Here is a 114,852-nt window from a genome sequence, read left to right as displayed (position 1 = left end):
TCTCCATGCGTGTTATCGCAAATTCGGGGCGTCACAATTGTACAACAAGGCTCACTTTTCTCAATTTTTTGCACTTCCGTTGCATTATTACAAGTTCGATTTCGATGATTTTCGTTTCCAGCGAGACTTCCAACGTTGATATGATGAATATTTGTGCTCGAAATGTTCGTTGGAGCGAAAATGTGGTTCACATTATGGATTTTCAAATTCGAATTTGACGATTTTTTGTTGCATTTTGTCTTTTTGCAGCATTTTGGGGAGTTTTTCGTAACTTCACACGATCCATAATCGCCGTCGTAGATGGCTTCGCATCCTTTTCCGGGAATTTGACGCGAATTTGGGGGACAATTAACAGTCACGTTGTACATTTTCGACGGCAGGTACTTGACACAAGCGTCATTCTCGCGTAAAAATCCTTCGGGGCATTGAATTACTTGTTGATACGTCGCTTTGAGAGACATCAAACACATATTTCCGACAAGTTCAAAGTTTGGAGGACACAAATATTTAATTTCAGGCATTGGATAACCATAAGTCGCCTTGAAAATGCATTTTCCGTTTCTCTCAAAAGCTCCGGGAGGACAATCTCGAACAATGGAAACGTTTCCGGTGAGTTGAATGCGACAAGTGTTCATGAAATCAGGCAAACTTCCATCGGGGCAACGACTTTGAACAGTAACGGGACTGAATTCGCAAATATTTTTGCCCGTAAGGAATGATCCGGGAGGACAAATGACACGTAATTTGCCTTGAGGGATGGGAATTGTGCAATAATTGTTGATGGGAGTTGATCCGTCGGGACAAACGATCGATAAACCGCCGGATTGTTGGTAATAACAAACGTTGCCGATGCGTTGAAAGCCACTAAAATAAAAATTTGAATTATTTTTTTGAAAATTTGTTCAAGATCTAGTCGATTTCGATCAAAATTTATTCAATTTAGAAGGAAATTTAGTCGACCTCGAATAATTTGAGTCGAATTTGATCAATATCAGTTAAAAATTGAACTAACATGGGACACTGAACAACCATTTCAGTAACTGTTGGAGTTAAAATGCATTTTCTATTAAAGACATCCTTCACAGTATTCGGCGGGCACAAAAAATCAACATAAACTTTGTGCACTGAAGGTACACGGAAGACACATTCGCCATTTTCCATCGTCGTACCTTGAGGACAAACAACTTCCGTGGAGATTCTTTGACATGTATTTCCAATCAAAACATAACCTGCAAAAAAAAATTAAAAAAAATTATAAAAAAAAAATAATTTTAATTTTAATTTTAATTAGGTAATTTTATTTTTTTTTTAATTTTCTTAAATTATTTTCAATTTCAAACTTTTTTAATGAAAAATTAATAAAATAAAAAAAAAATAAAAAAATAAAAAATATTGACAAAAAAAAAAAATTAAAAAAAATTTTTAAATCGAAGAAAAAATTTATAAAAAATTTTTAATTATTTTTTTTTAATTTTAAAAATTGAATTAAATTTTAATTAAAATTTTTTTTTAATTTTAATTTTTTTTCTCACCTTCAGCACAAAATGGCGCCGAAATTGGCGGAGATTCTTCAAATTGACACTCAACATGATGACATTCCGTGCCCTGAAGTTGATAATTCTCCGGACAAATGTATCGGGTGCCTGCGATGTCATGAGTTAATGTTGCGGGAACAACATCAGCTGCTTTTACACACGCCGTGGATAATAAAAAACAGGAAAAAATTAAAAGACGCTGTAAAAAATGGAAAATTATGAATGTTAAACGAAATTTGAATCGGAAATTATGAATATTTATACCATTTTTTGGTTACTCGCGTCTTAAACGAACGAATTGAAACTGACAAAGCTGCAAAAAACGGCGCGTGTTGAAATTTTCGCTGATATGAGATTACACAAGAAATGTTTGAAGATAATTTTTGCATGACACGGATTGACGTTTGATGAAGGCAAGTTTAAATTCAGTTTTTAAAAAATTTACAATTTGAAAAAAAATTTAAGAAAAATTCGATTTCAAAAAAAAAAAAAAAATAAAAAAAAATAAATTGATCGTCAAAAAATAATTTTAACTCAAAAAATAAAATAAAGAAAAATTAAAAAAAAATATTAAAAAAAATTAATTTTTTAAAAAAGAAATTTAGATTTACATTTTTTTTAGATTTTAGAACAAAATTTTCAATTATTATAAATTTAAAATAATAATTTAATTTTTTTTAGTTAAAATAATTAGTTTAAATAATAAATAGTTAAAATTAAATAAAATCTTAAATAATGTAAAAACAAAAATTTTAATCTTTGAAGAGATAATTTTTTTACATTTAATTTATTTGGCGCCGAATTTAAAATATTTTTTTTATTTTTATTTATTTTTTATTTTATTTTAAATTATTTTATAATTTTATTTTTTTTTTTAATTTTAAGAAATTTAAAAAAAATAAATTTCGACTTCAAAACCAATTTTCATGCTGAATTTCAAAATTAAAATAATATTTGCAAAAACTTGACCTTTGATTCTAAATTTAGCAATCACTTGTTTTGTCTTAAAAAATACTCATTTCTCTTGATTATTCGGTAAAGTTTAGACGCTTTCTCATTAAAAATGGTAAATTTCTTATTTTATTCAATTTAAATATTTTTTTTTTCAATTTAAAAAAAATTAAAAAATATTTTTTTCTATAATTTCAGTTGTCTTCTTTACCTTCATTGTCGATAATTTTAATAATTTTTCAACTTTTAATTGTTCATGGAACTCCTTCGAACACCGTAAGCCATGTTTCTTTTAATTGCCCGCCTGGTTTTGAGCTTCGTGGCACACAATGTTTCAATGTTAATTGCAATACGCTAAAAAAATGTCCCGCAGGACATTACATGAGGTAACATAACAAAAATTTTTTTTTTTAAATTAAAATATTTTTTTTTATAGTAATGGAGTTTGTGTTAAAAACGTGACAGTTGATCCAATTGTGCATCAAAATTGTGTAATAGAAGCGACGCCAGTTCCTGAGCAAATTGTTAATTGTCCAATTGGTTCTTATTTGAGGTATTTTTTTTTTGTTAAATGAAAATATTTTTTTTAATAAAAAAAATTTTTTTTTTCAGCAACGGAAAATGCATTTCCGTTCACGTGCGAATAATTTGCCCGGATGGCAGTCCATTAATGGGTGATCACTGTGTAGTTCGCGTGCCTGCTCCAGATCCTGTTTTTGTTGAAATTCGTTGTCCTCCGAATACTCATCACGATATTGTTCGCAACGTTTGCATCTACAAGCCATCTCCGTTGAATTTGACCTTTGAATGTCCTCCAAATACCGAAAAACGAGAAAATGTTTGCGTTATGCGACCTGTTAGCGTTAATTTTAGATGCAGCGATGGAAGTCTTCCTGTTAATGGTTATTGCACAATTTCTGTCGATAGTTCTGTGGAAATTCGTTGTCCATTTGGATCACGGATGGAAAATGGAGTTTGTGTCGTTGAACCTTCCATGCCGAAAATTTTGTATATTTGTCCCGATGGAAGTTTTGCCGTAAATGGAATTTGTAAAGTTGGAAGTGCAGCTATTGATGTTGATGTTGAAGTTGAATGTCCTGAAGGTAAGAATTTTTTTTAAATTTAAAATGCGAAATTAAAAAATTTTGAAAAAAAATCGATTTTTTTTTCGTTCAATTTTTTTTTCATTTAAAAACTTTAAAATTAATGAAATTAAAAGAAAAAAATTTAAAAAAAAATTATTAGAATTAGTTAAATTCAAATTCAAATCAGAGGAAATTTTAATTTAAAATTTAATAGTTTAAAAATATATTTTATTTTTTTATTTATTTTATTTTAATTTAATTTTTTTATTTTAAAAATCTAAGTTTTAAAAAATTGAAAAAAAAAAATTAAATTATTTTTGATTCAAAAATATATATAAAAAAAAATCAATTTAATATTTTTAAAGATTTTATTTATTTTAATTGAAATTTTTTATTTTAAAAATTAAATTTATTAAAAAAATTTTTTAAAATTATTTTTGAAAAATTTTAAATATTCAGAAATTAAAAAAATAAATTAGAAAAAATGAAATTTATTTAAAAAAATAATATAAAATAAAAAAAAGAAATTTAAAAAAATTAAAAAAAAAAATTCCAAATAATTTTTTAAAATATATTCCATAAAACAAACTAAATTTAAAACTTTATTTTTAACTTACATTTTTTTTCTTTGCAGGATTCAAAAAAGTCAATGCTACTCGTTGCGAGAAAAAATTAACATCGATTATCGATCCTCCTACAATCGACTTTAATTGTCCTCCAGATTCGGAGCGTTATGGAAATATTTGTCGCATGCAATTCCGAGGCCAAATTCCTTCTTTCCGAGTCAATTGTCCCGATGGATCACGTCAAGTTAACGAGAATACTTGCGTTTATGACGTTCCTCATGCTGATTTTGAATTCCGTTGTCCTCATCCATTCGTAAAAGTCGGCAACAATAAATGCGTTCACACAATCTCGACAAATAATTGCAATGAAAAACACGAATTTTTCGGAGAAGAATGTTCTGAGACACCTTCTGAGAATGGAAATGAACATTTAATTCATAATAATAACACGGTTCATGCTCCAACAAACATTACCTCGACTAATATTCATCATATCAACATTTCGACGAACGATTGCGGAAATGGCGCGAAAGAACGCGTCATGGTTGTGAACGGAAAAACCGAAAGAATTCCATGTCCCACAGTTACGCAACCAAAAGTCGTTCCGCAACCAATTCCTGTCGTGCATCAACCAATGATGATTCCGCAGCCAATGATGGTTACGCAACCATGCACGCCTTGCGGATTCGCGCCAAATTCCGATTGTATCCAAACATGCGATTATTAATCCATTGTTCATAATCCGTGTTTCGTAATCGCCGCGACACAAAACAAGGATCACAAGAAATTAATAAAAAAAAATTTGCAAAAAGATTAAATTACATCCTTGACCTTTTTTTTATATTACCTAATAATGGATTCAATTTCAGACAAACACTTCTTATGCTCGACCCACGATTCGTAAAGTAAACAAAAATTAAAGATAAGAAATTCTCAATCTTATTTTTAGATGCCTACAAAGTAGTATTAATTACAAATATTCAATCTGAAAAAAAAAATTGTAGAATTCATAGAAAGTGAATTCGAATTGATTCGTGTAAAGTAGGTCAAGTGAAAATGTGTAACGACATCGTATCAAATAACTGATAAGAATTTATTTGAAATTTATTCGTATAATTGGCAATTGCATTAGAATGATGCAGATTTATAACAGGATTAAATGTTTTTCGGTTGAATTAACATAGATTATAATTTGTTTTGATGACGCTAGTTTTGGCGCCAAATTGAAGTTTATTCTTAAAATGAAGAAGTCTTATAGAAAATTACTTTTTTTTGCTCATTTTCTTTTGAAAAATGGAATATATTTTTTAAAAAATGTTTTAATCAATTGAAAATAATGAATTTTAACAATATTATGAGTTTTATGCCTTAAAAATTATATATTTTTGATTTTATATAATTTTTGAAAAATAATAAAAAAAAAATTATAATTTTTTTTCTTCTAAAGGAAAAATTTTAAATTTTTATCGTTTACCGTTTTTTATTTTTACCGTTTGTTAAGAATTTTTTAATTTAAAATGCAAAATTAAAAAATTTTGAAAAAATCGATTTTTTTTTCGTTCGCTGAAATAAAAAAAAGTTAAATAATTAAATAATAATTAAATTAAAAATTAATAAAATAATAAATAAATAAATTAAATAATAAATAATTAAAATCATGGAATCAGAGAAAATTTTGATTTTTAATTTTTTTTTTCGTTAAATTTATTTGTTTTACTTTTAAAAATTTATTTTAAAAATCTAATGTTTATAAAATTGAAAAAAATTTTTTTTTAAATTATTTTTGGATGAAAAAATTAAAATCTTTAAAAATAGAAAAAAAATCAAAAATAATTTAAAATTCTAATATCTAAGTTTTAATGAAAAAAAAATAACCTCAAAAAAATTTAAAAAAAATAAAAATTCTAATTTAATTTTTTTGTAAGAATTTATTAAAAATTAACTTTGAAGTTGAAAAACAAACTTTTCGTCGTTAAAAAAAATTGTTAAAAATTTCAATTTATCAAATGCAATTTTTAATTAAGTTTCATAGTCATAATCTTCTTGATTTTCACCCTCTGAATTCTCATCGTTGTTATCATCTTCTTTTTCTTCTTCTTTCGTTATTTGCTCTTCTGCCTCATTGTTATTTCCTTCCTTTTCCTCTTCATCAGGATCATCTTCGGGAAAAGTTTTTGCTTCAACGATCGTTTCTTTCTCTTCAGTTTGTTGAACATTAATCTCCCGAGGAACAACTTCATTAGATTTGTTCTTTAACGGCGCAATTTTGTGAGTAGTTGGTCGATGATGCAATCTCGGATAAGGTTGAGGCTGCGGATAAAACGAAGGATATGGATAAGGTTCGGGATAACTGAAGTCATTTGGAGCTGCAGCATATGGATGATCATTCTCAACTGTACAGTTCGCAATTGTAATTGATCCATCATCGGATATTACTTTACATTTTTGCATCGCGACTCCCCAATCGCCTTCTTCCTTCTTTTCAGTTGAATTTTCGCGGGACATTGAATCATCAACGATAATTGGTTCATAGTGATTTGGATACATTGGCGGCGGCGGAGCATAAAATTCAGGTGAGTAAAATTGATTAAATCCATAAGCAGGCGGGGGGTAATATCCTTGTTCGTAATACATTGGAGGTTCATGATAATAATGAGGACGTAAAACAGGTCCCCGACGATACATTTGTCCATATTGAAAGCCTTCGTCATAGCATCCATAACAATTTGGCGAAGGAGGATAATACGCTGAGCTTCCATAATGCTCGTAACATCCGGCGCACGAACTCATTCTACGATTTCCACAATTTACAAATGGCCATTGGTTCATGTAAACACAAGATGGCGTCGGTTGCGGAATATAACCTCCAAATCCATGCGAACGATGCGACCTCACATGCATAATCCGCGAAGTACATTGCATACTGCACATTTTGTGACGTTTATGATGACAACGAATACCCATTGGGCCCGTATGACACGTACGTGGCTTCACAACCATACAACAGGGTCCATCTTTTGTCACTCCGAAGCCAAAATCGCCGAAATTCTCACTTGAATTCGTGTAAATTGTGATATTGTTCACATTTGTTGAGTTGATATGCGTTGGCACATTCACAATATTCGTATTGTTGATATGATTCGTCAACTTTATTACCGTTGTGACGTTACTTGCCGGGTGATAACGACGATTATGCGTGAAATGAGTGTCTTCTCCTTGCACAATCCAGTTGTGATTCACTTCAGGTTCAACTGGTGTGGCAATAGGACGAGGTTTTGTATCGTTAACAACTCCGCCCGTCACAGTAAAGGGCACAGAAATCGTTGAATTAGCAGGTAAAGTATGAATTATAGGAGGAACAGTATCGTTAGAAGCTGAAAGTGTATCGATGTCAATGACTTTTCCCGTGATTGGGCAAATAGTTGCTCGTTTACGACGAATTTCTTTCCTTTCTTTCACACATTTGCGATACGCGTCAAAGTCACTGAACTCGCAAGTCATTTGCAGCTCCTTTTCTTTCAGCTCTTCACATTCTGCATTGGTCGCTTCACAAATACTCGCAAAAAATGCGATTGATAATACGATGAGCAAAAAATTCTTCATCTATAAAAAAAAATACAAACAAAAATAATCATAAAAAGTAATAAAAGCTGATGACCTTAAACGAAAATAATTTTGGCAACTTTTCGGATTAGATTACATTTTAAAAGAGGTAATTTCGAAAAAATTTAATCTTTATCATTTTTTAAAGACAAAACTTTACAAATTTTTTTAATTTTTTAAAAAACTTATTTTTTTTTAAATAATTTTAAAATGAAGAAAAATCCACGTTTTTATCAATTTTGATCTAATTTTCTATTTTTTTAGGTCTTACCGTGAAGTCAATCGATGTTTTAAGTTTTGGTAACAGCTAATGACTGATTGATATAAAAATATGGAAGCATAGTGCACACGCATATTTTTGCTATCTCTTCCTTAGATTGATAAAATGCGTTATCTATCAGATACAGCGTGATAAGGTAAATAATTAGACATAAATTAGAGTTAAGTACAATGTTTAGAGACAACAATTTTCATGTGTTGTCGTAAAATATTACGAAAGAGAAAGCTTTTTAATATTTCTAATGTTTTAGATATTCAATTCTCGGAAAATAAAGAATTTGGTAGAAAAACAAATTTTAAGGCTGGAACAATGAGGAGAAATGTTTCATGTTACAAATTGGGGGGAAATGAAATTCGAGGTAAGTTTTTATTTTTTTTTAAATTTTTATTAATTTTTTGATTTATTATTTTTAGATTACATAAGGAGTTTTTGAAAATTGATAGTTTAAAAAAAAGCTCAATATTACTTCAAAATTTAACAAAAAAAAAATGCATACTACCAAAATTCATAAGTTTTTTAAAGGAGCTTTTTAAAAAGACTATCAAACCATCATCAAGATAATCTAAGAGATTTCAAAGTTAATGGATCGGAATTTGGGAATCTTCATAGATAATATTATCGATAATTTCATATTACAAATCAATCTGTAACATAGTATTAACTGATTCAAAAGGAATGTACTACAAGGCGTTTTTCATAAGGCTTATCAGCTCTGCACCAATCCACAGAACAAGCTCGAAACTGGCTAATGGAACTCGATTTGAATTTATAAATTTGTTGTAATTACATACGATGCAAAAAAAAACTGATTCAAAAAGTAATTCGTACAATTCAGACAAAAACTACGAACAATGAGCCAAAATTGACGCAAATCTTCTCAACTCATGTTAATTTAAGTTTTTTAATTGTGTTTTTGTTTCCTTTAAGAAAAGTAAGTTTTTCTATGAATTACACGGTCTAACTAATTATTTCTGAAAATTCTTAACAATTCTGAAACCTATTGGAGTTGATAGAGGACTAAAAAATATTCGATACGTTAATTTTTCGTTTGGCTGTAGCAGGTCAAATTATTTTTTTTTTATAAATTTCGAAGAAGCTTTTTTTTGCTCTTCATGTCATCTCGATTTTTGTCAAATTTTTCAATTATTTTTTAGTTAAATTCTTCTTATTTTCTTTTCTAACAATTATTTGAGCTATTTAAGGCACATTTGAAACAAAAATTAGTGAGATATAAAATTTAAAAATTTTGTTAAGACCTGAAAATTCAATTAAAAACTCATGAAAAAAATAGAAAAAAAAACTTTCGATATCTTAATTGCTTCTGAGTAAAATTAAAGCGACTTTTTAATGTCATTTGATGAAACATAAAACATTTTTCATAATTGCTTCAGCTTAACCTTCTTTTGCATAAAGATAGCGCCTCATGTTAAAATACATTGACAACATCGATAATCAATCAATTATGTCGCAATCTTACAAATATTTTGTTTACGCTTCTTGGAACTCATAAATAAATTATTTTATAAACAAAATTCCAATTAGAAATTCAAATTTTCATATTTTGGCGCGAAAACCTCAACATAATAATTGTTATTATTACACGAGTTTCCGTTTCATCCGTTTTTAATACATAAACAAGAATTGAGACGCATAATTGATTTACAAATCTTATCACGACGAAAAAGTTCAAAGTTGTGTGATTATGAAAATAAAAATAAAAATTGCTGAATACTGAATTCAGAGGATGAGAGAATTCTCTCTTAACGCAAGATTAGAATTTTTCACATGATTGATGATTTTGTACGTTAGTCTTTCGGGAACGTTGAAACCGGTCACAACAAGTAAATGGAATTTTAAGCTCTTTTCTGTGAAAATGATTAGAAAGGTGTGTAAATTGTCGTGAAAAAGGGTTTCCCAAAAGCAACATTTATCACTATTAAAAAGGAATTTTGTGTCAAAAATTAAATCTTTTTTTTTCTCGAAAAAAGACAAAAATCGTTGTAACAACGAACGAGGTCATCTTAACGAGTGTCTTATCATCACATTTTATGTGATTTTTTTTTTACACACAACGTCTCAATATTTTTTCTATTTTATTTTTTCTGAAGGGAAATTTCCGGTTGACAATAGCTTTGTGCGTATTTCTTTCGGCGGTAGTTGCGCAAGATATTAAACCGCCATGTGTGACTTCAGAAACGTCTGAAACGCGTTGCGAGACAATTACCACAGATACAACGTGCCCCAAAGGCTTCGTCTTGCGACATTTGAACGAAGAGGAAACAGACTGCGTTTTGAACGAAAACGAGATCAAATGCTCCGAACTCTTCGCTTATAATGGGACTTCGTGCGTTTACAGCGAAACAATTTGCGCGGAAGGTTTTGAATTCGATTCTGACACGAACGAATGCGTTGTCACAAGCACAGTTTGTCCCGAGAATTTCTACTGGAATGGCGAAACGTGTGAAATTTTAAATTTGGGAAGATGTGCTCCGATGTACGAATTTGATGATGCCACTCAACGGTGCATGTTACGGCAAAAAATCTGCTTGCCGCCATACGATTGGGACGAGAAACTGTGGAAATGTGTCAAGCACGAGTACATTTGTCCGAATGGATTTAAGGCGAACTCGTATGGAAAATGTGAACAAGTAATTGCTGTGACAGGGAATTTTTTTTCGCCCCACACATTTTTTTTTGATGAACGCAATTTTTGTTTTTAGGTAGAAATTGTTTGTCCAATCGGTTTCGAGAAACGAGGATCATCTTGTTACAAAATTGAAGCTGTTTGTCCCGGAAATTTGACTTTTAATGGGACTTTTTGTGTTCCGTCGATTAATTGCCCGGATAATTATGTTCAAAGAGGTGAGTTTTTCGTAAATTTTTTTTTAAAGTGAAAAAAAAAATAATTTTTGTGAATTGTATAAAAAATAAGTGAAAAAGAAAAATAATTAAATTTAAAAAAAAAAAAAAAAAAAAAAAAGGAAAAAAAAAATTTAAAAAAAAAAATAAAAAAAAAAAAATAAAAAAAAATAAAATAAATTAAAAATAAAAAAAAAAAAAAATAAATTATTTAAAAAAAAATTAAAAAACAACAAAATGAAAATTAAAAAAAATAATTGAAAATTAAAAACAAATTAATTAGAAAAAAAAAAATAAAAATTAAAAGAAAATTAAAAAAATTAAATTTAAAAAGTAATATTAAAAAAAAAAAAAATTTTTAATAGAAAAAATATTTAAAAAAAAAAATTAAAAAAAACTTTTTAAATTGAAAAAAAAAATTAAAAAAAAATTCTTAAAAAAATTAAAAAAAATATTCTTAAATTTTTTTTTTAAATTAAAAAATTAAGAAAAAAATATTAAAAAAAAAATAAAATTAAAAAAATATAAAATTGAAGTTTTGTACAAAATAATTAAAAAAAAAAAAAAATAAAAATAAAAAAAATTTAAAAAAAAATAAAAACCTAAAAAAAAATAAATTAAATAAAAATAAAAAAAAATAATTGAAAATTAAGAAAAATTTTAAAATATAAATAAAATAAAAATTAAAAGACAAAAAAAATTTTAGAAAAAAACTAAAGTTATTAATTTAAAAACAAAATTAGAGAAAAATAAATGAAGAAATTCAAAAGTTAAATTAATTTTAAAAAAATAATTTTTTAAAATTGAGAAATTTCAAAAAAGTTTTCAGTATGATTTTGTCAAAAAGTTAATTTTTGATCTTACAGTGTAAAATTAATTTTTTTTTTTATCAAAATTGGATTTTAAGAAAATTTTTTTTTTTCAGGTTCAATCTGTGTTCGCGATCTCCATGAATGCCCCGTAAACTTCCAATGGGATGGCAAAACGTGCGTTCTCAAAGCGATTTGTCCCGTTGGCTATGAACTCGACGATTCCACAGACAAATGCGTGAAAACGGAAACAAAATGCGAGAAAATCATCATCAACAATGGAACATGCACCGATACTGAAGGAAACTGCAATACAACAATAACTCGCTGCCCCGATGGCTTCAAACTTATTGATGGGCGATGCGTTTGTCGCGTCGGCATGATTTCGCCGAACGGAACGTGCATTTGGGATGGCACGACTGATAATTGTCCGCCCGGATACGTGCACAAAGACGGAAAATGTCAACCTGATTACGAATGTCCTTATGGTAAAAACAAAGAGCAAACAAATCGATGCAAAGGATGTGATTTTAATCTAATTTCCCTCCTCCGTAGGTTTCGAAAAGGTGAATGGCGTGTGCAGAAAACGCGTTTGTCCTCCGGGTAAATTATCATCAATTGTTTGTTTTAATAATAATTTTGTGATAATTGCGAATTTTGTGTAATTTCGTAGGTCACGTGCTCGTTAACGGCATTTGCCAAAGACGTGGTTCGTGTTTCGATGGCAGCATTTATGTCGAAGGCGTTGGATGTGTTGATTGCCCGCCAGGCACTTTCCGTATCGGAGATTATTGTTACAAGAATGGAACGTTTTGCGGTGAAGGCGGATTTGGATGTGAGTCGGATAATATCACAACTTGTGGTTATGGTTTTAGATGGGATGGAACGAATTGTGTTCCGTTGTGTAGCTCTGGATTGGTTTACAAGTAAGTTTTTTTTTGAAATTTTGCTTGGTTTGGATTAATTATATGATTTGATATAAATTTTACTAAATTTACTTACCTTCGAATTTTTTTCATTGAAAAATTTTAAAATTAAAATTAAATTAAATTAAAAAAAAATAACAAAAAATTGAAAACATTGAAGAAAAACTAAAGAAAAATTTTTGAATTAAAAAAATTTATTTGAAAAACATTGAAAAATAATTTTAAGAAATTAAAAAAAAAATTAAAAAGTAAGATAAAATTTTTGAATTAATTTTTCTTACTTGTTATTTTTTTTAAATTTTCTTAAAATTCATTTTTCAATTAATTTTTTTTAATTCAAAAAATATTTTTTCGTTTTTCTTTAATATTTTCAGTTTCATATTTTTTAAGTTTAATATTTTATTTTATTTTTAAAATTCAATTTTTAATTTTTTTTTCACATAAAATTATTTTCTTTTAATTAAAATTATTATTAATTTATTTTCTTTTATTAATTATTTTAATTTAAAATTTTTTCTCAATTTTCCTAAAATTAATTTTTCAATTATTTATTTTTAAATAAAAACAAATTAATAAAAAAATGAATTTTGTGGAGTAATGTGAACAAAAATATACAAAATATTTAAATTAAATTAGATAATATTGAAAAAAATAAAAAAAAAATTTTAAATTTTTAATTTTTTTTCACACAAAATTATTTTCTTTTAATTAAAATTATTATTAATTTATTTTCTTTTATTAATTATTTTAATTTAAAATTTTTTCTCAATTTTCCTAAAATTAATTTTTCAATTATTTATTTTTAAATAAAAACAAATTAATAAAAAAATGAATTTTGTGGAGTAATGTGAACAAAAATATACAAAATATTTAAATTAAATTAGATAATATTGAAAAAAATAAAAAAAAAAAAAAAAAAAATTAATAAAAAAATAATTCATTAATAATTTAAATTAAAAAAAATAATTTTGTGATAAAATTTTCATTTTAATTTTAAAAATTTAAAATAATTTTTTTTTCTTACCAAAAAACAGAGATGGCTTATGCGTTCGTTACTGTCATCAAGGAATCCTCCTTCCAAACGGTACTTGCATCGAATGTCCTCCCGGATTCGTTTTCAACGGAGAAACTTGCGTTCGTCGTTATTGCGGTCCTGGCTTCACAATCTCTCCCGAAGGTGAATGCATTCCCGCATGCAAAATTGGCGAAATTCTTCAAAATGGCGTTTGCGTTCCCGTTACTCCAAAATGTCCTGATGGTTACATTTTCCGCGATAATCGTTGTCAACCTTTGTGTCCCGGACCAAATTACAAATACGAAAATGGGCGTTGTGTCCCAATCGGAGGAGAAATTTCATGCGGCGATGGTTTCGTTCAACATGGAAACACTTGCGTGCCAATTGTTTGCCCCGAAGGTTACGAATTAGTTGGAAATACTTGCTTGCCGAAGCAAAAATGCCCGAGCGGATATGAATGGAGCAATGGAAGATGTGTTCCGATTAGTTGCGGACCTGGAATGGTGTTTAGAAATGGAAGATGCGAATATGTTGACTTCAAATGCGGAACAGATTCGGATTATATCGATGGAAAATGTGTGCCGAAGACTTGTCCTCCAGGTATGGAAAAATTTCGAAAATTTTATTTCAAGTTTTAAATTTTTATTCTGAATTCAAAGAAATTTTCAAGAAAATATTTCAAAATTATTTTTAAATTTTTTGAATTAAATAATTTATTTCGAAAATAAAAAGAAAATTTTCGCAATTTTTTTTAAATATAAATTTTTTATAAGATTAAATTAAATTTTATTTTTTTAAATTTATTTTATTCGATTTTTTCTGAGTTCATGAAAATTAAATGAAAATTTTCGAAAATATCTTCGAAAATAAATATTCATAATGAAAAATTTTACGTTCAAGATTTTTTTATACATTTTTAAGCTTTCGAAATTCTAAGTTCGAAAAAAAATGTTGAAATTCAAAGTTATTTGAAATTTTTCGAAGTTTAAAATTTTTTAAGTTTTTTTAGAATTTAAATGATTTTGAATACAAAATAACTAATCAATATTAAACAGAACTCAAAAAATATTTCGAAATTATTTTTAAAATTTGAAATTAAAAAATTGAGATCAAGATTTTTTCAAAAGAAAAAAAAATGAAAAAAAAAAAAAAAATAAATTTCGAAAAAGATATTCGAATAAAAATTTTCGAAAAACGAAATTTTTTAATTTTTGTTCAGAATTTTAATTCTTTCACACTTTGAATAGAAGTTAAAGAATATTTTCGAAAATAATTTTTTAGAATTCAATTTCGAATAAAAAAATTTTTCAAATAGATTTCAAGTTAATTCGAATAAAAATTTTCGAAATTTTTTTTTTAATTTCGAAAATAGATTTTCGAACTAAAATTTTTTTATTTTTTAGGTTTCGCAAAAGATCACGAAGGAAAATGTCGTTGGGTTGGTCAACCAACATGCCCGCCAGGTTTTGAACGCGGAAATGATGGAACATGTCGTTGGATCCCAACATGCCCTGATGGTTTCATCTTCCAAAATGGTCAATGCATGAAAGTTACTCCTGACTGCCCGACAGGATATCGTCGCGACGACACCGGAAATTGCGTGCCAATTGTTTGCCCGCCGGGAACATATCTCGTGAACAACGTTTGCATGAAATTCCATTGTCCTCCGGGCTTTTTCTACGAGAACAACGAATGTCATCCAATCACATCGGAAGAAATTGTCTCGACTACAACCCAAAAACCCGGAAAAAGTAATTGTACATCGACTTCAACGGGACGAACTTGCTTAGATTCGCACGGAGGCACTTCGCACATCAATAATTACAACGTGATCGAACATCCGACGAACATTACCGTGCTGAATGTCAATCATGTCGGCGTTTATTTGGGTCGTTGCAAAAATGGACAAATAAAAACTGTCGTAATTAGTGGCAATGGCACCCAACAAGTCGACTGTGAGGAGGAAAAACACGAAAATGACGTGATTACGAACGAAATTTTGGGAGAAGATGGAAAATTCGACGGAAACGTTTCGAGTTACGACGAAAATGCCGAAGATCAACAACAAACAAAGTGCTGCAACGTGATCAGCCCGAGAGTTTGTGAGAAACGAGACGATGAATGGGTTTGTTTCAATCGCAAACGGTTCAGATGCGGAAGTTTTTGTACCGCGAAAACGGTTGTTTTGAGCCCAAGTCGAAGAGGCGAGTGAATTTTGAGATTTTTTTTGATAAAAATTAAATTTTTATTATTTTTTGAATTAGATTGCCATGGATGCATTGGCGGAGGCGGCTACAGATGCGTGCATGAGTGCTACAAACAAATGAATTTGTGCGAGACACGAGATTGCGCTCAATATGATTATGATTCATTTTGCTCGAGTCACGGGTCAGGGATTTGTTGGTAGTTAAAATAAATTGAGATAACGAAAATGTAACAAAAAAGCTCTTAATAAATTTTTTAGTAAGGCAGTTTTTAATAAAATAAAAACGAGATTGATAGAAAAATTTTGAGTTTTTAAAATTTTATTTGAAAAAAAAAAATCTTAAGAAATTTTTTATTTATTTTTAAAAATTTGTGTAAAAATTTTCGAAAATATTATTCGAAGTTCAATTTTTATATTAAGTTTTTCAAAAGGTTAAAATCTGAATTTACAAATTCATAAAATTATTAAAAAAAAATTCAAAAAATTATTTTACAAAATAAATTTTTTTAGAAATTCTCAAATTTTTTTCGAAATGAATTCGAATTTAAGAAAATTTTCGAATATATCTTTCGAAATCAAAAATTTTAATTTTTCAAGCTTCAATAATTAATTTAAATTATATGAATTCTAAAAATTTTTTGTTTATGTATTTTCATATAAAAAAGGTAAGAAATTAAAAATTCGAGTATCAATGTGAAAAAATTTTTCGAAATTTATTTTCGAAGTTTAATTTTTATTTTTTTCAAATGATTTTTTTTAAATAAAAATTTATTTTATTTTTTAATAAAAAAAATATATAAAACTCGAGTTCAAATTGTTTAAAATTGGATTAAAAATTAATAAAATTTTTCGAAAATGTTTTATGTTTAATGTTAAAAAGCATTTCAAAAAATTTCGAATCATTTTCGAAAACAGTTTTGAGCTCAGAATACAATTTTTTAACTTCGAAAAAAAATTTTCGAAAAATAAATTTTAAATATAAAAATATCGACAATTTTTTCGAAAATGATTTTCGAAATTAAAATTTGAGTTCGAACGCAAGAAAATTTTCGAAAATATATTCGAAATTTAATTTTTATTTATTTTTAAAAATTATTTCATTTAACAAATAATGATAATTTTGAAGTTCATGAAAAAAAATTAAAAATTTTCGAAAATGTTTTTCGAAGTTCAAAATTTATATTCTGAACTCAAAAAAATTTTCGAAAATGATTCTAAAAGTTCGAAAATTTTTCGAATTGCTTTTAAAAATTTGAAAATTAAGCTAATATTTAAAATTTTGACAGTTGTCAATTAAAAAAATGTTAGTTAAAAATTTTTTCATGATTTTTTTTTTATTTTTTAAGTTTTTTTTGTCTTCTGATTGAACATCTCTTCTTCAACTCTCATCTTTGGTAATTCCCTATCAAATTGTTTATTTTTAATTTTTTCTTAGAATTTGCGATAAGGCAACAAAATAAATTGCATCTCGTCAGTATCTCACGAGCTTTTGTCTCAACAAGATGTCAAAACCGCAAATTTTAATTATTTTCTCATTTTTTGTCGTTTCCATCGTCGCTCCTGACGTTCAACCTCCGATTTTGGATATTGACGAATACGATGATGGCTCGACAACTCTTGGGCCAATTTCAACACCTTCAACGTCGACAGTTTTTCCTGAAATGACAACTCTCGAGCCCGAAGACTTTATTTGTCCTTCGAGTTGTTCTTGTACCAAAATTCAACCTCTTAAGCCACGAACGTGTTGCTTCCCGAATTATTACACGAATTGTTGGAGTTCCTGTCGCTCATTTCCGCATGGAGGAGGATTTCTCGATCGAAAACTCAACGAAACGAAATATCTCGCATGTGACGAGGGATTTTCTTATTGCGGCGGAAAATGCTTGAAAAAAGATTGGAAACAAAAAATTTCGATTTCTTGTGAATTCCCGCAACGACAAATGCCTTGTTGTCACATCGAGTTTCCGAAAAAGTGTCAAGAAACGCCGCATTGGGGAGAAAGATGCTTCATTACGACTTATTTCTATTGCGGCGAAATGTGTGATCGCAAAGAAAATTTGCATGAAAAGGATTTTGAGGAAATTTTGAAAAAGCAACGAAATAGAAATTGGGGATGGAATTTGCCGCAATTCTCGTCTTATCAATCGAGATATTTCTTATTTTAGCGAGAATTTTTTGAGAAATGTCTTATCAAGAGAAATAAAAAGTCGAAAAATAATCTAAATAAATGTTTATTTTGTATTTTTTTTTGTGGATCGCACATTGAACCATCTTCATAACAATCATTAAATTATTCTAAAATTTTTCTAAGATAAACTTTCTAAGATTTCAACGATTTTTTTGTGATATTTTTTAATATGGCAGATTTTTTATTTTTGTTCTTGCTTTTGTTGACTTTTTCCTCTTTTAATTCACAAAAATTTTCGAGTTCATAAAATTATTTTGACAGTAAAATTTAAATTTTAATTTATTTTTTTATTAAAATTATTTTTTAAAATTTTTATTAATTTATTTTTAAATTAATTTTTAAATTTTTTTAATCTTTTTAATTTTTAATTTAGAAAATTTTATTTTAATTTTTGCTCTCAAATTTATTTTATTTTGCAAAATTTACATTTTTATTTATTTTTTAGATTTATTCAAATTTAAATTAAATTAATTAATTAATTAATTTTTTAAATTTAATTAATTTATTTACCTAATTTCAATAATTTTAATTGATTTATTAATTTTTTATAATTTTTTTAAATAAATATTTCGTTTCTTTAACTTTTTGAATTTTTGATGTATTTAAAAAAAGAATAAATTTTGAAAAAAAAAAAATAAGAATCTTAAATTTTTATCAAAATTTGAATAAAAAATCAATCAACTTAAAAATATTTAAAAAAATTAATTAAAAATAAATTAATAAAAAGTTTTAAAAAAATAATTTTAATTAAAAAAAAAATTAAAATTAAATTTTTTTTTAAATTTTGTTTTCAAATTTATGACATTTGAATGTTATTTCACAAAATTTATATTTTTAATTTTTTTTTTGTCTTAAAAAATATTTTAAAAATTTTTGAACTGTCAAAATAATTTTTTGAACTTACATTTTAAATAAAATTTTGATGCAAATTTAAAAAAAAAATCGCTACCGTGACTTTTCCCTGAGTAAATTATGATTTTTTTTTTGGGAAATTGGTGCGTTTTTGAGAATTTTAAAGCATTTCTATCCTTAAAATTAATTTAAAAAGTCGTTAAAAGAGGATTTTCGAGTAAAACATTTTTCTTTTGCACTAAAAAGAGACTTGAGGTAACACGGTTTCTAAATATTTGACAAACAGAGGAAGAGCAGAGAGGGTTAAAAAGTGACTAAAAACTAATAAATAAACATAAAAACATAAAATAACGAATTTCGGGGGACCTAATCGCGTTGATCGAGCGACAATTCAGCCAATTCGTGTTCCTCATCGACCTCGTCTTCCTCGTCATCTGAGCCGTGAACGGATCCGTGGGGCGTTGTGTGTCCTAAAAAATCGTTGCAAATGCAAAAAAAGTGGAATTGAAGTTACATTTTGGAATGTTATTCGTCATCTAAGTGTCTAAATTTACGTGAGGATGTCGGCGAAGGCGGCGCACTTGGCGGAGCACTCAAAGGTCGCGGATAATTAAAGTTGCCTGTCATCGTGTAACGCGAACCCTCATCGACGTAGTCCGGATAGACAGTTTGCAAGGCTTGAACGCGCGCCTGACGATAATAAATTCCCAAATTTCGCCAATCGAGCAAGTCGGAAAGACGTTCCGTGCGATTGCGTTGGATGATGCGTTGTCGACGATTGAGCTTCGAAAAGTCAAACATGTATTTGGCGAGTTGCTGGATCGTTTGCTCGAGCCCGATGTGACGACGATCGACGATGTAAATGCCATAGGATTTCGGGTCGGCGATGTGATCTTGCATGAAGCATCCGAAGCCGGAGAGATTGGTTGTGATCGACGGGATGCCCATGACGGTGCATTCGGCGGGCGTGTATCCCCATGGCTCGTAGTACGAAGGGAAAACACCCAAATGACAACCGCGAACGAATTCCTCGTAGTCCAAACCGAACAGCGGGTTTGTCGATGACAAGAATTCCGGATGGAAAATTATCTGAAAGGAAAAATTTAAAAAATTATTAATAAAATAATTTTATTTTTAAAAAGAAAAAAATTGAAAGTTTATGTAATTTCAATTTTAAATAAAAAAAAAATAAAATTTAACTATAAAAATAAATTTCTTGAAAGATATTTGAAAGCTTTAAAATTTTTAATAAAATTTCTTTTTCTTAATAATGCAATTTAAATGTTAGAAATTTATTTTTGCTAATTTGGAGGTTAAATAAATTTATTTTTTTTCCAAAAATATTTAAAAATAAATTATCAACATTTTTTTACAAAGTTTTCATTTAAAATTATTTAAAAAATAAAAAAAAAATTAAAAAAATTTTGTTAAAAAAAATAAGTTAAAAAATTTTCAGATTTTTTTTAATTTTTAAATAATTATTAATTAATTTTTTTTAAACAATTTTTATAAAATTTCTTTTTGAACTTTTGGTTTATTAATTTTTTATTATTTTTTTTTTACTTTAATTTTTTAAAATTAATGTTTAATAATTTTGTTAAAAAAAAATAAATAATTTTGTTAAATAATTTTGTTATTTAATAAAGATTAATTAATTAATTTATTTATTTGTTTTTAATATTTTAAAATTTATTTTTTTTAATTTTCAAGAAAATGAAAGAATTCTATTTAAAATATTAAAAATAAAATAAAAAAATTTTTAGAGATTTTTTTTTAATTTTTAAATAAATAATTAATTTTTTTTTAAAACAATTTTGATAATTTTTTTTTGTACTTTTGGTTAATTAATTTATCAATATTTTTTTTAATTTCATTATTCGAAATTTATTTTTAATTTTTTTTAAAATTATTTTTTTAATTTTCAAAAAATTTTAATCAATTTTTTTAAATTTTTATTTTTTTCGAAATTTTAAAAGTTTATCATGAACTTTTAATTTAAATTAGAATTTAATTAAATTTGACTGTCGAAAGTTCGACTGTAAAAATTTTTGTGTCATTTTTTGGAAAAATTTTCTTTTATAAAATTTTTATTTTATCTAAAAAAAATTAAAAAAATAAAAATTTAATAAAAATATGAAAATTTTTAAGTATCTTCTTTTAAACAAATTTTGTCTAAAAATTAATATTTTGATCTCATAAACTTTAATTTTCAAAAAATCAAATTATTTTAATGTCTTTAAAATCTCACCTTAACACGATCATGCACCGTATTAAACAACTGACAACGTCGAATATTATTCAAAACGGGATCTTCGGCATCATTCACGACATTATGTGTCGTAATTGGCGGCAATCCATCGCGCTGCAACGAATACAAGCAACGTTTAATCTTGACAACGTCTTCTTTCGTCATCAGATCATCGGCATCTGGCATGCGCCCACTAAAAATGCAATAAAAAAGTTATTTTTAATCAATTTTCTGCTAAAATCTTCGATTTTGAGAAAAAATTTACTCACGTCAAACATTTATCGTACATCCGTTTCCCGATTTGACTTTGCACATGTTGAATTGTGTCGCGCAATTGCTTCGTAACGGCATGTCCGCGCAACGACTCAACGTTGAAATTGTTCGTTGGCGCCGGAAAGATGAGAAAAGCGACAACTGTGACGTCGGGAAGTTGTTCCTTGAGCATGTGATTCAACCGAGCGAGTGCTTCAATGAAGATATCCGCGCCCTTGTTGCTGAATTCGTATCGACCTGCGATGAACATGTACAAAGTTTTGTCCAAATTGAAGTTGAAATGCCCGTAAAAGTGCCCGCGCGTGAATTCGTGAATTTTGTCCTTTGCCATCGCATGCAAATTCTGAAATTCGTGAATGGCGGAGAATTTTTTGACATTCAGGCCGTTCGGCGTGATGATATCTGGCTTGCGTTTCAGCAAATGTTCCGCCTCGAGGCCCGTAATTTCCGAAACTGTCGTAAAAACGTGCGCCAAATGCGTCGCCGCTCGCTCCAAGCAGTACCGATGGTAAATTTGACGCTTTCCCGCTTCCTCGTCGACCGCAAATTTATCCAAATTGTTGTAAAAATCCATCTTGCCGGCACACAAATAGCGTCCGAGCAACGTGGCATGCGTCGTAAATACTGTGGCGACGTCAACGTGACGCGTACGAAGCGCGATGAGTCCGACGCCCGCCTGCCATTCGTGAAAATGCGCCACAATGCGAGGTTCGTTGATCTCGTTGTCTTTCGCGTGTTCGATGGCGCATCTTTTGAATTCCGCAATGAACGTGGCAACCATGTAACCGAGGATGATGGCGTCATTTGTCTCGATATCGGCATGCGGGACCCCGATGTGCGATGATTCCCACAATTCGCGCTTGAAATTGTCCATGTGCCAGGCGCCTGAACCGATGTCGAATAAAACGACTTGCGGATTGCCGTCGACGAGCCAACGACCAATGTGGATTTTGTAGCCTTGATTGCGCATCGCGTTGACAGCTCCTTGCAATGGGTTGTCGTGAGGTAATTCCGTTTCTTCAACTTCTACGCGAGCACAGTGTTCTTTGTAGGGACCTAAAATATTAAGAGAAAAATTTGTTAAAAAATTAATTAATTTAAAAATTATTTAATTTTAAAAAAATTGTTGATAATTAAAAATTTTAAAATTCATTTTTCTTGAAAAATTCAAAAATATACATTTTTTTAAGATTTTTTTTTTAATATTGAAACAAAAAATAATTTCAATATTGTCAATTAATAAAATTTTTATATTTTTTCATATTTAAAAAAAAATTAATAATTAAATTTAAAAAATTAATTTTTAAGATTTTTAAAATTAAAAATATTTTTTTTTTTTGCATTTTTACACGTAATTTTTTAAATATTAGAAGCTTTTAAAATGTTTTTTTTTAAATTTTTAAAAAATTTTCAGTTTTTAAAAAATTTTTAATTTAAAAAAATTAAAAAATTTTAATTTTAGCAAAAAAAAAATTGTTTAATTTTTTAAAAAAATTTTTTTAAAAATAATTTTTTTTCTTGTAAAAAATTAAATAATAAAATCATTGAATTTTTTTTAAAGAAATTATTTTAAAAGTTAATCGTTTTGATTTTAATTTTTAATGAAAATCCATCTAAATCATTTTTTTTAAATTAATTTTTATCAAAAATTTTATCAATTTCGAAAAAATAAAAAAAAATTCTTATTTCTTCTCGAAAAAAAATATAATAAAATAAAAAAAATTCTTAAAATATATTTTTAAGTTAATATTCTGTTAGTTTAAACAAAATTTTTAATAATTATTTTTATTAAAAATTTTAATAAATTTTTAATAAAATATTTTTCAAGAAATTTTATGTAAAGCTTTTTTCAGTTTGAAAAATGTAAAAATTATATCATTAAAATCTTATTTTTTCACTTATTTAATTTATAAAAAAAAAAATAAATAATAAAATTCACTTAAAATTTTTCATTAAAAATTAATTAAAAATAATTTAAGAAAATGTTAATTATTTTTTTATTTTTATTCAACCATAAATTAATCTATATCAGTTTTTGAGAATGAAATTTTATCAAAAAAAAAAAAATAAAAAAAAATATTTAAAAAAATAAATAAAAATTTCATCCTACAAAATAAAAAAATTATCATGAAATGCAAATTTTAATTTTTTGTTAACTTTTTTTTTCTTGCAAAAATTATTTTTTTTTAATTAAAAATTGAAATTTTATTCAAAGTTTTTTTTTTCGAAATTATTTAAAAATTTTTCACAGATGATAAAAATTATTTTTTTTTAAATTACAGAAAATTAACTTTTTAGCTGTTCGAGCAAATTTTTTGACTCTTTATATTTAATAAAAAAAATTCGATTTTTTTTTCATAAAATATAAATTTTTTCTCAAAATATAAAATAAAAAAAAAAATGAAAATCTCACCAAACAAGCAATAATGTTCTCCCATCTCCTCCGCCGACACAAACGCCTTCGACCTGATGACAGTGTAAATGCCTCCAACTTTGTTCGCAACTTCCCACGCAATCTCGAACGTGTACCGATTCTCGCATTTTGCTGTGTGCCCGCGATCCAAATACTCGAGCAGATCCAAGCCTGACTCGATGCGAGAAATTCTGCGACTTCCCATCGTTGCTTCTAACGAGGAAAAACAAAAATTATTACGTAAGAAAATAAATAGTACGAAAATTGGCGCTCGAATGACGCGACTTTTGTGCTCGTCGCGATAAGATTAAAATAGCAGATGAGCATCTCGCATAAACAACAACGAGGATTTGTTATCAGCGATCCTCGGCGGAAAATGACGAAAACAAGGCAATTTAATCAATAAGCGTGCACTTTTTACGAGTTTTGTGATAATTAGTCGTCGTTAATTAATCTCGGCATCACGTTTGCGGGACACAAGTTGCATCAAAAGACCGCAATGCACGAGATTTAATTTCCTGTTTATGACATTTTCAAAGAAATTTAAAAAAAAACTTAAGTTTTTAGAGATAAAAAATGACTTTGGAGGTCAAAAGTCACGAAAACTGACTCAAAATGTTCGAAAAAATCGAAAATTGAATTAAAATCGGGTTCAATCACCGAACGTACAGTGTACATGCGCCATATTATGTAACCAAAAACGTCAATTCGGCACGTCCTAAGTTCAAGGTCGATCTTTTTTTCGCTTTCTCTTATCTATGATTCACTTAAAATCAAGAAGAAAACGAAAAAAAGCTAAAATTAAACCGTCGACCCTCACATTGAACGAGATTTAATTGAATTTAATTTAATTGTGCATCACAAAAAGCATTTTTCACGTCGACTCAGGCATAAAGTGTGTCAATGCAGTGACAATGTCTCATTCTAAAGGGCATGGACACGAGTTTTTATTAATAAAATCAACTTTACACCGCTTCTCGCATCTTAAAAATACACATGTGCTACTTTCTGGTCTAAAATTAACTCTGCAACACTTTTTCTCTTGAATGAAGTTCATTAAAAAAAATATTTTTTTGGTGAATTTTGTCACATGCCCGGGTTTTTTGTGGCAAAAAGTGTTCCTTGCACTTCCCTATTTATAGCGCCACGAGTAAAAATAGTGAATTTTGGCACAAAAGTTGTCCATTGAACGCAATAACAAATTTAATTCAATGTCAAATAGAAGTCACTACCTTATTTTTTTCACCTTTTTTTATTTTTTAATTTTTTTTTATTTAATTTTTTTTTATATTTTTTTACAAAACTTAATAAAAACACGAATTTGTCGCACAATTCAAGAGTTAAATAATAAAAATAAATAATATTATTTTTTTTTCTCGATAATAAATCTCGAGAAATAAATTTGCTGGCGTGAATGAACGACGACGGAGAGTACGACGACGACTGAACGACAAACAGCTGAGACTGGGACTGACAAGTGTGTTCTCGACACTCACGAAGCATGCGCATGATTGTCGTTATCGGCGAGTCGTCATTGTCGTTTAATAATAATTATTAAAAAATCAAAGTCGAGCCGGGTTTTAGAAAATTATTCCGGTTTAATTATTTTTTTTTAATTTTTTTTTTATAAATAGATTTTTAATTGATTGCAAAAAAAATTGCAATAAATTTCAAGGTTAATTTTCTTGTTTTTGTTGAGAGATGCAATATTTGTAGATAAATAACAAACAAACAAGAAATGACGTTTTATTATTTGCGAAATAAATGTCAGTTGATGGTAGATTCTTATGTAATGAGACACACCTCCAAAAGTTGTTTACGAAGCAATTGCGAATGTGAAGTTCAATTTCCGATTAAATTGTTTTATTCAATTATTTGCTTTAATTTAATTTAATTGTTTCATTTCGTTGATAAATTGAACTGATCGTTTTTTCATTTTTAATTTTTTTTAATTTAATTTTACTTATTTATTTCTTTAAAATTTATTTTTATTAAATTATAAGAAATTGATAAATTTTAGTAAAAAACATTTTTTAAAAAGATTTAAATTTTTAATCAAAATTAGTTTTTTAATATTTAAATAAAATATTTTTTTAATTTAATTTTAATTAATTATTTTTTTTATTTTAATTATTTATTTTTTTTAAATTTAACAATTTATTTTTTTTAGCTTTAATTGTTTATTTTTTTAATTTTAATTATTTAATTTAATTTATTTTAATTTAAAATACAGTCAATGCCCCCATATTCGGCAGCTGAAAAAACCAAATCGGCCGAATTGAGAACCATGTGTTACCAAAGCCGGGCACTAAGCAAATAAAGAAAAATAATGTTTAATTTCTGTTTTTCTTAATATTTTTATGAAATCAGGTGAAAAATGTTGAATTTAGTGGTAAATTAATTTTTTGACTTAAAATTTCCCTTTATTTGGTTCCGAATGTGGGGAAATCCGAATTGATTGTTCAATATGGGGGCATTGACTGTACAAGAAATTGATAAATTTTTGATAAAAAAAATTTTTTTTTAAATATTTAAAATTTTAATCAAAATTTATTTTTAATTTTTCTCTCTTTGAAAAACAAAAAATGAATAAAAAATTAATTAAAAATATTTTAACTATTACATTTATTTAAAAATTTAAAAAAAAAATTAATGAAATTTTGAGTCTATTTTAATTTTGATTTTAACTCAATATCAAGTTTTTGAAGTGTGAAATTTTTATTAATTTTTGGTATTTTTTTTTTTTGAAAAGATTTAAATTTTTAATTAAAATATATTTTTAATTTTTTTTGATAATTTATTATGTTAAAAAAATAATTTTTATCTTTAGAAGTCAAAAAAAATTTTTTTTTAAATTATTATTTGAAACAAAAAAAAAAATAAATAAAAAATGAATTCGTAAAAAAATTCAACGTTCATTTCAAAAACTCACATTATCAGAAAGGTAACTCACTGAATTTCGTTAAATCGCCTTCAGTTCATTTCAAAATCTGTAAACAAAATATTTTGCCTTAATTTTTACCAAAATTCATGACATAACAAAAACTTACCTCTTTTACCGTTTAAATGTTCGAGCAACTGATAATCAAATTCGCGTCTTTAACTGTTCTTTATCGCATTTATTGGCAATTAAATTATTTATTTACTTTTCTGTATCATTTCGTATGAGTATCTACAGAGCATATAGAATGCCATAAAACGAGTTTTGTTAGGTATTAAAATATTTTGAATTGTTTTTGTACTGAAAACATAGATGGCGCTTTTAAATTTGAATTTTTGGTTTTATAAAAAATCGTTTTTAAAGAAAATTTTATTTTAAAATTATTTTATTATTTTTTTTTATGAATTAATTAAAAATATTATTTCATTTATTTTATTTTTTAATTAAATTAAATTTTTTAAATTAAAAATTAAATTTAATTAAAAAAAAATAAAGTATTTAAAATAAATTAATTTTTTAAATTAAAATTAAAATTTTTAAATTAAATTAATTTTTTTAATTAAATTTTAAATTAATTTAATTTTTTTAATTAAATTTTTTTTTAAATTAAATTAATTTTTTTAAAATCAAATTTTTTAAAATAAAATTCAACTCAAATTGGAAGTTAAAATGAACTAAAATTTAGTTTTTTAATTTTTTATTTAAAAAAATTTGTAAAATAAAAAAAAATCATTAAAAAGCAATCCATTCAAGCAGAAACTTCACTTGACGTCGTTAAGTCTTTTCTCCTTCCATGACAAGTGCACCGAAATTCGAATATGCACGATTATTATTATTATTAATGTTCTTCAATTGTTTCCATGTTCCATCCTTTTTCCAATTTTTTTTACCCTTACACGACATGTCGGTACCTGAATTGATAAAAACTCCCATGAATGAAAATTTTTGCATTTGACAACTTTTTTTTTTATGGGTGTGTGTGTGATATTTGTGTGTTACTCACTCTTGATTGAACACACTTCTCTCTATTTGTGTTCATTTTATCGAGACATTAAAATGCAATTTAAATTTTTATTTTTTTCTGTTCTCCAATTTTTTTTTTTGCTATAAATTTTGTAAAAGTTGGGATGAAGTATGATGAAGTACGGGAGTACAAAAGACGTCGTCGTTCGTTCGCTTGGTTCGACTATTGATGACAAAAGCAGAATTACTCGTTTTTTTGTGTGAATGTGATTTGTGCAAAGAACCCTCAAGGAGTGTGAGAGACAAATAATTTTTTCTCGTGTTTTTGGGATGAAAAATCGTTCCTTTTTTTATCTAAATGGAACAACGAGCGCAATTTTCTTGTAATTTTAGTGACATTAAAACTACTTTTCATTTCAAGACACGAGACAAGAGATGCTTAAAAGGATTTCTTGAGATGATGATGATGGTTTAAATCAAATAAAATTAAAATATTCAGTCAATTGAGCAGATTTTATGTTTGCAATTACGAGTCTTGCATTTTTTTTATTGTTTTAAAATATTTTTTTATGACTACCGTAAAGTAAAAAATTCTAATGGAAAAAAAATAATATTAAAAATTTATTAAAAGTTTCAATTAAATTAAAAAAAAATTAAATAATAAATGAAAATTAAACTTAAAAAAATATTTTATATTTTTTTTAATTTTAATTATTTTTTTTATGTAAAACTTTTAAATTTTAACAAATTTAATTTTTTTTTTAAATATTTAAAAAAAAATGAATTATTTTAATGAATTTTTATAAAATTTATATTGATTTTGCCCTACAAAATTTAAAACTAAGCACTTGTGGCAAAAACTATGCGTTTCCGAGCATATGTTTCATGGAGAAAAATGATTCTTATGACTAAAGAAACGTTTAGCGCGAAAAAAAAAATTCAAAAAATTTTCACCCATGAAAACTTTATTAAATACATTTTTTTAAATTTATTTTTTTATTTAATGTTTTTTTTTTATTTTTTTTAAATTTTTTTTTATATTTTTTTTAATATTTATTTTGAATTTTTAATGGATTCTTTCCATAAGAATTATGTACAATACGATAATCCAAAAAAATAATGAAATTTATTGAAAAACTGGCAAATGTTCAAAATTAAATTAAAAAGAAAACATCACTTGAGGGACACTAACGAGTTGATCACGTTCAATTTAATTTGTATCCCAATTCATCTCTCACACACAAATCAAAACTATCATTAATAATTCGTTATAAATTGATATCCCGAAACCTGATGAAATTAGATATCATCACACAAGATATGCCGTTGGCGTAGATTGCACTTTACTTTTTAATATGCAAACTACGTTCGGAGCTACAAACGAAAATGAAAATTAAATGGCCAAACCACAAATTCAATTAAAATTGCTCACTTGTCCAACTATACGAGCAGCAGCATCGCCAACCAGCGACTGAGAGAGATATGATGATTGAATCAATGAACGTGACATTTTCATTTTTCCCGAAAAAGCAATTATTATTGATGTTACATTTTTGGTTTCAACTCGGAAATTACCTCGGAATGCCAAGTGAACCAATTATTCCATTTTATTACTACACAACGCGACACGAGAGAGATTGATACTAATTAAGCGTGAAATTTGTTGAATGAGGAAATGCATTGTTTTAGGCATGGGATCCTTTTATAGAACGACGAGAGAAAGAGATGCGTAATGTAAGACAACAAGAATTGCAATAATAATAACAGTAAAGAAATTGCCAATATTGCATCGCAGCGACAAATATGTCGAAGATAGAGCAGAACAATGGGAAATTTCCATTTAAAGGCATCTTTTTTACGCATGTAACAGTGGATTTATTAAAATTATCAACTATTTTCACACAAACATGCATTCCAGCGGTTCACGTTTTTTTTCTTCATATAAGCGGAATCGATGTTTGTGTAAGAAAGTTTAAATTGATTTAAGTTGAGAATGGTTTCGATACAAAATTAAATTTTAATTCGTAAAAAAATTAAATTTGAATTAATTTAATTTTTTTTTTCAAAATTTTCAAAATATTTTAATGAGATGAATTATTTTTTATATTAAAAATTTTTAATTTTTTATTAATTTATTAACTTTTTAAGATATTTTTAAGAAAAAAAAATTTCATAAAAAATAACTGTCAAAAAATTTTTAAAAAAATTCAGTAATTTTATGAAAAATATTTTTTAAGAAGAAAATTTAAGCTAAAATATGATTTTTAAATCCAAAATTAGTAAAAATTGATTTTTTTTTTAATTATTTGAAAATTTCTTTCCTTCTCTATCCCAATTAATTCAAACCAAGCAAAAAACTTATAAAGATTTTAATTTCTAAAATTTATCGCTTTTTTGACACCTAAGTTTAAAAACTTTCAGAAATTAAAAAGAAAATCTCAAATTAGAAAGTTTTCATTTAGCTTAAATTTTAACTTCTTCATTAAATTTCATTTAATAGCCCGAATATTTTTCTGAAACTTGAGGAAATGAACTTGTAAAGAATGCTAAAAAAAATTAAAAATTTGTTCTCTTAACGAAAATGGGAGTCAAAACTCGTTCTCTGATCATTTTTTGTTTCAAGTTCTTATTTTTGAAAATTTTTAAATTTTTAGTACATTTAATTTTTTTTTATTTTAGTGCCAAAAACATTTTTTAAAAATGCAACTGCAAATTGTTGAAAAAAAATTACTTAAAAAAAGTAAAAAAAAATTAAGAGAAATACAGAATGTTCTCTTGACTTCAAAATTAGCCTTTTCTTAATTTATCTAAATTTTTCTTTTTTATTTTAATTTTAAAATTTTTTTCTTAATGAGTTCTTAAAATTTTAAGATTAACTTAAATTAATACTCAAATTCAAATCAAAATCAAATTCATACCTCAGAGCACTGTCAGTATTTGTTTCAGTTTTAATTTGAAAAGTAGGAAGTTGTCGGGTGCGTCTTAGTTCTGAAGGAAGGCTGTTGAAGAATTTTATTCCTTCATGAAAAACACTGTTTCGTGAGTAGTTTGTTCGAGACAATGGAATTTGTAATCTGGATCTTCTTCTTGTGTCGTGGCGATATCAATCCTGAAAAAGAGGAATTGACAGATTTGTCCTATTTAGGTCCTTTTGTCTTTTTGTATATCATCATTGCTTGTTCGTATTTAATAATTCGCATGAAGGTTTGTCTCTTATCATATTCTTGTTGATTCATTAGCTTCATGTATTCCCACAATTTCAAGATCGTACTTTCTGTTTGGACAATGTCCTAAATATGTTTGATAGTTTGAAGCTCTTTGAGGTATTTTGAAGAACTTAAAAAAAACCGAAATTGATTCATCCTATTGGATGATGTTTGATTCAAGACTCTCAATGAGATCGATATCTTGTCTTCACGAATTCGCTTGCCGCTTTTTTGAAACTTGTCAAGTTTCCTTCAATATTGAAGTTTTTTCTTCAACATTTCAAAACTTGATTCGAATATCCAACAAACGCTTATTCGAACCTCCATCTTCACAGTCAATAAAATTATAGTTTGAACTGAATTTGTTTGCCAACTCTTTCCATTTTGTATTAACAACACTTCGCAAGACTAAAAAAAGAATCATGAAATTTTGTTTAGTTTAAAATTGAATAAATTGTCACAGAAAAAAAAACTCTCACAAAACACGAAGATTTTTGGTCTCTTGTGATTCCGTTTGGTTACACCTGTAAATGAATAAAATAGGTTAATATCAACAAAAACAACGACAAACAATAATAAGGTGCAAAAAAGCATAATAATAGATTCATCACGACCCATTCTAATCACCCATTCAATTCTTATTAGGCAGACAATTTTGGTGTTATAAATTTCCTCTTATTTCGTTCCAACAATCTAAGTTGCTCTGTTCCCTTATTACCAAATAAAGAAGTTCTTGTTTTGTTGTCGTTATTGCTCTTCGATGTAAAATATATGACCATATTATTATTGTTTTCGAAAAAAAAAAATATTTTATACTTACACACAATTGAATTGGAATTGTACACAGAAAATTTCTCTATTAAAAATGTTTAATTCTAATTCACACCTGGGACTCCGACATTCGACAACTTTGTATGAACCAACAAACTAACGGTCCGAAACGAAATTCTGTTGTCAACCGCAATTCAATGAGGAATAATTTTGTAATAAAAATACCAAACATTGGTTTTCGAGCATTATTGAACATTTATTGTCCAAATGCACATCGTCGCTGTGAAAATAACAAATTAAAGTCTTTTTTAATTAGAAATCAGAATTAAAAAAAAAAAATAACTTGTAACACTTTCCTGCTTTTGAACCTTTTTAGTTGGATGATTAATGGATATTTACCGCTTTTATTGTGCTGCCTGCGTGTCTATATGGAAAAGAAAAAGAAGAAGAACAGTTATTGCTATTTATTTATATTTTATACAGAAGTTGTTTGTAGGTACTTATTGTTTGCGCTTTGATTTTATTTATGAAAAATTTATAATTAATCAAAACAAGGCAGAAAGGCGGTTGTTCATACAATGAATTTTTGGTTATTTATGCCTTCAGTGAAAAAAGAGTAAAGTGTAAAGTTAAGAACTATATAAAGAACGCTAATTCACACTTTTTGTCATGAATGCCATAAGATATATTTTTTTCGTGTACAATAGAGACCCGCGTTTAAAATTTATTATTATTGTTGTTTGAAATTTGTTTTTATTATTTTTATACGAAAAATTTTTCATGTATGATGTTTATGACTTTTTGCGCTTCTTTTCTGTTCTTTTGAAATATGATAAATTTTTATATTATCTGCGGTTTGGAAGGAGGTAATTTTTACAATTTTTTAATTATTTTTTTATTTTGATAATTTTTATTTTTTATTTTGAAAAAATTAATTTTGAAAATATTAATTTTAAAATTTTTTTTTATATTTAGGTTAAAAATTGAAAAAAAATCTTGAAAAATTTCAAAATTTAGAATGTTCAAAGTCTTGCTCCTTGAAATTTTTGAATATTTTTTTATGAAAATTTTATTTGAAATTTTCAAGAAAAAAAAAATTTGATTTAGTTTTTTCTTTAAACTTGTCGTTTCCAAATTATTTTTGTCAAATATTGCTCCAAATGGATAAAAATTTTCATTTTTATCATTTTTAACTTAAAACTGCCAAAAAATTGAAACTGAAAAAAAATTTTTTCTTTGACATAGTTTTGTTTTGAAAACTAAATCAAGAGCAAAAAAAACTGTGTCAAAAACTGTGTCAAAGCAATTTTTGTCAAATCTTGCTCCAAATGGATAAAAATTTGTCAGAGGGCTCTAATTTATCATTTTTAATCATTTTATAACTCAAAACTGCCAAAAAATTGAAACTGAAAAAAAATTTTTTCTTTGACATAGTTTTGTTTTAAAAACTAAATCAAGAGCAAAAAAAACTGTGTCAAAAACTGTGTCAAAGCAATTTTTGTCAAATCTTGCTCCAAATGGATTGAAATTTGTCAGAGGGCTCTAATTTATCATTTTTAATCATTTTATAACTCAAAACTGCCAAAAAATTGAAACTGAAAAAAAATTTTTCTTTGACATAGTTTTGTTTTAAAAACTAAATCAAGAGCAAAAAAACTGTGTCAAAAACTGTGTCAAAGCTTTTTTTGTCAAATCTTGCTCCAAATGGATTGAAATTTGTCAGAGGGCTCTAATTTATCATTTTTAATCATTTTATAACTCAAAACTGCCAAAAAATTGAAACTGAAAAAAAATTTTTTCTTTGACATAGTTTTGTTTTAAAAACTAAATCAAGAGCAAAAAAACTGTGTCAAAAACTGTGTCAAAGCTATTTTTGTCAAATCTTGCTCCAAATGGATAAAAATTTGTCAGAGGGCTCTAATTTATCATTTTTAATCATTTTATAACTCAAAACTGCCAAAAAATTGAAACTGAAAAAAAATTTTTTCTTTGACATAGTTTTGTTTTAAAAACTAAATCAAGAGCAAAAAAACTGTGTCAAAAACTGTCAAAGCAATTTTTGTCAAATCTTGCTCCAAATGGATAAAAATTTGTCAGAGGGCTCTAATTTATCATTTTTAATCATTTTATAACTCAAAACTGCCAAAAAATTGAAACTGAAAAAAATTTTTTTCTTTGACATAGTTTTGTTTTAAAAACTAAATCAAGAGCAAAAAAACTGTGTCAAAAACTGTGTCAAAGCTTTTTTTGTCAAATCTTGCTCCAAATGGATTGAAATTTGTCAGAGGGCTCTAATTTATCATTTTTAATCATTTTATAACTCAAAACTGCCAAAAAATTGAAACTGAAAAAAAAATTTTTTCTTTGACATAGTTTTGTTTTAAAAACTAAATCAAGAGCAAAAAAAAACTGTGTCAAAAACTGTGTCAAAGCTATTTTTGTCAAATCTTGCTCCAAATGGATTGAAATTTGTCAGAGGGCTCTAATTTATCATTTTTAATCATTTTATAACTCAAAACTGCTAAAAAATTGAAACTGAAAAAAAAATTTTTCCTTTGACATAGTTTTGTTTTAAAAACTAAATCAAGAGCAAAAAAACTGTGTCAAAAACTGTGTCAAAGCAATTTTTGTCAAATCTTGCTCCAAATGGATTGAAATTTGTCAGAGGGCTCTAATTTATCATTTTTAATCATTTTATAACTCAAAACTGCCAAAAAATTGAAACTGAAAAAAAATTTTTTCTTTGACATAGTTTTGTTTTAAAAACTAAATCAAGAGCAAAAAAACTGTGTCAAAAACTGTGTCAAAGCAATTTTTGTCAAATCTTGCTCCAAATGGATTGAAATTTGTCAGAGGGCTCTAATTTATCATTTTTAATCATTTTATAACTCAAAACTGCCAAAAAATTGAAACTGAAAAAAAATTTTTTCTTTGACATAGTTTTGTTTTAAAAACTAAATCAAGAGCAAAAAAACTGTGTCAAAAACTGTGTCAAAGCAATTTTTGTCAAATCTTGCTCCAAATGGATTGAAATTTGTCAGAGGGCTCTAATTTATCATTTTTAATCATTTTATAACTCAAAACTGCCAAAAAATTGAAACTGAAAAAAATTTTTTTCTTTGACATAGTTTTGTTTTAAAAACTAAATCAAGAGCAAAAAAAAAAAAACTGTGTCAAAGCAATTTTTGTCAAATCTTGCTCCAAATGGATAAAAATTTGTCAGAGGGCTCTAATTTATCATTTTTAATCATTTTATAACTCAAAACTGCCAAAAAATTGAAACTGAAAAAAATTTTTTCTTCTGACACAATTTTGTTTTGAAAGTGTATGAAATTGCAAAAGGGTCATGAGGAGTACGAAAATGTGACTTGAGGAGTACGAAATTGTAAAATACTTGTAGAGTACTCCTCGAGGAGGAGAATTTTAAATAGTCAGAAAGCAAAAGTCAGGTGAGTTGTAAAAAATTATTCCAATTAATTCAAACCAAGCAAAAAACTAAAATTTATCATTTATGAACCGCCGAGTTCAAAAACCAACAAATAAACGAAGAAGACGAGTGAAATGTAAAGTAAAAGTAAACGCGCGTAAAAACCGTTAAATATTACGATATTAATTAAATTCTTTTGAAACGCAAGATGTGCTGTTATTGAAGGTGTTTTAGCGCAGAGCAATTACTTTGTCACTCATGTGTGAGCTTCACAAAGAATTCCCTTCCCAAAAAGTTTGGTTTTTGGTTTCGTCTTTGTTTGTTTACGAAAAGTCATCATCATGTCAGTCACAGTCTCTAATTGAAAATTTTTTGAATGACGCAGGTTAATAGCTTCTCATCAAATAATTGTGGCAAATAATCAATTTAATTTAAAACAGGAATTTCACTCACGACCCAAAACTACTTAATGACTGAATTGAAACCAAAATATGCATGCCACAGAGACAAATCGACAGACAGTGGCAAAAAAAGTTCAATATTTGATCAATGTGCGGCTTGGAAATTAAAATTTATTTCAAGTATTTGTGAAAAGAGTGAAAAAAGGAACTTGAAAAACATTCAACAGAACAAATATTCAATGATTTTCTGGTTTTCTCTTTTTTTTTTTGTCGAAGTGCATGAGGTACTTGAATGGCTGTTGATAGTTTTCCCATCCAACATTGTTTCAGTAAAAATTTAATTTAAAATATTTGAATTGAATCTCACATGGAAAATGTTGCATTTTATATAATTGAATGCCATGTTTGAACCCAACTACAAAAAAAAAGCAGTCAAAGCAAAAAAAGAGAAATGAAGTGCAAAGCCAAACCAAACACACACAAATATAGAGAAAAAAACCATAAAAATGCTCACTGCTTGTTTGATTTAATTTGATTTGATTTGAACAACGCTTTTATCATTATTCATCATCAATTTTATTCATAAAATAATAAAATGTGTGAGAGAAGTTCTGTGCTATGGTGACAAATTTTTGTGAGTTTTCTATATAAAGTTTAATGAATTTTGTCACTTCTAACTTTTTTGAAGCAGTTAAAAGTTTTTATAGAAATTTATTCTGTCTAAAAAAATTATTTTATTAAAAAAATTAATGGAAAAAAAATTAATTAATTAAATAAAAATTAATTAAAATAAAAAAAAAGAATTAAAAAAAAAATAAATTAAAAAAATAAATAAATTAAAATTCAAAAATTAATTAAATTGAAATTAATTAAAATAAAATAAAAAAATAAAAAAAAAAATTTTAAATTTAATTAATTAATTTAAAATAAAAAAAAAAAAAAATAAAAATTATTAATTATTAATTTTTTTATTATTTATTTATTGAATTTAAATAATTATTTTAGTTGAATTTATTAATAAAAATTTTTTTATCATAAAATTTTTGATAAAAAGTATAATTAATTTATTAAAGTACAAAAATAATTTTTTAAAATTAAAAATAAATTAAAATTAAATAAAAATAAATAAAATATAATTACATTTTTTTTATCATTTTTTACATTAAAATTTAAAAAAAAAATTTTGAAAATAATATTATTTTTTTTAATTAAATTTTATTTTATTTAATTTATTTTAATTAAATTTAAAATTTTATCAAATTTATTAAAAATATTATTTATTAATTTTTAAATTTATTAATTAATTTTTTTTTCATCATAAAATTTTTCTTTAAATTAAAAATTTTGCAATAAATTATTTTTTTTATTAAATTAAAAATTAAATAAAATAACCTAAAATTAATTATAATAAAAAAAATAAAAATTTAAAAGTTAAAATTAAAAGCCAATTAAAATTCATAAATTAATTATTTTATAAAATAATTTTAAATAGTTATTAATTTATTATTAATATTATTTATTTATTATTAAATGAATTAATTAAAAATATTTTTTTTTCATCATAAAATTATTTTTTTAATTGAATTTTTTTTTTTAAATTAAAAATAAATTAATAATGCAAAAATAATTTTACTTACCTTTAAAAACAAATTCGATCCTCAAAATGAGCTAAAAACCATCGTCATGCCATTATCTCAATGCAAAATCCATACACCTGCTCTCATTTAAACATATTTCAAAAAATTTTGTGGTTGAACATTTGTCGACCTCCACGCTGTTGTCATAGCTGCGAAACAAAATTGTTTGTCAGGTCATGTTTGTTTTATATGTTTTTTAATCCCTTAAAAAAGTAAATAAATCCTCGAAATAAACAACATACATTTGCATTGTTAGTTTTGCCATTAAATATGAAAATTTTTTTGTTGAATAGTTAAAATTTGATTTAAACAAGTGACAAAAATATTTCCGTGCAATAAATGTTTTCACACCTTTTTTATGATTTTTTAAATTTTTTTTTTGTAATTTGATTTTTTTTTTGTAGCCGACGGCACAACTTTGTTCATTAAATCCATTGTTTGTGCGACGCCATAATTCCGTATTAAGAATGTTTATTTGATGAGCAGAAAATATTAAATCACCACAAAAATAAAACAAAAACAAGAGTCATTTGAAAAAATTAAACGGACTCTGGGCATTCTCATTTTTTTTCTGTTCACCTGAAAGCAGAAAAAAAGATAATAAATATTATTTAGAAAGAGAAAAAGAGCAAAACACAAAAAAAAAATAATAATGACAATAGAACATAACTTTTTTAATAACTTTTTCTCATCCTAATAAAATTTTTATGTCGTTGTCGTGTCGTTGTTTATAAAAATATAATAATAAATATATGAACTAAAAACTCTTTGCGCGAGGCAAGAATAAAAAAGAGAAGATTCACACTTTTTTCTCGAAGATGCGGCAACATAAACAACAAGACAGAGGGACTTGAAAAGAAAAAGAAGAAGAGAATTTATCAAAAGATTTACCGCTTAATAAAGGATGTCGTTTTACTATTATTAGCACCTTTATGGATTCGTATTTTTGTGGTTCCTTCGCTCCGTTCGTCGTTGCTCGTAATTCGAAAAATATTACTCCGTAGAAGAAAAAGAGCTTGGTCATAATAATAAATAACAAACAAACAAATAATCTGCTTCGGTCCTTACGCTTCTTCTTTGTCCGTTTGTACATTTTTTCTTTTTTTGATACGCCGTATCCTTCTTGTAGTATTTAATAAAATCCTTATTAATAAGTTTTTGGTTTGAGATGCGGTCTTACAAAAATTTTTGTAAGTAAAGTGAAAGAAAAAATTAAAGCGCATTTATGGAAAAAAAAAATTTTTTTTTGAGTTTCAAACATTTTTAAAAATTAAAAAAATATCAATAAATTAATTTATTGAAAATAATAATTAAATTCATTAAAAAAATAATTAAATTATTTTTTTTTAAATTTAAATTTTTAATTTAATTTAATTTTAATTAATTATTTAAAAAAAATTAATTAAATATTAAAAAAAAAATAAAAATTTTTTTTTTTAATTTTTTAAAAAAATTTAATTTTTATAAAAAAACCGCAATAATTTTTCGTTAATTAATTTAAAAAAAAAAAAAAAATTAAAAAATTATTTTTTTTTAAATTAAATTTTAAATTTTTAATTTTTAAATTTTTAATTTATTAGTTAGGTTTTTAAAAAATTTAATTAAAAATTTTAAAAATTAAATTTTATTACTTTAAAAAAATTTTTTTTTAAAAATTTTGAAAATTTATTTTTTTACAAAAATTTTTTAAAAAATCCTTTATTAAAAATTAAAATTGAAATTTAATTAATTAATTAATTTAAAAAAAATTAAAATTAATTTAAAATTTTTTTTAATTAATTTTAAAAAATAATTTTAATTAAATTTAATTTTAATTTTTAAATTTAAATAAAAAAAAAAAATTTAAAAATTAAAAAAAAAATTAAAATTTTATAAATGAAAAAAAAAAATTAAAATAAACTTAATTTTTTAAATTTTTTTTTAATTTAAAAATTTTTTTTTTTAATTTAAAAAGTAAAGAAAATTTTTCGAAAAATTGAACTCTTAATGCGAAGATATTTTAAAAAATTTCAAAGTAAGTAAACGTTCAAATTTTTTTTCAGGTAAGTCAAGCTTAAAAATAAAAAAAATATTTTTCTAAATTTATTTTTTTTATTTCAGATTTCAAGATGAAATTCGATGACTTCCTTAATAAAAAAAAAATTACGAATAATTTTTGATCAGATAAAATAAAAAAACATCAAAGAAAAAAAATCTATTTCAATTAATCCAAACCAAGCAAATTTGAAAAAAATTAAAACCATCAATTACGCTCAAAATCTCCTTTTTTCTAAAAACCTTCAAAAAATGTCATTTAAAACATCTAAAAAATGTCCCATTTTGTTCCCAATAACAACCAAAAGGACATTATTTCAGTTCATTTAGGTCATTCAACAAAAGATCTAACAACACATGGGCATCCAACAGACTTTGGAATCCCTTCAAAAGGATACATCGTCATCCTGTTGTCCTCATTATTATTATCTTCCTTTTTCTCTTTTCTTTTTTCAATTTCTTTATTTTCCTTTTAACAATTATTATTATTAAAAATAATGCATTGTCAATTTCATGTCGGTTTTATTCCATAAACTTTTGTGACAAGAATTTTGCCTTTGAGACTTTTTTTTTTGGTAAAAAAAATTTTTTTAAAGCAAATACCAAGAAAACGCGAAATTTTATTCATTACTCATCCAGTGAGCGAATCATTTATTACTTACTGCTTACTAAGTACGAACGAAGAATCAGAGCGCAAATATCAGGGTCACAACAATTAATCACGAAATGAACATTTAATAAATTTATAATAAGATTTTAACAACGTTCCATCGATTTTCATTGTTTCCAAAATATAAAACTTCATATTTATGACTAATGACTTCGTCGAACTATCCTCATGTATTAAATTTCTGAATAATAACAAGAGAGAGAGAAAAAAATCATCATCGTCATCATCCTTCGGAGCAATGCTTCGAGCACAATAATAATAACTTTTATATGACCGAATGTACTTTCTTCGGCGTCATCTTCCATATATAAATTTATTTATTTATTACTTTATTTAATACTTGTCTTCTCTCTTTATATATTCCAGTCCATTGCTCGTTTTACCTGCCTGCTCTCGTAAAATTTCTCAATAGAGACCAAATATTGGCAAATATTTAAAGTCATTCTTCGGAGATTATTCTTTATTTTCTTCTTTAGAATTCGGCATTCGAACAGGACACATGACTGAAAACTTTGCTGAATGAATGAATTATTGCAAATCGAACAACCTCAATTTTACATTATTCCTTTCTTTTCGCTACACATGTTCTTTTTCTGAAAAAAAAAATATATAAAAAAAATTATTCGAAAGAGGCGGATTCGAATTTATTGTAAGCTTGTACTAAAAGTTATTGTCTGGTCAATTTCTTACCGATTTTTGTGTGCCGCAAAATTAAATTTAATTTAAAATGTGGACCATTGATCAAGTAACAATGCAATTGAAATGGTATTTTATCGTGATAACTGAATTATTATCAAATATATTTTTGTTTGTATGCGGATTGTGGAATGACAGGAAATGTAATTTATCTTGTTCGGTTGTGTGTTTTAGCAATTGCTTTATTAAAATAATGTTTAAATATTGATTATCGGGGATTTGGGGCATTCCCTGAGGTAGAGTGAAAGATAAATTTTGGTTAAAAATTGTCGTTAGAGGGCGCTTTTAATGAGATTTCATAAAAAATTTCCATAAAATATTTTTTTTGATTCAAAAACTTATCACAAGAGGGCGCTTTAAATTATATTTTTTAATTAAAACTGCCGTTAGATGTCTCTGTTGAAAAAATTTCGATCACAAGAGGGCGCTTTTAATAAAATTTTAACTAAAAACCGCCGTTAGATGTCGCTCTTGAAGAAATTTCAATCACAAGAGGGCGCTTTTAATAAAATTTTAACTAAAAACCGCCGTTTGATGTCCTTGTTGAAATAATTTCGATCACAAGAGGGCGCTTTTAATAAAAAATTTAAAGAAAATTCTAATTTAAAGAAAATATTTAATTTAAAGAAAAAAAATCTTATAAAAAATCCATAAAATGTTGGTTATTGTTACAATTACGAACCGTCTTCCTTCTTCAAACAATTTCTTACATCACTCAAGAGTCAGCGTTGAGACAGCCTTTGTTGTGCTAAAATGCTGTTGAGGTAACCCACAAATTTTCTCTGCTCGAATGCCTCTTTTCTGCTCTATTTTTTATAAATTTGCGAATGCAACGGAGAGATATCCCGAAACCTTCTTGCATCTAAGAATGTGGCAAGTCTTCCAGAAGAATAAACATTCATTTATTGTTGGTTAGATTTTAATTCAACTTTCTTTCCTCGATATTTATTTTTTTTTATTATATGAAAAAAAAATTATAAAAATATTTTGCTCAATTTTTTCTTTGGTCCGAAAGAAAAATTTGCTGTGAGAAAAAGTTCAATATCGACGATGATAACATTAGTAACAGCCATATGATTTTTATTTTTCCTTCCCTTTTTCAACGTACGTCCGAATTTTCATTCATTTTTAATAAAATAGAAAAATTTTAAGCTTGTCCAGTTCAATGACGATCAACATTTTCTTTTTTGAGGAGCAAAAGACACTTGATGAAAAATTTATTCTAAACGCGTCGAGGTTGCTGCAATTCTAAAATAAGATAAGGAAATTAGATTAAAAATTAAATCGGATCAAATATTGCTCTAATATCGTAAAAATTGGCAATAACGAAGTAGATTGGATTCTTATTTGACCACACGCTTGATTGAAATTTCTTTCAAAAAAATTGCTTTAAAGAAGTTATTAAAAAGCTGAACAAAGGATTTCGTAAAAAAAGTGATGAAAAATAATTTTTTAATACTGAATTTAATATTTTAATAAAAGGCAAAAGGAAGGAATACATCTGTTGCATCATAACTTTTTGCTTGCGAAAAAAACCAATAATCTCATTTTAAAATCTTGTGCAGTTCGACGTTTGACTACCGTTTCGCTGTGGGTGATTTAAACTTACAAAAGCGCGTTTTATTGTTGAAAATGTATCCAGAACGAATTTTTACCATAAAAATTGTGAAGAATTGTTATTATTTGCTGTATTTGGATCATTTTTTCGTTCTCGCATATTAGAAAACAAAAGGAATAATCGTATTATATCTTTTCTTGCCTTACAAAAAAATAAACATAGAAAAGAAAGAATGAAACAATTTCTATAGTAAATACTTACAACTTGTTTAAATATGATGAGGAAAAAATACAACAGATTGCAAACCTTGTCTACCTTACAGTTTTTTGAGGATGATACAATTTTTAAAAATTGTTCATGTTTTTTTTTTCAGAGAAAGTTTTTTTTTTATTTTTTGTTAAAAATATTTTTGGAAAAAATGAATTAAAATTTATAAAAATTTTTCGAATATTTTAAAAAATATATTTTAACTTATTTTTTCCAAAAATATTTTTTTAACAAAAATTTAAAAAAAACTTTTAAAAATGTTTTATAATTTATTTAAATTAATTTTGATTTTAAACTAGCATAAAAAAAGTTAAAAACTTTAATTACAAATAAAATTCTAATTAATTTTGCTTTAATTAAAATTAAAGAAAAAAATTCAAATCAAATTCATTCATTGAGTTGATAAATTTCATTGATAAATTGTAAAACTTAAAAAAAATTAATTCAATCTTTTTAATTTAATTAAATTTTTTAATTTTATTTAAATTTAATTTAATTTTAAATTTTATTTATTTTTATTAAATTTAATTTAATTTTTTAAAATTTAATTTAAAATTTTTAACGCTTATTTTAAATCAAATAATCAAAAAAATTAAAAAAAAATAAAAATTTTTATTTCAAATTTAATTTAATTTAATTTAAATTAAATAAAAAAAATAATATTAAATTAAATTATTAATTTTTTAAAAAAAAATAATTAATAAAAAAATAAATTTAAAATAAAAAAAATAATTAATTAATTTAAAAATTAATTATTTTTGTAATGTAAATAATTAATTTTTAAAATTAAAAATAAAAAAAAAATTTTAATGCTTATTTTAAATCAAAAAATTTCGAAAATTTTATAAAATGGAAATTATTTAATTTTTTTTTAAATATTTCAAAATTATTATTTTTGCTAAAAATGCACTAAAAATGTTTTTTAAAATATTTTTAAAAAGTTTAAATTAAAAAAATTATCAAAAAATAAAAATTTCTCGAGACATGAAAAATTTTTAAAAATCATCTCTGCCTAATTTCGTTATGAAATAAACCATGAGCGATCCCAATCCAATATTTGTTGTTCTTGTCTATAATAATCACATTAAAAAAGTATCCAATTTTCTTTTAAATTCTTTTTTTTTAATAATCCCTCAAATGATGTTATTATCCTTTTAAATTACTATTGTATCTTTATTTAATCTAAGTTTAAGGAAATAACAACTTGCGTGTTGTTTTTTTTATTTGAACAAAAATTTAGTTAAACCAACCATATGTCAAAGTAGAATATTAGAAGATTTCTGTCTCAAGAAATAATTTTTTTGTCATTTTATTCCAGATGGCAATAAAAAATGTGACGACCTTGCTTGATTTATTACCGTGAAAGTGCTCCGAAATTGCCCAAATTACTCAGTTCTCTTAACCACGGAATTATCTTCGCATCCAACACATTTAATGACTTAATTTGTTCCGTTTTTTGTCTTTTCTTCTACTTCCCGAAAAAAAAATTGTGTGTACGTTCAAATATTTGGACAAGTCGCGTTATCATGAACGTCTTAACACGTTTTAACCGCCACGTCATAAATCATAGTTATGTTATAATATTAATAAAGTCGTAAAATACTTGGCAGCAATAATTTTGGATGAGCTCCGAAAAAAAAGACAATAAAAATGGTTCGTTAGAGAGTTGATGAAGAAAAAAACGGAACAAGTGGATTAAAGCCCTTTTTAGGGAAATTCTGTCACTTTTATTAGTTGAGAAGTCGTGAAAATGATAATTAAAAATTATTTGCTCCTCGTCTGAGAAAGTTTCATTCATTGACGCGAATTCCGTCATTTTTGTGGGTTAAATATTATTTATTATTACTTTTATCTTTATTTTCATATCTTTTCTCTTTACTTTCGAGCGTGGATGAATTATTGTCATATTAGAACATAATTTAGACAGAGATATGAATCACCCTTGTTTACATATTTATTTTAATAGTTTTTATTTTTTTATGTCATTAGAACAATCCTCACGAACGCCATTAACAAACGAACATGGAAATTTTAACGTTTTCATTAAAATAACGAACAAAATGTGAAGTGCATAATAATAGCTTCAAATTGTGTGATTTTTATTAAATATTAACATATTTCGAGGTGTTAGAGCAATATTTATGTTTTAGTAATCCACTTGTTTATTTCTCATCGTTATTCATATGTGAATTTTACACATGCAACAAATTTAATATAAAAAACATGACAATAAAATTATTAAATATTCAATTCGTGTAACAACAAAAAAAAAATATCAGGAAAATATTTAAATGATAATTTTTTGTGTTCCCGAGATTTTTTACAATTTTTTTTATAAAAATTTTTTTTATTTATTTATTATTAAAAGTTTTAAATTGATTTTGCCCTACAAAATTTTGATCGTGAGAGGTAATCTCGAAAACTACACGTCTCAGAGCATATGTGTAATGGAGAAAAATGTTAGTCATGACGTGCCTGATGTCATTCAAGAAAAAATTTGCGCCTGCGAAAAAAACTATAAAAATTTTGGCAAAATTTTTTTTTTTTTTTAATAATTTTTTTTTATTACATTTTTTAAAAATTTTTTTTTTCAATATTTTTTAAAAATTTTTTTAATATATTTTATTTTTTTTAAATATTTTTTTTTTTTATTTTTTTAAAATATTTTTTTTAAATAATTTTTTTTTATTTTTTAAAAATTAATTTTATTAAAAATTAATTTTTTAAAAATTTTTTTTAAAATATTTTTTTTTTTATTTTTTTTAATATTTTTTTTTTATTATTTTTAATATTTTTCAATATATTATTTTTAAATATTTTTTTAATAATTTTTTTATATTTTTTTTTTTAAATACTTTTTAATTTTTTGTTTGAACCCAAAACAACGATGATTTAAAAAATTTTTTTTTTCAGATGATTCTCGATACAACATGTCAGAGTTTCTATAAATACATAAATAAAAATATTTTTTCAACTGAATTCATATTCAGGTCTCATTGCAGTAAGCAATAAATTTGAATGGTTTGACACTAATTGCTGGATATTATTACGCGCACACGAAACTATTGTGTTGCAGCATCATGTCGGACAATGGATGCACATCCATGAGCTTTTTGGAGAAAATGCAACAACAGTATCCTGCCTGAATTAATGTATTTTGTGATAATGATAGTCCTGTGCTGCACTTTTCGGGAGTTATGGAGTGTGAGTAGATGATCGTTGTCGCATATTTTTCACTCATTTACTCGGGATTTTGGATTTGGGATTCAGGTAAGTGTTTGTTTTTGTGTCTGATGGAATATTATTTGTGAATTTGTTGAAAAATCTTTAAAATTTGAAATTTTTTAAGCTTTGTAACGCTTTAACTTCAAATTTTTCTTTAAGAATTTTTTCGAAGTTTTTTAAATTTTGTTAAGAATAACTCTGAGAAGGTTTATGAGCTAAAATTTTCAAAAATTGATGAGAAAATTTGATAAAAATTAAGGGTTGAAAAAAAGTTTCAAGTTTTTTTCTCTCATTTGTTCGGGTTTTTGAATTTTATTAAGAGCAGGAAAAAATAAAAATAAATTTAATTAAAAAATTAAATTAAGAATAAAATAAAATGATTTTTTAAAAATAATTTTAAATAATTTATTTTTAATTTTTTCACATTTTTTAATTTCTTAAAATAAAAAAAAAATAAATAAAATTTTTGTCAATTTTTTATTCAAATTTTTCAATTAAAAATAAATAAAAATAAAAAAATAAAAATAAATTTTAATAAAAAATTAATTTTGTCTGCTACTTTAGAAGGTATATAAGCTAAAATTTTTAAGAAATGATGAGAAATTTCGTTAAAAATCAAGAATAAAAAAATTGTCAAAAATTCTTATCAAATACTTAGCATACTTCATATAAAATCGATTCCTTTTTCATGTTGCCTCGTCAACTCCATTCGTTGCCTATCATTGTCATGGTCAATTGATCTCATTTTGAGTGGAAAAACTTCAATTTCCCTAATAATAATCGTCGTCCTCATCCTTATCGACTCAAAACCAAAGCAAGGCAAGGCACGGAATTGAATTGCTTGCTAATAATAGTAATAATAATGAATGAATGAACTCCCACATTTATATATATTTTTTTTATCAATATTGAAACAGATTTTTTTTCACTATTTTACACTCTATTGATTCCAACAAAAAAAAAATAATAATATTGAAAAAAGGGGAGAAATAACGGAAAAATTTATTGGTTATTTTTTTCTATTTTTTTTTTGCATTTGTGGATCCGCAGAGTTCAGTGAGTTCAATAAAATAAATATAAAAATAGTTGAGATACATTCTGATAAATAGTTTATCAGTGGCTTGGCATCCATTCCACAGAATTGAAACCATGAAAAATTTATATATTGATAAATAAATAAATGCTCCCGGTAAACATGAATGGAAATAAACAATTTTGATTCAAATCGAATATTAATGGACTATTAACAAATCACACAAAATAAAACTGATCAAGCGTTTTTTGCGTTACAGAGGGGCGTTTTACGAGTGCAAATGTTGCAAAGAGAGATTGAACAACGTTCCTTGCTAACAAATTCATGATGCGTCTCCGACACGTTATTATTTTACAATTTTATATTGATTCATTGAAATTGTATACAAATTTTCCAATCAAGTAATCCATAAAATTCATCAAAAAGCATTGAAATATAATTGAGTCTATTGAGGCTTTTGTGAGTTGTTAATGCCAATGGTTTTCGCACAAAATGCATTAAAATACACAAAATCTGGGTTGGATTCAGCCAAAATGCTGCCCGCATTTATTCGTTTATGAGGAAGTAGTGTTTCGCAGAAGGAGTTGAAGCACTTTAGGTAAGTATTTTTTTTTCCAATTAATTCAAACCAAGCAAGATGAAATAATTAATCCAAACCAAGCAAAAAATTTAAAATATTTGAAAAAATCATCAAAAGGCGAAAGATGATTTTTTCACACTGCACTGATTCTATCGATAAACTATCTGCATTGAGAGATCAATATTTTTCTGGTCTAGCTAATAATAACAATCATTCTCGCTTTATGGCTTGTGTACGGAAAATATTTGAATAAGTCCCAATTCATCTGTGGCAGAGCTTCACGGCACAAGAACGGAAAATTGAATTGTTCGAGTGGAACGTTTTATGATTTGAAAATAAATTGATGTGCTACCATAGAGATGGTTGTTTGGTTTTTATCTCGGTGTCCTCTTCATCCATATACGAGAGGTTGCATCTGTACTGCGAATGCCTCATAATAAACTGATAAGGGAATTATTGGGATTTTTGTTCGCTAATAATTTCTTTGTAACTTTGTGCGTGTGTTGGCTATTATGTTTGATGGATGAAGCGTGTTCCTTGTTCGATTGTACAACAGGCAATCGTTTTCAATGAGGACAATAAATAAAAAGGGAGACGATTTTTTTGTCGTATTTTTCATTTTTTTGTGAAAATTTTACGTTTGTGAATGAAAGAAAAATTGCGACTTTTGTTTTGATGAAATAAAAAAATAAAATAAAAAAATTATTATTTATTTAAATTTAATTAATAAATTTATTTAATTTATTTTTAAATAAATTAATTTATTTTTTTGTTATTAATAAATTATTTCAAATTTTTAATGAAAATTATTTAAATTATTTTTTTTTATTAAATTTTAATTTAATTAAAATTTTTTTTAATTTTCTGAGCAATTTAAAATACAGAAAATTCAATAATTAATATTTTTAAAATTTTTTTAATATTAAATTATTTTTTTTAAATTAAATTAAGACATTATTAAAATTTATAAAATATCATAATAAAATTAAATTAAATTTTTATAAAAAAATTAAGTTAAATTAAAATTTTCAAATTAAAATCTAATTTTTTTGAATTAAATTTATTTATTAATTATAAATTAATAATTATTTTATATTATCAAAATTATTTTTTTTTTTAATTTTATTTAAATTAAAAAAATATCTAAATAAATTTATTTAAAATAAATAAATTATTATTACAAATTTAATTTTTTTACATGAAAAATATGGAAAAAAATATTTTTAAATTTCTGGGCAACTTTAAATACAGAAAATTTAATAATTAATTATTTTTAATATTTTCTAAATTTTAATTTATTTTTTTAATTATTAATAAAATTACGATATTATTAAAATTTATAAAATACTTTAATAAAATAAAATTAATGAATTAAATTTAAATAAAAAAATAGTAAAAAATAAAAATTTTTCATATAAATTATATTAAAAAAATTAAAATTTATTTATTTTTTAAATTAAATTTATTTATTAATTTCAAAGTTAATTATTTTATTATTGTAATTAATTATTTCAATTTAATTTAAAATAAATTTTATTTTATTGAAAATAAATTTATTAATTAAAATATTAATTTAAAATTTAATTAAAAAATAATTAAATAAATTTATTTAATTTTATTTAAAATAATTTTAATTGAATTAAAATTATAAATTTAATTTTCGAGATTTAAAAATTACTCAAAAAATTTTTTTTTCAAGACAATAAAATTCTCACTGCAAAACGTAAACTTTTCGCGGTGAAAATCAAGTCGATTTATCTTGAAGTAGTGTCGTTCGTCCATTTTTTCCATCTGTCTGAGACAGTTTAAATTAAATTACCTTTTATTTGATATACAGACCGAACGACGAGCACAAAACTTTTTCGATATAACTTTGTCCTGCTTGCCAAAATGTCTCATTTCTCCTCTTAGTTAGTTAAGAGACAAAAATCCACAAATCACTGTAGCAACCATCGCATCGCATCGTCACAAAGAAGCAATCACGAAAATTATTAGTTTATTTCGGCTTTTTTAATTAAAAACCAAAACAAGACTCATATCAATCTCATGGCATCGAAAAATCGTGATCTGATTGATAAATTTTTCGGATTTCTCATTACTTCTCTCGTTACCTTTTACATAACTCGAACGAATGAAATCATCATCATCATCACATGTTGTTTTTATTACTCGGCCCGGCGTTGTTTTTGCTCGTCATCGATTACTTAAATATCGTGTCGAATATTAGACCACCAAAATTTCTAAAAATCATCTCGTTTGAAGTCGAATAAGACGAAAAAAAAAATTCATAGGAAAAATGATTCAAAGAGTATTTGGCAGAAATTTCGCAACAATAGCAAGATTTGAGTCACAAAAGGTCTTCAAAGCACATGACAATAAATCTGTCCCATTTAATTATCCAATTCATTTGAGATCAATTCAGGTTCAATTAATTTCTTAAAGGCCCAAAACACAACAAAACAAGCACAAAAAACGATGATTGTTTCCTCCAGGTGATTGGTTTGTGTCACATCTCGACCAAACATATGTAAACCCGAGATTAACAAGGTTTTTGTGTCAACAATTTTATGAGGAGGCATTTTTTTGTCGTATTTATTTAGATTCCTTTTTTTCTTCGTCGTACCTTTTTTTCATGCGAGAACGATCAACTTAAATTAAATGCAAAAAGATTACTTCCCTTTTTTGTCATATCTCGTCGGCTTTCGGAATGCGCTTGACACAATGAATGAAAGATCCCATTGTTGTTTCGTTCTCCAAAGTCTCTGTGATGGAATTCAAATAAAGTAAAACAAACTTGGGTACATTAAAATTCATTCAAATGGAAAATAGTGTCATTTCTAATAACAAACAAAAATTTTGCATTTACTTTTTTTTGTTGCTTTGTTTGTTTGTTATGAAAGGTCCGTGTGACGAAACATGTGTTTAATTTGTCATTTTTTTTTAAGTTGAAGAGACATTTTTGTGAAGGATTTTAATTTATTTATTTTTTTGAGAAAGATGAATTTTACGCTTAATTGGATTCGCACTCCTACAAATTTTGGTAATTCTTAAGATGTAATTTGAAGATCTTTAGTTTATTTTTTAAATTTTTTTTAAATTATTTTTTAAATAATAAAAAAAATAATTTCGCTTCAAAGAATTATTTTTATGTTTTTTTAATTTTTAAAAATAATTATAAATAAAAAAATTTGTGTATAATTTTTATCAAAAATTTATGTTTTAAATTTTTTTTAAACTTAATTATTATTTTAAAAATTAAAAAAAAAATTTTATAAAATTATAATTTTTATTTTTTTAAATTAATTTTAATTTTTTTTAAAATTTTTATTTATTTTAAATTTTAAAAATTAAAATTTGTTAATTTTTATAAATTAATGATTATTTTGTACTTTTTAAGCATTTAAAAAAAAAAATTATTTAAAATTTTTTTTTATAATTTTTTTTTATAAAAATATATTTTAAAAAAAAATAAATAATATTTAATCTTTTTTAAAAATAAAAAAAAAATATTCAACTTTTTTGTATAAAAATTTTATTTTATTTAATTTTTATATTTTTATTCAAAATTTATTGTATAATATTTTTTTTAGTAATAATTATTTAATAAAATTATTATTTAGAAAATAAAAATTGTAATAATATTTATTTTAATTTTTTTTTTATAAATTAATCATTTTTAATTATTTGTTCAACTTTTTAAAAATATTTGATTATAAAAAATAAGATAAAAAAATAATGATAAATAAAAATAATGATTTAAAATATAAATCTTTCGACTTCAAAAAAAAACATTATTTTTTAAATATAAAAATTTCATTTTATTTAAATTTTTTTAATTTATTTTGATTCAGCCAAATTACTTAAATAAATTCTCATAAAAATTCAAAAAATCAATTTTCCTCTAAATCTCATTTTTTTTGGCAATAAATTTATCAATTTTGCAAATTCAGGTCACTTTCAGAAACGCAGAAAAAAAATTCCAATTTATTTCCTCCAAATTCAATAATATCTAAAAAAAATTAGCTTCTGGCAACTATTGATACGCTTCCCTCTGTCATTCTATTTCTTCTTTTGTCACTGTCATTTATTACTCTTTTTCATTCAGCAACCGAGTCTATCACCTCCGAGTCACTTTTACACACAAAATTTTACAAACTGAGTGTCGATTTGATTACATTGAATAAACATCCAGCTCGCTCACATCCTTTATTACCTTTATTGGATATATTGTTGAACGTTACTGCAGGGCACAAAACTTTTTTTTTTAGTCAGAGTAACAATTTTCAATCTTTTTTGTGTGGTACAAATTTCCTCTCTTTTGGATGAGGACGAAAAAGTGTTCATTGAAGTATAATAACAAGCCAAAGGTTTAACGGTTCATATAAAAATTTATACTTTTATGACGACGACGACGACGACGACAACGAGAGACGATGTCAGGCTGTAACTGAACAATTTATCTGATGATCGTTCGAAAAAAATTCAAACTATTCTCTCGTGAAGCTCATACGGAGAAATTGTTTAAAACTGTATCTCTGAGGTAAATAATAAAAAACGAAAAAAAAATTGCCTCGAGCTAAAAATCTACACAACATGTCACTTTTCTAGCTGCGAAATGGAATTATGAAACCCGTGCTCCAAATAAACTGTAACTGATGTTAGAAATTTTTTTTTGTTTTGGAATCTTTTCACGTGAACTTTGACTTTGAACAAAAAAAAAATGAAAGGAAATAAAAAAAGAACCGTTTGTTTGTGTGAAATAAGATGGCTGGCGTGATAAGCGTGAATTAAAAGAACTTCAATTGAATTTCGATAAATAAATATAAATATTACGGATAAATAGGGGCTTTATCGCACCTTGACTATCTACCGTTTTTTTTGTATTGGTGCAGTAAGTTGCGTTTCACAAACAGATGCTGGCTGGTTTCTTTCATTTTTTTATGAATTAGACAGATGCAATTAATTAAAATTTCCTATTATTTTTATATAAATTTAATAAATTATAAATAAATTATAAATTTAATTTTTATAAATTTAAAATTATTTAAAAATTTCAATTAATTTATTTTAACTAAAAATTCAGAAATTTTAAATTTAAAAAAAAAATTTAAAATTTTAGCGAAATTTGAAAATCGCCTTTTGCTAATTCAAGTTTTATTTTTTTTTGTAATTTTATGAATAAGAAAAAAATAAAAAATTTTGCCTTAGCCTCAAATTCAATAAAAAAACAAGAAAAACATAAATGGAAATAATAATCAAATAGTACATGTAAAAAAAGTCGACAATTTTTTTTATAGGTTATCGTTTATTGATTCATTCATTGTTTTTTTTTTGCAGTCCATGGAGGTAAAACAGCTACCGTTTTCATTGCAGAATTATATGCAATTATAAGACCAATGAAGCACGACGAAAAAAACGAGATGAGGATGTTTTTTGCGCTTTTACACTTTCAATCTCGTACTAATTGTTCCATTGATTGCTTCTAATTTAGAGAAAAAATGGAGAGAAAGAGAGAGCAAAATGTTATAAAAACTTAAAAAATATTTGAACAGTGCGGATAAAGGAATGGAATAATTAAAGGATGGTTGATGGTAAGCAGAGATGTGAACTGTGAAAATTTAGAAAAAATTAATCGAAAAGAAATTCAGTTACAAAAAATGGAAAAAAGTAAGTTTTTATAGTAAAACAACAAATTAATATTTTATAATAAATTTTTATATTTATGAAATAATCTGAAGTCATTTGCAATAATATTCTTAATAATTTTCTAAAAAATTAGTCCGAACAATCTAATTTTAAACTTGAAATGTTCTAAAGTTATATATTGTTAGTTTAAAGTTATTGAAGCTTTTACATTTTTATCGTCTCAATATTTCAGTGAATTGTTTCATTAATCTATCATTTAATGATGAATGGGAAGAATTCGCAAATTTTTTTAAAAAAATTTCTTAACAATATTTTTTCCGAACACTCATATTTGAGAAATGAAGTGTTCAAGCGTCAAATTCAAACAATCTGAAAGGAATTAAAATTTAGAAAATTTAAGATTTAAATCAATTCTTTATGAACTTACCATTTAATTAAATAATTATTGCACTGAATAATTATCAACTCGAGACTGATGAAACTTGAAATTTTCTAAAGTTATTGTTTCGTTAGTCTAACTATTGTTGATGAATGGGAAGAAATCGCAAATTTTTAGGAAATAATTTTCTTTACAATATTTTTATCCGAACACTCATATTTGGAAGTTGAAGTGTTCTTCTTAAAAGCTTAAACTTTTATGTTGATCTGAAAAAAATTATAATTAAGAAAATTTAAGATTTTAAATACTTTATGAACTTACCATTGAATTAAAAATTTACTGCACTGCTATGTCTTCAGAACAATTCGAGACTGATACCTTATTCACATTTGTCATAGCTTTTATACAAAATTTAGAATTTCCAAAATATGGAATCTCTCAAAAGGAGTTATCGTGAATCATACTTGTCTAATTTTTTACCTAAAAATGTTCATCTTAAAAATTAAAATATGTATCTAAGACAAAACAAACCCGTTTTTGCAACATAAACCATCCCTGAAATTTGATTTTTTTTTTATCTCAGTAAAAAAATGTCTGCCTTTCGCCATTGATTAGTAATACTTTTTACATCTCCATATAATGCAACAAAAAAAAAGTTGAAAAAACAAACGCACTGTGGTTATTTGATTTAATTAGCCATGAACTCCTTTCGTTCTCCACGAAGGAACGGAAGTTTGCTGAAAAAAAAGTAATAAAAATAAAATTTAACGGCAAAAACTCAATTAGTAGATAGTTACATTCTTTGGTGCTTTTGACCTCTAATTCTATTCACCTGAACGAATATATTTAGCTAATTTATTTATCATATCACAAGGTAGTAATTATAACCCTTATCTTATTTTAACGGCAATTTACATTTTTAAAGTATAATGAGTCATTTATTTTGTGTTTCACACAGCAATTATTGACACACAATATTAAACGTCTAATTGATGTCTGACAAATTATGACAGAAAATAACACACACAGAAGAAGCGAATGAATTTATTGGCGTCATTATTTTTATCATTTTCTATTAAAATTGAAAAAAATAAAAAAAAAATTAAAATATAAATATTTTAACATTTATTTTTGTGTGTTTTTTCGGATAAATTACAAAGTGTAAAAAAATATCTAAAAATTTTATAAATATTTAAATTGAAGCCGTTTGTGTGACCCAAAAATGGATGGAAAATGAATATTTATGTGTGTGATAAAATGCGACAAGAACATTTATTGCGGTGTTGGTGTGTAACTGTGATGATGATGATGATGTTGGATGTTGTTGTTGTGTGTTGGATGAAATTACAGAGGAAAAAAAAGTAGCTGCGAACAAGAGTGATGAAGAGACATGCAACAAGTGGGACGAGCGACGCACATATAGGCAACAAATGTGTGTGTGTAGAAGTGAAATATCACGCATAATTTAAAATATTTTGAGATGTTCATTAAAAAATAAAATAAAATATCACACACACGCTCGGATGGAAGTTGGTCGTGCGGTGATATATGTTTTTGATTAAAATTTATTATAATTTTTTTCTAACGTTGATTTTTTTCGGTTTACAGGGCAATCTTGTGATTTTTGTGAATCTTTAACTTTTTTCTTGATATTTTTGGTTAAAAAGAGTTAAAAATTAGTAAATTTGTATAAAAAATTAAAAATTCTTTAAAATATTATTTCATTGAAAAAGTTTATGTGAAAAAGTAAAATTTATCTCAAGAATTTAATTTTAAAAATTTTTGATGTTTTACCTAAAATCTTATAAAACTATCATTAAATATTAAATATTTCTTACCTGATGAACCAAATTATCACTAATTCATATTTTTTTAACGTTAAAAATCACTTAATTTAACAAAATTTTATTCGCAAATCGAAATTCTTGTTTTTGTTTATTGCCAAATTTTAGCGCGAAAAGAAATGTCATTTTATTGGCGGTTTGACGTTCACTTTTGAGGAGTTCATTTTTGATTCGATATAAAAAATTTTTAACTTGACTGTTTATAATTATTTTTTTTTATTTTTTATTTTTTGACTTTTCTTGTTTTTTTTAAAGTACAAAATTACACGTTTGCCCCTTTTTTGATCAAATAAATATTTAAAAAAGGTACGACAACTTTTTTGTCTTAACATCTTAATCGCTTGTAATGAAATTCTCGAATTCGCGTGGTGCGTTATAAACTTGAAACGACTTAATTATTATTGAAATGGGATTCCAATCATCTTAACAGTTTAACACTTTACTAATGTACCAGAAAATTAACTTTCGAATTATTTAATTTGATATCGTAATCCGAACAAAAAAAGCGAGAGAGAGATTAACTTATTTGTAGGTAAATTTTTTTTTGAGATTTTTTTATAAGGAGAGAACTATTTTCGTTTTATTGCCTGATAATTATCACATGAATAGTAATTTGGTGCGGGTTTCATGTCTTCCATGTGCTGTGAGTCTTCACGCGATGCGATGCGCGATGGAGATAAAGACATTTAAAAGTTTTTTTACGGAGAAACAAAAAAAGTTAGTTTTATGGAATCCGTGGATGATTCTGAGAAAGGAAAAAAATAAATGAATTTAATTAGTCACAGATTTAAAATTAAAATTATTATCGGAGTTTTTAAAAGGAATTGATTAATATTCAATGAGAGTTCAATAGAATTTTTTTTTTTGAAGAGAAATTTTTTTAAAAAAAAAAAAAATTTTTAATTTTTTTTCTGTTTAAAATTAATAAAAAAAAAACATTAAAAATAAAATTCAAGATTTTTTTTACCCGAAGAATTTTTTTTTCTTAAAAAAACTAAAAAAAATTAAAAATAAATTTCAGAAAATTTTTACTTACTCGAAGAATTTTTTTTGTTTGAAAGAATTATTTTTTTGAAAAAAAAAAATTAAAATAAAAATGACTTAAATTAAAAGAAAATTTTTACTTTCGAAAAAAATTTTTTTTTATAAAATTTAAAACTTTAAAAAAATTAAATTGTCTCACTTTTACGAAATTTCTATTTTTTTTATTTAATTTATTCGACATGACTTCACACATGAAAAACCCACAAAACAACTGCAAAACAAATTCCAAGACAAACATCGTTTCTCAACAAAAAATTATTGCCAACATGGGATGGGAAGAAATACTTTCTTCAAATATCTACTAAATAATTTTACGATCTATCACTTCGAAAACACACAGCAACATTTTTTACGGAAATTACTTTTCAAAAATTACTCTTTTGGGAACGTCACATGCTACGCTGCCTGACTTTATATCTTTCAAACTGTAACAGATTATTAACATATAAACAAAAAGAAAAATATTTATTTTGCTTATTTTTTTTTTCAGAAATATAATTTAGAACATAATTTATGCAGCTGTCAATGACGAAAACACATTTCTCGAAAAGAAAAAAAAAATTGCGGTCAAAATTGTGTAAACTTCTCAACGCACATGTGTCTCGTCGTCGTCACATTTTCAAGAGATGATCTATGGATTTTTTGTGGGCGCTCTGTGAGAAAAATAATCATCTACTGTAATTATGAGGTGTTGTCGTTTACAAAAAAAAAAGATTTAAGATAAAAAATGTTGTAATTATGAATCCTAATGCGAGACATATGTGGCATCGTCGTGACATGTAAACTCAAAACAAGAAGAAATCCGGATCGAATTACCGTTTAGAAGAATCTTCTCGGAAGTACATGACTTGGAAGTTCATGTTTTGATACATTTTGGTGAGTTTTCTTGTAAGATTTATGTCGAAAAATGCATGAAAACGATTTTTCTTGCGGATTAGATATGACAATTATCTGTCTTCTTGTTGAAATTGTAAAAAGCAGTGACGGATTTTATAAGGGCTCTAAATTACTTTGAAGGAAAAAATCATTAAGGTAAGTAAAATTTTGATAAAATTTGAAATTCGTTAAAGATCTTACTAATTAATCCAAACCAAGCAATTAAAATTAATTTCAATCCTTTATTTATGATTAATTCAGGTCGGTTATGAAAAAAAGCTCTATATTTATTCCAACGTTTCGATAAAAAAAATTTTCATCTTCAGGGATTTGTTTTAAATTTTGAAAATAATTTTTTTTAAATATGAAAATTTTAAAAATTTTTTTGAGAAATCACAAAAAAAAAACAAAAATTTTGACTTAATTTCTCAAAAAGGAAAAATTATGAAAGCTATTAATTTTTTTTTTAAATTTCAAAATTTCACAAAAATTTCTTCAAATTTAAAACCAATCCTTGAAGATGATAAAAAAAATTTTTAACGAAACGTTGAAATAAATATAGAACTTTTTTATTTAAATATCCGACCTGAATTAAAAATAAATAATTAATTTCAATTAATCCAAACCAAGCATATGAAAATTAAGATTTTTTCTTAAAAAAATCTTAAAAGGCAAAAAATTTCAATACGTCACTGAATGATGTCCCCCAATGATATTAATATGCTTCTTATGACAAGCATGTAATTGGAATACTAATTCAATGATGATTAATGTGATGTCATGGGAGAATGACGTTTTTTTTTGTGCATTCAAGTAGAAGAAGCTGATGACATTTTCTAAAATAAAAAAGGCAAAAAGGTAATTTAATTTATTTTTTTTCATTTAAAAGTTTTTGTTTACTTAACTAAACGTTGACCTTTCAGCAAATTGAGCAAAAAACTTTTCTATTCTTCTTTTCTTTTGTTATTAAAACAAACATGCAATCGGTCTATCAACTCAACTTTTCTCATATTCTTCAGCAATGTTCCCCTGAGAGCGAGAGAGAGGCAAATCGGTGTCGCTGACACAATTTTAAAAACTTTTTGATCCGAGAAAACTTTCAATCGACGAGTGCATAAAGTTTCCAATAATAATATTTCAATCCAAATATGTTTCCATTTCACACGATCCTTTATTCGGTGCAATAACAGACAAACAATTTTTAAATCTTTTAATAATAATAATGATAACTTTCTGCTTGGATGCTCCGAAAGATGCATTTTAATGGAATTTTCAAAAACTATTATATTCCAAGCCACAATCATAATGTCTTTAGATAAATAATATTTCTCTCTTCTTCTTCTCCTCCGTGTGTGCTTAGAGTATGAAAAACTTTTCTAATATACTCCACATATGAAAAGTGTCGCCGGGATGAAAAGGAGGAAGAATTGGAAGACATAAAGTTTGAAAAGCCATTATGTGATTTGCACTTTTTCACATTTTTTTCTCTCGTCTTTTCTTTTTAGTTGTTATTATTGAAAGCAGAAGAAAAAAAGGAAGAGAAGCAAAAAAAAAAGGTGAATATGAACTCTTTGATCCTATCAAGCATATTGTGGGCATATTGTCAAACACAACAAAAATTCAATTTCTTCCTTTTTCAGAAAGAGGAGAAAAAGTGCATCAACATGGTAAAGCAAGAAGTGCATAAGAAAAGGTGAGCTTATCAGTTCTTTGGGGAACATTGAAGCAAATGATGTGTGTTGACTTACGGAAAATAGTTTTCTTTCAAAGCATTTTTTCAGAGAAAATGGGATTGGTAATGGAATTTGTGGTTGTCTGAGATGGAAAATTGAGTTAAATTTTCACTCAAATCGTGAATTATCGAAAACAGTCTAAATGAGTCTATATTCAACGGTTTAAAAATATTTTTACAGTTCTTAAAATTTCTTAAGGGGTTCAGATTTGATTTTAAAAAAAAAAAAAATCTTAAAGCTTTTGAATTTTCTTTAAGAGGTTTATTTCTGAAGCAATCAGAAAAATTACCTTACCATATTAAATAAATTAAAATTAAATTAAAATTAAATTAAAATTAAATTCAAATTAAATTAAAATTAAATTAAAATTAAATTAAAATTAAATTAAAATTAAATTAAAATTAAATAAAAAAAATTTAAATTAAATTAAATTAAATTAAAATTAAATTTAAAATTAAATTAAAATTTAATTAAATTTAAATTAAATTAAAATTAATTAAAATTAAAAAAATTAAAATTAAATTAAAATTAAATTAAACTTAAATTAAAATTGTATTAAAATTAAATTAAAATTGATTTAAAATTAAATTAAAATTAAATTAAAATTAAACTAAAATTAAATTAAAAATAAATTAAAATTAATTTAAATCTTAAATCAACTCAAATTAGATTTTTAAAAGTTTTTCATCAGAAGCCCGTGAATTTGAAATTTTTTTAATATAGTTCGAATTTTGAATTGAGAACTAAAATAATTATTTTTAAAAATTAAAATTTTCATAATTTGGTTAAAAACTTATGTTTAGTTATCTAAATTAGAAGTTAAAAGTTTATTTAAATTTTTAAAAAAATTAAAAATTGAGTTTAGAGACTCGAACTTAAGTCAAAAAGCTTCTCTAACTTTTTTCTCGATGAGTTTTTAAATTTCTCATACAAATGGGCAACTTTCGATGAAGAATCGCCAAGTTTTGAAAGAAAACATTTTAGCAGTGTTCGCATGTTTTTCAAGTACCATTCTCATAAGAAGTTCCTTCTTATAAATCGGTTTTCTTTTCAAAACTGTAATTTGTGTATCCAACACTTTCACGAGAACACTCGATTCGTCGATGATAAAATCATTATCTATCCCCATGGTTGTTGAAAGTACTTACTACTAGCCTGTTGATAAAACTCGTGCATTGAAAAGTTCTAAACTTTTCCTTCTGAAAACTGAATAGAAGAAAAGAAAGTCGATCATGCATTTTATTGTATTTTACATGGCGCAACAGTTTGGACTTTGTTGGATATTTTGATCACTCGAGTTACCTCTTTTCGTTCACACATGACAAAATAAAGCTGTTTAAGCTGACTGACACCGCAGAACAACAAAAAAATGCTCACTGTTCGGATTGTGGACACGAGACAGGTGAACATGTTTATCAATTTATTTTACATAAAAAAATATTTATAAAAAGAGAGAGAAAAATATTCTAAACGCCAAGAAATACAAAATTTATACATATAAAGAACATGACAAGATATGCACGTCGACACACCATATTCTAGCATTTTTGCATGAATAATTCATGTACGGATGGAGAGCAACGAAAAAAAAAGCAGAAAAATAATAAATAAGGTACACATTTGAACGATTTCTTTATAAAAATGTTTCTCCCTTGTTTTATAGCGTTTCTTGCTTGCTTGCACGTAAGACATGTACTTGACGGATTACATTTTATTTGCTGATAAGAACAACGCACAGAAGCAGGCAACGATACACTTTAACATATCATGCAATAAAAAGTAGCTGCTGCATCTCAAGCTGAACAAAAAAAAGCGAGGGAGAAAAAAATTCATGAAAAAAATGTCTATTAAAATAAATCCAACAAAGATCAGTAGATTTAAATATCAAAATAGCATTATAATAAAAATAATTTTTTTTTGTCTGATCCAAGTCGAGAAGACGAGAGAAAAAAATGACGAATGAATGATTTTGAATGATGCTTGATGCGGATTTTTACATAGAAGACATTAGCAAAAGTAGACGTGAATGTAGATTTTTGAAACAAAAGACGCTGCAAGACATTTAGATATTCACAAGGAGAAATGAAACCAATAAGATTATGAGAGACGAAGAACAATATGTTTGATTGATGATACTTATCAAATTTTTGAACAATTGTATTTTTATTTTTTTATATTTATTTTTTCAAGAACGACGTCAACAAAGACGATGAAGAGCAACGATATGAGTCTAATCTTTAAATTCCTCTGAAGATTGTTTGTTTTGCTCTCGTGATTGGAATTGATATCGTTGTGAATTTTCAAAGCGAGATTTCGGAGATTTATTTTTGGTAAGTGAAAATTTTGTTTTGAGGAAGATTTTGACGAAATTGATTTTTTTTTCAGGAAAAATGTCAAATGGAAGGTAAGTTTTTATACTTTTATGGAACAAAATCCATAAACAAACTGCTTATCTATAAAGCGAAGTCAAATTTTTTCAATACTGTTCCTGAAAATCCTACATTTGAGAGTTTCGAAAGAACTTTTTGAAATAAAAAGCAGATCACATCACTCGATATCAGCATTTCATCGAAAAATAAATGGCATGAGATTTTTTGATGGTTTTGTGTTAGTTAGGCCTAAAATATTCGAAAAAACCTAAATTTTCAAATTCTGAAATGACCTCAAATGTTTCCATGCATTTTCAGTGAGATCAGGTATGTCAAAGAAGTACTTGAAAATACCCAAATACACTAAAAAAAAAATGTCTAAATCGTTTTTTCGACTATTTAGGCCTAACTAACACAAAACCATCAAAAAGTCTCATGTCATTTATTTTTGATCATTTAACTCTGAGGAAAGCTTTGTATCGTTTATTTTGAATGACATCAAAGTAACCTAAGCTCATCACAATTTAAGACAATTTATCTCAAATTTCTTTATCCAACTGTTATAAATCTTGGTTATCAAGTATTTTCATATAGAAATTGCATAATATTTCGAGATAAATTCTCTTTTACTTACCATCGTATAGCTTTCAGACGTTTTTCACAATTACACTTGAAATGGATAGCACAAACTTTAATTAACTTGGCATTCAATGAAATTCAATTAAAACCCTTTTTGTGCTCCATTTTGAGTCGCAAGACGAGTAAAGTGAAAGAAAATGCACCAACATCTCAGAGAAAATTTCTTTCTTCGTATTTGTTAAAAGCAGTGTCATTGATAAACGAACAAAAAGGCCTCTATGTGGGTTTAATTATAATTTCTTCTCAACACTTTTTCATATAGGGTGATTTAAAATTCCGTTTTTTCACACAATTTATGAATGACTTGCGAAAACTATTCGTGTTAACCCTAATCAATGTAAAGTGACATTTTCACATACGACGAACGAACGACGACGAAGACATGAAATGTAATTGAAGAAAATGACATGATTAGATCTTTGCTCATATAATAATGTGAAAGTGCATAATTAAAAGGCATGAACCAAAGAGTCTCTTGTGAAATATTATCCTTCGTCTTGTCTTGTCTTGTCATGTAATTGAACAACGTGCCTCTTACCCAATAGTTTCTTTCCGTTGAAGTCGTAGAAAGAAAGAAAGGGGATGAAACAAAAGGAAAGGCTGCCAGATAGATGAAAGAAATGTGCACCATATGTTGCACAATTGTGCTGCTGCTGTTTAATGATGATGCTGCTATCATCTCCGTTCATCATCATCTCGGCGGCGGCGTTACGCAAACAGCAACGTGTTTAGGGGGAGCTTTAGATATATTAAATAAGTGGCATTATCATTATTCTCTCCGAATGTTATGAATATGATGATGGTTTGATTTAATTAAAATAAAATAGGATCTCATTAAATGTCGATTTAGTGTTCTGTGGTTCAAAAAGGGTTGCAACTTCTTTTTTTTAAATTAAAAGCGCGTTAGACATGCATCGAGAAAGGGTGCTGAATTCGATTCGCTTGAAAGTCGTTAAAAACAAGATTGATTGTAAAATTTCATCATCAATTAACCCGAACAAGTACAAAAACCATACAACAACAAGGTATAGAATTAGTTACAATTTATCGCATAAAACATGGAGAGACAAGACAAATGCCTCTTGCACGCCTATGTCAATAAAAGCTAGAACAAACAAACTGCTTGAAATTACGAGCGACGAGGAATGAATAGATGTTTTTGTTCGACTCGAGATTGGTTTCGATTACCGATTTGATCAATTTATCATTCGGAAAATAAGGAGATGAAGAAGAGGTTGTGTCTTAGTTTAGGTTAATTGAGTGGAAATTAAAATGGTAATCTTTAGCAGCAAAAGCAGACGATAGACGACAAAACAAGAAATGTGAAGAGACATTCAAGAGAACGTTTTGCAAGTGATTTAATGTCAATTGGAGGTGCTTTTTGTCTATTCTATTGGATGTAATTTGAAAGGATTTGTAAGTTTTTGTTATCTCTTTGATATTTTGGTAAGTATTTAAATTTTAACAGAATATTTTTTTTAATAAAAATTTATTTTTAGGTATGAAAAAATTTAGCTTAATAGCCTAAAATAAAACTACCCAACTACCATGTTGGCCCTCATAAACTTGCCTTCTTTGGAAGTTCGTAGAACACTCGCTGAAGTACTGTTCGCTTTTAACTTGTTACCCGAGAACATTAAGTGTCCTGAGCTCCGAGCCAAAATGATACGCCATCAACCGACAAGAAATTTGAGACACGAGCGCTTCTTTGAGCTGAGACATTGTGAAATTGAGTTTGCTGGATCAGAGATTTTTTATAGATTTGCTTTGTCCTTTATAGTCTTTTTTTAAACTTGAAAGTTTTCCATTAAAGAAAATCTTTCTAATTTCTCCAAAGCATCATATTTTCCGCATTAACCTCACACACATAGTAATTAGCATCCCTTGCATTGGGAAGCGAAACACAAGAGAGGAAAAAATTCCACAAACAACAAACCAACCTCAAATTACACAGACCATATAATTTAATTTGCATAACATTAGAGGAAAAAGAAAGAAAGAAATGAAAACGAGAAGTCTTCTTATAGTTTTACAAAACTCGGCGCAACAAAACAATATAACAATAAAAATAAGTGAAACAAGTCGAGTAACAATAAAAAGTTTTGTATAAAAGTTAACGTCTTTATTATGAAATAATATTACTTTTGACTTAAATTGACTACACCGCACTTAACCAGGCAGTGTGTTTTTTTTTATTTTATTATTGTTACAATTAAAATAATAATAATAAATACACAAAAGGATGAATTTTTCATGTTTTTCCTCGACGGCGGCGCATGCAACTCGAACTTCATCATCATCACGACGCGGCGCATTACAATAACAATAAAAGCTGCAAAAGATGAAACAATTACTAAACAATGAACAAAGTACTCTTGATGATGATGATGTGAATGATATTTTTTGTGCTAAACTCCTGAGTCATTCAACGTTACCTGCTTGCTGCTGTTTATGATACGACTTTATTATTGTTATTAATAATATTACGTTTTATACTTCCTTTTTGTGTAGTTCCTTCGTCTATGCTCCGAAACAGGGAATGAAGGCAGCAGAACAGGAGGCGCTATATAGGACTGAAAAAAAAATAATAAAAAATACGAATAAAATTAATAAAAATGGGAAAAAGTGACACACATTGCGCTTGAAAGAGTCATTGTGAAGTGAAGAGAAGCGCGCACAGCTTGAACCTGTCTCGCAGTCGGGAATCTACTTGATTTTATCATCAATATTATTATCTTTTTGTTCCTATTGTTATTGTTATTACTTTATTGTCGTGTGTTTTGTTCCCCAAATGGCTTCCATCTACTTTCCTTTATTACATTTGATGTTGTTAATGCATGGAAAAAAAGCGACATCAAAAGACCTAATAATAATTTTTTGATTAGATTAAAGTATGTGTCGTTTTCAGAATTTTTCATGTGTGAAATTTATGACACCTACTTTGATGTTTCATTCCAAAAATTTGATCATTTTTAATTTTTCTTCATGTTTCCTGTAAAATGACACGACAAGACACTCCCGCTATTGCACTTTGCCAATCCCTGATGTCCCGCTGCGATGAAACGTTAATCACAGTACACTGTAAAAACATTTTTTTATCTGAAATGGTAAGAAAATATTTAATTTAATTTAATTTTTTTAAAATTATTTTTTAACAGGAAGTTTTGTTTTTATAAAGTTTTAAATAATTAAAAAAATAATTATTTACAAAATTTTTATTATTATTTTAAATTTTTTTAATTATTTTTTTAAATTAAAATTAAGTAAGTAAAGTAAAGTAATTAATTTTAATTTTATAAAATTGTTTAATTAATTAAAAATTATTTTATAAAACAATTTTTTTTATAAATTAAAATTTTAAAAATAAATTAATTCAGATTTACTATTTTTTTTAAATTTTTTTTTAATTTTATCAAATTAATTATCAAAATTTTTATTTAAAAAAATTAAGTCAAAATTATTTTTTTTTATTAATTTAAATAATTTTTATTTTATTTATTTATTTTTTTTTATTTATTTTTTTTTTATTTTCTCTTTTTTTAATTTAAAAAATAAATTAAATTTTATCTTATGAATATTTCAACAGTGTAAAAACCTAAAAACTCAAACTGTCATGTAAATTTCAGTTAAAATAAATGAAGCTAAATGTGAGCAGCAACGACGCAACTTGTTTATTTGGTCTCAATGGGACATTTTCACCACTTATCATCAGAACCAACCACATTTCCAATACATTAACCACAAAAGGCACAAAACACTTTCCTTTCGCATTACATTCACTTACAGCACCCGAGATAGCGACTGAGGCAAAAATGACACGCACGCACATTTAATTATTATCATTTGTGTTGTTCGTGAATTGGTGTTGTTGTTTTGTGATGGAAATTGCCTTCCTTTTTATTGTGAAAAATTTGTGTTTCGCAACTTGAAATTCTTAAAGAAAAATATTTTCATCTCGCAAAAAAAAATTTTTGAGAAAAATAATTTTTTACATTTTTTAAAATAGATTTCAACTCATAAGCGTTGATGTGAAATGATGATTAGTTTCGTCAATTAGAATATGGCAAAAATTCACCTGTTTTGATTTCCACGAAAAAAGGACGGTAACACATGGGGCTTCGCTATTGATTTCACGAAGGCACGAACTATTGTTCGAAGAAGGCAGCTAACTTGTAATTACAACGAAACAATCAAGGCGGAAGTTATCTAAATATAAATGAAGATATATATGTGAGTTGCCTCCTTTTTGGCTCGAACGATATAAACAAGAGATATCACAAAAGATAAAGGGAGAAAGTTATTAGTCGCGTGACGTTTGCCAGGATGGAAAAACTTTCTATAAATTAAAAGGAACAAATTACACGTTACAAGCCAGCTCGTTCATTAATTGTCTAATCTGTGAATAACACACAAAAAAATGATGATGATAAGGGTCATCAGGTGCGGCGTGCCCAACTAAACGCCCACTAAATATAATTTCCTTCGCATAAAAACTTTTTGCTGCTAATTCGTACGGCATTATTAGGAGCATTTTTTGTTGTTCCATTGATTACTTCTAAAAATCCGAAAAATTTCTTCACCTGCCCTCAATAAAGAACAAGGAATGATGATGAAATATTTCCAAATAAAAGTTAATGTTCCTTCATTAAATGTGAGAGACGGTAATGTATAACTTCTAATAGGTAATGAAGTAATCATAAAGAAAACTTTTTTGTTTCATTAGATTGGATTACCTGCCAGTTGTTGTTGCTCAAATTTCCTTCAAAAATAAAACTTTTGTGACAAAGAGCAATGAAACTGATACGAAGGTCAATGCGATGCCATTGTGAACGAGACGTGTGTCATCTTGCCCCATTTATAAATCATCTAAATGACTTGTCGTTACCTTTTTTAATGAAAATCATCCTTCTTCACACAAATGTTTCATGGCATATTGATCCGGTGTCCGAATTTAAAAAAGGCAGTGAAAAAGACAAATAACACATTAGGCGACAACTGTTCTGAAAAAAAAAATTTAAATGAAATTGTGGGAAAAGTCATTGTACTTCTTAAGGAATGTAAGCGCCTTTTTAAGGTAAGTTCATAAATTTTTGAATTTTTTAAAATATTTTTCTTATTTATTCAAAGGAAGTTTTAGATACTTATTCTAACTACAAATGATGACTGAAGGCAATAAGAATGTAAATTTTCGAAAATTCAAAGTTATACTATACGAAGAGGAAGACTGTTCGTCAATAATCCATTGATAAAGTAGATCCATGCGAATATAGGCAATTATGGAATATGATGTCAAATAAGCAAATTGATACATGTCAAAGTAAAATTTTTGATTGACACACATACGAAACTACTTTACGCTATATGTAGGACTTATCAACATCATTAACATCTGTAACCATCAGAATGAGACAGACCGGATCAGAAATTTTTAATCCTTATGAAAAATTCAAAAAGACATTAAAAGATTCGCAACTTCTACTGAAAGAACGGGTTTAAAGTATAACAATAAGTCAAAAAATGATTCAAACTACTTCAAAAGTTCTAAAGAAAACAATGGACAATCCAAGTTTTTATAAACTGGAAGATCGATAAATTACATAAAGGGCTTTGGCTAAGTTTTTATGAAATTAAATTTTTTCTCATTATTATCATTCATTTGAATTAAACAAAGGTTTTTTTTAGTAATTGATAATTTTATTTTTAAGTTGAATTCTCAAATTCAACAGACAGACAAAACTCACGCTCAAAAACGTTTTTATTTTAAATTCAAAAAAACATTTCTTTCCGGATACTCTTTATAAATACTTGACATTGCATGAAAAATGATATTTTTGCATAAACACAAATTTGTCATCCACGCAATAACAAAAGCAAAGCAATTCACTTAAATAATTCCAAGCAATTCATGAAATTGAACATTATTAATAAAATTTTGCAACATGACAAAGTCACGTGACACCTGTTACTTACTCGCATTCATGTGTGCCGCTCGTAACAAATTCTTTAGTAAAAACTTTTCCCTTACTTGTAAATTTATTTTCGCACAAGAAGTTTTTAAAGGCGAAATACGAGTAAAAATATGAAATATGGAATTGTATTGTATATGTAAATTCAAAATGTTGTAAAATTTAAATGAAAAGCGTGAAAAGATGATTTATTGTAACGATTGCGTCTCATTTCTCATACCAAGTGTGAGACGTACGCGTATCTAATTTTCTGCAAAAAAAAGAGATTTATTTTATTGGGGGTGCATTTTAACGAAGTGAACATTTTTAAGCATTTTCCACAAAGTTTTTGGAACAAGTCGACATTTGGTTTTGTTCCAACAGACGTTGATTTTTCATATATTGAAAAGTTTGCTTCCAGCATCTGCGAGAACAGAAACGTAAGCTAATTATACGCCAGCAACAATATTTTCTGAATCAAATTACAAGCATCAACAATATTCATCATCAACAAGTTCTCAAAACTAACTTTAGCTTATTATTAACGCAAAATTCAAACAATCCAATTAGTGTGCTATATATGAGCTTCAATATGTACAGTAAGTTTATAATCATTAATTATTTACTTAATTTGCGAAAATATGAAGCGAACTAATTATAAACTGAGCCGCAATGGATTTTATGCAAATTTATTCAATTATATCGCAAATGAAAAATCAATTTTTTTTAATAGTAGAAAATTTTCGACTTTTTGACAACCTTTGATTTGTTCGTTTTAGTAAAAAAAAAATAATAATTAGGTAACATGAGTTGGATATCAAATGTATCGCTTCAGGAAATGTTTGATTAATTATTTGCTGTCTTCGGGGCTCTTGTCTAATGTCATGTAAGCTCGAAAACGTATCGATGTCGCTGACAACAAGCACGGCGGCGGCGGTTACGATGTCATGTCATCGCGTTATCCTCGCTCGCGTCATCCAGCTTGTCTGTTACTTAATTGGTCTATGATAAAATTTATTGCATTCTCGGTTTCTCTTCGTTTGAGCTTCAGCATCAGCAACACACTCTACTGACACATAAATATTAACGATAAATCATTTCCACACATGCTCGTGCACTCGGCAAAAGAGAATGAGAGAAGATTCCTTTTTTTTCTTCTTCTCTTCGAAATTGCTCGATGCAGCGGAGGTGTTGTCGATATGTACAATAATTGGCGCCATTCAACAAGGCAAAAGTCATAATTTATCATCAATTTACAATGTGTTGCATTCTAATGCACGGCATCCCATTCTTCGCAGAAGTATTGATGAGAAGAATTTTACCATATGGTTTACTTTTCAATCTCGGATGCCTACACACTGGTTCTTCCTCAATAAATAAATGTTCACAAAATAAAAATAATAAAAAATGTCGTGAGGAGGATAAAAAATTAAGTTGTTACCGAAAATGTGTTCGACATGTTCCGAGAAAAATAAATAATAATAATTTTAACATTTTTACCTGTTTGTTAAAAAATAATACTTGAACAACAAAAACACGTGAGGATGTGTTGAATTAATAACAAATTTCATAATAAATAAATAAATTCAGGTAATTAACATTTTTATGGAAAATATTTTTATAGAGCGGTTGTTTAAATTTTGTATTTATTTTATTTTATTAACATTATTAAAATAAAATTTATTAATTTATTTTTTTTATTTTATGAATTTTAATTTTTTTTTAAATATTTTTTTATAAATTTTTAAAATAAAAAAAATATTTTAAAATTTTTTTTTTAAGTCAAATTTTGACTTTTTATTTTTTGATCTTTTTTAAATTTATTTACACATTAGTTTTTTTATTAAAAAAATTTAAATATGCTAAAATTGAAAAAAAAATTAAATTTATTAAAATTTGTATATTTTTATTTTTTATAATTTTTTTAAAATAATACAATTTTTTTTCCATTTAAGTCAAATTTCGACTTTTTATTATTTTTTCTTTTAATTTTTTTAAAATTAATTTATTAAAATTTTCTAATTTTGAAAAATAAAAGAAATAAAAATAAATAAAAAATTCTTTAATATTATATATATTTTTTTAAAAATTATAAAATTGATTTAAATTAAAAAAAAAATAAAATTTAATTTAAAAAAAAAATTAGGAAGATAAAAAAAATAATAAAAGCTCTGTAGATAAAATTGTAATTATATAATTATATTTCACTGATTTTCATTGGATTGTTATTAAAATTCATAAGTGTCTCAAATTTTTGCATATTATTCATACTCTTCAAATCAAAAACATTAAAAATATTCATTTTAATCCCATATTTTCATTAAAATTATATTAAAATTCTTTTAATTGAAATAATATGAAAATGCGATGAAAACTTATTATACTCAACTTACCTTTTTAATAACCATAAAAATTATGAATTGCATATTTTTCTGTTTAAAAAAAGTCATGTAGCAAATATTTTTTAAACAATACAAAAATAACAGAACAAAGAAATAATTTTTTATTTGAAAAAAAAAATACAGGAAAAAATGTACCTGTTCCTCTTATTTTTTTTTTATTTTTTTAATACATAAAAGTTCTGTTATGATCGAAAATTAGTACAAATGTTACGAAAAAAATTATATCTTTAACATTTTTTATTTGTTATCGAAAACATGATGTTTTAATCACTAAACTTTAATTATTTTTGATGTTTTCAAAAAAATTTCATATATCGTAAAGGAAATGTTCTGAAGCGGAAGACAGCTGGCATTATCTTTACAAGACATTTAATTTTTGAATTTCAGCAGAAATCCTGTTGAGTCTCTTTCGTTTAAATTTGGTGTGAAAAAAAAAAACAAAAATTTAGATTGACTCATCATCAAATCAATTCAAATTCGGTTCAGAAAATATTATTAATGATTATTTCTTTATTTTTTGATACAAAGTTCTTCTAATTTTTATTTTTGTTTTTTTTTCTTTCTTTTTAGATTAAGAAATTTTAACACTGCAACAAAAAATAACAACAACAATACGGAGAAAAAAAAATTAAATAAATAACGTTGTCGGCACGAAACAAACAAACGTTAGGATAACAACAAAATTAAGACATCAACACATAATTATCTGGTTTAGTTCCTTCACTCAGTTCTTCAGCGCGGATTAAATTTAGTGAGAAAACAAAATAGTTTTGATAGTGACCGAACTTGTTTCTCAAAACTACTTAGCACATCACGCCGGTATCACTCCATAAAGTATTTCTCCAAATATTTGTTGTATAATTATTTAATAATCATCTTCTTCGTTTCTCGTCGTTTTTAGACAAAACAAAACAAAAAACGAAAAGATGATAAAATGTAAATTGAGGATGAAATCATGAGAGAAGTGATGCATTTTTGATGGCGCGGCGTTTTAATTGACGTTAATTTTTAAGAAAAATATTTCTCTCTTCACAATTTGGAACGTTTAACTGTTAAATGCGGCGCCAGCGAGATAATCTCTCGAAAAAAATTATTATTTGAAGTGTGATTTACTCTTTTTTTGCTCTTTGGTATGATTGTCGCTCAGGATGAGTCCAATTAAATCATAAATATTTAAACTTTTTTCATGACAAAAAAAATATTTAAAAAAAAAATTAAAAAATATTTTAAAAAATAAAAAAATATTTAAAAAAATAAAAAAAAAAATGTTTAAAAATAATATTTAAAAAAAAAAAAATTTTTAAAAATATTTAAAAAAAATATTTAAAAAAAAATATTAAAAAAAATATTTCAAAAAAATATTAAAAAAATTAAAAAAAAAATATTAAAAAAAAATTTGGGGATTTTAGGAAATTTTTTTTTTGTTAATATTGTGCGCGGACTCGAGTAGATGATTTTTCTCCATGAAACATATGCTCTGAGACGTATCGTTTTCGAAATAACCTCTCAGGAACAAATTTTGTAGAGCAAACTCAATATAAAAATGTTAAAAAGAATGATTTTAATCAAAACATTGCCCTTTTTCGTCATCATCTCCAACGCCATCAATATCCGACCTACACACTTTATGTGCTAAAACATAAAAAAATCCACACAAAAAAACTTTATAATTAATTTCTCTACAGGTTTCCGCATGATTTTTTCTACACTTCTCGCTCTCCTTTTCTCATCTCTCGCTCAGCGATTTAAATATTTTATTAATTAAACACTCGTAAAATATTCACCTGATCAATGCGATACGTTTTTTTTGTGCTCCATACATAATCAAGCTGTGCAGTGCTTTAGTTTTATATCGGAATATTTTTTACTTTTAATTGTTTGCCGGTTGAGTTTTTTATTATATGCTCATATTGGAACCTGTTGTTGTTGTTGTTACTTGCTCATTCCAATATTTATTGAAAATTGCTTCCATTTTTACCTCATATTTTTAATGGTTTATAAAAGTCTACCTTACATAAATTTTTCGTATCAACTGCGAGTAATAAAATTAACGATGCCATGCTATACTTTGAACATTGTAACAAAAATATAAATTTTTTATTGTGTAACCAATAAAACTCCTCGAGGCAAAGCTTCGGTTACAAAACAATTTTTGATTCATTTTGATTAAAATAGAACTCTTTTTGTCCTTTATTTTTACAGAAGTTTCAATGTTTTCAAAACAAGAAACCAATTCATTGATTTTATAGTGCTTTTTGATTGTTTTATTGGACGACGTTTTATGGGCAACTACTTTGAGCGAGATTAAAGAAAGAAAATAAATAGACGAAGCAATAAAATGCCTTTTTGAGAGCGAGTTAAATGGTTTTATCAACCATATGTTAGATTTTAAACTAGATTCAAGTCATTAAATTTTTGTCTTATCTTCGCTACGGGTTTCTAACTGTGTTAGTTCGTTGCTCTTGATTGAATGTTAAACAGGATTTTTTTTGTGGATTTGAATGGCAAAATTATTCATTCGGAGATTTTTTTGGTCATTGCTCTTTTATTTTTATTGAAAATTAGTTCTTGATTTATTTTTGCGAATTTTATTTTAATTTATCTTATTTTTTTATTTTATTTATTTTTTATTATAATTAGATGAATTTAAAAAAATTATATTATTTCTCTTATTTCTTTTATTTTAATTTTTTCGAATTAATTTTTTATTTTTGATGATTCGAAACAAAAATTTTATTTTTTTTTTTAATTTTTTTTTAAATTATTTTTTTTTAATTTCTTGTATGAATTTTTAATTGAATCTTTTATTTTAATTTTTATAATTTGAAAAAATTTTTCTATTTTTTTTAATTTTTAAAAAAAATTATTTTATTTTTTTTACTTTCTAAATTAATTTAATTTTTTTTTTTACTTTTTTAATTACTTTTATTTAATTAAATATTTCCCTCTAATTTTTGATACTAAATATTCGTTAGTTTTATTTTTTTAAATTTTTTAAATAATTTTTAAATTTATTTATTTTTTTTAAATTTATTTAAAAATTTATTATTTAATTTTTTTGATAATTTTTTTTATTTTTTTCTTTAAATTTTCTTAATATTTGCAAAAATAATTATAAATTTTTTTATTAAATTAATTTTTAAATAATATTTTAATTTTTATTTAATTCAAAATGTTTTTTTTAATTTTTAAAAACTTTAATGGTTTTGAATTTTGTTAATTTTATATGCTTGGTTGGGATTAAAAGATATTTTTTAAATACTTACTTGAAAATGCTTCAATTCAATTCAAAATAAAATAAAACTTAAAATTAGTAAAATTTATAAATGTTTCACATAACTTTCTAATTTTAGAAAAAATAAATAAATTTCTGTAAATAAAACGTCACTTTTGACTCATTTTTTATTAATCATGATAAGGATCATTTAACACGTAGACCTACCTTTCGTTCACTCTTCTTCTTCTTCTTTTTTAATTCACTTTACTCTGTTTCACTTCACTAAAAATATTTTAGACCCTTTTTAATATTTCACAAAATATTTTGTGTTTCGACACAACTTTTAACAGATGCTTCGACTTACTTTTAAAAATAATTTCATACAATAAATAAATTAAAATACAAAAAATGTCTAGTTATCACTAAAGTATTTCTCTCTCCTTTTTTTTCGTTAAATTTATTACTCTCCTCTGTTATTTATTGCAGAAAGAATTCTCTGTGTGTATTTCATGTGTTCATGACGTTACGTTGTTTTCCGTAATTGAGCTTATCTGCTTCCATATTATTTCATGTTAAAAAGTAAAAACTCACTGTAAATTTTCCATTTTTGTCATTATCTTGTGCTTGTGTCGCACATTCAAATGCACTGCATGATGACAGAACAACGATCTAGATTTACTGCCATATAGAAAAGTAGCTGAACGAACGACACATTTACCAAAATCTTAATTAAGCAAAACATTTTCCGTATCTGTAAAGAGTGTCACTAACACACATTTTGTACAAGCCTTTCAGGCGTTTATCTTTGAAAACCTTTTTTTTTATTTGCGTTTCTGTGCAAATCTGAATTGGATTCAAATGAAATAGAAATTATCTTAATTCAATTCTGGATTCCGGGAATTTTCGCTCTGTGGGCAAAAAGGGGTCAGATTGATACCTTAAGCGATCAGGTTGACACCTCAGGAGTCAAATTGATCCCTATAATGAATTTTTTAATCCCTTAATGGATCAATTTGTACCGTTAAGGGTTTGATCTGATCCCTTAAGAGATCAACCTGATACCCTTTCGATTTGGTCATCCGTAGACCCAAAATGAACCCTTCAAGAGATCATTTTGATCTTAAGAGGTCAATATAATCCCTTTGGTCAATTTCTTCTTAACGGATCATTGAAAGGGATCAGCTGATCAAAAGGGATCAGCTGATCTAAAGGATCAGCTGGATCTGATCTTTTAAAGGATCAGCTGATCTCTCAAAGGATCAGCTGATCTCTTAAAGGATCAGCTGATCTCTTAAAGGATCAATCTGACCTGTTTTCGCCCATAGGTTGGCAATGAATCAATTTTATGTCTAAAATCTTCTTTGAAGTTCTAAAAATTGAACTTTAAACCTTCACAGAGTAATTTTCTGACATATTTGATAAGTTTGAATCAATTTTGGTTTTTGTTTGCTTGATTTCATGTCTTTGACGTAATGAAATGCAAATTGAGAGTGTCAAAAGTAAATTTTCAAAATCTTTGGTTTCAAAGCAAAATCCAATTTACCAAGGACCTTATCATTTTTCATTGCTTCAATACCTCGGAAAACGTGCAAACTGCTGCGATGGCATCATCATCAGGTAAAAGTGTTAAGCACACAATTTAAATATATCAAGTCACTTATCAATATTGAAAATCTCTCGTTCCTCTGCCTTTCTTCTTATTATTAAAACTACTTTGCAATCCTTCCAACAACTACTTTGCGCAAATGTCTAAATATTGTTCGGAATGACATTCGTTTTACGAAACACGAGACATGTCTCTCTTTCTCTTTCTTAAATTTACACGCACAAAAGTTAGATATCTATCGAAAATAATGATCATTTATTATTTAAAATGAACCTGTGTAAATGTTTACATTAAAATCGTTCCTTCTAAGTTTGTTGCTCGTCTTCGTCGTAAACATTGGCAAAGTGTAAGCAAAGCCACGCAAAAAGAAGAAGCAGCCAGCAAGTATGTTGACATTTTCGTTATAGCAAACAAATAAATATTAATTTAATGGCTTATACACGCACTTTGCTGATTTTCTTACACATATCAAGCAGGCGGGAGTTGAAGGAGACTACACTCCTTTATTATTTATTTATTATGCTTGTAGAACATCACACGTTGGTTGGGTGTGTGAAAAAGTTGCTTTTTGAAATGAAATTTGAGGATTTTGAATTTTAATATTCTTCGTTTAAAAATAGATAAAATCTTCAAAATTAAATTATTAAAATATTTTAAATTAAAAAATTAAATTTATAAAATTCTTAATTAATTGTATTAAAAAATAATCTTAGAATTTTGTTTTTAAAAAGTTTTTTTTTTAACTTTTTTTTTGCGCAAAACCTTTCTGACGTCAAAACTAACATTTTTCTCCATAAAGCATATGCTCGGGAATGTATAATTTCGACAAACATACGTTGGTTTCAAAACTTGAATGAAACTACAATATTTAAATAAAAGAAAAAAAAAATAAATTAAAATTAATAAATAAAAAAATAAATAATAAAAAAAATATTAAAAAAAAAAAAAAAATTTTTTCGAATTCTCAAAAATTAAAAGAAAAAAAATTAAATTAAATAAAAATTAAATTAAAAAATATTTAAAAAAAAATTAAATTAAAAAAAAAAATTTAAATAAATTAAATTAAAAAAAAATTAATAAATAAAATATTAAGTAAAAAAACATTTGAAAAATTGATTTTAGTTGAATTTAAGAAAATTAAACAAAATTTTAAAAAATATTTATTTCGAATTATTAAAAATTAAAACAAAATATTTTCTTAATGAAAAAATTTAAAAATATTGAAAAAAATAAAAAAAATTAAATTAAAATTAATAAATAAAAAAATAAATAATAAAAAAATTAATTTAAAAAAATTAAATTAAAAATAAAAAAAATAATAAAAAAAATAAAATAAAAAAAAATAAAAAAATAAAATAATTAAATAAAAAAATAAAAGTTTTTGCAGCCTTGATTTTTTTTTGATTCAAAATTTATGCTTGGTTTGAATTAATTGAAATTAATTTTTCTGTAATTTTTTTCTTTACAGGCTCCAATTCGGGTTTTCATCATTAAACTTATCTGAAGCTCAAAAAATTATTCATAAAAAATATTGAGAAAAAAAAGACAAAAACTTACCTGAAGGATTTTTTTTATAAATTTCGCGAAACTTGAATTCCTCACAAAATTTCTATGCTTAACAAAACTACGGTGAATCATCATCAGCGGCGCTCATCATGTACAAAACATAAATCAATGAATTCCAGAAGTAAACGTTTCATGCTCAAAACATTCATGTAGTAAGTAGTAATAGCAACAACAACAATAAAAATTGTAGCAGGGAGCGAAGCAACAAGGAATAAAATATAAGAACAACCAAAACAGACAGATACATGGCTTTAATATTCACCTCAAAAACATTAGGTGTTCATCTCTCTCTTGTTGCTGCTGGCGAAGCAGGTACGTGTTGCATGTTATATTTATTTCTAGGATGATATTCGACTGCTGATACTCCGTTCGCCACGGCACAGAACTGCGGTTTTTTATAATATTTATTTATTATTACCGCTTCACTCGCTCGCTCTCGCTCTTTAACAGGTGAATCTTAATGAATTATATGCGCATCCTCGCATGTATTGCCATCGAGATTTGTATCTTCTGCCATTTCTCTACTTACTACATTAAACTTGTTACGATTATTTATGTAAATTTTCCTGCTTGTTTGCCTTCTATTTATTTACCTTCGAGCAAAACATGATGCATGCCTTTTCATTAACTTAATATTCCTCTGTGAGTGTCTGTTTAACGCCGTTAGATGCTCATTTTGACCAAGAGACGACTTTGATGAAAGTACGAACTCGTTATGAGAGATAATAAACATGCAAAATCATCACAAACTACATATCGGACAATGTTGCATCGTCATCGAGTCAAGACCGAGAGCAACAAGCAACTGCAAGCTACAAATCGTAATAATAATAAATATTGCAGTGCAGTGCAAAATTAATTAAATCATTAAGATATATACGGAGCGCTAATAAACCTGTCAAGTCAGGTGTGAATATATTTTAATTTTTTAATTAAAAACATAAGAAATTTTCTAACAACTTTGAGAAAATTTTCAACTGCAATTCAGCAAAATAAAGTTTTAATATGAAGAAATTTTTAATAATTCAAGGAATTTGTTAACAAATAGTAATTATGGAAGTTTGAATAAGCAAAAAAAATATTAAAAGTTATACAAAATTTTTACAGAAAAAAAATATTATTTAATGTAATTTAAAATATTTATTAAAATATTTAAAATATTTATTAAAAAAAATAAATAATAAAAAATTAAAAAAAAATAATAAAATTTATTAAAAAATAAAAAAAAAAAAATTTTTTTTTAAAAAAATAAAATAATTAATTGAATTAAATTATTTTTTTATATGACTTTTTAATAATATTTAATTAAATTAAAATAATAGTACAAAAATATTTTCAATCAAAAATAAAAATGTTATTTAGTTTGATTTATTATTTATATTTTAATTAATTTTTCATAATTATTTTTCAATAATAATTAGTACAAATTTCAAAAAAACTTTAAAAAAATATTTTTTTCAATAATTAATTTTATTAAATAATTAATTAATTAGTTATTTATTTTTTAAAAATCATTTTTCGAAATTATTTTTAATAAATCTTTTAAATTATATTAAATACAAAAAAAAACAAATTTGAATAAAAAAAAATAATAAACAAAATTTTTTTAAATTTATATTTTAAATAAAATAATTAAATTATTACTCTATAATTTAGTAAATACTTTCAATAAATATTATAAATTAAGTTATACACACAAATATATTTTTATAAAATTAAAAAATATAAATAAGTTTGGTAAAAAAAATATTTTTTTTAAATAAAATAATTAATTTAATCAAATTATCATTTTGTAATTTGTTTAAATCATTTCTTTTCATAATTATTTTTAAAAAATATTTAAAATCACAAAAATATGATTTAGAAAAATAAATAATTAAATTTAAAAAATTAGTTTATTAATTTTAATTTATTTATTAATTATTTAAAAAAAAAATCTTAAAAACTTTATTTTTTTAAACTATCAAAAATATTTAATGAACTTACCTGAATTAATCCTGTGAAATTTTCCGTAAACCAAATTCAGAACTTTCCCGTTTAAACTCACTAAACAACAAAACCAGCTTCATATTAATAAAAGAAATAAGATAATGCGAAGAAAATAAGCTAACAAGGAAAAACTTTTCATATTTTAAGCTTCATCAGTTTTTTTTTCTATTTTTTTCTACCAACTTATTTTTTTTAAGAATTTTTCCTTCGCATAGGTGCAAAACTTTTCTTTTTCCAAAGTTACACAAAAAAAAAATAGATTTTTTTTATATTTCACATCAACGACGATACAAGATAATTTTCCGACGCTGTTGAACACGATTGAACGATTATAAAAGTTTCTTCTTTAATTTTACAAAAATTACTTCCCAGAGGAAATTTTCTTTTTGAAATTTCTTTCCACATATTTTTTTTTTATTTTATTATTATTTTATTTTTTTTTCTTTGTTTCTCGAAGAAATATGATTCCAAGTAGACTTTTCCCCGTAAAGAAGGAAATTTATGGAATGAGACTCCCCTTCGAAACAAAAAAAAATTTTTATCGCGCTATAAAGAAAAAAGTTTTCCCATATTAATAATAAATTAATTGTGTGCACGCGCAATTTTAATTTACTTATAATCATTTGGAGGAATTTCGCGTTGGAAGCGATTTAGGCAATTAAGGACATGAGTTACAAGAGACTCGGGCTCATCTGGTGCGATTTGGTAATTTATTTCTTATTTATCGTATTTTGCTGTTATTTTTAAAGTAGAACAACTACATTTATCAATGATTTATTTTTTAATGAATCACTTTTTTCCATTGTTGTTTTTTACTTTTTTCTCGTGATTTTTTTGTTGCACAATTTTATTTATTTTTTTTCACGTAGTTTCAATTGCATCCCATTCATTTTTATTATTTTGCATTTTTTCCTGCGTTGGATATCAATTTTTTTCATGTATGAGTAATTTTTATTATTTTATGAAAGAAATTTATATGGAGCCTATTTTTGTGTTTTTTTCTCGCTTTGTTATTGCTGCAACAGTGTCAAGCGATAAGGGAATTGTTATATCAGCCCAGCAATATTTAGTCACCTTTATTGCAAAAGGCTCGAAAAAAAAACAAAAAATTGTTCCAAAAGTATAGTTAACCACATGCCAACAACAGAATATCATAAAGTGTAAAATCGCAAACACAACAATGGAAAAACGTACGGAGAAAAAGATACAATGGGGCTGTAAATTCATGGTTGCAAAGGTGACATGTACTCTGTTTTTCCAGACAAATGCGTTCGTTCATTCGTCTCGCTGTGTATATTTATGTAAATTTATATGAAAAACTAGCTAGCAACGCTCTATACAACAATGGCGAAATAATGGTTGTTGTTACTCCGGGAGAAACAGGTATGCATTGCATCACAAAATATTTCCATATTACATTCCGGCATCATGTAATTTATGCGATTTTTTGCTCACATTTTACTCGAAAAATAAAATATTGAGGCGGAAAAATTATAGCTTTTGTGAGATTTTGCCCCGTTCCATACTCCATACGACGCGGAAGAGCGACGATGATGGCGCGACGGATGGAAATGAAAATGTTTGATAACGCGAAATTGTTGACTAAAAAGGTGTAAACAACGTTTCGATTTAATTTTGTAGAAGTAAGTAATAATAGTGTGAAAAATGCTTTTGAAAAGTGAAGGTTTTGGAAAAAGTTCAAAGGAAAAGTTAATGGAGTTGGTAGGAGGTAAGTTTTGAATTTAATTTAACTTGAATTCTTTATTTTTAATTTTTTTTATAAGATGTGAAGCTCATATAAATGCCATGTATCCTAAAATTTTTTTTACGAATTTTAAAATTGATTTTTGAACAATGTCCTTGAAATGACCTTTAAAAAGAATTAAAGCGAAAATTACAATTATCGTAAAGTAGATAAATCTAACGAAAATAAAAGTTGGAAAGTTGGTTTTATATTTCAAATTCTTATTTTTAATTTTTTTTTAACTGAAAATTTAAAAATTTTCATTATGAATTTTTGTATAAAATTCATTTTATTTAAAATAAATATAAATTAATTTTTTTTTGAATCATTTAAATTTAGATCTTTAAATATTTTTAATTAATCATTAATTTTTTTTGTTTTTTTGCAAGATCTTAAGCTTTTATTGATGCCATGAATCCTCAAAATTTTTAAAAAATTATTTTTGAACTTTGTCCTTTAAATGACCTTCAGGAAAATTTAAAGAAGAATTCCAATTACTATAATGTAAATAATTCTAAAAGAATTTAAAAAATTTTATCTTTACGAAAATAAAATTTCAAGCTCGTTTTGATTTCAAATTCCTATTTTAAAAAAATTTAATTTAATTTAATTACATATATTAAATTTATTTATTACCATTTTTATTTTAAATAAAATTTATTTTTTATTTATTTAATTTTAAAATTATTTTAAGTGTTAAAAAATTGTTTAATTAATTTAAAAATTTTTTAGTTTTTTTTAAATAATATTTATTAATAAATTGCAAAAAAAAAATAGTAAAGAAAAATTATTAAAATAATAATTATTAAAATTTTTCTTGACATTAAAATAATAATTAAAAAAAAAATAATTGAAATTATAAAGCTTTTTAAATTTTCAATTACAATTTTTAAAAATTAGAACAAAAATTTAAGAGAATGAATTTTTGCTTCTATTTGTTTTTGTTGAGTTAACATATTTATAAATTTAAATTATTTAAAAAAATTAAATTATTTTTTCTTGAATTGTCAAAAAATTTAAAGATTTAAAATTATCTAATAAATTTTTATAATTTTCAAAGAAACAAACAAAAAACATTCAATATCAACAAAAACTCATTTCTATTAAAAACGAACGAAAAATATTTAAAATTCGTATAAAAATATAATTCCCTAATGACTAAAACGAAAAAAAAAGTTCTTAAAGCAAACATTTAAAAATCCCCCATCGCCTACAAAAATTTCTCACTAACTTTTAATTTAATGCAAATCATTGTCTCACATGAGTCCTAATGTGATTGCGATGATGATGATAAGATAACAGAAAATCCTGAAAAATATTATTATTATTATTTAAAAAAAAAAGTTTAAAGAAAAGAAAAGAAATAGTTGCCATACAAACTTCGTCTGCTTGCCTGCCTCATCATCTCGCTGCTTGTGTCTAAAGCACTTTTGAACAAAGTCTTTTTTAATTATTCTTTTTAAAACTTGTATGTTGGTTTAATGAAGCCATGCGTTTCCATGATATTGAATTGAACGTTTTTCCGTTGAATAAAATTTTGCTTTCTGAGCATTTTGTTCCTCATGCTTTTTAATCTCATTACTGTCTGAAAATAAAAAAAAACTTGTGATGAGGAACTTTTTTATTTGTCTTTAACGAGACAAAAGAGGAAAAAGCGACCAAATGTTTCTCTAATCCTCTTCGGGAATCCTCCTTGCTCGAATTCTGCATGAGACGCAATTCAGGAAGAATAGCAGGATAATTATGAGTTTCATTGTTTAGCAATCTGGTTTTATTTGCGTTTGAGACTTGATCAGGCGAAAATATGGAACAGCAGAAATTACATTTGAAAACTTATTTTTTGTGAAAAACTAACGAACGAACGAAAAGTTTATTATATTATGATTATTATTATTATTTGCAGTGCATGCAAAAGTCCATTGTTTGGGAAAAATTTAAACTTGTTCGAAAACCCAAAATTAATTCTGGCATGAAAGATTTTTTTTTTTTAGAAAAATAATGAAAAACAAATGCAAACTCTGCTAATTAAACTTTAGCCTTTTGCATTTTGTTTGTTTTTTCTCTCCCATGATTTTTGCTCTTGGGCACTTTGCTGCTGCGTCGATGCCATTAATGATGATTTGTCCCTTTTAATCATATTTAAGGCAAAAAATTTACATAAAATTGTTTCTAACATATCCCGTTAGTATTAAAATTCGGTTCAGTCAGCAATTTTCACTGCACATAATAATGCGTCTAGACCACTTTTTTGCCAGATATGACCAGAAATCCTTATCGCAGCGTATATTTTTAGACAGAGAATGAGCGCACGTAACGTACATTAGAGGTCATTTAATGTGAAAATATATTTTTGCATTTTATTCATTGTACTAATATTTTGTTACAGCATTTCGTGTCTGTCTAAAAATCGTTTGTGTTGTGAAGAATTTGTTTTTGCAAATTTTTGAAAATAAAAAAAATAAATTAAAATAAAAAAAAAATAAAAAAATTGTTTTTTAAACAATTTTTTTGTAATTTTTAAGGCAAAAGTTTTTAAAAATTGCAAATTATTTTAAAATAATTTTTTATTCATTTTTTATTTTATATTAAAATAGTTTTAATTATTTGATTTTTTTAAATTAAAAAAAAAATAATTAAAAGTTAATAATTAAAAAAAAAATGAAAAAATTAAATAAATAAAATTTAAATTAAGGATAAATTAAAATATATTTTTATATTTTTTAAAAATATTTTTTTTTTAATTTAATTTTTATTTCATTCATTCACATTTTTTATTTAAAAAAAAAATAAATTAAAATTTTATTTTAATATTTCAAAGAGAATTTGCAAAAATTTTTTATACAATTTTTATGGATAGAAAAAAATTAAAAAATTTCAAATTATTTATTTTAGGAAAAAAATGAACAAAATGAAATGAAATGACAAAAAAAACTTAAAATTTAATTTTTTAATTTAAATGTTTATTTCAGTAAAATGCCATTTCATTAAAATTTTTTCAAAATTTTGGGCATTTTCTTTACAAAATTTATTGAAATTCTTCATAAAAAGAAATTTGTCAAAATTTTAAATTTTTTCTACGTCTAGATATGTGAATTTAAAAAAAAAAATAAATAATTAAAAAGATAAATAAAAATAAAAAAAAATTAAAAATAAGATAAGAAGAAAAATCGAAAAAAATTCTGAATAATTATTTTACCTTTGATAGAAAAAATTTCTCTTGCAAAATGTTAAATTTTCACAACGCATAGTTTCTGGCACAGTCAGAGTCTCTGTTTCCCCCGTATCCATATGCCTTTTAAATAAATATTGTGCGCTTGATCCTTTTTATAGTCGCATCATCATCATCGCATCATCATGATATATCTGTGGCGGTTCCATAATAAAAGCCTGTTTAATCCCATTTTGCTATTTATTGCAGTTATTGTTGTTGCTACACGAACCGTTGTTGTTGTCGTCGTTGCGTTTTTCATTATTCACGTCGTTGCAACTTGCAACTATTTTGCATATTTTTCAGTAAATTGTTTGTACTTCGCTCGTCGCCAATGATGATGACTTTTTGTTTGCATGCCATCCATCGACAAGTCAACACTTGTTCAAGGTTACACATTTTTCGCCGGAATCATATTTCCAAGTAGTGCGTTTCATAATAAGCAATCAATGATCCGTCAAATTGCCTTCGTTCGTTCATGCAAAACCGCGAAAATCCCCTTTTTGAACTCGCATAAGAGGCTTAATTAAAAGCTATCGTTGTAAAAATACGAAAATCGCAGAAATATCGATTAAGGGACTAAAAACACATTAAAGTTGTCTGTTATTGCCAATCATATCGCCGAATGAGTGACAGAGGAGGAGGAGAGAGGATGATCGGCTCAAAAACTCAATCCGACGCCAATCCGTAGAGACACATAATTTTACGATTCAAAAAAATGAATAAAGGGATAAACGCATTTAAGGGTGAAATTAAAAATGTATGAACCGCTGTAGTGTGTCAAGTCAGACAAAAAAGATACAATACAAATACTGCAGTCGGTTGTCGCTTCACTTGTGTGGGAATTCAATGGCGAAACTCTTGGGATTTCCAAATCCACTGAGTCATTGTAGGTCTATTATTATTATTTTATACTTTTGTTGCAATTCGAGTGAAAGTGTAAATAAAAATGACAGGGATAGATTTTCTTTCTTTTGCGTTATTTTTTTCGGGGGATATCAGGTGTCAATTTTTGATTAGGTTTTGACTGATATAAAGATTGTTTTATATTGATGCAACAAGAGAAGCGTGAAATAAGAAAAAAAAAGTATTGAGAAAAAATATAATATTTAAAGTTTTGTCATAAAATGTAATTTTTAGATACTTTAAGGATTTATTTGACATTGAAAAATATAAAAGTTTTAAGTCTTAAAATATTTTTTTTTTAGATTCGGAAAAATAAATATTAAATAATTTTAACATTTACAAAAATTATTAAATTTTTTTTAACAATTAATTATATAAAAAATGTAAAATATTTTAAATAACTTAAATTTATATTTTTTGATATATTTTTTTATATCTTATAATTTTAAAAAATTTTATTTAATTTATTTAAAAAAAAATTATTATTTTTTATAATTATTTTTTATTTTTTTATTATTTTTAAAATTTTTTGTTTTTAATTTTATATATTTTTTTATTGCATTTTATAATTCAAAAAATTAAAATTAATTTTTTTAAAATATTTTTTAAATAAAAAAATTTTTTTTAAATATTTTTTTCATCAGAAAAAAAACTTAATTAAATTAAAAAATAGATTTGAATCAAAATTTTTGAACTTACAAAATTTTTTAAATTTTATAAAAATAATTATTTAAAAAAACATAAATTTGTTTTTTTTTTTTATATATTTTGTATATTAAATAATGAATTTAATTGTATATTGTATATTAAAAAATCTAACTTAATATATTTTAAAAAAATTTATTATTTTTTTAAAATATTTTTTATATAAATAAAATTTTTTTAAATTAATTTTTTATTCATTTATAATTTTAAAAAATTAATTAATTGATTAAAATTAAAATTAAAACTTATTTTTAAAATGAATAATTAATTTTTTATAATTTTTTAAAATATTTTTTTTCTCTAAAAATATTTTTTAAAAATAAAAAAAAAAAAAAAAATTATTTAATTAAAAAAAATATATTTGATATATGATATGATTTGATAAAAAATATTTTTTTTTTTGTTAAAAATTACAGAAATATTTATTTTCTTTATTTTAATTTGAAAACTTAAATTATAATTTAATTTTGTAAATGATTTTGAAAATTTAAATAATTAATGAATTTAATTATTAATAGAATAAATTCATAATTATTTTTAAAAATAAATAAGTAAAAAAAATAACACTGAAATAATGATAAATGTCATGTCAAAAATCATTCTGCAACTTATTCACAAAAAAAAAACTAATTTTGTCATAAAACAGCAATTAATGCTCATGTTTGATATAAACACGCCATTCACAAACATATTTATTACATCATTATAAAAAATATTATTTTATCGCAACTTTTCATTATTATTATTATTTATTTAATATTAAAATGCAACGAAAAAAAAGAGCAACTTGTAAATAAATTTATGATCACCCATTAAGCATTCGACGGCAAAACTAACATAACAACATAATTGTGATTCATTCGAACGGAGCTCTGTCCACTTATCGCCATGGTGTGCTTTTTTGCGTTGGTAATTGCCAGTTTGCCTGCGAACGCGCTAAAAAACGATACGAATTCCAGAGATAATAATAAAGACATTAAAATTGCACACACAGTTAATATTATAAGCATAAGGTGACCAAGAAATATCATGAATAATTTTTCGGATACCTACGAACGAGAAATCGCGAAAAAATAAATTTGTGATAATAATATTTGCAAGTGCTTGTTTGCTTACTTTACGCGCTCGCTCACTTGGCTTGCTTGCTTGCTTAATTATTCAATAATTAAAACATTTGCGTTTTATGGCCTTTTTACAAATAAATAAATTACTTTATTATGTTTTATTATATTGCTCCATTCTCTCGCTCCGTCTCTATATCTGCGCTGGCTTTTTGCGTAAATATATATTTTATTTTGTATTATATTATTTTATCCGAGCGAGCGTCGCAGATACGAAACTTTTTCAAAACAAATTACATTTACATACCTGAGGTAAATTTCAAACTGCACAAAAATAGTATAATGTTAGGTTGTAAATTTATTGAATAAAATATGTGCTACAACATACTCTTTTTGTTTTTCGAATAGATTTCCGAACACGGCGCGCTGCATTTCTGAATAGAAAAACCACAGAGCTTTATCTGCCAATTTTTAAGTTTTATTTAGCAGAGATGGATAAACGAATTGATCGGATGTCGATTGTAAATGGCTTTGCGAGCGGATCACGTCTCTGCCATTTAATTTGTAGTTAATTCATTCAACACACAAAATAAATTTATAATTTACCTTTTGCTATGCTTGCTTACTCAATTACAGTATGTAAATGCAATTAGTTAGTACTTGTTTTGTATGTGAGGAAAAAACTTTTTTGAATTTTTGTTTATTTTTTAACTTTAAATTTTTCTTTCATAGTAAATAAATGCGAAAGTTAACAAGTTCATTTATCAGACGTCATCGGAATTGGCAAGGAAATTATTTTTGCTTGTTTTGCTTTTCAAAAGTGCGGGAAATGTTGAAATTTTTATTGGATCTAAATTTATGTATCTTTAGATCTTTTTTGATCTTCATAGATCTTTCAATTTTTTTTAAATCTTTCGATCTGTTTAGATCTTTAATTTTTTTAGATCTTTAAATTTTTTTAGATCTTTAAATTTTTTTTAGATCTTTAATTTTTTTTTAGATCTTTCAATTTTTTTAGATCTATTGATCTGTTTAGATCTTTCGATCTGTTTAAATCTTTCAATTTTTTTTTAGATCTTTCAATTTCTTTTTAGATCTTTGAATTTCTTTTTAGATCTTTGAATTTTTTTAGATCTTTCAATTTTTTTAGATCTTTCAATTTTTTTAGATCTTTCAATTTTTTTAGATCTTTCAATTTTTTAGATCTTTCAATTTTTAGATCTTTAAATTTTTTAGATCTTTCAATATTTTTAGATCTTTTAATTTTTTTAGATCTTCAATTTTTTCAATCTTTCAATTTTTTTAATCTCTTTAGATCTTTCGATCTTTCTTTCATCTTTTTAGATCTTTTGATCTTTTTAGATCTTTTCAATTTTTTTAGATCTTTTTAGATCTTTCGATTTTTTTAGATCTTTCTTTTTAGATCTAATTTTTAGATCTTTCAATATTTTTATATCTTAGATCTTTAATTTTTTTATTTTCTGATCTTTTTAGATCTTAATTTTTTTTAGATCTTTCAATATTTTTAGATCTTTGAATTTTTTAGATCTTTCAGTTTTGTTTAGATCTTTGAATTTTTTTTAGATCTTTGAATTTTTTAGTTCTTTCAATTTTTAGATCTTTAAATTTTTTAGATCTTTCAATATTTTTAGATCTTTGAATTTTTTTAGATCCTTCAATTTTTTCAGATCTTTCAATTTTTTTAGATCTATTGATCTGTTTAGATCTTTCGATCTGTTTAAATCTTTCAATCTTTTTAGATCTTTTGATCTTTTTAGATCTTTCAATTTTTTTTGGATCTTTCAATTTTTTTAGATCTATTGATCTGTTTAGATCTTTCGATCTGTTTAGATCTTTCAATATTTTTAGATCTTACGATCTTTTTTAAATCTTTAATTTTTTTATTTTCTGATCTTTTTAGATCTTAATTTTTTTTAGATCTTTCAATATTTTTAGATCTTTGAATTTTTTTAGATCTTTCAATTTTTTTAGATCTTTCAATTTTTTTAGATCTTTCAATTTTTTAGTTCTTTCAATTTTTAGATCTTTAAATTTTTTAGATCTTTCAATATTTTTAGATCTTTTGATCTTTTTGAATCTTTCAATCTCTTTAGATCTTTCAATATTTTTAGATCTTTGAATTTTTTTAGATCCTTCAATTTTTTCAGATCTTTCAATTTTTTTAGATCTATTGATCTGTTTAGATCTTTCGATCTGTTTAAATCTTTCAATCTTTTTAGATCTATTGATCTGTTTAGATCTTTCAATATTTTTAGATCTTACGACCTTTTTTAGATCTTTAATTTTTTTATTTTCTGATCTTTTTAGATCTTAATTTTTTTTAGATCTTTCAATATTTTTAGATCTTTGAATTTTTTAGATCTTTCAGTTTTGTTTAGATCTTTGAATTTTTTTTAGATCTTTGAATTTTTTTAGATCCTTCAATTTTTTCAGATCTTTCAATTTTTTTAGATCTTTTGATCTTTCGAGATCTTTAAGAAAATAATTTAAATTTAATAAGAAAACGTTTAATATATATTATGTTATTTGAAGTATACCAATGAAATGTTATTCAAATTAAATGTCTAAAATTAAAACCGTAAAGCATAAAATTTTAATTTTCATCACTTTCCGCAAACAACTTCCTCCATAAGGTAACAAGACTACAAAAGAAACAAAATGATACAAATTTATTAATAATAATAAATATAAAGTGAATATAATAAGCTTGTTACTCTTTAAAAATCATTATTATTATTGAAATAAAGAATATTAAGATATCATTCACTTACCAAACAAGCAGCAGGTAAAAAGATGGTAGTAAAAAAGAAACCAGAACAATGGATGTGAAAAAATAAAATAAATAATAAACAACACTTGAAAACTTGAATATAAAATATAAGTTTAATAATAATCGTGGTAATAATGAACCTCGCCATATATATTTTTGTACACAATTATTTTTATTAGCTGTGTTATTATTAAAAAGAAAATGAAGTTTGTAATTTGTTTATACTTCTGGGCTTATAAAATAGCTTTAAATTGCTTTGTATCTCATTAAAAAGAACTTTTGAATGATGGTCATTCACACCAACACTTCATTCTATTCTGCATTCAAAAGGGGCCCGAAAGTCAAACTTTATTAAAAATTCCATTCATTTTGTTTTCGTTGATGATGATGTCAAGACAATTGCATGCATCCATGACACACAGGAAAAAACAAATAAAACTATCACTTTCATTAATCAACTTCTGTCTGGCTTGACTTCCAATTGTTCGTATGAAATGCAAAAGATATGATCTAAAATTTTTTTCTTTCTACCCTTTTTAATATGTTTCAAGTCGAACCAATTTACACACAGAAAAATGTACGGGCGAGAACCCCCTTTTCCTGATAAATGCGTGTAAAATAACTATTTTAATTTCTTTGTTTGTAATAATAATCTCTGACTCCTTTTTTTTTTGTTTGTAGCAATAATAATGACAATGTTAACTTTCCGAGTCAGAGAACAAAAAATGAGCAGTCGTGTTTTCGAAAAATAAAAAGGGCATTTTAATTCATTTCCTGACACTTTTCCAACAATTTTTCACTTGTGTGTCATTTCAGTCCCTTGCTAAAAGACTAAAATATAGAGAGAAGGAGAGAGACAGAGATCAGCTAATGTAGTGTAAGTTGATATGAAACAGACACTGCGAGGATGAGGAATCGAATTAAAGGGAAAAAAATTTGTTTTTAATTTATGACTTGGAAAGCAGCGAGCGACAAAATATAATTATGAAAAGAATTCCATTTAATTTGGCTGATGGAGTGTAAGGAATTTCAGTTTCGCGATTTGGATTGTGAAAAATCATGAGGGTAAGTTTTAAAAAATTTTAATTAAAATTTAATTATTAATTATAAAAAAAATAAAATAAATAAATAAATAAATAAAAAATTAAATAAATAAAAAATTAATTTTCATTATTTTTAAAAATTGTTAAAAAAAATAATTAAAATAAAAAAATTAATTTTTACTATTTTTAAAAATTGTTTAATTTAATGTATTGAAAAAATAAAAAAACAAATAAATAAAAAAATAATTGATGAAAAAAATAAAAATAATAAAAAATAAAAAATAAAATAAAATAAAAAAATTAATTTTCTATTATTTCTATTTATTTAGGTAGTTATATATTTTTTTTATTATTATTTGATAATTTTCAAAAATTGATAAGAAAATAAATTTAAAAAAAAAATAAAATAAAATAAAATCTTTAAATTATTTTTTTTAAAATTATTTCAAATTTTTATAAATTTAAAAATAATAAAAAAAAGTATTAAAAAATAATTTCTTTTTTTAATAATTTTTTTTTTTTAGATTTTTTCAGAAATTCAAGAAAAAATTTTCCGAAGCTTCTGAAGAATTCTCATAAATTTTAATATTTTGCGAAAACTAAAAATTTTGTCAATGTTGATGATTTTCAGCTTTTTTGACTGTTGAAGTTCAGGTAAGTTTTGATCTTTTAATTTTAAAGACTTTCGAGTCAATTGTTTCAATTAATTCAAACCAAGCAAATCAAAATTGAATTAATTTTTGTTTTAAACTTAAAGTCGACGAAACAATTCTTTTATGATTATTTAAACTTCAATGTCATTTAAAGGTCAAACAAAAGAGAAATCAGTTAAGAAGATTTAAATATAATTAATTTTCGTGATTCTTACAAATTTCAATACACAAAACTTTTACAATCCTCGAGACAAATTTCCTCTTAAAGGTTAAAGACTTTTCACTTTTCATCTTCGAGAAGACAAAGCCAAAAACAACAAAGACGAGTCCCATTCTACATGTTTTTGCCATCTCTAAAAAGAACGCAGAGTGAAGTGTGGCTTGACAATAATTAATGCACATTTACAATCTCTCCTATTTTGTTCGTCGTTGCTATTAGCATGAACAACAAAAATAAAATGAAAGACAAAAGTGTGTAAAAGTAAAGTTTTATTCAGACATTTTCCGCATTTTTAAACACAATCCAAGCTAATCGTTTTACCCTTTAACATCATCATAATAGACAACAATTTTGCATGCTACATGCAAAGAAAATGGACGAAAAAGAAGAAAAAATAAATGGATAAAGGAATGAGTAAAAGCACGTCATCCACTTAATTTTCACAGGATATTAAGTGCCTTAATGCAATATTTTTGCGAGATTTTTGCTTTATATGCATAATAAAGTCTAACAGAAATAATTCTTCTCTTCGTCTTTTTTTTTGTGTTACCTAAAAATAAAAATAATGGGAACAAAAAAGGAAACAATAGAGGAAAGTTCCTCTGGTATAATAAAAACAAACTACATTAATTCATTTACAGCTCATCCTCTTCATTTCAGCAGCTATTTTTTGCTCATTCGGAGTCTATACATGCGAACGAGACAGACAAATATTTTGCCCATTATTCGTTTTCATCATAAATTTTATGGTACGTTGTTGCCTAAAAGCAATTTCAGTTCTTTTCCCTTTTTTTATTATTTTCAAATTTTTCCGGTAACTTTTTTGTGTGTCGAGAACAAAAGCATGCCTCATTGGAAAGTGAAAGTTGTGAAAATTGTAATATTAGTTTCATCTGCATTACATCAGATAACGAACGCCATATACGGAGAAAATTATGGCAAAAAATATAATAATAATAATTTAAATATGAGCGGGATCAGATTCCTGTTTTAAAAAAATAATGATAAAAAAGCCCATTATAATAATTTCCTGTTTTTCTGATTTTTTTTTGAGCCAAAAAATGTCTGGAAAGTTCTACTGCATTCGATGCGTGAGGTAACTAAAGTAGAGGATTTGAAATATTTTTAAATGTTTCACGTATTTTAATTAAAATAAAATAAAATAATTAATTTTTAATTAATTTTAATTTTAATTTTTTTATTTTTTTAAATTTTTAAAATTTTTTAAATTTTTTAAATTTTTTTATTTTTTTTAATTTTTTAATTTTTTTCAATTATTTTAATTTTTTTAAATTTTTTTAATTTTTTTTATTTTTTTTTTTTTTATTTTTTTAATTTTTTTAATTTTTTTATTTTTTTTTAATTTTTTAATATTTTTAATTTTTTTTTTTAATTTTTTTATTTTTTTTAATTTTTTTACATTTTTTAATTTTTTAATTTTTTTTTATTTTTTTAATTTTTTAATTTTTGTTTTTCAATTTTTTAATTTTTTACATTAAATTGAAACATTTTTTGAAATTATTCCATCCCGACTTTTGCACTTTCTCCATCTGCATATCTGTTTTTTGTTCTTGCATCCTCCTCCGTTCCAGTTAATGCAAAAGTGTAGTAAGGTACATCGGAGAGTAATATGAAACGAGACACATTCCATGTTATTGGCATCATCCCTTTAATTCGGATACTTATCTCTGCTTACTTAGCTCCGCACTGCATGCTTTTACCTCTAACTCTTACTCTGTCACTTGGTTCGCTACTCGAATAGAATGTTAAACAACACAAAAAAATAACAGACGAGCTCTGTGTTGTTGTGAATATGCATTAATTTAATATTTAGGGAGGATTGGATTACATGTTCACAGATTTTAAAATAAATGTAATAACAGTGCGGGGGTCAATAGGGTGCCAAAAATGTTCGAGAATGTCGCAAATTTCCATTGTTCGATAATAGACAACCGAAAATTTTAGCAAAAATTCAAAACAAGTGGAAAGGGACATGTTGAAAAATTGGCATTTTCAAACAACGACGTGTGTGTGATGTGAAAAAATCTCATTTTTAACAACAACAAAAAATTTTGTTCGTTACTTGTGAAAAATTTACAACATGTTTGTATCTGACAATCCCCTTCTGACATGAGTGAGTCATATATAACACTTGTAAGAAAAATTGGTTGAATGTATTTTTGAAGCCATAAGGGGATTAATTTAAATAAACCCATTCATGAGTTTAATAATAACAATAAAAGCAGTAAAAAAATAAACAAACAAGACTAGACAGAACATTTTTTATCCAATTTTGATGCATTTTCCATTGAAAAATGAAAAAAAGTTCGATTGTTAGGTCACGTGACCAAATTTTTCAAATTTTATAAAAAATTAATAATTTTTGAAAAATTTCTTAGAAGTTTTCTTTCAAATATCAGAAAATTTTATTTTTTTAAGAAATCCTTTTAAAAAAAATATTTTGAGACTTTAAAATTTAAAAAAATTATCAGTTCAGTCACGTGACCAATTTTTTCTAATTTAAATTAAAATCTTATAAATTTTTAAGAAATTTCTTATGAATTTTCTTTCAAATATGAGAAAATTTTATTTTTTAAGAAATTTTATTTTAAGAAAAATTATTGCAAAACTTCAAAACTTAGAAAAACAATTAGTTAAGTCACGTAACCAAATTTTTCTAATATGACTTAAAAAATTATAATTTTTAAGAAGTTTCCTATGAGTTTTCTTTCAACTATCAAAAAAAATTATTTTTTAAAAAAATTTTTAAAAAAAATTTTTTTGGCGCTTAAAAATTAAAAAAAATTATCAGTCAAGTCACGTGACCAATTTTTTCTAATTTGGCTTAAAAAATTATATTTTTTAAGAAATTTTTTATGATTTTTCTTTCAAATATCAAAAAATTTATTTTTTTAAGAAATCCTTTAAAAAAATGATTTGAAACTTCAAAATTTAAAAAAAATTATCAGTTGAGTCACGTGACCAAATTTTTCAAATTTTACTCAAAAATTAATAATTTTTAAAAAAATTTTTTATGAAAATTCTTTCAAATATCAGAAAATTTTATTTTTTTAAGAAATCCTTTAAAAAAAATAATTTGAAACTTCAAAATTTAAAAAATTAATCCGTTAAGTCACGTGACTTTTACAAATTTTCTTTAAAAAAAAGCGCTTTAATAGTTTTCCTTTCAATTTTTTCACTTCACTGAATTTTTTTTTACAATATTTGACGAGGTGTGAATGCAAATGAGACACTTTAGCAATTTTTATTGTGTGGCTTTGTACTTTTCTATGCCTACAATTCACTTCATGATGTTATTATTGCTGCCGCTGAGTTACTTATTTGTCTGTCATTCAGTGAGCCGCATCTCTTGTGTCTTTTGATGGTTGGCATGGCGTGCAAAAAAAAAAGGTAAAATAAAAATATACAAAGACAATTGTGTGCATTTTTCTAACCATCCAAGGTACGTCGAGGTAACAACATTCCCATTCAATTCAAGGGAAATGGAAAAAGGATGCAAGAGAAATTTTTTATTGTTTTTTTTTTCACACAAAAAAAGAAGAAAATAAAAGTGCGACAAAGAATAAAATATCCTATTATGGAAAAGAGGCTTACTCGTTGCTTCTATGGACGTCTCGAGTTCTCTCCCTTTGCAGAATTTGAATCGTCGCGTCGTTGTCGTCGTCGAGTTGCATGTAACGAGAAATAAATAAATAACCAGCTATAGGAATAAAAACGGGATTATGTTATTTGTTTGCGTTGCTGTTGTTATTTCTATGCGTCAAAAAAGAAAGTTTTCACACCAACGCCTTCTGTATAGGACGACGATTGGGCACGAAGAATGTAACTCATAATTTATCCATGCAGCTTATTTTTAAATCCGTTTCTGAATACAAAAAAAAAGTATTTTTATTATTTATAAAATGTGTCTGGATTCATGGTTTGTTGTGATAATTTTATGTTTACGAATGAACAAAAAATGAACCCGTAGAAAATTTCCCAAATTAACTCAAATTTTATTTTATTTCCGCCCGTGTCGAAGTTTTTTTTTTGTATGTTCCTTTTTTTGCATTCATACACCTGTCAATTAACGATGTTTAAAAAACGTGTGAAATAAAAGTTTAAAATTTGTTCAAACAAATGTCGCTTAATTATGTTTTGAGGGCGTTTTTTGAATAAAAATGAAAATAAAATGATGAACAGGATTTTCGGTCTGAATGGCTCGGATTTTTTTTTCGAATTGTCTATTTTATGATTTTTAAGCTTTAAATTGAACAAAAGTTATAGAAAATGTCTTTTTGTAGGTTCTCAAGCTTAAAAATTATCAAATGGGCCTTCAAAATAAAAATTACGTATTTTTTACGTAAATTTTATTTTTCAATATCCAAGCTTAAGAACCATCCAAAAGTCATCCAAAGGCATTTTTCATAACTTTGGTTCAATTTGAAGCTTCAAAACCATCAAATGGGCCTTCAAAATAAAAATTACGTATTTTTTTACGTAAATTTTATTTTTCAATATTCAAGCTTGAGAACCATCAAATTTTTCCAAAATACGTAATTTTTATTTTGAGAGTCCATTTAATAACTCTTAAGCTTAAAATTCATCAAAAATCACAAAATCATAATTTTTGAAGGAAACACGCTACTTACCAAAAAAACTTCAATATTTCAAAACTCTTCTTCATTAATTAAGAATCAGGAAGTTCTTTCGCTGCAGGATTTTTTTCATTATCAAAAAACCATCAAAAACATAAAAAAAGGTTAATACGTTTCTAATTACCAACAACAAAGCTGCGCAACATTTGATCCGCGTTTCGCTGTGTTCCCGAAGTCATAAATTAAGAAATTTTTATCTGAAACATAAAAAATGTTATCACATCTGCTACCACTATTTCCTCAACACTATAATTAAATTTATTAGCTTTGAACGTTTTGACTTCGTTATTATTCATACAAAACTTCAATTAATCCCAAAAGAGATTTTTTCTGGTCAACACAATGAAAGAAACTCCAAATAAATTGATGGTTTGGTGCCACACGTTTTCCTTGTAAATAATTCAAAAACGAAGAAAAAAAAACTTTTAACCTGTAAATTAAGTCATCAAGCATCTCATTTGGGTACTGAAATGACTCTATCGTAAAAAGGGGATGAGCAAACACAAATAAAATAATTACAATGAATAAAGGAGAGAAACGAAAAAAAACGAAAGAAGGCCTCCGAGGCAATCATTTCTGACGTCTGATGTTGAGCAAGCAAGCGCAAAGCAGAACAACAAAAACAACAAGCAGGTGCTCGAACATTTATTATTTTATCAAAGAGTCGCCTCTCATCTTGTTTTCAGGCCTTTTAAGTATTTTTTTCTGCAAACGCAGAATCAAGCAATAATAATCAATGAACTGGACATGTAAGTTGTTTGTTGTCTTTTTAAGAATTTTTTTTTTGGAAATGATTATTTTTGTGTTTTTCGACGTGTTTCCTTATCGTCTTCGTACCAAAAAAAAAATTATGTTATTATTATTATGTGTGGTTTTAGCATTAAGACACTTACTTCATCTTTTCATCTCTTTCGAGACGATAAGCCGTGACACGACGACAAGCCACGGGAAGAAGGAAGAAATAACAAAAAAAAATTTGATACGATTTTTTAATCCCAATTTTTTTTTTCATGTTTTGGTTTTATGCTTGATTGCTTCATTAGGCACAAGGTGTTTTTTCGATTTATTTTTTTATTTTTGGGTTTTATTTAGTGGTTAGAAATTTGCATGAAGCATCCTGAATTTAAATGGATTAGTGACGGATGAGAGGTGTGAATCGACAAATTGTACAAAAACTGCATGGAAATAATTCAATAAAATGGTGAATTATAACAGACAGAATGAGAGTAAGTTAATAATCATTTCAATTAAATTACAGTGAAAAAAGTGAATTAAAATGTATCGATAATTTTCAGGATAATTTTTCAATTTGGTTGAACAAAAAAAAATTATTTGGCATGTAAATTTAATTAAATGCAGCAAAAGTTGGTAAGTTGAATTTTTTTGTTTAATTTTTCGATTTTTTAATACAGAGTTATTTGTCAATTTTTCATCATACTTTATTGAACTTTATTAAGTTTTCGATTTATTTTTAAAATTATTATTTTTTTTTAATTTTAATTCATTTTCGATTTATTTTTCAAATTATTTATTTTTTTTTAATTTTAATTTATTTTTAAAATTATTATATTTTAAATTTTATTAATTTCAATTTATTTTTAAAATTATTATTTTTTTTTAATTTTAATTTATTTTCGATTTATTTTAAAAATTATTTATTTTTTTTTAATTTTAATTTATTTTTAAAATTATTATTTTTCTTAATTTTATTTATTTTTGATTTATTTTGAAAATTATTAATTTTTTTTTTATTTAAATTATTTTTAAAATTATCATTTTTTTAATTTTATTAATTTAATTTAAATAAGGTTCAAAAAATTATTTTAATGAAAAATTTAAAAAAAATATTAAAAAATTCAATAAGATGAAAAATTTAAAAATCACCCTGAATTAAATTTTCTTATTATTTAGAAAACTCTCAATGTTAAAATACAAAATTTATTTAAGAATTCCTTTTAATCTAATCTATTTCCTGATATTTGCTTCTACGAGTTGCATAATTCATGTAAACCAATCTATTCATCTCAATTTTAGAGTTTGCACAAAAATTTATATTTTACACTCAAAATCTACTTTAATTTATAAATGCATTCCATTCCTCTTTCTCTACTTCTCTCTCTCAATATTTATTTCTAAAAATTTAATAAACATTCCTGTTCCTTGTATTCGTTTCTTTTCTTTCCGCTTCTGTAGGAAAATTTCGCAAACATGTAGAAAAATATTTTTACTCCAACACTTTTCCATAACAAACATAATTTTTCGAACACATACTTCCTCCTTTCAGTTCATCTTGAATCCACACAGAATCTACGGGAGAAAAAAGATGGAAATCCTTACGAGCTTTCTTCCTTTCCTTATACGCTGTGCATGCCTGAACAAGGAATGCCGTATCACTTCACTGAAATTATTATAAGTGCATTGCTCGTCTCTTCTATTTGGCTTCCTTGCATATTTCCAACACATGTTTTTCGCTTTTTTTTTCGATTTTCCTAAGTGCATTGAAGCTCAGAATAAAAAACACAAATATGTTTTACATATTTTTCATAAGATTGAACACTTAAACACAAATCTCGCTATTCTATTCTATCCGGGGTTCATTTTTTTTATGGAAAAATTGAATGAGTCAGACAACAAACATGGAAGCAAAAAAAAATTGTTTGAAAGAATAGAACTGATGATTGGTAGTATTGAAAAATTTTTCAAAAAATGATTTCAGTCGTTTTGTGAAATAGAAAAGCGCTCGTCTTCGAGTCAAATAGAGTTAGAGACGAGTCATTTTTTCAGTCAAAAGTACAGAAAGTACAGAGGAAGTAAATCAGGAAATCATATGCTCAGTGCATTCGAATAGACTGCATTGAATGACTTTTGAAATGCAATATTATTTATGGAAAATGTTCGATTTAAATTCTTTTCATAAGCAAAAAAAAAGTTTGCTTTGCAAATATTGGAAAAAATTGCTTTGAGATTTGATCATTTTTTAATGATTAGTTTTCTTCCAGACTCCATCTGAGTTTTAAAAAGGAAAGGTTTCAACCATTGGGAGTTAAGGAATCGTAAAAATCATCATGAATTGAAGGAATTCTGTCAATTGAGTTTAGTTAATAAAGGATTTGAGGAATTGAGGAAATCATTCAGGAAAAAGGTAAGTCAATTTTTGCTTCATAAAATTATTAAAAAAATCTAATTAAACTTTTTTTTTATATTTTTTATGATATGAGGGAATGAGATCGTAATTGAAAATTTTGAGGTTATGTTGACGATCTTGACAAAAATGGATGCCATAAACTGAAATTGAAGCAACTTGAAGAAAACTTTCCATGAAGACTTGAAATCTTTTGAATGCATTTTAAGATAAAAATCAACGATACTACCGAATTGATTTTGCACGATGAAACAATTGAACGAGTGAAGACCATCAAATACTTGGGAATCATTATAGACGAAGAATTGAATATGAAAGAAAACCTTAAAACTGTGATAAAAAAAGACGGCAAAGAAGGTTGGTTTTTTAATAAGACATAGAAATAAGATCGATAGAGAAACAAGACTGATGCTTTATAAATCTATGGTAGCTCAATTTTGATTTTGAACAACGAGACTGATTTGAATGAATTACAAAAAGTGCAAAACCAAGCATTAAGATCACTGACTGAATCAAATCTACTTGAATCTGTGATATGTTGAAACAAACTGAATTATTGAGTGTCAAACAAAGAATAAACTTTAATGTGCTTGTCCTCACTTATAAATGTGTCAAAGGTCTCTTGCCTGAAAACTTACCTTCAGGATGCTTTTTTCAGAGTATCGCGAGCCAAAATAACCAAAACGACGATTTTTTAAACATCAATTCAGATCCTCTCTGAAAAAATTTTAGAAAATATCAAACTTACCAAAATCTCTTGGGTGAACCTTTGCCCTTCCTGTCATTCTAAAACTTTCAATTCCGAGACAAACTTTTCCACAGACCATAATGGATATTTCATGTTCATTCCTTCTTTCATTGATTCGACGACATCTGACATTGACTTGGACCTTTCATTGACATCTCCATTCAACTTGTCACGATTCTGAGTGCAAAATTGCGTAAATGCTGGTTCCCGATCTCAATTTCAATTTTTAATGCATTTCTGACTGAAAGCATAACAAAACAACAGATCACCGACAATTACACACCAAACACTTTCCATTCACTTAGTTTTCAACAATAATAATATAAAATAAATTTGATTATGAATATGAATGACTTCATTTAGCGTTGATTTGATTTTATGCGTCTCTATCTCTGTCAAAATTTTGGGGGAAATTTCTCTCATTCGTTATGAGACCTTTGTTCGGTCTGCGCGCTATGAGTGACAAAAAAGTCGATTTACGTGTGCAATGTTTCAATTAAGACCGGAATATGAATAAATTGCATTGCCATGTACGTTGCCATTGACATTGAATTCGACTCTGGGGACGAATTTTCTTTATTTTATTCAATTGTTCGTGAATTTTCATGCAAAATATTCGAGGGAAACTTTTATTTCATAAATGACCATTTAATTGAATTTTATTTTTATCTCCCACACTTGAAAATAAAAATGGTAAAAAAAATGAATTCAGATAAAAAATATATTTTTTTAAAAAAGTGCAGAAAATTTCTCACACAAATTTTTTTTAATTAAATTGTTCTTTTCAAGCCATTAACCATCCCGTCGTCATCTCATCAGAGGTTTTTTAATTCTTTAATGACATGCTTCTGTTCTGTTTTTTACTCAGAAATGCTCATTTGTGGTGTGAAGTAATTAATAAACTGACAAGCTTTGATGATTTAAAGAATTCGAGTAATTTTTTTGAATAAAACATGAAAAAAAATAAAATTTATTCATTTCCTGACCAAAAAGCAGAAAAGAAAAAAAATGAAATGTTGAAATGAAAGGTCATAATAAATGGAAATGCCGTCCCAAGTCAAGTTGAAGCCATAAATAACCAAATTAGGCCTCAATAATTTTCGGATGAATACAGTAATCCTGCCTTTTTCTTTTTTCCGGGTTGTTTTCGTTTTTCTTGCCTTAAATTAGAAATGGAGTGCATAGATACAGACAAAATAAAAGAAGACCTCAATTTGTCCTCAATTATTTTTGATACTTGATCCCTATTATCGGGGTGAGAATGTACTTTGCAAAGGGAAAAATGGATGGAAATGGTCAATTTTTGACCGAAAGTATCCAAAATGTTGACTTTAATTTTCACTGATGTACTCTAAAAGGGCTTTTAAAAAAAAAAATAGGTTTTAAATCAAAAAAATTTTTAAAAAATTAAAAAAAAAATTTTAATTTAATTAAATAAAAATACAAATAAATTTTTTTATAAACCTTTTTACTAATTTTTTGTATTAAAAATAATTATTTTTTAAAAAATAAATATTTAATTTAATTAAATTTTAATTAGAACAATTTTTTTTATTTTATAACAAAAAAAAAATATTTTTTTATTTTAAAAATTTATTAAAAAATATTTTTTATATCTCATTTAATTTTTAAAAAAATATTCAATTCAATAAAATTAAAAAAAAAAATAAAATTAAAAATTAAATTAATATTTTTTTAATAAAATAAGTTTTTTATTAAAAAGAAAAATTTTTTAAAATAATTTTTTATTTAAAAAAAAATTAATATTTAAAGATGAATTAAATAAAAATAAATTAATTTTTTAAACCTTATATTGGTTAAATTAAAATTTAATTATTTATTTAATTATCTTAAAAATTTATTAAAAAATATTTTTAAAATAAAAAAAAATATTTATACCTTAGATTAAGATCCGTTTAGACAAAAAATAGAGTCCCTCTCTGTTAATAAACAAACACGAGCGCAAATTTCGTACGCAAATGATTCCCAAGTGGTCAATTTTTCATATTATTTTACTTTATTATTCGCTCCTCGGCGCTCTTCGCATCTTTTGTGAATTCTAGCGTCTGTTTTTTTTTTTTGTTATCATTTTTTCTCCCTTTTGTCTTCCATACTCCAATCCCATCGACTGACGAGAAAATTTTCGAACAGACAGAGTATGAGTAGAGAAGATAGTTATACAAATTCGTTGATATGCAAAAATCCATGATAACAATGAAAAATATGTGAAATACAGAACGAAAAAATAAAATAAAAACAATCCTGCATGACCAGAGGTAAATTGACTTAAAAAAGTACCTTTTCACTCGATGCTCGTTCAGTTTATATTTTTTTTTTAGGTCGACACGAGATTGAAATAGACTGGATTAGTTCAGCTATCTAGAAAATAAAAAAAATATAAAAAACAGTCGAAAATTCATTTTCTTTTTCATATGGTCCGAAATTATCTTCTCTCGTTTCGTGCTCTCTGTCACTCCTCCGTGCAAAAAAAAAAAATTTTTTTTTCATGCATCAATTCATATTCATATTCTGCCCGTTTTTTACTGCATATTTATGGTTTATTGTTTGAGTGAATTCATATTTGACTTTGTTTGCTTGCTTTCGTAGCTGCCTGGATTTTATAGTTTTTATGCGGCTCTATTCTACGGGCGACGCGACAGAAAATGGAAGACTATGGAGAGGCATAAACAAAAGTCTGTTGGCCTCTTTTACGGAGCAACGCATGACAATGTCTGTTGTTTTAATTAAATTTTCACGATTTTGGACAATAAACAAGTGATTGAAAGGGATTTTTGCGAGAACGCTGCTTGTTAGTGAATGATTGGATGGATTGTCGTTGTCCTTGTTGATCATTGTTAGCAGATGTCTTTATAGAAATTTGATTTTGATTGACTGCTGCGACGATTCTTTGATGAATTTTTGGAATTGTGACAAACGGGAATTTGGTTTTCGATGGATTTACTGAATTTAAGGCGTTGCCTTTAATTTCATTTAGTACTTTTTGAATTTTAAAAGCTCAAAAACTATTAAAATTTAATTTTTTGTTAATTTTTCTCAATTTCGTTTAAATTTTGACAATTTTAGAAGATTTTTTTTACAAAAAATTAAAATTTAATATTTTAAGGCGACGACTTAAGGTATTGCCTTAAAATCAAATTTTTGACATTTCTCATACAAAATAAAGAAAAAAATCAACTTTATCCTTTTTTATCGATCAACTTTGCCACCCGTATTGAAAAGTTCATGGTCAACAAAATAAACTTCATTCGACACGCTTCGATTTCATGCTCCTTCCAAATATCTCTTAATTTCTCATTATCATAAAAATAAATTCAAAACTTACCCGCCATCAAATTCCATATCAAATCCCCATCCAGAAAGTGAGAAAAAAAAATTAATTCCATTGTCACTACAAAGCATTCGCTACACTTCAGAGCAAGTTGTTAATACAAAATTAAGTCCATTATTATTATGATGCATATCATATCCATAAATAAATTTACCTGAAAATGTCCTTTTCTCTCTCGGTAAAACCACCATGAGAGACCGTCGTCATCAAAAAACGTCAGAAAAACTGTACTTTCTCTATTATATTTTATTTATAACATTTAATTCATTCAACAATGGCTTACAAAATTCATGACATTAAGGCATAAGCACGGTCAAGTATGGTGTCAAAATGTTATCCTTATTGTTTAGTTCGTTTAAATTTGTCTGCTTTGGAGGTTCATTGTGCTTTTGAGTATTGGATTATTATTCAGGTTTTTATCGTTCATCGCGAATATTAATAGAAATGAATTTTAAAAAAAATAAAATTATTTATTAAATTAGAAATTAATGTTTAATTAATTTAATTAATTTTTTATATTTTTATATAAAATATTTTTTTAATTAATTCTGAAAAATTTTATTAATGATTTTTTATTTAATTTTTTTAATATAAAAAAATTATAAATTAAATTTTTAAAAAATATTTGAAAAAAAATAAATTAATTATTAAATTAAAATTAAATTTTTGGCTAATTTAAAAATAAATAATTTTTTTATGAATATTTTGTTTAATTTTTACATAAAATATATTTAATTAATAATAATAATTAATAATTTTTTTTTATTTTTATAAAAAAATATTGTTTTTTAACTAACTTGATTAAAATCATTTTTTTTTAATTTTCTAAAGAATAATAAAATTTTACTAATTAATTTTTATTTAATTTTTTTTTTTTATTATAATATCTTTAATATTTGAAAAAAAAAAAAATTCAAATTAAACTTTTAATTAATATAAAATTAATTTTTTAAATTTTTAAAAAATATTAAAAAAAATTTTTAAAATATTTTTAATTAATTTTTCTTTAATTAAATTTAAATTAAAAAAAAATAGCAAAGTAAAATTGAATATTTTTTTTAAATTTTTATATAAAATAGTTTTTTTTTTATTTTTTAAAATTTATTTTTATATTACTTTTTTTATTTAATAAGAAAATTTTATCATAAAAAAATTTTTCTGAAAAATAATAAAAAAAAATTTTTTTTAATTGAATGTTTTTTATTGAAATATAAAATAATATATTTTTTAAAACATAAAAAAATTAATTTAATTTAAATTTTTTAAAAAAATAAAATAAATATTTTTTAAAAAAAATATTTGAATATTTGAATTGAATATTTTTTATTAAAATTAAAAATAATATTTTTTAAAAAATAAATTAAAAAAAAAATTTAATTTTTTTTTAATAAATTAAATTTTTGCAAAATAATTTATACTTTTTTTTTAAATTTTACTCTAAATTAAAAAAAAAAAAATCAGCAAATAAATTAAATTCTTCATAATTGTTTCTACTTTTTTTTTAACCTTTCAAAGCTCTTTGAACTATCTTGTTAACATTTCGTTAAAAAAAAACATTTCCATGCTAACAATTTTTTTTAACTCACGACATTCCATCATTCACTCGATCTCGTTACCATTTATGATTGTTGTTGTGTGAAAAATTCCAAACAAAATAGAAACACTTTTTTTTCTATAAATTTATGAAATTTAAAACAATGTAACGAAAAAAAAACGAGAGAATGACAGCTCAGCCAACATTTGTCATGATGATAATCATCTTCTGGTTTGCGTGTAATTAATAGAAGCTTTGTGGTATGAAATTGAGGTAAAAGCCTTTTTTTTCGATGCTACCACTATAAATGTAACATAACACAGCAATGATTGTTGTGTTTGCTCATCACACAAAAATGACTAATTAAATTGTAATAATGGGATTTTAAAATGACCAGCTGTGGTTTTTTTTCTTGTTTGTGCAACGTGATGTTTTATTTTTTTTTTTTTTGCGTTTTTACTCAGATAATGACTCTTGTAAAGTCGGTTTGGAAAACGTTTCGACGACGTTTGGTTAACAATTTTACATGAAAAAATAAAAAAAAACTAAAGTCATTGGGGAATTTTAATTTTTCCTTTTACATTTTGTGGGAAAAATGTCTAACTGTCTGTCCTCTTTCTGCTCCGGAACGGAATATCTTATTTACCAAAGTGTCAAGACTTGTCACAAAATTTAATGGAAAAATAAAAACGAGACATGAGGATATTTTTCCTTGTTTATTTATTTATTTTTAGACGTTTTTCGTGTGAGAAAAAAATTTCAGAAGAAAAAAATAACCCTTCAACCTCGAATTTTGTTCTGTCAAAAAATCCGCCTTAATTAAGTTATTAAATAACGATATAATGTTGCATAAGTGTGTTATTAATAATAATTATGATAGACAAGAGAGTGAGTGATATGATGGCGGGAAACATTTTTTTCTTCGTTTTCGTTGTTTTTATTATTAAATGTCTTCATTTCGAGTGATATTTCCATTTCAACTGCCCAACCGCTTATTAAAAGATCGTCAAATGGTGATAACATTCAGACATTTTGAACAAGTAGTTATTAACGCACCAACAAAAAATAATATAACATTTTTTTTTTGTGTTTTGTTTCGATGAATGAATTCCGTTATGAAAAAAAGTAATCGAGTTTAAACATTTTTTTTAATTTTTTTAAATTATATAAAAAAATACTTTTGGTTGGCTTTTTTCTATTTAAAATAATTTTTTAAAAAATTAAATTACTTTAATTTTTTTTTAATTTTTTAAAAAAAAAATTTTTTTTTACTAATTTTAAAAAATTTTTTTTTAAATTTTTATTTTTTTTTAATTTATTTATTAATTTTTAAAAAAATGTTATATTAAGTTAATTTAAAAAGGAAAAAATTTCTAAAAAATTTTTACTTAATTATTTTAAAAATAGTCAAAAAATATATTTAAATTAATTAAAAAAATAATTTTTTAAAAATTTTAAATAATTTATTAAAAAAATCCTTTTTAAAAAAATTAAATTACTTTAAAAAATTATTTTAATTTTTTTTAATTTTTTTTAAATAATTTTTTAATTTTTTAAAAATTAATTTTTATATTTCTTTTTATTTAATTTTTTTTAATTTAAAAAAAATATTTATATTAAGTTTAATTAAAAATAATTTTAAAAAATTTTTAAAAATTATTAAAAAATTTTAAAAAACTATTAAAAACATAAAATTAATATTTTAAAAATTATTAAAAAAAATAATTTTTTTAAATATTTTAAAATAATTTTAATAAAAAAAAATAATTTGAAAAAAAATCTTATTTAATTACAAAATTCATATTTTTTAAAATAAATTAAAAAAAAAAAAAAATTAAAAAAATAATTAAAAAATAAAATTATTTTAAATAAAAATTAAAAATAACTCCTAAATTTTAAATTAAATATTTTTTTAAAAATACGCTCAAATTTTTTTTTAAACATTTACTTTAAAATATTTGTTGCTTTTTTTAGTTCAGTAACTTATTCTAACGAACAAACTAACAAAAAGTCAAACAAGTCATCAAGTCAAGTCGTACAAAGCCATCAAATTATATGGTTCGTTGTATTCTCCATTACACTTTTTTTTTGCACTGAACACATTTTTTCCACACAATAATAAAAAAAAACATAAATGAAATGATATACAATTGTATCGTGTTTCTATTAAAAAATATAAAAAAATGTTTGTTTGAAATAAAAACAACAACAGAACAAAACAAAAGAAAGAAATTGGTTGAAATTAAATGGGCGTTTCATTCCACACCACACATTCAAGTGTTTCGTACGAGAAATAAAAAAAAATAATTTTTAATATCATGTTTAACTCGTCGCGTATGTTTCGTTCAGTTGTAGAAAGAACAAAAAAAATAATAATAATTGTATCATTCACATTTTTTTCCGCAATTGTACACACACGTCATGTTAATAATGAAAAGGTTTAATGTGTTTATGATGAATTCAAGCGCGCCATTTGTTCATACTTGGGTAACATGCGAGCAGAAAGAACGACAGAAGAGAAAAAGAGTTGTTTTATATTTTTTTATGCATAGATTAATTTCCCGGTAAAATGTGGTTTTAAATGCAACTATCCTTTGAACGATGGAATGGGAATCAAAGCATTGAATGACGGCTGTTTCATTTATTATTGAAATCAATTACAGGTTGCTATGATTATTATAAAAATGTATTTCCTGAGAAGACTTATTTGAGTTTTAATTTTTTTTTTGTTAAAATTGCTCTGAAGGGGATTTTTTGTCTTTCTGAATATGATTTTAATTATTTGTAAATTTCAAAAGTTCAAAAATTGATTCTTCGAGCCAAAAATTAATTTTTAAATTTTTTACGAGTCGAATTTTAATAAGTTTTTAATGTTTTAAATTATTAAAGCGCCATCTATTGTCAATTTTTTTTAAAACAAAAAGATTTATTTTAAAGGAGTTTAAAAAATTTAAAAAGATCTAAAAACTTCAAAACATAACTCTATCGGAAATTAGGTTCCATATTTAGAGCAATTTTTAAAGTTTCAAGGTAAAAAAGCGCCATCTACTGTCAAATTTTAAATAAATTAAACTAAAAATTTTTGTTTTGTGTAAAATTCTAAATGATATTGAAATAATATTTTATTTTTTTTTATAAAAAATTGAATTATTGAATTAAAAAAATTAACAGCGCCCTCTGTTGTCATTTTTTTTTTGATGAAACAAAAAATTTTCCTTTTTTAAGAAGTTTAAAGGTCTCAGAATTATTTAAAACTTCATAAAAAATGCATCAGAAATTATGTTCAATATTTGGAACAATTTTGAAAGATTTAATTACCAATTTAAGCGCCATCTATTGTCAAAATTTAAATGAATTAAATTAACAATTTTTATTATTGTTCAAAAATTCTATTGGATATTAAAATTTAATTTCAATTTAAAAAAAATTATGAGCGCCCTCTGTTGTTAATTTTTAATTAATTAATTTAATTTAATTAATTAATTAAATTTAATTTTTTTTTATTTAATTAATTTTTTGTATTTTTATTAAAAAATATTTTTTTATTAAAAATAATTTTTAAAAATACACTTTTGTCAACTAAAATTTTTTTCGATAGAACTTAAAAATTCTCTTTGACATTTTGTCATTAAAACCCATTTCATATGAAAAAATTATATAAATATTTTTTCGACATTAAAATCATAATCGGCTCATTTCCCTCAAAAAAATAAATGAAAAATATTTCACACAAAAATTTCAATTTAATGCAGTAGTAACGCAAAATCTCCCCGCAAAAATGCCATGTTGTCACTTGCCGCCCTCTCACTATTCGCACAAAACTATCCGCAAGGTGAATAAATTCCAACCAACATTAGTTTAAAATTCACCAACAATGTTCCTCTCTCGTCGCATAGCGACGCACGGGCGATAGACAAAACATACAAAAAAAATGTGCATTATGCATGTTACTTTCCGGTCATCATTTGCATATTAATATCAACACACAAACTAAAAACCGTTTATTTACACGTTCGTTGAATTCGCTCGCACAAAAGAATAATTGCGAAATTTTTGTGATTTTGTGTCTATTTTCGAGGCGCACGCGAATATTGCCAAAGCGAGGTGCGTTGGCATTTTAACATGTTTTGTCCGAGTATTCCTCCTCGCTTTTTCCCGTATTTCACGTTGATGTTGTTGAGTTATTTTGCATTTCATATTTTTCTCGTAGTTATGCTTTATGCAACTATTGTTGCCATATTATAAATATTATGTGATCGTTGTTTTTGCTCTTTGAACAGATGAACATTTTAAATAAATAAATAATTTTGCTGTGAAGGTGTACCGGAAAAAGCGTGTAGAAAAGTTAATAATCTGCAAATTCGAGATGCATGACAGTTTTTTGATCGTCTTCTTTCATATTGAACATTGTAATGGGATACTCTCATGCCCGAGAGAAACAAAAGAAAATAATGATCAGTCAAGAAGTTGTCAGAATTGATTTTTGTCAAGTTCAGGGGAAGTTTCATTATCTCTACTCCAATTCACTTGGATGTTCATTAATTTATTGTCACTTTCTGCCGGGAGCTAATAGAAAAGTTCCCTTATTTTATTTTCGTTTCATCCCTTTACTTACTTTTTGCTGCCTTGTGGTTTGAAAAGAGATGAATTTTATTTAGATAGATTCATTTTTAAACTTCAAATATTCATTTTGTTCATTTTAAAATTTTTTAAAATTTATTTTCGTTCATTTTAAAATTTTTGTTGGTTCATTAGATAAATTTATAATTTTTTTATATATATTCGTTCAATATTTGATTTCTTTCTTAAATTTTCAATATTTATTTATTTTAATTTTTAAAAAAATAATTTTGTTCATTTCAATTTTTTTTTTGAAATTCATTTTCGTTCATTTTAAATTTTTTTTGGTTCATTATTAATATTTTTAAAAATTCATTTGAATTTTTTTTAAATTTTCAATATTTATTTAATTTTTCAAAAAATAATTTTGTTTATTTCGAGTTTATTTTAAAGATTCATTTTGAATTTTTTTGGTTCATTATTAAATTTTGAGAATTTTGATTATTTAATTAAATCAAACTTAAGCTTCTAAAATTCATTTTCAAACATTAAAAATTTTAAATTAAATTTAAGATTCATTTTGAAATTTTTATATTTTATTCATTTTCAGATTTAAACATTCATTTTGTTCATTTAAAAATTTTTTAAGATTAATTTTGTTCTTTTAATTTTTTTAAAATTTATTTTAAATTTTTGGATGGTTTTGTAATAAAATTTTTAAATTTCGTTAATAAATATATCTTCAGTTTTTTTTAGTTTTTTAATTTTCAAAAAAAAAAAATTGTTCATTTCAAGTTCATTTTAAAAATTTAAATAATTTTTTTTTATTTTTTTGAAAAAAAATTTAAAATTAAAGAAATTTATTTTCAAGCATTTCTTTTTAAAAAATATTAACAAAATTTAAAAAAATTTTTAAATAAATTGTACAAATTTAATTAATTAATTTAAAAAAATTTAAATGAACAAAATGAATCTCAAGAAATATAAAAATGAACAAAATGAATCTTTATTCAGAAATCTTAAAATTTTTCTAATTAATTAATTAATTTTACAAATTTTTATTTTATAGAATTTTTCAACGGAATTTTTTAATTTATTTATCACCAAAAATCAAACGTCATAAAAACTTGTCATAATTTCGAGTAAATTTCAACTCCTTTTTATCCACAGAGCAACTATCCATTGTCAAACACAGACAGAAAAAATTAACTGATTGAAAAGGAAAAGTGACGACGACCACTTCCTTCAACTTGTGTTTTGTACTTACTTGTACCCCTTTTTTCATTAAGCAACGTTCCATTTAACATGCCAATGTCCATTCGTTCCCCTTTGAAAATTCACTCTGGACCTTTTTATCAGACCATTTTGTATTTCAACGCCTTTAAATCCTTTTACTGATGCTTGATGACTGACGTTCGTCGTAAGATAATGTTTTCCGTAAGAAAGGGTTCTTCTGACGATAACAACAAAAAAACTGTTTACATAATGGATAATGTATGATATTTTAATATATTATAATGATAATAATAAAAAAAGGAACTTTCATGTACTTTTGCTTCTCGAGAACATTGATTGATGCACTCGTTGTGATGATTATTGATGACGATGAACAAACTTTTTTTTGTTTGTATTTGCAAAAGGATATAAGGAAACATTATTTGCACACATTTTTACTCCCTCAGCGTGTGTCTGTCGTGTTTAGTTTGTGAATCATCTGGAAGGTGTTCCCATTTTTGTAAAAGAAGATGAGAAAATTCTTATGAATAAATGATGAACTTTTTTTTTCGTACCTAACGAGAAACTAATTTTTTGATTTTTTTCCCTAATTCACGTAAAAATGTTTGCATTTCTCATCATTTGGCACTCACCCTCTAAAAAATTGCACGAATGAATGACCATGCCGAATAATCTGATTTTAGATTTTATTTTGATACAAAACACTTTTAGTATTATTTTACAACAAACAACCTATCAGAATCAATAGCAATCGAATAAGTATTGACATGTGCACGTGTTTGATTTCCGTACAGTGTGAGTGCAGTGCAGTAATGGAAAAAGTGAATCATTCAAAAAAAATTATGTAATGTTTCATTGCACACGTACTCTCGCTTTGATTGACAACTTGATTATATTTATATATTTTTTGTGCTCAGTGAGTCGCACTTCACTTTGGATTTGAGATTTTTTTTTGTTTTTGTTTTAAGTACAGAGTGTTTCTATTGAATTTTAATATTTTGTTAAAATATTTAAATTTAATTATTTATTAAAATAGGTATTTATTAAAAATTTTAAAAAAATTAAAATGTTTTAATAAAATATTAAAATTATTTAAATTTAGTTATTTTTTTTGTTAATTCATTTATTAAAATTGAACCATCTTTCCAACATAATCTAAATCTTTAAAAATATTTTTAATTTTTTATTTTTTTTATCTTTTAATTCATTTATTTATTTGTATTTAATTGATACTATTTATTTTTTTAGAATTTGATTCAAAAAAAAAAAAAAAAAATTTATTTAATAATTTAACTATTTATTTTTTATTTATTATTTAATTATTTTAATTAAAAAAAAATATTTAAATAGATAAACATTTGATTTGAAAATTGTTTAAAAAAATTTTTATATATATTTTTTTTATTTTTTATCATTTAAAAAAATTTTTTTTTTTTAAATTTATTTTTTTTTTCATTTTTCAGTTCAACTCTAAGTTGAAGTTGAAAGTTTAAAAATTTTTTAAAAATAAAAAAAAAAATTCAGGCATTTTTTTAATGCTTTAAGAGACAATAAAAGACTATTAAATTATTCAGAAAGTGCCTGAAAATTTTTCTTTAAATTAATAAAAATTTTTAAAACTTTTAACTTCAGCTTAAAGTTCTAAATATCAAAAAATTAAAAAAAATTTTTTTTTTTTTTAGAAATAAAAAAAAAGTTTTTACTTTTAAACTTTAAAAATCATAGAAATGCCATGTACCTTAATGCCTCTCCTTCTCATTGTCAACCAACAATTCCGCGATAATTATCTGATCACAATCTGAAACAAAAATAAAAGTTTCCGAGGAAATAAGTTCTTATCTCTGCTGCGAAAAATAAAAGTACAAGTACTTACCAAACAACAAAACATTGTCAATATTCTTCTCTTTTTTTTATCATTTTAATTAAAACAATGAAATAAAATACATTGTTAAAATTCATAATAAATAAAGGAAGATATCGCTTACAAACGTAGAGCTATGCGGAGTAAAGAGCTCTATCTCTATGCAATTTATTGCAAATAATCGTCGACGTTGTTTGAGAAGGAAATGAAGCAAAAGTAAAAAGTATCGTTCAAATTACTGTTGTATTCATTTATCTCGACGACTGACAACGAAACATAATTAAATTTAACATTCACTTGTTTACACTCGCACTCGCGTACTTTGGTACCTACAATGTGTGCAAAAATGTTCAACAAAAAAAAAAGTTTATAACGCAACTTTTAAAATTTTATTATTGAATTCAATTGAAACAATTCCGATAATAATCAATTTTATTATTTCCTTCTTTCTTTCGCAACGTACTTAAAACCGTTTTGTATTTTATTGAATGAGGCTGGATACCCTATGGGCGAAAAACGGGTCAGATTGATCTTTTAAGGGATCAGGTTGACCCCTAAGGAGTCAAATTGATCCCTTAAGGGAATTTTTTGATCCCTTAAGAGATCAATTTGATCCGTTAAGGGTTCAACTGATCCTTTAAGAGATCAACTGATCCTTTAAGAGATCAACTGATCGCCTTTGTGATCCGCAGACCCAAAAAATTTAACCCTTCAAGAGATCATTTTGATCCCTTAAAAAGTCAGTTTGACCCCTTGAAGAGTACAAATTAACCTTTTAAAGGGATCAAAATGATCTCTTAAAGAAGGGTTAAAATTTTTGGGTCTGCAAATCACAAAGGCGATCAGCTGATCTCTTAAGGGATCAGTTGATCTCTAAAGGGATCAGTTGATCTCTTAAGGGATCAGATCGAGCCCTTAACGGAACAAATAGATCACTTAAGGGATCAATTTGACTCCTGAGGGGTCAACTTGATCTCATAAGCGATCAATCTGACCCGTTTTTCGCCCATAGGGTATCGAACATTGTGCGAAGATGTTTGAATGGGAGACAACGAAGAAAAACTTCTTCATTATATTGTCTCTCTATTGCTCGTTTCGAGGATGATTGTATTCCTATTTTGAAACTGAAACAAAACTTGTATGCGATAAATTTATTGTAAAATGAACAATAAAGTAAATTTTCTACGGCTCTTTTGTGATTCGTTTTAATTGCATCTTGTCTATCGCATTTTACGGCCTTTTTTCGCAACATTTTTAATCTCTTCTCTCGATAATTATTTATTTTAGTTGCAACGAAATGCCACCCAATCTCGAATTCCGAACGCGGTTTGTCATGACGTCACTTTCTTCATTAGATATTCCGAGTCAGATAACTTCAAAATCGATTATTCATTAAATAATGGATGGAAGGACCACACAAACCTTGTTTAATCAAGATTTTTTTCGTCTTAGTTTCATGACATAATATTTAAGCCCTCATCATCGAAGCATGCAATCGAATTTTTGAGCTGCGATCATTTTTACTTTCATCTTGTTTTTACTCAACAATTTGCCGTTTCATTCTGTGTTCGAGAGAGATCGAACTAATTGTATGATAAACTAGAGATGAAACTATTTCGAAACTAGACGAATAGGTAATGAGAAGAATAATCATGCCGAGTCACTGTCTAAATGTCTATTTAATGATTACAATGAATGAGTTAGCAGGTTGAATTTTTTGTGTTGAATGAACTTTTTTAGATTTACATAATCCAACGATTTGAAGATATTTTTAGGGTTTGAAGTACTTTAAGTCAAAAGAAAGTTTTTTTTTATTTATTAAAAATAAATTAAAATTTAGTTGATTTTTTGCTTAAAATTCAAAAGAAAAATTTTATTAAATAATTAAGTTTTCTTAAGTCAAATTTTTAAGTTATTTAAGTCTAAATTAAAAACTTAATTTTTACAAACAAAAAAATCGTTTATGAAAAAAATGTTTTAATTTTTGAAAAAAATTTTTTTTTTCAATTTTTAAAAATTTTTTAAGAAAAAAAATATCTTTTAACTTTTGAGCCAAAAATTAATTTAATTAAAATTTATTTTTATGAAATTTTTTTTTCCTTTTTTCTAAATTTGACTTTTAGCTTAAAATTTAAAAAAAAATATAAAAAAATTTAAGTTTTTCTTAAGTCAAATTTTTAAGTTATTTAAGTCAAAATAAAAAAATTTAATTTTTACAAAATTTTATAAAAAATCATTAATGACTTTTTTCAAAAAAAAAAGATTTTTTTGAAAAAAATTAATTTATTAAGTTTGACTTAAATGACTTAAAAATTTGACTTAAAAAAAATAATCATTTAATTAACATTTACTTTTAACTTTTAAACCAAAAATAAATTTAATTAAATTTTGACTCCTTTTTAAGAAAAAAATTCTTTTGACTTTAAAAAATTTTTACTTTGAAATTTGAAAATTTTTTTATGAAAAATTATTAATTTTTTTTTCAACTTAAAGTATTGTCGACCCTGAACATTTCTTCACAAAATTCGTTGTAATTCGAAAAGAGTTGGTGTCAAAATCGCCTGAAACTCTTCCTTTCATTCCCGCAAGAAGATTCCTATCATTTCACGAGGAAGTCCCTTTATAACAATACAATAAAAACCAACATTTTCCATATAGTGCTTTCACACTTTCCTCTTTTACTGAAGCATCCTCTTGTCTTATCTGCTCTTCTCTGCTCGCTTTATTATGCGCCTCTTGTGGGAATTGGATGAATAAAAATGATGTGAGTAAAAAGAAAACAATAAGAGTAAATATACGTTGCTCTATTATGAAAAATTGTGGGGTGCAAATGTTTCCGGCGGTTGGAAAATAAAATAAAAAAAAGACGAAGAGCGAGAAAAAAAGACAAAAACAACTATTGTGATAAAAGCAGACTAAAAGTTAATAAATAAAAAATGAATGGATTTATAAAAAAAAGG

General features: G+C 25.0%; 4 protein-coding genes and 1 long non-coding RNA gene across 6 annotated transcripts; 2 read left to right on the top strand and 3 right to left on the bottom strand.

Moving 5' to 3' along the window:
* Window positions 1-2,867: 2,867 nt before the first annotated feature.
* LOC134837907 (uncharacterized) lies at window positions 2,868-4,864 on the top strand. The gene is made up of 4 exons (XM_063853300.1): window positions 2,868-2,872; window positions 2,923-3,039; window positions 3,099-3,589; window positions 4,206-4,864. The coding sequence occupies exons 1-4, from the start codon at window positions 2,868-2,870 to the stop codon at window positions 4,862-4,864; spliced, it is 1,272 nt and encodes a 423-aa protein (XP_063709370.1).
* A 1,247-nt stretch (window positions 4,865-6,111) lies between these two features.
* LOC134838553 (uncharacterized) lies at window positions 6,112-8,036 on the bottom strand. The gene is made up of 2 exons (XM_063854098.1): window positions 8,012-8,036; window positions 6,112-7,740 (listed from the first exon to the last, which is right to left on the bottom strand). The coding sequence occupies exon 2, from the start codon at window positions 7,738-7,740 to the stop codon at window positions 6,157-6,159; it is 1,584 nt and encodes a 527-aa protein (XP_063710168.1). The 5' UTR covers window positions 8,012-8,036; the 3' UTR covers window positions 6,112-6,156.
* A 1,810-nt stretch (window positions 8,037-9,846) lies between these two features.
* LOC134836150 (zonadhesin-like) lies at window positions 9,847-16,139 on the top strand. The gene is made up of 9 exons (XM_063851392.1): window positions 9,847-9,905; window positions 10,129-10,668; window positions 10,741-10,882; window positions 11,805-12,176; window positions 12,244-12,291; window positions 12,362-12,614; window positions 13,649-14,229; window positions 15,033-15,833; window positions 15,894-16,139. The coding sequence occupies exons 1-9, from the start codon at window positions 9,894-9,896 to the stop codon at window positions 16,034-16,036; spliced, it is 2,892 nt and encodes a 963-aa protein (XP_063707462.1). The 5' UTR covers window positions 9,847-9,893; the 3' UTR covers window positions 16,037-16,139.
* Window positions 16,140-18,884: 2,745 nt separating this feature from the next.
* LOC134837171 (glycogen [starch] synthase) lies at window positions 18,885-53,183 on the bottom strand. Of its 2 annotated transcripts, none has more exons than XM_063852523.1 (6): window positions 53,172-53,183; window positions 23,810-24,022; window positions 21,393-22,452; window positions 21,124-21,316; window positions 19,430-19,964; window positions 18,885-19,345 (listed from the first exon to the last, which is right to left on the bottom strand). In XM_063852523.1, the coding sequence occupies exons 2-6, from the start codon at window positions 24,012-24,014 to the stop codon at window positions 19,242-19,244; spliced, it is 2,097 nt and encodes a 698-aa protein (XP_063708593.1). In that variant the 5' UTR covers window positions 24,015-24,022; window positions 53,172-53,183; the 3' UTR covers window positions 18,885-19,241. The 2 variants fall into 2 exon arrangements, with proteins under 2 accessions (XP_063708593.1, XP_063708592.1); XM_063852522.1 differs by lacking the exon at window positions 53,172-53,183 and adding an exon at window positions 25,042-25,263.
* Window positions 53,184-53,371: 188 nt separating this feature from the next.
* Window positions 53,372-55,192, bottom strand: LOC134827334 (uncharacterized). Its single transcript, XR_010161770.1, has 4 exons — window positions 55,082-55,192; window positions 53,775-53,980; window positions 53,565-53,723; window positions 53,372-53,509 (listed from the first exon to the last, which is right to left on the bottom strand). It is a non-coding gene; the product is annotated as an uncharacterized LOC134827334 (long non-coding RNA).
* Between the last annotated feature and the right edge of the window lie 59,660 nt (window positions 55,193-114,852).

The sequence above is a fragment of the Culicoides brevitarsis genome, chromosome 1 (genome assembly GCF_036172545.1).
Source record: "Culicoides brevitarsis isolate CSIRO-B50_1 chromosome 1, AGI_CSIRO_Cbre_v1, whole genome shotgun sequence".
Classification (NCBI taxonomy): Eukaryota; Metazoa; Arthropoda; class Insecta; order Diptera; family Ceratopogonidae; genus Culicoides; species Culicoides brevitarsis.
Note: the sequence above shows the minus strand (reverse complement) of the source record. Positions and strands in the feature narration are given on the sequence as shown.

Bases quoted from the DNA above. Each gene is read 5' to 3' on its own strand.
- LOC134837907 (XM_063853300.1), top strand. The intron at 3,040-3,098 runs GTATTTTTTTTT...TTTTTTTTTCAG, and splicing joins CCAATTGGTTCTTATTTGAG to CAACGGAAAATGCATTTCCG. The intron at 3,590-4,205 runs GTAAGAATTTTT...TTTTCTTTGCAG, and splicing joins TGAAGTTGAATGTCCTGAAG to GATTCAAAAAAGTCAATGCT.
- LOC134838553 (XM_063854098.1), bottom strand. From the start codon at position 7,740: ATGAAGAATTTTTTGCTCATCGTATTATCAATCGCATTTTTTGCGAGT.
- LOC134836150 (XM_063851392.1), top strand. The intron at 10,883-11,804 runs GTGAGTTTTTCG...TTTTTTTTTCAG, and splicing joins GGATAATTATGTTCAAAGAG to GTTCAATCTGTGTTCGCGAT. The intron at 12,292-12,361 runs GTAAATTATCAT...GTAATTTCGTAG, and splicing joins AAAACGCGTTTGTCCTCCGG to GTCACGTGCTCGTTAACGGC.
- LOC134837171 (XM_063852523.1), bottom strand. From the start codon at position 24,014: ATGGGAAGTCGCAGAATTTCTCGCATCGAGTCAGGCTTGGATCTGCTC. The intron at 21,317-21,392 runs GTGAGTAAATTT...TTGCATTTTTAG, and splicing joins ATGTACGATAAATGTTTGAC to TGGGCGCATGCCAGATGCCG. The intron at 19,346-19,429 runs GTAAATTTAGAC...ACGATTTTTTAG, and splicing joins GCCTTCGCCGACATCCTCAC to GACACACAACGCCCCACGGA.